Source organism: Neovison vison, chromosome 1 (genome assembly GCF_020171115.1).
Source record: "Neovison vison isolate M4711 chromosome 1, ASM_NN_V1, whole genome shotgun sequence".
NCBI lineage: Eukaryota > Metazoa > Chordata > Mammalia > Carnivora > Mustelidae > Neogale > Neogale vison.
The window spans coordinates 191,978,794-192,122,972 of NC_058091.1; the positions used below are offsets into that span (position 1 = coordinate 191,978,794).

Below are 144,179 nucleotides of genomic sequence, written 5' to 3' on the forward strand. Positions count from 1 at the left end.
AGCATAGCCCAGATAAACAGATTTTTATCCATTCGGAGCTGGCTTGCTTTGCGTATCACGGAAAACAGTGCCCAGCACCTGCCAGCCATGGATAAAATAAACCCTGTAGCTATAAAACTTCCTGAGCTGCTGCTGCCCTTTGGAGCTTTGTGACCCAGATCCCCTGCTTTTAGCTGTTAAGTGGTATTGCCTACTTGTCATCACAGTTGTTGGTAGAACTCAGTTTTTTCAAGGCATGTTGGACCAATGGCCTCAGGGACTCACTAGCTTTTGCCCAGAGGCAACTCTCCGTTCCTTGTCATCTGGGCCTGTCCATGTGGGCTCACATCATAGACCTTGTGTCATCAGAGCAGCAAGCTAGAAGAGCCAGAGAGTAATCACAAGCAAAATCACCTTCTGTAGACTAGTCTCAGAAGTGACATAGTATCAAAATTTTTTTTTATAGCCTTGAGATCTTTTATTTTCCTACACTTAGTATTCCATGAACTCATAGGAAATGGGTTCCAGCAGCTCAGGCTCCTTTCCATTGGTTCTTGCCAAGTGTGCTCATTTGGGTGCAGTAGGTTGGTCCTTCTGTTGAATCCAAATACCTTTCTCTTTGGCTTCCTACTTTTTGGGATCACTTTCCTCCACATGCTCGTGGGTTTTGTGGAATGCCCCTAAATTTGGGGTTGCTTGATATTTTTTCACAATTACCCTGAAGATTTGCCTTATGGGAAAGATAACACAGAAGTGATTTGCCCTTCCCATTGCATCTGTTCATGGACACCTGATGTCATGTATTGCCAGTATCGTTAACCTTGATCATTTGGTCAAGTTTGTATACACCAGATTTCACTCCAGCAAAGGTCCTTTTTAATCATCTTATCCCCACCACTTTTGGCCTATCTTGTTTGTTGGTGATAAGTCATTAGTTCTAACCAGTACATACAAGAGAAGGGAATGACAGAATGTCATAAATAACAGAAGATAGGGTTCATGGAGAGTCATGGCAGAAACTGCACATCATACTATGAAAGGAAATGTAGGGATTCAGTGGTAGGTATGGTAAAGGTGTGTATGCAGATAAGGTAAGAACATAATAATGCATATAAATGACTTACTATGTTGCTGTCAAGATGAAAGGCAGCTACTATGATGATTATTATAATGATAACTATTTTGTGGCATTCTTTCAAATTGATTCATTAAACAAATATTTGTAGACCCCTTGTTATTGCCAGAACTGGAAATATGAAACTCCTCTGGTTTAGGAAGATAATAATAAAAAAGTTTAAAGGAAGTACTTGTAAATTGCGATATGTAATATAAGGAAAATAATCAGGACAAGGTGAGACAGAATGTGTATTCATGTGCATGTATGATGATTATTTAAATCAAACAGAAAAGCCTTCCTGAGATGACATTTATGCTGAATGATGTGAAAATATCAGCTTTATAGATAGAATAGCAAGTTCAAGGGCCACAAGGCAGAGAAGAATTTGTTATGTGAAGGAAGTAGGAGAACCTTAGGACTAAAGCATATTTAGCAAGGGGTAAAGTGTTATGAACTAATGTTGGAGATAGATAGGGGCTAAAATATATACGGCCTTGTAGGTCGTGGAAAGAACAGTATTTTATTCTAAGTATAATGGAAAGCATTGGAGAGTTTTATGAAAGGTAATATCAAGATCTTACTTTTACAAATTTTGGTCTTATTGCAAAATTATAAAGAAAACTGACAAGAAGAGTGCAAGGAAGTGCTATACATCCTTCATGTGAATTGAAAATTATATCACAATGCCAGCTTTGTATTATTCTGATCAAATCTATTCTATTTAAAACATCTAAATGGTATACTGGCCTTTACTTTTCTAGGATTCAAAGAAAGACGTATCTGTACATACTATCTAAGAACCAGAAATCATAATAATTAGGTTCCTTTCCCTTCAAATAACTTGGATAATAACTGCAACAATGTTGGGAGGACTATTAAGATTATCTGTAGTGTTTATGTTTAGGAGATCCACAGATTAGTACCTATTGGTTAATGGGAAACTATTTTCCAGATCACCCTCTATTGCCTTGTGTCATTCCAGGTATCCCATGGCAATTTTATTTTACTGGTTGAATTTTACCTTAGGATGTTTGCCTTTCCCCTTGACTTTTTTTTTTTTTTTTTGACAAGGAAATATTAGGTATAAGTTTCTCAACCATGGACATTAATTAAAGAATGTATAAATGATTCCACAGTTTTGACCATCTGTGATGTTTGAATATTATGACACCTACGTTATAGTAACCAGTTACTGTTTATGCTTACAGTATCATCATGATTATAGCATACCATACTTACTGACTTACCAAACTTCAGTAAGTCTCATGTGGCATTTGTTCAATATACTTCTTATATTCAAGTACATTATTTGAGAAATTATTTGTTAGTGTACAATTGTGTATGGCTTACTGTTTTATGACTCATTCTAATTCATGAATAGCCTCAAGAGCAGATAGTATCCTCATCTGGCTTCATTCTTGTCTTCTTACTTTCCACCCATATCCCAGGACTGAATCTTTCTTTGCTAATATGTACTTTGAATGCCTTAGACACATAAAGAAAACAAGAGTCTAGGTAAACAGTGTATCAGAAGGCTGAGAAATCTTTTGTCTATTCAGTGACAGAGCACTAGGAAAGGAAGGTAGTTAAACCAACAAACATCTTAGGCAATGAACTCATGAAAGCTTCCAGTTAAAATACATCACAGTCCATTTATTCGTTTGGCCAAAGTTTGGAGATTAACGTAAACTAAACTATGGGAATAGGATAAGGCAAAGGAATAAAAGTGGTCTAGTAAGAAGATAAAGGAGTTTTAAGTATGGTTCTGACAGTAAATAGATGTTTGATGAAACAAATTTAACTTAATTTATGTTCATGTCAATATTGTATTAAATTAACAGGTGATTACAGATTTTTAGCATCATTGTATTTCAGATTTAGAATGAGCTTCAAAGGCTTCAATCTATTTTATCCCATTTTGAAAAGCTCTAATTCTACAGGCCTTAAATTATTTTGTCTCAGGACCCATTTATACTTTTAGCACTTACTAAAACTGCAAAGAGGTTTTGTTTTTGTGGGATATACCTACTGATGTTTATCATATTGGAAATTAAAATGAACAATTTTAATGATTCATTTTAAATAGCTATATATTTATATATTAACATAAATATTTTAAAGTTTCAATGGTTACAAGCCAGACACAGAAAGACAACTATCTCATGACCTCACTTGTATGTAGAGTCCCAAAACAAAACAAACATTTGCATTCATGTAACAGAAAGCAGACTGGATGTTACCAGGACCTGGGAGGTGTGGGGGAAAGAGATATGTTAGTCAAAGACTATACACTTTCAGTTGTAAGATGAGCAAGTTAGGGAGATCTAATATACAGCACAGTGACTATAGTTAATGTAGACTAGAAATTTGCTAAGAGAGTAGATCTCAAGTATTTTACACACACACGTGCACACACAGATACCTATGTGAAAATTGATAGATACGTTAATTGACTGTGGTAATTATTTCACAATATATACATATATCAAAATATGCAAATATGTATATATTGTGAAATAATTACCACAGTCAATTGTATACCATAATTATATACCATAAATGTGCCATAAACGTACACAATTTTTGTTTGTCAATCATACCTCAATAAAGTGGAAAAATATATTTTCAAAAATTATGGTGAGAAGAATGGAATGGTTTTGCCTTTTTTCAAATCTATTTTATGTCTGGCTTAAGAGGTTCTTATGTCTTCTTTTTGTGATATGACATGTCTAGTGGTCTCTGGAAAACATCACTGTAGGCTCATGAGAAAATGAGAATCTAAAAGGCAAATAACACCCCAGTATCATTTTGAATATAATTGCGAATTGGAAGAGCCCTTGAAAATATTTCAGAATTCCCCTGGGTATCCTGGATGACATTTTGAGAATCACTGCTCTAATTATAAAAATTTTTTTTATTTGGAGCCCATATTTTTCTTCTACTTTCAAGGTTCTTGTACTAATCTCAAGAACCATAAAGAGTAAGTCTGATCTGTTTTAAATGGTATCCCCACTCAAATATTTTATGACAACTTTGTTGTTAACCTTCTATCTTTCCTTCAGGATCAATGTTCATAGTTCTTTCAACTAGTGTTCATGTGACAAATCTCAATTTTTCTTTCAATCTTAGTTATATTATCCTTGGGCCTACACTCATTAGTCATTTGTTCTTTTGGTGTAACAATTAGGGTTGAGTACAATATTTCAAGATAGTCTGAATGTTGGGAAGTTGAGAAAAAAAAAATCTTAACCTGGATTCTACATCTCTTAAGTTCTATACAATCTGATCTAGATTTTAACTTGCTAATATTAAGTCTTTCCTATTTTATAGTTTTTAATTGATATATAGTATTTTTTTTTAAAAATCTCTGTCATCTTATTAGAAGATGGATCATCATTTTAGCTTGTGGATCTTGATGGTATATGAAATATATCATAATATTTATGGCAGATAGTATTCACCAAATTGTTTCATCTTCCTCCTGGACATGCAGCATGACCATATACTGAGCCCTCCTTGTATCCAGGTAGAGCCTAGGACTGAGTTCTTGTCAGCAGGGTGTACAGTTCAGTGCCGGCCAGAAACATGCAGTATAAATATTTGTAGTCTCCCCACAATTGACTTGCTGCAAGTGAAGAACTCTGAGAGAACTAGACAGTGGAAGGAACTTGGATCTGAGTTCATTATTTTGAAGGACAACTTTCCACAGAGGCTTCTGGAAGGAAGGTGGATTTCATCTTGATTCTTCTATGAGCTAGAAAGTGTTAGATGTTGCTTGAAGCTCTTGGGATTTTTGATAGCCTACGCCACGAAATGTTCTCAGCTTTATTAAAACACTCTATGTTGACATTAATCTGTTATTCAGTGACTATTTTTCTACAGTCATTCAATCAAAAAAGACCATACTACTTCAGCCGTACTAGTTGTACTAACCCTGCCGTTGTTTATCCCATACTTATCTTACCCACAAGAATACAAGATAACTTTTGATAGATGCTACGGTGAAATTTGGATAAATGATGAGTAATGCTGTCATCAGAATGAGCTGGGGATGTGTTCTCTTTATTTATTTTTTTAAATATTTTATTTATTTATTTAACAGACACAGAGCGAGAGAGAGAGATAGAGAGCACAAGCAGGGAAGCAGCAGGCTGAGGGGAGGGAGAAGCAGGCTCCCTATGGAGCAAGGAGCCCGATGCAGAGCTGGATCCCAGGACTCTGGGATCATAACCTGAGCTGAAGGCAGGTGCTTAAACAGCTGAGACATCCAGACTTCCCTGTGTTCCCTTATCTTTAATTTTGTGAAAGAATTTGTGTAGAATTGGTATTAGTTCTCCCTTATATGTTCAGTAGAATTCACTTCTGAAGTCCTTGCTCGTGAGGTTGTGGGAACCTTTTTTTTTTTTAAAGATTTTATTTACTTGACAGAGAGAGAGAAAGAGAGAGAAATCAATCAGAAGCAGGCAGGCAGAGAGAGGGGGGGGAAGCAGGCTTCCTGCTGGATTCCAGGACCCTGAGATCATGACCTGAGCCTAAGGCAGAGGCTTAACCCTCTGAGCCACCCAGCGCCCCATGTGAGAACATTCTTAACTACAAATTCAATTTCTTTAATAGACATAGGTTGTTTAGGTTACCTATTACGTCTAGAAAGATCTTTTGTAATTTGTTTTAGAGGGATTTTTGTCATTTTTATCCATATGGCCAAACTTATCAGTGTAGAGTTAGGTATAACTTTATCCTTTAAATATCTGTAGAATTTGTAGTGTTATAACCTTTCACATTTCAGATATTGGAAATATGTGTTTTATCTCTTTTTCTTCTGGTTTCACTAGAGGTTTACCAACTTTATCTCCTCAAAGAACTCCATTTTGGTTTCATTAATTTTCTCTATTGTTTTCCTGTACTCTTTGTTTGTTTGTTTGTTTATTGTTTTCCTGTTTTCTATTTCATTAATTTCCTTCCTGGTCTTTATTATCTCCTTTGTCCTATTTACTTTGGATTTAATGTGTTCTTCACTTTTTAATTTCTTATGGCAGAAATTGAAGTCACTGATTTGAAACTTTTCTTCTTTTTAATATGGGCTGATTATAAGTTTTCCCCAAGTGGTGCTTTTTAGTAGCACCCTACAAATTCTGATGTTTTGTTTTTATTTTCATTCAGTTTACAATACTTTCTAATTTTCCTTTTGATTTTATCTTTGACCCATGGGTTATTTGAGATGCGTTTTTTTTTTTCTTTACATATTTGGAGATTTCCCAGTTATCTTTGTTAATGATTTTTAATTTCATTCCCTTGTGATCAGAGAATGTACTTTGTATGACTTGAATCCCTTTAAAATTGAGACTTTTTCCATGGCTCAGGATCTGATCTATCTTGATAAGTGTTCCATGTGTACCCTGAAAGATGTGTTGTCTTCTGTTGGTGGTGGAAATTTCTGTCAATGTCAGTTAGGTCAAATTTGTTGATAGTGTTGTTTGAGTATACCATACCACTTTGATTTTCTATCTATTCTTTGAGTTATGGAGAGACAGATATTAAAATTATTTAATTAGGGGCGCCTGGGTGGTGCGGTGGGTTAAGCCTCTGCCTTCAGCTCTGGTCATGATCCCAGGGTGCTGGGATCGAGCCCCACATCGGGCTCTCTGCTCAGCGGGGAGCCCGCTTCCTCCTCTCTCTCTGGCTGTCTCTCTGCCTACTTGTGATCTCTCTCTCTGTCCAATAAATAAATAAAATCTTTAAAAAAAATTATTTAATTAATTTAAATTAATTTTAAAATCAATTTAATTATTTAAAAATTAAAATGAGTATAATTGTTATTATGCTTAGTTTTCCTTGCAGTTATATCAGTTTTTTTTTCATGCATTTTACATTGTTTTTAAATGCCTAATTTTTAAGACTCTTAAATCCTCTTCGTGAATTCACCAATTCACCTCTTTTTAGTTAGGAAACAACCTTCTTTATCTCAGGTAATATTCTTTGCTCTGAAGTCCACTTAGACTGTTATTAATGTAGTCTTTCCAGCTTTCTGAAGATTAATGTATATATATCATTTCAACTTTTTACTTTCAGTCTATTAGCATTTGTATTTGAATTGTTTTTCTTATTGGCAGTATTTAATTGGTTCTTGCTTTTTTAATATCCCATCTGATCATCTTTTCCTTTTAATTAGAACATTTACTCTATTTCCATTTAATGTAACTATTAATATAGTCTGGTCTCAATCATTACCTTGTTTCTTTCTGTCTTCTCCATTTTTCTTCCCTTTTTTGCCTTCTTTTGGATTAATGGAATTTTTTTTAGGATTCCATTTTATCTTGTTTATTGGCTCTTCTATTGTAGCTATTTTAGAGCTTGCTCTAGGGCTTACAAGTCATTATAATCTACCTTTTTTTAAAAGATTTTATTTATTTATTTGACAGAGAGAAAGAGATATCACAAGTAGGCTGAGCAGCTGGCAGAGAGAAAGGGAGAAGCAGTCTCCTTGCTGAGCAGAGAGCCTGATGTGGGGCTCGATCTCAGGACCCTGGGATCACAACCTGTGCCGAAGGCAGAGGCTTAACCCAGTGAGCCACTCAGGTACCCCATAATATTCTACCTTTCACATATCACTTCACTTATAAGGCAAGTATATTATTTCAGATATAAAATACTTACAATAATATACTTCCATTTACTTACTTATTTCCATTTCTCTTTACCTGGCCTTTGCACTATTGCCATACATTTTACCTTTACATATGAATATCACAATACTTTTAAATTTTTGTTTAAGTAGTTTATCTTTTGGAGAGACAGAAATTTTAAAAAATCACATATCTTTATCAGTCTTAAACTACATCTCCTCATTTTTGTTGCTCTTTATTCCTTTGTATAAATAAAGCATTATTTCCACATCTGTCATTTTCCATCTGCCCAAAGGACTTCTTTTAACATGTATGTAGGGTTCTGGGTATTAAATTATTTCTGTTTTCTTTTCCTTTTTTTTTTTTTTAAATGCCTGAAAATTTTGTTATCTTAAGCTTTTTTCTGAATATTGGCTGCTGTCTCTCTAATCCCTTCATATGACTCCATCTGTTGTCAAGGGTAGTTTCTTCATGTGAACATGCCATCTGTACTCTGCTGAATACTTGAGGGATCCCTCTGACATCAACTCTTGCAACTGTCTCTTCTCTAGTATTCTGCTCTATATATTCCAGCCATCTTGGTGTCCTTGGACCTTCAGTTTTGTTTCCATGAACTCAGAGTCTCCTGGGTTTTCTGTGCCTTTCACATCTTGCCTCACCCTTCCTACACCATCACTTGAAAACTCTCTCAAGGCAGTAGATTGCTCACCTAGTTTACTTCCCATCTCTTAAAGACTTTTTTTTTAAAAAAGATTTTATTTATTTATTTGTCAGAGAGAGATTGAGAGCACAAGCAGGGGGAATGGCAGGCAGAAGGAGAAGCAGGGTCCCTACTGATCAAGAAGCCCACCGCGGGCCTCATCTCAGGACCCCGGGATCATGACCTGAACCCAAGGCAGACGCCCAATTGACTGAGCCACCCAGGCGTCCCAGGACTATTTTTTTTTTTTTTATCACATGAAATCCAGTGCCTTGAAACTTTTTTTTCCTTATGTATTTTTTTCTTCTTCTTTGTTTCTTTTGAGTGTTCCAAGAAGTTAAATCTGGTCTTTGCTATTATCCCATCTTGTCTTGAAGCAGAATTCCCTCCATTTGGCTCTACTTTTAATGCCCATTTTTAAAATTTATTTTTAAAAAGTTTGCCTTTGTTCCATCACTGCCTCAAAAGTTTTACTTCTTATCATTCTTTGGTATTCTTTTCTCCTCTAGTCTAGCAAATTTTCCTCTCCCCTGATAAGCAGAAGTATGGTAATCTTTGTATCTTCTCTTCAATCAAAGAAGACACTTTATTTCTGTGGATTTTCTCTCATACTCACGTAAGAAATTCTCTGTTTTCTTATCTCCTTTGTAGAGTATAAAATCTTCATCCCTGTCCTTTAGGAACATGCTCTGAGAACTTTCACAAATTATAAAGTGGAAATATAAGGGTTTTTAAAAATTTTTTTTTGTTTTATTTATGTCTACTGACTTGAGCACTGTTCATGAAAGCTCTTATTTGTATTTACAAGTAAATTATTTTACTAAGTAATAGTAGCCTGCTAGCTCCCTCAACCTCACACTAGACTTCTACCAACTCCCAATAAATTGTAAAATGATTACCGTGAAATATATGATAATTCCTCACTCACCACTAACACTCCTCCTGTTACTGGCCTGTTTCCTGCTTCTGAATGCATTGAGCTTTTGGGTGCATTTGACATTAATCTGCCTAGAAACAGGCTGCTGGAACAAATGACATCTTGATGTCTCTTGTAGTCCTGTAAGTCTAAATTTTAATAACTGTCATCATCCACTTTGTTAAGAAATGGTAGTGGTTAAATTGTGGGAATGATGGAACTATCAAGAATGGAAGCATGGCTGTTTCTCTAGTCAATAAAGCTGGCATTTTGTCATGAGGATGACATTGTGATTATATATTCTATAAAATGATAACATTGAAGACCGTTTCCTGGCGTCAAAATCAGATTTTGAGTAGAAAAGAGCATGTTTTAGAAATACACTATTTATTTGCTGTAGAATTTCTTCTAGCTTAAAGCATTTCTTGATATATATATATATATATATATATAAGCATTTCTTGATATATATATATATATGTACATATATATAAATCCAGCTGTGCTATCTTCACTATACCTAATGTTATATTTGTATAATAAATATCTTTCTATAGAGTTCACAGTATTTTGAGTAAATTATAATAGTATTTACTTATCAGTGAAAAGCTTAACTTGATACTACAGCAAATTTTATGCTAGAATACATTTTTTCACTGCCTACTGGGTTAGCTCTCTTATGGGAACTATAGTATTAAATGTTTACATGTTTTGTTTTTTAAAAATTATATTCACCCATGTTCATAGATACATGGCTTTCTTAATGATTTATGGTTACTTAATGATTAATGATTACTAAAGAAAATATAACTGTTATTTCTTCTAAACATAAATGTATCTGTGCAACTGCAACCAAAAAGTACCAAAAATAATCTAGTTCAGCATTACATTTTTTCTTAAATATAATTTATTTTTAATTATACATTTTGTAGAGCATTTAAAATAGAAAAGATAAATGAAGAATACTAAGATCACTTAGATTGTGCCATTGCTTTTATTTAATAAACATAAGATCCAAGAGTATTAATAAGTCCTTAATAGTGGGATTTTTAATTACCACAACAATATCAGCACTTGACCATCTTTGTATTCAGGCTCTCTCAAGATCCTGTAATTTTAATATTCTGTGAGCATCAAAGTTTTATATTACTAAAGGATCCACTGTACAATTGAAAGGGAACTAATACACTATTAAAAGCACACAGAAAGAAAAATGATAAAGTACCAAGATAGGCATATAAGTATATTTCCATCCAGTAGGTATGCCTACATGGAAGGCCAACATATAATGATGAGATTTCTTTAAAGCATGGAATCAAAGCAAGGGGAGTCAGTGTGATCATCTTGATAGCTCCTGTCATTAAGCCACTTTATCTTGGTTTATCCAGTTCCTGAAGGTAAAGATCTACTGTACATTCCAGAGAATGATCCATAGGCAGGGACATCTGCTCCTGTGTATGCTGTTGGAGCTTTACTACAAAATTTGAATACTATTCTTTATCCCATTTTCTACCCTTTAAAAATACATCAAATGAAATCTATTACAAGAATAGCAATTTATTACCTTCTCAAATTTAACATGGTATATTTTGACTATGCTCACTAGATATGCCCTACATTGACCAAAGAATTTAAAAAATGACCACTTTCCACAGAATTAGAAAAAAATTCTATCAAAATTTTTTGGTTTTGCTTTTTTGTTGTTGTTGTTGCAAACCTGAACCCCCTTCCTTCCAACATTGCATCACAAAGGATGTAAGGGAACAGGAAAGTGGTGTTGATAACACTTTCAGCAAGAGCAAGATGTATTTAAGATGAAGCAATAGCACTTTGACTAATCTAAAGAGTTCTCTTCTGGAGCAGTGCAGGAGTGAAGATTTCTCCTTACACAGTATGGACTTAAGTGCACGATGAGTATGCTACTTTGATTTTGATAGTATAATTTGAATTTGCTAATTCAAAGCTTGTGCAAAAGAGTCTTAAGCCATGACTGTGTTTATCATATTTCATCAAAGCAAAATTTGCTGGTTGTTTAAATTAGTTCATATTTCATAGACAAAGTGTATATTTACACCTTTAGACATCATTCTAAGTTCATTTCTGTGGAAACTTTTTACAATAGAAGGCCTGGGGGAATTCCATACCAAGCCTAATTTGGATATCTGCAAAATCTGAATATCTGCACTTCAGAGCAGAATTAATCTCCAAACTTATCAACATCAGATCACATGACTGTGGATCTCTTAGAATTGCTAGCAAAAATTCTAACCGACAGTGATAGGCTGTAGCAATTCAAAGAGAGAAAATGCAAGGTCTAGGGACGATATCTGACAGAACTTGGAGTTCAAATCCTAAGTAAGTGCCAGGCCACTTATTAGCTATATGGCTTTAGGAGAGTTACTAATCCTTTCTAGAATACAGATTCTTTAATATGTAAAAGGTAGATAATAATAGCTACTGTTCTAGTAAGGGTTAATAATGGAATATTTAGGAGAGATTAAAAAAAAAGATAGTTCCTACTTCTACTCTTTCCCTATGTTCTTGATCAGTCTAGACTGCCAGGGAAGAAGGAACAAGATGTATGTTTGTTTTAAGTAAAATATATGTATTTTTTATCTCAATCCCCAGCTCAGTAAATAAAGCAGATATAATTGAAACAAAATTTTCGCAAAATAATAGCTATTATGTGTCATGCACTGTGCATTTTCTTCTGAATTCGAGTTTATCTCATTAAGAAGTAAAAGTGTTTGAAAACATTCCTCTAGACATTTTAAGTGAGTTTAGCTACTATAGTTAGAAGAAATAAACACATCTTGTTTTGGGATGGGAGTAAATTTTCCATCACTATATTCTCTTCTCTAGGATTAAGGCTATGCTTGGATATGATCATTATATACTACCAAATCATTGCTATTGAGGAGGTATTAGCGCTCAATCTAGAAGGAGCTTCTTGGACAGGCAATCAGCCAGATGTTTAATGAAGACAGCAAAATGTGGAAACTTTCTCCAGATTATGATTAATTTTTAGTGAAGTAATCTTTTAATGAAAGGACCTTTATAAATAAATAATAGTACTAGTGCATTGACAACAATATAATATAGCGGGTATAGTATTTGGACAACTGAGACCTATATTAACTGCTAAAGGTAGTCCAGACACATTGTTTTGAAGTTTTATAATCAACAATTAGATTTGAGGAAGTAGATTCCTTAATACTTTGAAGTCTTATGAAACGTAACAGCTTTGTGTATACAGGCCCATTACACAGCAAAAAGGAAATAGATGTGATTTATATTCTGTTCCTTATCACAATACACATTTATGGAAAGATAAACATCTTGAGATGTTGATATAGCTTTAAAAATGTCTTCATTTAAAATATACTATTTTAGTATGCATTAGTCTATCTTCAGAAGGCAAAGAGGTTGGATCCTTTGAAAAACCTAATCATGTCAGGATCATGTCACTCCTGGGTTCCATACCTTCCAATTTACCCACAATGGAAGCCAAAGTCCTTATTATGGCCTCTAAGGTTTAGCCCCAATCACTTCTCCCCCCACCCCTTCCACCCCGCCACCCCCCATCTGCACCCCTTCACCTGCTTTCAACTCCTACTCTTCTCCAACCATTTCATTCACCCCAGCCATTCTATTCTGCACATGAGACTTGTTGAGTCCCTTATCTCCTTCAGGTCTTTGTTCAGACTCAGTGAGGCCTTTCCTGTCCACCATTTTCTGATGAATGAACGAAAGAATGAAGGGATTTTTAACTGTGGCGTAATGTTGTTCGGTTCTTCAGAGTGTGTGTTTTTAAATTTATTCCACAGGTAGAAATTATTACATGAATAGTAGTATTGCTGATCTTAGCTATGCAATATACAGCAGAACGAATATCATATATAGGCTTTTAAAGATTTCTCATTTCTCATCTTCAGTTTTGGGGTAGTCGAACCAAGCAGGTGGTTATGTTGCCACGTTAATGGCCCTGGTCATGGGGAGTAGGCCCGTGGGGATATCCGTTTCCAGGGAGGATGACAGGTAAAAGTCTCACCATGATGCTCAAAATCCCAAGTATTGTCTTTGAGGCTGCCCGATGCTCGGCATTTCAGACCTAGTCCGGGTTGGTAGCCAGCAGAGGAAGAAAACCAGCAGGATATTTTCTGGAATGATCTCCGGATGCAACTGCGTTTGCAGCTTTCCTGTCAGGACCCAGAGGGAGCTTTATGGCCACCAGACTCACAACGCCTGGTTCGTTCCCAGTCCCTGGGCTCTGGGAAGCAGCGCGGAGGCCCGAGGGGCTTTCGCGGGGTCACCTGGCCGCGTCCGGGCCGCACGGCCGCGCCCGGCATTCCGGGCCGGACGGCCGCGCCCGGCATTCCAGTTGGCCCCTGAGGCAACAGGTGAGGCGGACGGAGCGCCAATCGCACAGCCAGCCCGCCCGGCGTCCGCGCTCGGCGCTCGGCGCTCTGCGCTCCAGGCGGCGGCGAGCTCGAGGAGGAGGATCCCGGCAGCTGCGCGGCGGCGGTGGCGGCGGCTTAGCCCTGCAGGAGCGACGGCACGGAGGCGGGAAGGGCTCCCGCACGGGGGCGCTGCCACCTGCGCGGGGGAGGAGCCAGAGAGGAACCGGGTTTTTCTGCCGCTCGAACGCACTGGAGTTGGGAGAACCCATCCTGACCATGAAGGGCAGCAAAGGCATCGAGAACCCGGCTTTCGTCGCCTCCAGCCCAGACACCCCGCACCGTCTGTTTGCATCGCCCTCTCACGTCGAGGTCTCTGACTTGTCCATCAACACCCAGCGAGAGAACTCGCAGCCGCGGGAGCCTCCGGAGCCCCAGAAGTCACCGGAGCCACCCCGGCCCCCTGCGGATCCCGCTGTCTCCCAAGAGCTGTCCGTTCCAGAGTCGCTATCCGAGTTTGAGGAGGGACCCTGCGGGTGTGGGAACTTAAAACCGCAGAGTCTCCAGCGCTGCAACACGCCCCAGGGCTTTCTGCTGTACTACTGCCTCTTGGCCCTCACGCAAGGTAATGGCCAGCGCCCGCTCGAGAGGGCAGGGGCCCAGCGAGGGCGAGGCGGGGCGCGCGGAGCTGGTGGGGCGGAGAGGGCAGGTGTGCGGCGGAGCCCGCATGGTCCACGCGCTGGGCGAGGCAGCCCCGGACCTGGGGACTTGCGAGCGCTCCCGCAGACGTCCGCAGGCTCAGGCATCCGCATTCGAGTTTTTCCTTTGTACCAACTTTTAAAACTTGCCCTATGAGCTTTTTCTCCCCCCCTTTTGTGTTCTATCTCAGTTTAGCCTTTTCCCGATTCCTTAAAGGAGGTGGAAATCACTGGAGCCTTCCTTTGGGAGCTACAAAAGCATGTATCTTGCGAAAGTCCTTATTAAAGGGATTTTATTTTATTATTTTATTTTATTTTTTTTACATTGTTTCTGGAAGGCAAGGGTTAATTTACAGGTGAGGGTAAGGTAGTTCTCCAAGGAGAAATTTGTGGATAGGTTAGGTAGCAGCATTCATGTAGTGTGAGTGCATTTAGTTGGAGTTGTGTGTGAGCACAGGTGGAACCCAGTCAATGTTAGCAAAGGCCCGAGGCGTTGTTGAAGGGTGAGGCTTTTGAAACGCAAAGGAGTTGTGCAGAGTGTTTTGCTCCAGGATCTCTTTTAGGGTCTCTTGGGAGTTACTGATAAAGTCCACGTTTATACCCTTAGGAGTTTGCAGTCTAGACCTGGTTTGGAAGAGTGAGTGGTAGAATAGAGGAAGAATGGCTCCCAGGAAAGAAAGCATGGAGAAGGTAAAAGCTGTTGCTGGGTTGCCCAATGCAGGGGGCGAAAGAAAAGGGAAGGGAAGTTACACGAAGGTGACGGACACATTGAGGAGAGGTGGGCATTGAGATGGAGCATCCTGAAGGAAATGCTGAAGGTTAGTTAGAATTTGATGGTATGTAGATATTTTTTAAGTCACTTGAACCTTATTTTGAAAGTATTTTGTAAAAAGGCTATCCAGGGCCGATTGGAAGAAGTGTAATCCAAGAAATATTTTTGAGGAGGGGGAGGAGTTGGAAATTGCTTTTTTTTTAAGATTAACAGAAGAGTAAATCTAAATATATTCTTTTCTTTTCTTTAATTAACATATAATGTGTTATTTGCCCCGGGGTACAGGTCAGTGAATCATCAGTCTTACACAATTCACAGTACTCACTGTAGCACTCCCCCAAATGTCCATTACCCAGCCACTCTCTTCTTCCCTCCCACCTCCCAGCAATCCTCAGATTAAGAGTCTCTTATGGTCTGTCTCCCTCCCTTTCCCGTCTTGTTTCATTTTTCCCCTCCCTCCCCACTCCATTCTTTCTATTCTTTTTCGTGCTCGCCTATCTGAAGGGAACTCAGAACCCTTTGCTTTTGCACATAATAGGTGTTCAGTAAGCAAGCATTGATTGCAGGTCAACTGCAGCTTTTCTGCCAAAGGTTGTTTTGTGCCAAAAAGTTATTTCCATTTCCACCTTTCTTGCCCCCACCCAAGTTCACCTTCTCTCAAGGTCTTGGTCTTTATTTATTTATTTTTTTTAAAAGATTTTATTTATTTATTTGACAGAGAGAGATCACAAGCAGGCAGAGAGGCAGGCAGAGAGAGAGAGAAGGAAGCAGGCTCCCGTCTGAGCAGAGAGCCTGATGTGGGGCTTGATCCCAGGACCCTGGGATCATGACCTGAGCCGAAGGCAGCGGCTTAACCCACTGAGCCACCCAGGTGCCCTCAACGTCTTGGTCTTAATTGTCCAAAATCTGTGACCAAATATTTCAGTGCCATAGGAATGCAAGGTTCAAAGAAGTTAGACACAATTAAAATTTCTTGTTTTATCTTGAAACCTATTCAGAAATTTCTGTATTCAGGAACACATTCTTGAATTTCCAAAGGAAGTCTCCAGTAAAATATTGTTTAAAATTATTAACAAATATTATTGACAGCCCTAGAAGGATGGGTCAGGTTTAGCCTAGAGTTATAGCTATCTAGAGGCCCCCAATTTAACAAGCATAAGCCTAGATGAAAGTGACCCAATAAATTCTTGTTTCAGTTTAAATCTGAATTATTACCATTTAAGTTTGAATTATTACTTAATCATGTTTCTCAGACATGATCCCCGGGAGGTCCATTTCCGTGGTATATTAAGTAGTGTTTGGGAAAAACAAAAACCCTCTCTTGTCAGGTTAGTTTACTTAACCCAGAATTTCTCAAAGATAAACAGGGTTTCTCTTAGCACTTAACCTTCTAATGTGCCTCCTATTTTCATGTATGTAAAACAGAGACATGTAGTATGCAATATTTCCAGAAATTTCCTTTATTAAAGCAGAGTTCTTAGAACTTCTGTAGCATTGAATTCAGAGTGGTATTCCTAGGCTTTAAGTGCCAAATCTCCATAAGAATTTATAAATTTACTTTCTCAGAGAAGTTATACCCTAAAGACAGTTGAGTTTTCATGACTAACTTTTAATCAGTATGACAAGTGTGTTGGGAAGTTGGTTTTTTGGGTGGAGGGAGGGAGTTGATCTTTGGATGGGGAAAGTTTCATATTCTCAGATAAGTTTATCTCATAAGCATGTCATTCCTAGGTACATTAGACACTATACCTTTAAATTTTAAGAACTGTAAGTTGGCTTTTGACTTATTCAATTGGCATAAAAATAAAATCATGTTAAGACTTTTAAAACTTGTCATATTGGTTTTCTTCAAATATATTTACAGTTGCAGTCTTTATAAAGCAAAATCTAAAGAAGTTGTAGAAATCATGACTTGTGTATATTCTGTTAGCTAACGAGTGAAGATGAGTCATGGTATCCTCCTAAGTAAAGGGAGTAACTAGTTAAAAACTGTATAATTTGATCAGATGCTTTTTATTTTCAATTTATACTGATGTTTAAACTCCTGTAAATTTAATCCATATCTGGACATGACCTTTTTGTGAAGTCAGTCACAATTAGATTTACAGCTTTTCGTTGTTTACATTATAGTCTTCCATCGCAGTTGTAATTAACAGATGAAGTGTATAGTTTTTCGTTTACTTTGCATGTGATTTAGAATGCCAGTAGTTGAAATGACTCAGTGTGTGTTTATTTTTGTTCTAGGACCTCTTAAGTTATAACTTTCATGTCTATACAAGTTTTAGAGGAAGAGATGTTTGAAGCTAAATTTCACCTTTCATAAGACTAAGTCAAGGATCTCTAGTAATATGTAAATATGTTTAATAATTGAACAACCTGGGAAGCAGTTGAGCATTACTTTAATGACCTCTGAGTCACCTGTACTTTTTTGTGTTCTTCTGAGTGAGGTCTAAGAGAGTATGTTACTCTTGGAGTCTCTCTCACAGACTGGCTTCATAAGAATTCGCCAGTCTGATTTTTTGTTTCTTATATAGAGAAAAATGAAGTTATCTACAATTTTGTTTTGATTGGCATCGATTTTATTTAACACCTGAAAATTCACAAGTGTACCATTTAAAAGCAAACTAATTTTTAAGGAAGTTTTTTTGAGTTGCTAACTTCGAAGCTTTGGGACTTTTAAATTTGGCACATTAAAAAATTCAATATAAATGAACACTCAAACTTTAGTCATAACCAAACTTTAGTACATTGTTTTAAAACTCATAATCCATATGGGGAAGTTAATAAAAATCATGTCATACATTTTCTTTTCTCTCTTTCAGGTATTATCGTAAATGGCCTTGTAAATATTAGCATTTCCACTATTGAGAAGCGCTATGAAATGAAGAGTTCTCTGACGGGCCTGATATCATCAAGCTATGATATCTCATTCTGTTTGTTGTCTTTATTTGTGTCATTCTTTGGTGAAAGAGGACACAAACCAAGATGGCTTGCATTTGCATCCTTTATGATAGGACTGGGAGCACTTGTGTTTTCAATGCCAAAATTTTTTAGTGGAAGATATCAATTGGGGTCCTTTTTTGAAGGTAAGTTTCTGTTATGTTTTTGTTTGTTTTAATTTAAGAAGTACTTTAAAACAAGGCCCTTAATTTTATATTGCAACTTACTTGTACAGGTGAGAAGGGTAAGGACTTAGTCTCCTTCACTGTTTACTCCTTTGTTTTGATGTGAATTGTGTGAAGTAGATTAGTGCATTATTCATTGCTTCAGTGGTTGTTCACGTTATTAATCCTCTGAATCTCATTCCCCAAATTACTCATTGCTCAAAAAACCATGAGAGACTATGGACTCTGAAAAACAATCTGAGGGGTTTGAATTGACGGGTGGGTGGGAGGTTGGGGTACCAGGTGGTGGGTATTAGAGAGGGCACAGATTGCATGGAGCACTGGGTGTGGTGAAAAAATAATGAATACAGTTATACCGAAAATAAATTAAAAAAAAAAAAAGAAAGCAATGATTAGTTTTCCTTTGCATTTGTAACATCGTTGGGGTTCTAAGAGCTATAGTTTTCCCTTGTGTGTGTGTGTGTGTGTGTGTATGTTTTAAGTTACTATTTACTTGAAAGAAAGAGAATGAGAGACAGCATGAGAGAAGGGAGGGTCAGAGGGAGAAGCAGACTCCCCACTAAGCAGGGAGCCGGATGTTCGATTCCCTGGACTCTGAGATCTTGACCTGAGCCGAAGGCAGGCACTTAAACAATTGAGCCACCCAGGCATCCCCCAACCCCTGTTTTCTGGTTTTATTTGCTGTGCTTACAGCTCCGCACTCTGGACATGTCGATTGCTGATTCCTGAGAAAAGAGAGATGAAATTTATAGAACTGAAGCCTTTCCTAAGAATGGAAGCTAGCTGTACTTATGACTATATTAGAGACATAGAACTTTATGAGTTATCTAATGTGTTGCTCTGGTTAGTTGAAAAAGTACATTATTCAAAGGCTCAAAAGGAAATTTGACTGTATTTCTATGGTTTTTTTTTTTTTTTCCTTCTCCCAAAGAATCCTTTTCAGTGAAGAAAACAATTATGGTAGAGCCAGAGGGATGTTCTAATGAAGACCTTAACATTTTTATTGTCTTTCCTGTCATTTTTAATAGCAAATATTGAGAAAAAGAGGGTTATAAAATTAACTTCCAGGAGTTAGATAAGTGAGGAAAAGGCTTAGAGTAAGAGAAAGGAGAATTGGGGCCTGTTGCAATATAGGCATTATTTTTAAAAAGTTAAGGTTCTTACATTTGTGGAGTTTCAATATTTAAAATTAATGTTTAAGTGTTAACATTCCTAAGACCAGCTTCCAAATTATAGAATGACAACCAATAGGAAGATATTTTTAACAGTTTAACAATAATATTTTTAACAATTATGCAGCATGGTTTTAGGAGTATACTTAGGTAAGCAGTCTTCATTTTGGAAATAAAAATAGAATATGCAAGCATATAGGACCAATAGAGGGTGTTTTTAAAGAGTTTTGGTAGAGTTTGGAATAAATGAGATAAGGAAAGTATGTTATCAGTGAAAAGATCACTTTTATTGATTCTAGATTGGACAAGATTCTGTAAGGCCAATGTCACATAATTTCCCTGGAGGTAGTTTTAGGAACAAGGCACACTAGGCTTTAGTATGACACTTTTGAAATCGTAACACTAAAGTCTAACCTTGAGTCTTTCACATAGGAAACATGATACTGATTCTGTGATAGCAAAAATACTGTACATAGCATTTACATGGTAATCTTTGTACTAAATCAAATTCCCCAGTCTTCCAGTTGATCAGATGCCCTACTTGTTTTTATGAGCTCTGATACTATCTCTGACTCTCTAAACTAAAACCACAACACCTGTTCCAGTACCAAAGCCTCATCTCTCTTCAACAATCTTCTTAGCTTCATCTCTTGCCAGACACACTTTGAACTGTAGCTGATCTGAACAATTTATAATTCTCAAGGGGAAATGGCCGCAAATTAAGGTGTGTGTCATTGGGGACAGAGATGTAGCCAAAAGATTGTTAAAACCAGGTCACATTATACTATACTATATAAGTTTTCACCAAGTTCTTTTTGATATGTCTTACTGATATTTTTATTATTTTAGTTGAAGTAGATTTGAGGAATTGGCTGATTGTGAGGTTTTTAGTCTAAATTAGACTCATAATTTAAATCATAGCTTATCACTGGCAAATGGAAACAAAATCTCAGGTCGCCCTTATGTTCTGTCATTTATACAATGAATATTGCTTTGGACTCTCCGTGGTGCTGCGATAAACAGCGAAACAGTTTCATGCCATCAGGATTTTCTGTGGGAGTGGGAAGAAATACGGAGTTCATAAACAAATGAAATATTTGAAGATTAAAGTGATTTTATGAAAGAACAAATAGTATGAAGTAATAGTGCATAAAAGAGAAAATATGTGGTCAAGGGAAGGTCGTTTTGACAATAACTGGATAATGAGGAACCAGCTTTGAAAGATGCTTTCCAGGCTGGAGAAAAACATGATAAATGGCCTTGGAGGGAGAAAGGGTTTGGCAGGTTTTAGGAATTGTCACTTTGGCCAGCATGATCAAGGCAAGGGAGAACATGGCATGGCATGAACTTGGAGAGACCGGTAGATGCCAACATGAGGCATTTAGATCTTCCTTTAAGTGCTGTGGGAAGTCATGAGGAAGTTCCCCCGCCCCCCATCTTTAAAAAGATTTTATTTGAGAGAGAGCAGGAAGCACAGGAGCGAGTAGGGGTGGAGATGGGCAGAGGGAGATGGAGAAGCAGATTCCCAACTGAACAGGGAACCTGACTATGCAGTGCTTGATCCCAGGACCCCAAGATCATCACCCAAACAGAAGACAGATGCTTAACTGACTGAGCCACCCAGGTGCCCCGAGAAAGTTTTCCAAAGGGACATGCGTGACCTTACATTCTGATACGATCATTTTGGCTTCTGTTCTGAAGGATGAGAGTAAATAGGAAAGAATCACCTAGGGTTTTTTTATTAGAGTCCAGGTGAGAGATAAAGGTGGTTGGATTGGGTTGGTATTAGTAGAGATTTAAAGGAGTGACTGATTCTCCATGTATTTTCAAGGAAAAAGAGTACTCTTTGGTAGATTGATTACGAAAGAGGAGTGAAAAATGACTCCTTGATACCTGGCTTGGCCAACTGGAGCGATTCACTAGAATGCAGAATAGCGTTGGGAGTGGAAATCAAGAAATCAGGTTTGGAATTAGTGGGAGCTCAATATTATGTATCTCAATAGTGTTGTAATATATATCTTTGAACATACATGTTTGTATGAATGTGCAAGTTACTCTTTAGTCTTCATTCCTAGAAGGGCTCATATTGGGTTTGAAGGGCTTCCTCATTCTAATTTTTGATAGGTAATGACACACTGACTTTTAGGAAGGGATGTACCAGTTACTCTCTCAAGCCAATACATGAAAATGCCTAGTTGCTATCTTGAATTTCTGCATTTTTTTCCCTGAAAGTTTTCTTTAATAGGAATGTGTCTTTGAGGTATGTTTCTGTGTATGTGTAGGTATTCAAATATAACAGATACAGAACTAAGGACTGAAACTGTATTACATATCTAAAGGAAAGGAATCCAGGCATTTGGAAACAGAAGGAATGTTAGAAATCATAAATTCCTTCTTTTACACCTCTAGGACAAGAGGTGAAGTGGCTTCATAGTGATTTCATAGAGTGGTCAATAATAGCTAAAACTAATACTAGTTTTTGTGCTTTGTTTAATGTTTTTAATTTTTTTAAATTTCTCATAGGTTTATTAACTATATTGAATAGTTTTAATATTTTTATGAATTTATTTATTTCTTAAGTGTTTGCATATTACATAATTACTTTTGTGAATTTAAACCATTTTTCCCCAATTTTGAATAGCCGGTTGTAATGACCTATTCTTTCTTAAAAACATAATAACCGGTCTGTTCTAGTAAGTTACTTCACTTTTGCAGATTTTGGACTCTATAACCAAAACTCTTCATGATTTGTCTAAGTCTAAAGAGAATATACAGGAAAACGATATGAGTGGGAAAAGAAACAAGAGTTGAAAACTCTCTGTAAATAGATTAGAAACAAGGGCATGTACAATCTTCTTAGGTAATTTAATATAAATAACCTAAAGAGCCTCACACTAAGAAATCATTTTATTAATTGAAATTATAGTGTAATTTAATTTGAAAATGACATTGAGAGAATTAGCATTTTCCTTTGGATGCCTTTTTGTTGTTGTTTTTTGAACTTGAGAAAAGTCAGGGCTCAGGATGAAATTATCCTGTAAGAGGAGAGATTAATGTAATATAATATAGTTCATAATTAGAGGAAAACAAAATGTGAAATATGATAAGCCTGTATAATTTCCACAGGTGATAGAAAAACACAAATGAGGTAAAGAGTTAGCAAATAGGTAGAAAAGGGTGTTTGAAACAGCTTGAATCTTCTATTCTGTAAGAATAAAATTTGGGAAAATATTTTTTAAAGGGAAACTTTTATGAAGACCTAAGGGTTAGAGGTGATTATCTAACTTCGGAGATATTTATCAAAGGGAAGTTTTGGTTGTTATTGGATACAAAAAAAAGGGAAGAATTAAAATTGACAGAAATGCTTCTCAGAACTAATTTTTATATATGTTAGCCTAAAAATAGAATACGTCATAAAATACTTTCAAGTAAATAATATTTAACATTCCCTTTTGATATACTTTAACTTGTTATTACATATTTTAATATAATTTTCAAATATTATAAAAATATAATAAGTAAATCTTTACCACATAACATTTTGTTTTCCTCCAAGCACTTTTTAATTCCTTGTGGATGAGTGTTAATTTAATGGTGTTAAGGAAAATAATCTCTTTGTCTCTGAGATTTTTGGGAGGGGGATCCTTATTAAATACTTAGAAATTATAGGTAAGTAATTACTAAATCCAGTGAAGCTCTTTTTCTTTATTGACCAATAGTTGGATAACTTTTCTTAAGTCATATTATTTTCATGTTTCTCTTTTCCATTCCTTTCTCAGAAAAAGATAGCTCTCAACACTTTACTTCAGCATTAAATTTCTAATGTTTTAGATTGGTATTTCAGGAAGAATTCTGTATCGAAAGATGTTGGTTATGCAAAGTGACTATTTAAAATGTTGAACTGGGAAAATGATTAGTGTGAGACTCAAATATGTGATTTAATTTTAGTTACTGTTTTGCCTTTTATCTTGTATTAATAAGGATTTTTTTTTTTTTTAAACATGGAATACTTCTCTAGATTGGAGAAGACATAGGGCCAAGGATCTTACAGTTTTACAGTTGCTAATTTAATACAGTATAATTTCTCTGGGCCTCTGAATGTTCTTCTTCCTTGATATTTCTTCTTCCTTATAAAGAATCAGTTTTATTTTTCTTATATTTCAATTTAATTGCAACAAATGAATAAAAAAGGAAAGATAATATCTTAGAATATGTAATGATGTAATAAAACAAATGATTCAAAAGATTTTTAAAATCCATACGTATGGTAAAAGAGCTAGAACTAACTTTTAGGGGTAGTCAGTGCTCCAGATGAAACTAGCACAGTTTTTAATATCCAAGGCACTTCAGTCTTCCACAAACTTCCCAGATTATATGAGTTACCCTAGATGCTTGCTACTGTCACTTACTGCGCCTTGGGGACCCTGACTCAGTAAGTCTGTGGTAAGACTGAGGAATTTATATTTTTTAAAACTAACCAGGTTATCTTATCAGTCCATTTGGGGAAACATATGTCCAGCTTGGTGCTTAATTATTTTGTACAGTTTCATCTATGGGCACAGAGGTTTCTTTTTCATTTCAGGATTATTGCTTTATAAATTCCTTTAAAATAGAAGTTTCACAACTGTCATGAAATACTAGATACTTTAATGTAGCCAGTTTTGTTAAAATTCAAATGACCAGGCTTCTGAAAAAAAGGAAGCTAACAGAGAAAATTAAATAGGAGGCATGTGTCAGTGAGTTGTTAGCACAAACTTATTTCTGCTCACAGCTATAATTTGTAAATAGAGATTTAAAAACGCATGCCCTTGAGCAAAAGAATATGTCCCGCATTTCTCAAAGTATGATCTGCAGAGCCCAGCTTCTGAAGATATTAAGAGTATCTTAAAAATATGTTTCATGGTTCAATGAGGTTGGGAAAATCAAAGTTAAGGGCTGTCTCTGTTACATCCCTGTAAGTTAATGCAGTTTTCAATCTGTAGTTAAGAGGATGTGATATGTATCAAAGGACTCCACTGGTTGGCCCCTTTGCTCTACTTCTGCTGCTCACTTCATGTTTTCTCCCCCAGATAAGTGTTTTGGTGAACAGGCTTTGGTGACATCTGTTCTGCGCTGTCTTACATCATTTTGAAAGCCCTTGTTGAATTTAGAATCTTGATTATGGCCAGAATTAGAACAGCCTGTGATGGATAGTAGGTGTTCAAGAAACGTTTGTTGAGTTGTCAGATATTTTAATGAATGAATGGATCCTTTCAGTGGAGGCATATTAAGAGTCTAATGACTTCCCCTCCATAGAAGGGCAGTAAGAGCAGTTAATGTCAGATAGAGGCAGTTTGGGATGCTCTGTTCACATTTTCCATAAACTTGGCCTAAAGAGTAATGGGGCATTTTTTTGGGGGGGGGCCACCGAGGGGAGTTTTGGGAGGAACTGTGTTATCAGAGGCAGAGCATAGATGATCTTTATGGGTAAGATTTGGGATCTGAAAAATTTACAGTGCGAAAAAGGAAGCTAAAATGAGAAGCATATTCAGTAATAATAACACAACGTTTTGATATTCTACTTTTGGTTTTTGTCTTAATTACTTGCTAAACTGTTGATTTCCCTGTGTAGCTACCATGCTTCTAAGGTGATGCTGAAATGGCAGGATTTTTTCTTGATAGACTATTAGTAGTGATTATTCTTATTTGTTTTCATGTATAAAATAAAAGGAAATGCTCTGCTAAGGCATTCAACTTGACCAGAGTTGTGTCTTACTGGTATAGTGTATGGGAGGTGATAATTAAGCAATGCTTTTGTTGCTTCCTCAGAAAGGTTGGTAAAAATGTGGTTTGTGGCAAGAAAGAAATGAGGAAATTCTATTTTCTAAGTCACTGTTCTTAAAAAAATGCCCAAAGAGGTACTGTGTGTTTTAATGTGTTTTTTCCCGTTAATTACTATTAGCACATTACATTGAGAGAAATTATGCAGCAATATAGCAGGGATATTAGGGCCAGACAAAACTGAATTTAAATTTTTGCTCTAATGCTGTGTGATAGAGCTGTGTGGGCCTGGACAAGCTTTACTATAAATTACGATGATGATAATAACCCCTTCCTCACTGGAGACTGTATGATACTGTATACTGTACTATACCATAGTGATAAGGCAGTGCCTGGTGCATGGTAAGAGCTCATTAAATAGTAGCAATGAATAATAGCTTTGTTCATGATAATTAAGTAACAGCTATACTAATGTTAAAAAACTACCTTTCTTAGGACGCCTGGGTGGTTCACTTGGTTAAGCTTCTGCTTTCAGTTCAGGTGATGATCCCAGATCCCTGGGATGGAGTGTGGGGCTCTCTGCTCAGCTGGGAGCCTACTTCTCCCTCTCCCTCCTTGTTCTCTCTTTCTCTCTCTCTCAAAAGAAGGAACAAACAAACAACCCCCCCCACCCTCCCCCCAAAAACTACCTTTCTTAGTTTATCTCAAAAGTCTGGCTAAACACTTCCAAAGTAATATTTTAGGATTTTAATTAGCTATGTTTCCAGGATTATATTCTTAGGAGATAAGAAGATAACTTTGGTGTAGTTCAGCTTAAATGGATCCACTCAAAATAGTACACAAAAATATTACCTTTTAAATAGGCAAAATGCCAGTTTAAATATCTTTAATTTTTTATCTAATTCTAAACATGATACATCCTTTGCAAGCCATTCAGAAGATTTAAAAAAAAAAAACAAACCAATCTTTAGATAATAAGCTCTCTAGCTGATCTCCTGCTAGCTGAGGTAGTCTCAGCCTGCTACTTCTCCGCCCAAAAAAAAAAAAAAAAAACCAAAAAGAAATGGAATAAAAGGAAAAAAAGGGAATAAATGAAACAAAAAAGGAAGGAAATAAGTTTTTATACCATAACTTAGATTATCCACTGCTAATATTGTTCAGTTTTCTTACTGTATATATATGTTTGTATGTGTATTCACAAATAGTCACACATAATACACACATTTACAGTACAGTCATTAACACACAGTCATGCTCACTCACATCCACACATTCTTACTAACATTCATACATATTCATACATCTTGTATCACATTTACACATATGCATTCAAATGTACATTTAAGAGAAACAACATTTTGAATTTATAGCTATTCACTCTTTCTTTAAGAATATATATTGGTCATTGTTCTATGTTAAAACAGTTGCAAATTATTTATGTCTTTATATTCATTTTATAGATAACCTATTTAATCATTCCTCTTTTGTTGTGTTTTTTTTTATTAGTACATTATTCTGGTTAGAGAAGTCCTGTGGGTCATTGCAGACAATTTGGACAATACTAAGGAATAGGAAGAGAAAAAAAAAACAATTCCTTGTTCTTTCTCAAGGAAAAGAACTTTGGGACTGTGTTAATGTTTTTAATGTGCCTATTTCTTTTCTTTTCTTTTCTTTTTTAAGATTTACTTATTTATTTATTTATTTGACAGAGAGATAGAGATTGCAAGTAGGCAGAGAGGCAGGCAGAGGGAGAGGAAAGCAGGTTCCCTGCCGAGCAGAGAGCTCGGTGCCGGGCTCTATCCCAGGACCCTGAGATCATGACCTGAGCTGAAGGCAGAGGCTTAACCACTGAGCCACCCAGGTGCCCCATAATGTGCCTATTTCTTATAGAGTTAATATAATATTTTGTATAGTTTGCAAACTTAGAACATTCTTTTCTTATATAACATTCCTTTTTAAATTTTAACTATTCTCATGAAGCTGAATATTTATATTTGAAAGTTTTCTATTGTAAATTACCTCATGCTAACATTGATTATGTTTAAAGATTTTACTTTATTTTGGTAATTATACAGTATTTAGCATTTCAGACTTGTCTTTTTTCACTCAGAATAATTCTCTAAAAACTCACCAGAGTGGTGGTTATCCAATATTCATTCCTTTTTATTGCTAATTACCAAGTAGTTCATGTAATGAATAATATATCAGAGATGGTTTGTTTAACCATTCACCTACTAAAGGACATCTGAGTTGATCTGTTTTTTGGTTGTTACAAATAAAGTTATGAACATTTGTATGGATTTTTGTGTAAACATAGTTCTCATTTCTGTAGGGTAGATGCCCAGGAGTGAAACAACTGGGTCATGTGATAGTTTTATGTTTATTTTTTTGAGAACTGCTGAACTATTTTCCAGAGGGAGTGTACCATTTTATAGCCCATCAGCAGAGTATGAGTGACCCTATCATTTGGTGCTGTCTTTTTTTTTTTTTTAGATTAGCCATTCTGATAGGTTTCAGTGAAATCTCACTGTGGCCGCAATTTGCATTTTCCTAAGGGCCAATGATGTTGAGTGTCTTGCTCGTGTTGATTTGCCATCTGTTTAACCTTGGTGTAATGTCTGTCCATGATTTTTGCCCATTTTCTAACTGGATTGTTTAATTTGTACTGTTGAATTTTGAAAGTTGCTTATGTATCCTAAGTCCTAGATCTTTGTCACATAGGTGATTTGCACATATTTTCATCCAGTATAGCATATCTTTTCATACTTTTAACAGGGTTTTTCATAAGTGCAAAGATTTAATTTTGATGAAGTTCAGCTTACTAGTTTTTCCTTTTATGGATTATATTTTTGTTGTCAAGTCTAAGACTTCTTTACCTAGTCCTAGATCCTAGAGAGTTTCTATTTTTTTTTTAAAGTTCTAGTTTTCCATTTTTGTCTGTGATACATTTTGAATCTTGACTCTCTTTGTATTCCCATTAGCACTAGCATTCTCTGTTTTTTCCTTTAATATACCAAACATGTAAGAAACATATTTGTCACGATAATCATCTGGTTGGAAAGAGGAAAATACATAGCAGTCACTAGTTCAGAGAAATCCTGAAATCCCACTGGGAAGATGGTATGCTTGTTCCTGGAGTAAAGCTGCCTCTTGGGAGGCGTTTATTGTTCTCTGTTGGTTTTTTAATCGTCTTTGGCTATATTTAAAGAGGGCAAATGGAGGGTATACTCCTTGGATAGTTAGAATCTCTATCAGCCTGTTTCTTACCTGTAGAAATTTGGGAACTAAGGGTTATTTTCATACTCATTCAGTTATAATCTGTCTGAGAAGAGGCTGGTGGTTCATTTGGTGATGCAACAGTTTCAGAAACCAATTTGTTATCTCATTGATTTGGGTATATGTGCCAATAGCCGTACTCATGGTTTTGTTGTAGGTCTTATCTTTCTTAACCTCATGCCTCTCTCTGGACTTAATTAAGCATATCAGACTAATGGGAGGGTAATACCCTTAGGTACTTTTCTCTAAGCTGTATTTTCCAATTAAAAGTACTTGCTTGGCACCATCTTAATCCATTTAATGGTATTAACAGTGAGTGTGGCCTTGTTTTTATCCTTGACATGGTCTCTTTTAATTGACCTTTGTTACTCACAAAGGACTTCTGAATTTTATCTTTTATAGGATTTGGATGAGAAGCAGTTGTCTCTTCCAACTCTGAAGTCTAATCCTACTCCCTTTCATTCCATCCAGAATGCTTGGCACAGATCCACTGATCACCCACAATGTCATTACTGTCAGTTATTTGGGTTATTGGAAGAGGTCAGAAAGGCAATGACCCATAAATCTCTGTAGGATGTTAAAATATGTTACTTAAAAAAGAGTTTCAGCACAAGCTTGCACTGTTTTTTAGCATATTATCAGGCAAAGGGTAGATAGTTAGTAGGTGTTTGTTGAATGAGGACCCCCTGTGATGCACAGAAAAGCCTGCCACATTGAAAAAGAGCAGAAGAGAGGAAGGAACTCTTTCAGAAAGTTAGTGAATAAATAAATTACAGGATTTCTTTATTGAAATGATTCTGAGGATCTTGAGCAATACTAAATTGTTCATGTGGTTTCTGGGATAATGTGAAAAACACTTCTTTCTTGAAAAATTATCTGTAACCATGCCATTTTCTTTTCATAGAGTGTACTTCCTATTATCTCCATTTTGTTATCAACGTGGTCATGTTTCTAATTTCAGGTTTATAAGAACAAATAATTGCTATAATATAAAATATTTTACCTTATGTCTGAGTTTTTAAGATAGACTCAGTGTTATTAAGAAGTGATCATAATAACTAAGTATAAAATATAAAATATTGGTCCTTTTGGCTTTGCTAAATATGACATTTTTTAGGATATAGTTTCTGTGACCGAATTCTGGTTACTTCAAACTGAAATATATTCTCTAGTCTTAATGTAACATATAAATTTCATTTATTACTATTATTAATCTATGATTTCTGTCTGTTCTTTTTCATATTAATCTGTTATATTCTGACATTTCCAATTCATTTTTTGGTATTTATTCTTATTTTCCTTTTGTTTACTTTATTACTATAATACTTAGAGACTATAAATTTTGTATTTGTCAGGTTTTAATTTTTTTTTGTCAGGTTTTAATTTTTATAGTATCCATTACTGTTATTGCTACATCAGATAGAATTTTTGGGGAATGTAGAAGTTATAATTTGTTCATCATTTTTGGTATTTAATTGTTAATATATTTTTAAAATGTCAATTTTTAATACATTGAATTAACACCCAGGGCTTTTTGCTATGAAATTTAATTGATCTTATATTCTTTTTAAAAAAGATTATTTATTTATTTATTTGAGAGAGACGGAACAGGTAAGTGGGGGAGGGACAAGGGGAGAGGGAGAGAATCTCCAGCAGAGTCCGAGCTGAGCACAGAGCTGAATGCGGGGCTTGATCTTTTAATTCCAAGATGGTGACCTCCGCAGAAAACAAGAGTCAGATGCTTAACTGACTGAGTCATCCAGGCACCCCAAATCTTATGTTCTTGTGGTAACTCTTGTTTTTTGAAAATTCAAAAAGACCTGTAGGATATAAGTTGTATTGGATATTCTTCATTTGTCCATCCAGATCCTGGGGCTATGCTAGCCTTCAGAGGCAAGGTCAGCTCCATTACTGATTGAGTTTTAGACCAAACTGACATTTAAGTGGGAAAATTCTAAGTTTTATGGGCAGAAACTCAATCTGAATCAATATTATAGGCTTTCACAACCCTTTTACTAATTCCCAGACCTAAGCTAGTTCATAGAGTTCATTATTGATAAGAAGGCCAGATATCTTTGAAGAGCTTTACAACAAAGCCAGGAGTATATGATGCTTCTCTTTCCTTAAAGAGGAAAGAAAGAGCTTCCTCCTACCTTAAAACGTTTTACCCAGTGTTGAGGGGGAAGGGTAGTATTCATATTCATTGGAGATGATTAGATAATAGCTCTGAACTCATCTGATCTTTGGAGTTCTAGAGTAGTGCCATGGTCCACTGATAAAGCGACTTAGAGAGGTCCAATAATAGACTTGGCCCCAAGCTGCTCTAGATCACAGTGAGAACCCATCCTGTAATTTTTCTTAGTCTTAGGATATAGAAAGGGGATAGATATACTAGCTTGAAGAATCTCCACACTGGTTACCTGACCTGTGGATTGAGATATATTATTGTAGGAAGAAATAATTAAAAACCCCTGAATGAAATAGTAAACTGGAAATAATATGGTATTCTTAAGAGGATTGTGGAGTTTAGTGATGCCATCAAGATTTGAAAGATACCAGGGTGGTAAGTCCTACTACATTCTCACTTTTTTTTATGAATTTGGTGTAAATGCATGATAAAATCATGGAAAATGGCTTTAGATCATTGTAAACATAATCAAAATTATAACTTTATTTTTTTATTACTTTATAATCATAGAGTATACATAATACTAATTATAGCCATGTTTCCAGATTTGGTACCTTTTCTAGAGCAAATCGACATAGACCCTGATATCTAATATATAGTTATTGATCTGGCACATGTTTTATTTCATTTTTCAACTACAAAATAATCAAGATGACTTGCTTTTCTTTTTTTTTTTAATTTTTTTTTTAAATTTATTTATTTGACAGAGATCACAAGCAGGCAGAGAGGCAGGCAGGCAGAGAGAGAGAGGAGGAAGCAGGCTCCCTGCTGAGCAGAGAGCCTGATGTGGGGCTCGATCCCAGGACTCTGGGATCATGACCTGAGCCGAAGGCAGAGGCTTTAACCCACTGAGCCACCCAGGTGCTCCATGACTTGCTTTTCTATAGAAGAACAGGAGTACATCACTATTCTCTTATATCAGTACTGCACACTCTTCTTGCTCTTTGATATAATATGGTCTAGAGCAGTGGTTCTCAACTGAAGCCAGTTTTTCTTTCTGGAGAACTTTTTGATTGTTATGACTGTATTGGAGGATGCTACTGGCACCTAGTGGGTAGAGGTCAGGGACACTGGTAGACATACTACAAGGCCTACAGGAGAGGCCCTTCCCCAACAAGGAATTACCTAGCCCCAAATTGACATTTGCGATAATCTAGTCTAGAGGTACCATGATCATCTTACTATCCAACAGAATGTCTTGCTGGACCTTATATTGATGGTATTAAGCTAACTGGACGTGGTCGGTTCAGTATTTATTTATTTACTTATTGTATTTTAGAAGCATCAGTAAAATACATGCATGCTAGAGAAAAACCACAAAAACATCAAGAGCCTACCATAACAGTATGGCCAAGGCCATGTTATAGTACCCTCTTTGCACATTCCATATTCTGCACTTGCATAGCCCTTGGTGTATCTTTTGGGATTTGGGAAGCCTCACCTACCTCATTTGGATACATTAATCTAACATATTTATTAGGTAATGCCTAAGATTGCCAGAATTGAGTAGGAACTGAAATAAGGTAAATTTCTTACAGCAGAATAGACAGTATTTTTGGCAGAGAAGGAGGATGTCAGAAGCCTCTGACAAGTCTTCACAGGGAAGTCACTGTGAGGACCCCAGGTTTTTGTAGTAAGATCATGTTTCTTCTGCTTACAGTATTCTCCATTTGAAAAGCGGCTCTTGGTTTGCCACTAGATGTTGGTATGTTAGACGTAAACATGATCATGGTCTGAACTCCCCATGATGAAGCATTGTTATTTACTATAACAAATAATAAAATTGGACTTGTGAAACAGTATTTCTTATTAAATGAAATGGTAGATACAAGTAGGTTTGGAAAGCACAAGTAACTATATAGGCAAGCATCTCACATTTGTAAGCTGCTTGTTTTTATTGCCTTGTAGATGGATGTAAAAATATTTTTGCCACTTGTTAATGCTCATTTGGGCATATCCTTTGTGGAAGAGGTTCTCAATGAGGAATAAAATATGGTCTGTGCAGGGAATGTCATTCAGTGTCTTGTGGAATAGTACCATGTAAAGAGTGGCCATAATGACATAAGCATGGATCCACAAACATGCCTTTCCCTCATCAAGACTGGTCTGTTTACCCCCACTGCAGATGGACTGCTTAATTTATTAACTCTAGGGGTGTGTCCTGAGAGCTTCTGATATGCCAGCTTTCCCCAGGGCAACCAATATACCCAAAGGCAGTTAAAATATATCTCTACTAGTTGCAAATTATCCTCCTAACTTAACTGTATATTCTAGATAGGAATTTCTTCTCGCTGCTCTCTCTGCCTCTACCAACACTCAACATTGTTTGACTTACAGAATACCTTATTCATTATAATTGTATTCTATACAACACCACTTCTGACCAAGAAACTTACTTGCAGCAAAAGAGATATAGTAACAAAGTCCTGCGCATGAAATTCACCTGCATGTTTTACTCTGTACCCTAAACCCAGAAACAACTGACTTGCGGGGATGGTGTTCATTGTGTTGTAATTTGTAGAACAGAATTTTCTTAGAACGTGATACATGTGTTAAATAAGGCAGAAACCACTCTGTTTTGCTGGATCCTTTATAGACAGAATGCATAGGGTAAGGAGCTAGGGAGTACCAAAGGACTAGTGCCTCTTCCTACTGTATCTAAAATTCCATTTATGGAATTTTTGCTTTCTGCCTTGGTCTTGTTGAGTCCTATCCCCAGGAGATAAAAAGCTTTCATCAGATAACCCAGTCATTATTCCCTTAAAGTCAAAGCCTAGACTGTACCCTAATTATATGTGTGTGTGTGTGTGTGTGTGTGTGTATAAATCTATTTATATTAAATACTCAACAGGAAGAGAAGATGGTCACCGAACTGGCAAAAGTGATAGGTCCTAGTTACTCAGGGGAAATTGTGTTGTTTCTATACAGTATCTCCAAAAAATATATTTTGGACTGAGGGAATTTACTTGGGTGCCTCTTAACACTCCCACACTCAATAGTACTTGTTAAAGGATAACTATGGCAACCAAACAGAGATAAAACAGCTGAAGACTTATAAATGCTCTGTAAGATCCTAGACCAGCTGAGGTACAGGCAGGAGATAAAGGGAACAAAACCTGGATGATAGGAAAGGAAGCAATGTTTGTCAACTCGGTCTTTCTGACCAACTCTAGAAGGAAGAACTGTGGAGCTTGTTAATTGTCCTGCTGTTATGTTCCTCTGCCTGTTACATGAAGACCACTGATGAGGACCAACATTTCAGTGTTGGTTTCAGGTAGGATAATAACTGGATTGACGTTACCCCATGATGATGTTTTGGTGATAGATTCTTGTGGATTTCTTGTGTTGAAGATAGTGTTTCTCATATGGACAAAGATAATGGATGCTAAGATTCCAAAAATACCCCACAAAAAATGGATAGTCCTGGATGGATATCCTCTGTTTGTCTTTCCGATCTGTCATTCATTTTATCACCCAGTTTAATAGAATAAGGCCCATGGACTATGTTGCCTTAGTACTTTGCTACCAGGATTCTTGTTGGGTTTAGCCAATGGGAGTTTGCATATTGGAAAGAAAGAGGTCGTAGTACTTACTTAACTTTCCTGGTATGTTCCCCACCAGAGTTGGTGCATAAGTTACTGTGTGCCTTTATATAACTAAGCTACAGTTTTTGTAGTGTTTTGGCAGCTGCCTAGTGGTACTGGCACTTACTATTTGTTCCCTTTAACTCTGTCTTTGTAAAAAATCCATACCCATAAAAAATGTTAAATTTCCCTCAGTTATCCTTTTTGTCTGTATTCTACTTCAATCTTCTGTGATACATTAAAAAAATGTATACATATTTCCTAGCCTTATTGTCTTTCAAAAAACATTTTGATTTAACATTCCTCTTTACAAGTGACTCTTTTTTTTTTTTTTTAAGATTTCATTATTTATTTGAGAGAGAGAGAGAATAAGAGAGTAGGGGGAGGGGCAGAGGGAGAGAATCCCAGGTTAGACCCTTGAGCCAAGCACAAACCCATCGTGGGGCTCAATCCTATGACCCTGAGAACAACACCCAAACCCAAACCAAGAGTCAGAAGCCCTAGTGACTAAGCCACACAGGCACCCCCCCAAAGACTGCTGTTTTGAAATGGAGTAGTGCTAATACTTTATAACAAATTGGGAAACTTTGTATTTTCTTCTCTATATAGGAATAGTTTAAATAATATACAAGGGTTGATTGTTTTTGGTTGAACTTTGACATAAATTCCCCAGAAAAAATATTTAGAGGTAGACTTCTGATTCCCATTTCAATTTATTCCAGAATCATAGATATATACAAATTTTATATAATTTAAAGTCAATATTTTTAAGACATTTTCAAATTTCTTGGTATAAGATTATACGTAGAATTTCCTAATGTTTTAAAAAAGGGTTTTATGCCTTTGTGGTCATTCCTATGGGATTCATGGTGTGTCGGATTCTACTTTTCTTTCCTTTTTTTTTTTTTTTTTTTTTTTAAAGATTTTATTTATTTATTTGACAGAGAGATTGAGAGAGAGTACAAGTAGGAAGAGTGGCAGAGAGAGGGAGAGGGAGAAGCAGGCTCTCTGCTGAGCAGGGAAACTGATTCAGGGCTCGATCCCAGAACCCTGGGATCATGACCTGAGCCAAAGGCAGCCACTTAACTGACTGAGCCACCCAGGTACCCTGGATTCTACTTTTCTTATCTTGTAGTGAGTTATGGCCACTTACTTCAGGAAAGTAGATTGGCTTTTAGAAATTATATTAAGTTTTTCTCCTTAATTTATGTGATAGAAACCCTTATAGAAATGTCTTGAATTTATATCCCAAGCTATTTAAATAACCAACTAATTTTACTTTATGTCACCATTAACCACTCGATGAATCTGTTAAATACTTAGGCTCTTTAGTCGTAGAGATTTTGGAAGTAGATAATCTAATCTTGATTTTGCCTATCTGTAAAATGTGGAAAGTAATGGTACCTCCTTCATAAGTTGTTTCTGGGAATTAGATAATACACGATAGGTAAGGATCTTGCATAAGATGATCACTATTATGGCTGTTAACATAAGTGAGGATCGAATGTAAGTAAGGCATGATAAGCAAGAACCTGGTGAGTCATATAGGCAGTTAAATCAGGGTTCATTGTCACTGAATGGAGAAAGAGAATAGTAAATAAAGATAGCGTTTCCTTTGGGCAATTTGGGAGACGTGGAAATTGAGCTGGACTTGAACAATGGATATAATTACAGTGGGAAAAGCATATGGTGTGGTCATTTTAGGCAAGGAATATAATGTTGAGTGATTCTCATTTTTTAAGCTTGATAACTAAAAAACATAAACATATAGGGAAATGAGGCAGACAAGATTTTTTTTGAGAATGATGAGTTCTGTTTAAGACATTTAAGTTAGAAATTTGGCATTAGAAATATGGTTCTAGGGATGCCTGGGTGGCTCAGTCAGTTAAGCAGCTGCCTTCGGCTTGGGTCATGATCTCAGGATCCTGGGATCGTGTCCGCATTGGGCTCCCTGCTCAGCAGGGAGCCTGCTTCTCCCTCTGCCTGCCACTCCCCCTGTGACTGGGGGAGTGAAATCCCATCTCAGCCTGCAGCATTCTGCCCTACCCTTGGCAGCAGGATGGGCCCAGAGGAAAACGTGATTTCTTAACGTCCAGGTTTTGAAGGTAAATGCCTGGGGAGAAGCAGGCTGTGAGCCTCTGAGTGGGGATGAGGATTGGACTAAGTTTGATATTTAACTTATAAATGTCCAGGTATATAGATTTTCATTTTCTCCTTTACCTTTAGTATCTGCACAGGTTAGTGGGTAGGACTGAATACTGGTTTGTCCCTTAAGCAAGTTCTAAGCCTTAGTTTTATTGGCAACATTCCCTCTGCTCGTGAAGAGCACAGGCGCTCCCTCTTGTGGTGTACTGTCAAAACAATGTTTTAAAATTAGTGTTGAAGGTGTTTTGCCAGGAATTGTTTTATTTCTCATTAGATGTTGAAATTATGGGTTCAGGCACTTTCTTCAACTAATAATACTGAAGAGTTCACATAACTAGGTAAACCTAGCTATTTTAAAAATATTTTTTATAACAGGTGCAATATAATAAGTTATTTAATATTACTTAGGATGAATAATCTTCATGTCTCCATGGCATCTCAGAATGAAGTATTTCTTGGTAGGCTGAACTGAACCCTCTAGTAGTTGTTTTGTTTTTGTTTTTGTTTTTGTTTTTTCAGGAAGGGGTAATTCCTTGAGATTTATTATGTGTTTAAATATTTGTCTTTTGCCTTTATACTTGAATGATAGTTTAAGATTTATGAGTCACCTTTTCTTTCACTGATTACTTTTTAAAAATAATTTCCTTTGCTTTATGAGATATGTTGCTCTAGAGAAGTCTGATGCCAATTAAGTGTTTTTTATTTCCCTCTACATAAGTGACTATCTTTTTTCTTGATGGCACAAGTGTTTCTTCATCTTTAAAGTCTGATAACTTTATAAGGGAATAGTCTTGAAAGCCCTGCATAAAATTTTCCTGGGATGCCTTATGCCCTTTTAAATTATAGATCGGTCTTCATTTATTTCAGAAAAGTTTCCTAAGTTTTACCTCAAAGTATATACTTTTTCCTATTCTGGTTGATTATGCACATGTTTGATTTTCTTTGTCTGGATCTCATTTCTATAATTTTCTCTCAAATCTTTTAAGTCTTATTTTGGGTTTATTTAATTTTGTTCATATTTCTCAAGTCACGGATATGTATTCTCCTCGTAATTCTCAGAGTCCTGTTTTCTTTTGCCCATTTTGATGTGACTTTCATTTCTATGGCAGTTGTCATTTTATTTCATGTCTTGCCTTGAATTTTTTCCATTTATTTTTTTCTTCTCTTATTCATCACATTTATGAGCTTATTTAATCCTCATTTTCAGTTTTTGATTTTAAGAAGCAATTGTTGTCATCACTTTTACAGCATGGAACTACGGTAATTTAAAAATCTACATCATAGTGATCTTTTTGTGGAGACTATTCTGCCATGTGTTTTGCCTTTCCTTTTTGGTTATTATTCACCCTTCAAGGAGGCAAATTCTTCCTTGGTTAACTTTTTGTAAGATGTTTGTATTAGTTTTTTATTGCTGCATAACATATTATGCAAACTGAATTTGAAACAGCACAGTAATTCTATCTTACTGTCTCTGTGGGTCAAGAGTCTGGCACAGCTCAGCTGGATTCTCTGCTCAGAGTCTGAAACTCAGGGCATCAGCTGACTATATTCTCATTTGCAGCTTTTCAGAAGCTCCTTTTCCAGGCTCATTAAACTGTTGAAAGTAATGGTTTTGGGGGATTGTTTAACTGAGATCTCCATTTCCTTGACAGTCATCACTGGGTGTTGCTGTCAGCTTCTAGAAACTCTCTGCATTCCTTGGTATATGGTCATCTCCATCTTTAAAGCCAAAAATAGCTCAGAGAACCCCTCCTTGACTTCAAACTTTTCATCCCTTTTCTTCCAGACTGCCCCATTTGTTGGCATATAATTTTTCCTGGTATTCTTGATGATTCAATGAAATCTTGTCATTGTTTGTATTTCTCTGGTGTTGGTTGTGGTCTCTCCTCTATCACTGATGATTTCTTTTTTCTTTTTGATATGGCTGGCTAGGGGTTTATCAATTTTATTAATTCCTTTAAAGAACCAGCTCCTAGTTTCATTGATATTTTCTATCATCTTTTTTCCTGTATCATTTATTTCTGCAATAATCTTTATTCTCTCCTTTCTTCTGCTAGCTTTAGGGTTCATTTACTGTTCCTTTTGCAGCTCCTTTGGGTGTAAGGTTAAGTTGTATATTCGAGATTTTTCTTGCTTCTTGAGGTAGCCCTGTATTGGTATATCCTCCCCTCTTATGACAGCTTTTGCTGCATCTTAGAGGTTTTAGGCCATCATGTTTTCATTTTCATTTGTTTCCATATATTTCTTTTATTTCTTCTTTAATTTCCTGGTTGACCCATTCATTCTTTAGTAGGAAGTTCTTTAACTTCCATGTATTTGTGATCTTCCCAATTTTTTTCTCATGGTTGACTTCCATGTTTCATAAAGCTGCGGTTGGAAAATGTGCATGGTCTGATCTCAGTCTTTTTCTACTGGTTGAAGCCTATTTGTGACCCAGTATGTGGTCTGTTCTGGAGGATGCCTCATGGGCACTTGAAAAGAATGTATATTCTGCTGCTTTAGGATGAGATGTTTTGAATACATCTGTTAAGTCACTTGGTCCAGTGTGTCATTCACAGCCATTGTTTCTTGGTTGATTTTCTGCTGAGGTGATCTGTTCATTGTTGTAAGTGAGGTGTTAAAGTTTCTTACTATTATTGTGTTATTATCAATGAGTTTCTTTACGTTTGTTATTGTTTCATATATTTGGATGCTTCCTAGATGGGGGCATAAATATTTACAGTTGTTAGATCTTGTTGGATAGATCCCTTTATTATGATATTGTGCCCTTCTTCATGTCTTGTTACAATCTTTGATTTAAAATCTAGTTTGTTTGACACAAGTATGCCTACTCCAGCTTTCTTTCTTTCTTTTTTTTAAAGATTTATTTATTTGACAGAGATAATGACAGTGAGAGAGGGAACATAAGCAGGGGGAGTGTGAGAGAGAGAAACAGGGTCTCTGGTGAGCAGGGAGCAGACGTGGGGCTCGATCCCAGGACCCTGGGATCATGACCTGAGCCAAAGGCAGATGATTAACAACTGAGTCACCCAGGTACCCCTCCAGATTTCTTTTGATGTTCATTCTCCATTTCTTCACTTTCAATCTGCAGGTGTCTTTAGGTCTAAAAGAGTCTCTTATATGGGAAGCATATTAGATGGGTCTTGTTTTGTTTTGTTTTTTAATTCTGTTACCCACTGTTTTTTTGGAGCATTTAGTCCATTTACATTAAGAGTGATTATTGATAGATTTGAATTTAGTGCCATTGTGTTATCTATCAGGTCATTGCTTCTGGAGATTTTCTCTGTTCCTTTCTAGTGCTTGTTGCTTTTGGTCTTTCTTTCCAACTCAATGAGTCCTCTTTAATATTTCTTGTAGGGTGGTTTAGTGGTCATGAACTCCTTCAGTTATTGTTTCTCTGGAAAATTCTTTATCTCTCCTTCACATTCTGAATGACAATCTTGCTTGATAAAGTATTCTTGACTGCGTATTTTTTCCCATTCTGTATGTTGAGTATATCATGCCATTCTCTTCTGGCCTGTCAGGTTTCTGTTGATAGGTCTGCTACAAACCTTACATGCCTTCCCTTGGAAGTTAGGGATTTCCTTTGCCTTGCTGCTTTTAGGATTTTTTCCTTTTTTCTGTGTTTGGCAAATTTTACTATTATGTATCTTGGTATTGGCCAGCTTTTGGTGATTTGGGTGGGAGTTCTCTGTGCCTCCTAGACTTGGATGTTTGTTTCCTTCCCAGATTAAGGAAGTTTTCAGATACCATTTCCTCAAATAAACCGCCTGCCCCTTTTCCCCCATCTTCTTCTGGGACTCCTATGATATGAATGTTACTATGTTTTATGTAGTCACTGAGTTTCCTGTATCACTGATTTGTTTCTCTGCTTCTTCCATCCTGTGCTCATTACATACATTTGGCTTTGCATCTTGGTTATAGCATTTTTATTTCAGCCTGACAAGTTTGGGGTCTTTTATCTTTGTGGTAAGGGACTCCCTGGTGTCTTCTTTGCTTTTCTGAAGCCCAGCTAGTATCCTTATGATTGTTGTTTTAAATTCTGGGTCAGTCATATTACTTAAATCTGTTCTGATTGGATCTCTGGCCATGACCTTTTATTGTTATTTCTTTCGGGATGAATTCCTCTTCCTTGGCATTTTATCTAGGTGTCTGTCTTCTTTTCTGTGTTAAGAAAGCCTGCTATGTTTCCTGCTCTCAAGAGTAATAGCTTTATGAAGAAGAGGGCCTGTAATCTCCAGGACCTGGGACATTAGGCAGTGTTTCTGGTGTATGTTGTGTGCACTCTGTTGATGTGTTTTGGCTGCTCTTTCCCTCAGGTCATTCTTCTGCAGAGTTTGTCCTTGCCAGCAGTGGGAGTGTTTGGTCCTTGTCCAAAGTGTGGAGAGTTTTAACCAGGTGTGTTATGGGCTGCTTGTTAAAAGGGACCGGATCCTGTTTCCACTAGGGCTGAAGCTTTGCAGCATTCTGTGGTCAGTGGACTTCGTGTCTGTGGGAGGTTCATCCCAGTCTCCTGGGGGAGGGGTGCTGGGTTTCTGCTGCTCTGGTTCTCAGGCACACTTGCCCTTGTAAAGAATCACCTGCACAGCGCAGGTTGGTGGGGCTTTGTGTAAGCGGCTGAGGCCTTCACTGTTGGTGCTGTTCTGCTTGCTTAAGTCAGGCCATGGTGATGTGGGACAGAGAACAATAGTGCTGGCCCCCTCCCTGGTCTTCACAGTTTGTGCCTAATGCTGTTTGGAAAGCCCTCACAGAAGAGGGGTCACTCTCTCCTTATGTGTCCCAGGCATTCCTCAGGTCCCTGCCTTCACCCTATCTGTGTCCAGACTGTCTGCCTTCCCAGCAGTGCACTGCACTGTGTTTTATCTTAGGCATGCCAGCTGACTTTCAAAACTCTAAACTTTAGGGACCCAGCTCAACACAAACTATGTTTGGTCTTCTGAAGGAGGGTCTCCCTACGCTGTGGCTGGTGCCAGTTTGTCCCAGACCAATTCACAGGAGCTTGGAGTTCAGAGAAAAGCAGAGCAAAAAGCTGGTGTCCAGGGTAGCTGCTTTCAGTGGGTGTGTCTGTGCCCCTCTGCTAACGGACTGGGCAGCACAGTCACATTTGTCCCCTGAGATGTAATGCTACCTCTCCCACATGCACTCCAAGGAATAACTGTCTCCCCCAGTTTGTCCCAGGGGATCCTCATATTGCGATATCTGCTTCCAGGCCTCTGCTCTCCCTCATCCTCCTCCTCCCCCTCGACCACCCCACCCCCCAACCCAGAAGCACTATTCTGCTGGCTGGGCTCCACACTGACAGTGGCATGGATTTCTAAAACTCCAGTTTTTGAGTTACACTGGTTGTGAAAACTCAAAATAATCAGTGCCTCTCATTTTCCCTGGTATTGGTTTGGGGGAAGTATTTTTCATGTGAGATCCCCTGCATGCTGTGTGAGCTTGCTCCCTTTCTCTCAGTCTTTCCTTCTCTCTCTGTCTCCACTCTCTATCATCAGGGCTCCTTCCCCCTCCCCAAAGTCCCATCTCATCTCCATGCTAACCGCCTTCCTTGTTGTGGCCTTTTCTCCCTTTAGTTGTGCATTTCGATCTCTCAGTTCTCTGATTTCTTGGGTGTGTAGAATGATTTGATTTTTATCTAGCTGTGTTGGAGGGAGGAGGCAAGCATAGGATCTTTCTACTACTATGTGATCTTAACCCCACCTCCCCAGGTTGGCTTCTTTCACTTAGCAGTATGTATTTAAGATTCATCCAAGCCTTTCTGTGGCTTGATATGTCATTTCTTTTTATCAATTCTAAGAAAAGCAGTAGAAATTATTCAGAAATAATATAGAGAGTAATATATTGGATATAGTAGTTTTCGTAAGTAGATCTTAGGCCTTGTTTACTTAGGAAAAATGATACAAGATGATGTTAATTGTTACCAGGCTTTTCATGTAGTTCTGTGAAATAGGTCATAACTGGGATAACATGTTGGTATCTCAAAGCCTAGACAACTGAAGTAATTACAAGGGATTTGGTCCAGAGAAAGACTGCAAAGATCAGTCACAAAAAAACAGTGTCCAAAAGTAAACCCATACCCGAGAAATTTAATTTGGTTAAATTTGGTTAGTCAGACAGAATACTACATTCCAATTTTTTCCCACTAAACTGTATTACATATGAATTAAAAATACAGTTGAGAAACACAAAAACCTGAGTTTCAATTGTGTTAGGTCCACTTGTACACAGGGTTGTTGTTTTTTTGTTGATAAATATAGTACTTACTGTAAATGTATTTTCCTTATGATTTTCTTAACATTTTCTTTCCTCTAGCTTACTTTATTGTAAGACTTTAGTACCTAATACATGAAACATACAAAATATGTGCTAATCAGCTATTTATCAGTAAGGATTCTTTTCAGCAGCAGGCCATTAGTAGTTCAGTTCTGGGGGGAATCAAAAGTTATACATGGATTTCTGACTGTGCAAGGACTAGTGCCCCAACTCCTGCATTGTTCTGGGGTCAACTCTAAAGTAAGAAAAATTCTATGGTAAAATCATGTTAACTTATATGTACTCTTGGAGAAGGCAAGACTTTCATTAAGTCAGATAGCAAACTCGGAACCTAGGAAGTAAATTTGAAAAATTCATAGAAAATATATGCAAGTGGCCAATACACATATAAGAAATGCTTCATTGTATTGATGATCCTAAAAAATTGAATTAAAAAATATGTACACACACACATGTGCATGTATTTGTTTAACCAGAGAGATTGGAAGTAGTTTAATTTTATTATGCAAAGTGTTGCTGCATTGCTGGTGTGATTGCATATCTGTTTAACTTTTTGATAAGGCATTTGGCAATATCAAAATACAAATATTTACACAATTTGACCTAGCATTTCCACTTTTTAGAAACTGTACTACAGTTAGGCTTGCATAAATATTCCAAGGAAATTTTTTAAAATGCTTGTCACAATATGTTTGTAATGACCTAAATATATGTACAATATAATAATAATAAATGTTATGTTACTAATTATTATGTGTAAGTTGTGGATTAAGATATACTACATTTATGCTGTGGGATGTTATGGCATCCCACAAAGAAATTTAAATACAGTTAAATTCCAACATCAAGGATGTCAGCATAAGAGTGAGATCTGGAAGTTGTTGAGCATGAGAATAGTATGTTTAGTATGACAATACTTGTATAAAAAAAAAGTAAATGGATAGAAGATGTGTGAATGTGTGAGAAAATACCTGAAAAAAAAATAATAGAAACTGTTGGCAGTGGCCATTACCTCCATCTGAGTTACATGGGAGAGCATCAAGTAGAGGCAGGCAGGGGGAAGGGAGAGTTGTGTATTTCTCTTGGTCTTTTTCTGTGCTATTCAAAACTTACTTAAACAAACATATTGAAACCTCATGGACTACTTCCTCTGAGGAAAAAACAAACACCAAAACCCCACAGCATACTCACATGGTCAAAATATCAAGTAGATTACTACAAAGAGATATTTTTCTACTATAAAAAGAAATGGGAAAAAAAAAACAAACCAAGAAATACGTGTAAGTATATTTAATTGGGCAGGGTATCAAATAATAAGAGATCATTCTTAGTCGAATCTGCTACCTCCAGAAAAGTGAATATTGAAACCAGAAGTCACAGGTCAAATGTCTGACATGGCCAGGGAGGTAAGACAAATAATGCAGACTTGGACTGATTATGAATACAAATTATCCGCTGAAATATTCATCAACCTCATATAATAGTCAGATTATAAGAGGGTATATTATAGGTTATATTTTAAGTTGTAGGGTATATTTTAAATTATAGGGTATATTTTACATTTTAAGTTAAAAAAGTAAGTTTTTTACATGTAAAATTTACATCTGAAAATCTGATGACCATGGACCAGTTAGAGTCTTCAAGATTGGTGCTTTGGAGGTCTTACTCATCTCACTCTTCAGGAAGTAATACATCTTGATCTGATATTAAGGAAATGAAAATAGAATCATCTAAGGCTGTTGTTAAAATGCAGTTTCCTGGACACTATCAGCTTCAAAGGGAAAGAAGGTGCTGGGAATATATTTTATCAAACACTTTTATTCATTAATATTATCAGGTGAGTTTAGGAAATATGGGTTTACTATAATATCCAGACTTTGTGATTTTTAAGATTTTAATGAAATCTTAAAAGTAACAATTTTTCCTTTGATGATTTCAGAAGAATATTCTATAGGGCCAAAGTTTGCTTCAAAAAATAAATTTAGTAAACTAGTTTGAGCTATAAGAAAGAACTAGACATAACTTCAAGTATTATGGCTTTGTAGTGAATATTAAGAAATTACTATTTTGACCAAAATGTCACATAATCTAAGTACGCTTTTCACATGTGTTCAGGGTATTGATTGATAATTCAGTATGCTGTTCATACTATATTTATGACTTAGAAAGAAAAATAAAAGCTAGTTTTTTTGTGTTTTGTTTTGTTTTTCCCATTATTTGAAAATTCCTTCCCAGGCACAGCTTGCTTCAGTTGTGTTTATTTCAATTTACCCCCAAATTTGTTAATTTTGATTGTTAAAGTAACGTTTCTCAGTTTTATTTTACATTGCTAAATTTTAACATATTTCTTAAATTTTCTTAAGTAATGTATATATTTTAAGAACAGTTTAATCAAAATAAAGTGATTAAAGGAAATAAAGATGGTTCTGTTAGGCAAGTATAATTGATAAAAATAGATATTTCAATTTTTAGCTAAATTTCCATAAATTCACAATTTAATTTTTTCCCCTTCAAAGGTACTTGCATAACAACAAGGAATAGAACCAATTGTAACTCTTCAAATTCTTCACTTTCTAACTACTTGTATGTCTTCATCTTGGGACAACTGTTGCTGGGAACAGGAGGAACTCCTCTCTATACCCTAGGAACAGCCTTTATTGATGAGTCTGTGCCCACACACAAATCTTCTCTCTACATTGGTAAGTTTTCTCTGTAATATTGTTTCAGTATCACTTCATTTTATTGCTTGTTTAATTTATAAGTAAAAACACAATAGAAGCTTATTTAAAAAGTTAGTTGTAATTTCATGGATATTTCCATTAGATTCCCAATAGATGGCAGATATAGTAATATTACTGTTTTTGTTTCATTATTTACTGACGTATATCCTTTGGTTGAATGCAGTCATGAGTTTTGTTGACTTCCTGCTATTTCCTCTTCTGGGCATGCCAGCCTTCCTAGAAGTGCCATCCAAGAAGTAGGCTGTCTAGATTACTTGAGTTCTGGCTAATTTACACAGGGTGGGGGATGGAGCTCTCCCATTCTACCTGATTTACTACATCCTACATGGACCTGACTAGAGTCCACAAAAGAAACGACAAGATAGTACTCAGAAATTCTGTGGAATTTTTCATTTCCGATCAATCCTTTATATATATGGCTCAATTCATGGGGGGCAGGGAATCTAATTTTTGGTAGCGTAAATTTTTCTTAAATTCCCTCTGTGATACTCTTGCAAGGTAGAGCTTACTAGGCTATTCGTGGCCTTGCCTTAAATGACTGTGTTTCATATATCATTTTATCAGTTTATTATTCTAATAAAGGGGGCTGTCTTAATTCTTTCAGTCTGCCAAAACAGAATATCCTAGTCTAGTTGACTTATAAACAATAGAAATTTTATTTTTCACAGCCCTGGATGCTGAAAAGTCTAAGGTCAGGGTACCCAGAGATTCAGTGTCTGGTGAGGCTCCTTTCTACCTTATAGACATTTTATCTTTTTCCTGTGTCCTCACATGACACATGGGAGAACAGGGCTTTCTGGGGTATCTTCTTATAAGGGCACTAATCTCATTTATGAAGTCTCCAGTCTCATGATGTAATCTGTTCCAAAGGTCCCACCTTCTCACACCATATTAGGGATTAGGTTTCAACAGGAGTCTTTTGTGGCGGGGGTAGGGGGTGGGGGTGGGGGGGTGGGGGGAGGGACACAGACATTCAGTCTATAGCAAGAGCCTATTGCCATCGTCCCTGGAAGTCAAATATATTCAACGTAGACCTGACAGAGACCATTAAATCTACTTAGGCTCTTCCATAATGTGAAAACGACTGCACTTCTGTTTATTTTCTGTACTTGTTTGCCTTGGTCTCTCAGCAAGCTCTGATCCTCTCTCTCTCTCTCTCTCTGATCTCCTAGCTGATCTGTACAGCTCTTCTTGCATTTGCTAAGTTAACAATGATGTATTTCAATTAGCTAGTGGTGATGCATTCCAGTCTCCCAGTTCAATAAATTTCCTTTCTGAAGTGCTCTTCTGATCAATACATCTGATAAGGCAATTTTAATTTTATGTTTTGATAACACACAGAATAGGAAGTTTTTCAAAAATTATTTAAACATGGTCGGTGGGATGAGGCCCACAGGACCGTCCCAGACTCCATAAATCTGTAGGAAGACTGACTCAGCATAAAATCATACTCGTAGCTATGGTTTATTACAGCATAAGGAAACCAAGCAAAATCAGCAAGGGGAGAAGATGCAGGAGGCAAAAGTACAGACAAAAACTGGGTGCAGCCTGCCAAGATTTAGCTCCCCCTAGTGGAGCCATACAGCTTGCAATTAATCCTGCCGGCAGTGAATTTGAGATATATATATATATATATATATATATATATATATTTTTTTTTTTTTTGTTAGATGATAAATTTAATGTTGTCTGTGTTACTACAATTTAAAAAAATTTTTTTTAAGATTTTATTTATTTATTTTTCTGTTTTATCATAGGTATTTTTTTTTCTCCAATTTATTTATTTTCAGAAAAACAGTATTCATTATTTTTTCACCACACCCAGTGCTCCATGCAAGCCGTGCCCTCTATAATACCCACCACCTGGTACCCCAACCTCCCACCCCACCGCCACTTCAAACCCCTCAGATTGTTTTTCAGAGTCCATAGTCTCTCATGGTTCAACTCCCCTTCCAATTTACCCAAAAGCACATACCCTCCCCAATGTCCATAGCCCTACCCCCCTTCTCCTAACCCCCCTCCCCCCAGCAACCCACAGTTTGTTTCGTGAGATTAAGAGTCACTTATGGTTTGTCTCCCCCCCATCCCATCTTGTTTCATGGATTCTTCTCCTACCCACTTAAGCCCCCATGTTGCATCACCACTTCCTCATATCAGGGAGATCATATGATAGTTGTCTTTCTCCGCTTGAGATATATGTATTTTTAACCACAAGTTCACTAGAGATTAAGTGCCCAGGGATTTTATTAGGGGTTGATCCTATCGCGACACTCTGCCTTGCATCTATCAAAGTTCTAGACTCAAAAGGAATACAGGTGATCAGCAAAACCACATGTTTATGCAAAGTCCACACAGTGAGCCACCCTTATTAGTTGTGGAATGGTGGCATCCCTCTGGACAGTTAAATAAATCCCAAATGCTAGTCAAGGGCCAACCTTGCCAACATGGCTTTCTAAAGTTAACAGTTGCAGGCCTCTATGTTAAGTCTTTCCTATACTATAGGAACTCAACAAATGGCAGTTTTTTTGAGTAAAGGAAAAAAACAAAAGCAATAAAACTGCAAAACTCATTTTAGTTTTTTATCTCTTATTTTTCTGTTATGGAAGATATAAACACTTATCTTAATCACAGTATCTTAAACGGTTCTTTTCACTTTCAGATAACCATATTTTTCACTAGATACTTAGGTTTTTTTGCATGAAATCCTTCCTTTTTTATAACTTTTAATTTCCCCACTTTCAAAATCGTCCACCGTTCTTTCTTTTAAAACAACATCTATTACTGATAGTATACATTCTTCTATGAAACACATTTTGTGCATAACAAGGCAAAACGGGCAAAATGAAAATGGTCACAATCTGCTCCTTTTTAGAATGAATTTGTGACATACCTATCTTCACGGACTTTTCCAGGTCATTCACTCTTTATTCCTTTATTTCTTTGATGCTTTCCCTGGGTTTCCCTTTGTTCTTTCATTGAACATTTTAATTCATTTAATGTTATTTTGTGTTTAAATCTTTCATTTTAACCTGTGCTTCCGAATTGCTCCATGTTCTTATTTCTTGCTCTTTTTTTCTTTCTTTTGGATAATCTAATATTATTTGATTTCTTCCCTCTCAAATTCCTACCTATATGTTATTTTATTATTCATCTACTAATGACCTTACATGTAAACTTGATTTTATGAAATTCTAATGTTAATTGATACTTTTACCACATACCTGCTCATCATAGATATCCTAGAATCCTTTAACTAAAAATAGTCTTTTTAAAACGCTTTTCTCTGATGAATATTTTCACTAGGAATAGATGACTAGTTGGCCATTGATTTTTTTTTCAGTACTTTAAAAAATACTGTTCCTTTGTCTTTTCACTTCCACTGTTTCATATAGTTTTACTCTTTGAAGATTTTTCACTTTGCATTTGATTTTCATTGGTTTTATTTATATAATGTGTATAGGTGTAAAATTCCTTTTATTTAACTCATTGTGTGGATTCTTATGACTTCATAAATATGTTGTTTGGTATTTGTTATTGGCTTTAGGATATTTCCTATGATTATTCATTTAAATATGACTTCTATCCTATTATCTCCTCTCTTAGGACTCCACTTACATGTATGCTAAAACTTTTAAAAAATGTATTCTTCATATCTTGTTCTTTTCTGTATTTTTTACCTTCTGTTTTTATTTTTTGTGTTTCTTGATAAGTTTTTACTGACCTAATTGATTTGTCCAGTTTGGTAATCCTCAGTTCAGTTTTGAGTAATCTGCTGTGTATCTCTTTCATTTTAACTCTGACAAAGGTGTTTTATACTACAGTTTTTTTTTCCAAACCCCACTCTGTGTGTTTTTTTAATAAATTACCAATCTCTGATATATTTGGGAACATGATTTGGGGTCCTCTGTATGTAACTTCACAGAATTAGTTTATTTGAAGCAAAGCTGTACTTACTTAGTGGGCAAGTCTACTTCTAACTCACCCTTACTTTTAGAGTATAGCTTCCTAGGTGCCAATATAAAATGTAGGATGGGGACAGTTTATAAGGTATAACTCCCAAATTAGTAGCACTGAACTGCAACTTTGGTGTCCCTACATCCTAGAGACTAGCAAGGATTGCTAACCTTTCCTGTGCCTTTTGTGGAATCAGCAAATATGCCCAGGAAATAATCAGTCCCAGTTTTTTGGACCTTTCCAGAATCTTGGCTCAGTGATCCTTCAAAAGATCATCTTGCATGACCTCTACTTTGGAAACTTGGTCAAGTACATAGTCATTTTTATCACTGACATATGCTTAGCTTTGGGTATGATAGATTCTGGTCTTTTGTGTATGTGAATGAGAATCTTAACAGTTAATAAAAAATTCAGAAGGTGGTAATCTATAAAGATACTAATGTAGGCATAATTTTTTGCAGAAATTTAAATGTTACATATGGCAAAATTTTAAATATCTGAGAGAAATAAGGCCAATTTAATTCTGCTACAAGTAGAAATGGAAGATTTCCTAAGTGCAGTAGTTTAAATTAGTGGCTTACTTTTATGAAACAGGCTAATCACCAGGTCCAGGTTTTAAAATCAGCTGTTGGAGTGCAAAATACATATTGCTTTTAGAGTGTGTACACAGTAGAGAAGGCTTCTCATTTCACAGTATTTTCTTCCATAAGAATTGTAAACAGTAATTATCATCATCCATAAAGTAGATGTACTACCTCTTGCTGCCATTTAACAGAATGTAATTTTCCTTGAATTTATAGTTGTTGGGTTTATTGCAATTATTATAGTCTAACAACTTTTACACTGAATTACATATATTTATTTATATTTAAAATGTATTTTATAGTTGTATTTATTTTAAAAATATTTTTAAGCTCCCTGACTTAACAAGTGGTACCATTCAGACTATTCTTTTTTACCGAAAATATGTGTAATTTTGTTGTAATTCTAATCATTTCAATTTTTCTATTGTAAAATATATCTTTCTGTACTACTGTAAGACATTCATAGCATGTACAGTTGACTATTTTTCCATGTCTTTGTTCTTCTAGGAATTGGCTATTCTATGTCAATATTAGGCCCTGCTGTTGGCTATGTGTTGGGAGGACAGCTGCTATCCTTGTACATTGATGTGGGTATGGGACAAAGGCAAGGCATTATCTATTTTTTTAAATTTAAATTTATTTCATTTTAATAATGTTAACATCATAGAACATTTCCAAAGAATTTCCTCAGCCAGAGGGAGGGATTTTTTCAGGAAAAAAACCTGAATACACACAATTTTTCTATAATGTTTTAGCTGCATTACTTCCTGAATTAATGCTGTACCACCTCCTAGTATAATGCATTTATTCATAAATAAGGATGCTTAAAAGTTACCTTTGAAATTTTCAAAATTCACATCTAGGACCCCATACATTATTCAGAAAGAAGAATTTAATCAAAATTGGTTGTGCTATTAGTAGGTTTAGCTGGATATAGATAACTTGAAAAGCCTCAAGAGTTTATGATCCTCAGACTAAGTTCTGTAGTAGTTCTGATATGGTCGTGGGAGTCACAATTGTGTGAATTTAAATGTGGCCATAGAGGATAATAATAGGTAATGTTTATTTATCCCATACTATTTTCTATATGTCATAGGTTTTGTGTGTTACTTTATTTTACATACCACTTAATTTAATCCTTTTAATAATCCAATTAAGTAATTGATACATGGCTGAGGCATGAATTCAAGTTGATCTTTTTGACCCCCAAATTCTTCTTTTAACCACCAAGTGACCTTCTCTTTTTCTTGAATATAGAGAAGTTGGTAAATTTTGGCAAGGCCATATTTTCTCATTTTACCACTAGGAATCAAAACTGCATAGTCCTCTGTGTGACTCTGAGTAACGAATAAGAAAATGTGGTGATAGATACCTGATTTGTTCTTTGAGCTGTTAGTCCCAGGTTATATTTTAGAGAGTATGTAAAAGACGTGCAGAGAAAGTTCTTGAAGCAGAGAGCTGAGTTTTTGAGAAAGGTTTTTGAGAATTACATGAGTTGTAGGAATGGTGTGTTTGGGGGAAAAACTATTGATATAAAACTATGAGAATCATTATAAAATACTGTTAATAAATTACTTTAAGAAGAACTTTATAGTCAGATAGAGAAAAACAAATACTTTATGATTTCATGTGTATGTAGAATCTAAAGAAAACATACAAACAAAAAAGCTTACAGATACAGAGAACAAATTTGTGGTTACCATAGATGGGGAATGGGAGAAATACATAAAAGGAGTCAAAAGGTACAAACTTCTGCTTGTAAAAATAAGTCATGGGATGTAATATACAACATGGCAACTATAGTTCGTAATATTGGATTGTATATTTGAAAGTTGCTAAGAGAGTAAATCTTTAAGTTCTCAAAAAAAGAAAAAAAAATTCCGTACTATATGGTGACCAATGTTAAATAGATTTAATATGGTGATCATTTTGTAATATATAGAAATATTACATCATTATATTGTATACATGAAACTAATATAATACTGTATGTCAATTATACCTCAGTAAATGAGTAAATAAATAAAATAAATGAATTTTACATTTAAAAGTATGCCTTAATTGAAGCACAGTATATGGGCATTTAACACAGATCAATGATTTGCTGTAAGAGGTATTCAGTTAGTAGAGAAGAAAAACTTAGCCAAAGTTAGATAAACAATGTTCAGAAATTCTACGTATGCTTTCAGATATTCAGCATACCTGTATTTACTATTAAATAGTTTGCACTTCTGTGTCATATTGCCATTTGAAATACTTTGTGAACCATTATTCTTATAGATCTCATTTATGCCTGCTCTCTGTTGTCTGATTCATCACAATGACTCAGCTTAAAATGTTGGGTATTATAATACTATTCCCTTATATATGCATTTGAATTACAAAGTAACTGTAACTGCATTTTAATGAACAAGGTAGAGTTGACTTTTATATTTTGTTTTTCTGTCCTATAGCATAGCTATCACTGAAGATGATCCACGATGGTTGGGGGCCTGGTGGATTGGATTTCTTCTGTGTTGGCTCTTTGCTTGGTCTTTGATAATACCTTTCTTATGCTTTCCAAAACACTTACCAGGTAAACATATTTTTATTTAAAATCAAGGAGCTTTATTCTAATTCTAGGCCAAAGGTTGCTTATAATTTCTAAGAACCCTAGAAAATCCATTGTTTTATAGAATTTCACTTGTCTGTCTATGCAAACTTTTGAATATTTGTCTTTTTGAAAAGACAATTTTGGGTAGCTTTCTTATACTACTCATGTTTTTCTTTTATTTCCAATTAACAAAAGCAGTAAAACTGTATGTATTCACTTTTTTACTATATAAATATATACTTAATAATATATTATTAATAACTATGTTAATCATTATATGTACTATAGAATATTATAATAATATATAACATGTTAATAACATATTATTGTGTATATACTTAATAATAAATTTGTTTCCTGTGTGTTGTCTGGAATCTTGCTTTATGTATATGCAAGGTATAGGATCTTTCAAACTATTAGTTTGCATTCAGTTCCTCACTAACCAACAATCAATCTGCCTTAAATCATTGATGTTATTTGTTGATGAGAGTTACAAATAATTTTTTCAGTTTCACCAAAGTAATACTGTAGTGTACTCATTTTTACCGTATTTCAATATTAGGTTGCCTGAAAAGATTAATAGAAAAGAATATCCATTCCTTTCTCTGTAAAATTTTGCTTGTATATAATCATGTAGTTCAAATACATTATCTGTCAAAGCATTTTTCTATAGGCAGAAATTAGGTAAATAGTTTTTTCTACTGTCACGTGTAACAGGATAGATGAATAACTTTTCAGAGTGAGCAGAAGAAGTTGAAAGAGTAGAAATAGATGGACTCATTGATTTCTTTCTACCCTGGACCATCAAACTTATAATTCCATATATTGACTGTCTTTTCAGATTTATTCACAGCGCCATTATTAAACATCAAAGGGACATGGTAATACTTCATCTGCAGAGCATGTTAGGATTAAAGAGACTAAAGGAAAAGATACTTCATTTACTATATAATGGATGAAAAAGAGATTCACTTTAAAGGAAGAAAAGAATTTAAGAGATACTTGTAAATAAAGGGAATAAATATGTCATTGGAACAAAATCATCTTAGTTTAATTTCTAGACTGATTGGAACTGCCTTAGCTAATAGGAATAATACCAGGCAATCTCTGGGCAAATTACATGCATAATAATTTGTACAAATAGAGGAACTGGCTTCTTATGTTACAGAATTTATATATTTGTAGAACTGTGTGTCAGTTATAAAGTAAGCATTTAAAAAAATGAAGAATGAAGTGATGAAGCAAGTACATTTACTATTTTTTTAGGTACAGCAAAAATTCATAGTGAAAGAACTTGCCAGACTCATCAGGAAAAGCATAGTTCCTTAAAACACACAGAGGAGAATTTTGGAACAAGTTGGAAAGATTTTCCAGCTGCTCTAAAGGTAAAGTAACACTGTACACACACACACATACCTTCCTCCACATATAAAGAGCTACATATGTATATATTACATATACACATGAATAAATATATGCATATATATATACACAGATATTTTCATGATGCAGTTTTGTTTGCCTATTTACTATAGTTATAGCTCTTATAAATAAATAATTTCAGATTTTTTCTTTTTATGCTTTGAGTAAATGAGAATTACTCCAGAGTAGAATGGTTGAAAGAACATGAGTTCTCTTATTGGCAATATTAATATTCAGTGGTCCCTCATTAGCACTATAGTCAATCATTATTCCTTCCCATTTTCCTCATGTAATAAATGGATCAATCAGTTATCACTGAATTGTAGATATATATTTGAGAATGTCATTCTAATTTTAGTATATGTGCTGCCAAACAAGCGCTATATTTGAGAATGTCAAACCAGTATTTTTGCCTTGTGAAAGAAGTGGCAGTTAGTGGTTACTTGATTTGATTTGAGGTTAAAGAAACAAGTGTTATGGTCTGCTGCATTCTTTCCATTTATCATCATTAAAGTTTTATACATAGAGGAGTATAATTTTACCTTTTCAAGATTTGAAATTATATACTTTTCAATTATTTTCATTTCCTCCCTCAAATGAAAGCCTAAAATGTTCTTACTCCATTTATCCCACCTTTCAACTCTCTGTTCTCTCCCATGCAGGCAAATTCTTGTGTTTTCCTGAGACTGTTCATGATTTTTAATTCCAACTACTGTTGTATTTTATACTAGCTTTATTTATTTTATAAATACTTATGCCATCAAGGGTTATTACTCCCTGCTGCTTTCTTTTTTAATCCTTACGGTTTCATGCTTCGAGGTCTCAATTCTGATTCAGATCTCTCTGGGTATTATATTTGATTTCTAGTTTTCCTCAGGCAGAATACCATCTAAGTATCCTTGACTATTAAATGATATTTCTGACAGGATGGACACTTCATGATCACATTCTTTTAGTCCTAGAAGTTTGTGGGTGTCATCTTGCACTTTTCTACTTAAATGTGTTGTATATGAGAAGTTCCATGTTAGTGTGATTCTTTTGTATCCCCATTTACAAATTTATACATTTTTCATGTATCTTTAAAAGAAATATTTTAAAAATTTATTTTTATTTATTTATTTTTAAGGATTTTATTTATTTGAGAGATAGAGATCACAAATAGAGAGGCAGGCAGAGAGAGAGGAGTAAGCAGGCTTACTGCTGAGCAGAGAGCCTGATGTAGGGCTCGATCCCAGGAGCCTGGGATCATGACCTGAGCCGAAGGCAGAGGCTTTAACCCCTGAGCCACCCAGGCGCCCCCAATTTTTTTTTTTTTTTTAAAATTTTCAGCATAACAGTATTCCTTGTTTTTGCACCACACCCAGTGCTCCATGCAATCCGGGCCCTCTCTAATACCCATCACCTGGTTCCCCCAACCTCCAACCCCCGCCTCTTCAAATCCCTCAGATTGTTTTTCAGAGTCCATAGTCTCTCATGGTTCACCTACCCTTCCAATTTCCCCCAACTCCCTTCTCCTCTCTAACTCCCCTTGTCCTCCATGCTATTTGTTATGCTCCAAAAATAAGTGAAACCACTTATTTCTGCTTGACTTATTTCACTCAGCATAATCTCTTCCAGTCCCGTCCATGTTGATAGAAAAGTTAGGTATTTATTCTTTCTGATGGAGGTATAATACTCTATAGTGTATATGGACCACATCTTTCTTATCCATTCGTCCGTTGAAGGGCATCTTGGTTCTTTCCACAGTTTGGCGACCGTGACCATTGCTGCTATAAACATTGGGGTACAGATGGCCCTTCTTTTCACTACATCTGTATCTTTGGGGTAAATACCCAATAGTGCAATTGCAGGGTCATAGGGAAGCTCTATTTTTAATTTCTTGAGGAATCTCCACACTGTTCTCCCAAGTGGCTGCACCAACTTGCATTCCCACCAACAGTGTAAGAGGGCTCCCCTTTCTCCACATCCTCTCCAACACATGTTGTTTCCTGTCTTGCTAATTTTGGCCATTCTAACTGGTCTAAGGTGATATCTCAATGTGGTCTTAATTTGAATCTCCCTGACGGCTCGTGATGATGAACATTTTTTCATGTGTCTGATAGCCGTTTGTATGTCTTCATTGGAGAAGTGTCTGTTCATATCTTCTGCCCATTTTTTGATATGATTATCTGTTTTGTGTGTGTTGAGTTTGAAGAGTTCTTTATAGATCCTGGATATCAACATTCTGTCTGTACTGTCATTTGCAAATGACAGTGGGTTGCCTCTTTGTTTTCTTTACTGTTTCCTTTGCTTTGCAGAAGCTTTTGATTTTGATGAAGTCCCAAAAGTTTATTTTCCCTTTTGTTTCCTTTGCTTTTGGAGACATATCTTGAAAGAAGTTGCTGTGGCTGACACCGAAGAGGTTACTGCCTATATTCTCCTCTAGGATTCTGATGGATTCCTGTCTCATGTTGAGGTCTTTTATCCATTTCGAGTTTATCTTCATGTATGGTGTAAGAGAATGGTCAAGTTTCCTTCTTCTACATATAGCTGTCCAGTTTTCCCAGCACCATTTATTGAAGAGACTGTCTTTTTTCCACTGTGTATTTTTTCCTGTTTTGTTGAAGATTATTTGACCATAGAGTTGAGGGTCCATATCTGGGCTCTCTACCCTGTTCCACTGGTCTTATGTGTCTGTTTTTATGCCAGTACCATGCTGTCTTGGTGATCACAGCTTTGTTTTAAAGCTTGAAATCAGGTAACGTGATGCCCCCAGTTTTATTTTTGTTTTTCAACATTTCCTTAGTGATTCGGGGTCTCTTCTGGTTTTATACAAATTTCTGGATTATTTGCTCCAGCTCTTTGAAAAATACCGGTGGAATTTTGATCAGAATGGCATTAAAAGTATAGATTGCTCTAGGCAGTATAGACATCTTAACAGTGTTTTTCTTCCGATCCAAGAGCATGGAATGGTCTTCCATCTTTTTGTGTCTTCTTCAATTTCTTTCATGAGTGATCTGTAGTTCCTCGAGTACAGATCCTTTACCTCTTTGGTTAGGTTTATTCCCAGGTATCTTATGGTTCTTGGTGCTATAGTAAATGAAATCGATTCTCTAATTTCCCTTTCTGTATTTTCATTGTTAGTGTATAAGAAAGCCACTGATTTCTGTATATTGACTTTGTATCCTGCCATGTTACTGAATTGCTGTATGAGTTCTAGTAGTTTGGGTGTGGAGTCTTTTGGGTTTTCCATATAAAGAATCATGTCATCTGCAAAGAGAGAGAGTTTGACTTCTTCATTGCCAATTTGGATACCTTTTATTTCTCTTTGTTGTCTGATTACTGTTGCTAGGACTTCTAATACTATGTTGAACAAGAGTGGGGAGAGTGGGCATCCTTGTCGTGTTCCTGATCTCAATGGGAAGGCTGTAAGCTTTTTCCCATTGAGGATGGTATTTGCTATGGGTCTTTCATAGTTAGATTTGATGAAGTTCAGTAATGTTCCCTCTATCCCTATACTTTGAAGCATTTTAATCAGGAACAGATGCTGGATTTTGTCAAATGCTATTTCTGCATCAATTGAGAGGACCATGTGGTTCTTCTCTCTTCTCTTATTAATTTGCTCTATCACATTGATTGATTTGCAAATGTTGAACCACCCTTGTAGCCCAGGGATGAATCCCACCTGATCATGGTGGATAATCTTTTTAATGTACTGTTGGATCCTGTTTGCTAGGATCTTGTTGAGAATCTTAGGATCCATATTCATCAGTGATATTCGTCCGAAATTCTCCTTTTTGGTGGGGTCTTTGCCTGGTTTGGGGATCAGGGTAATGCTGGCTTCATAGAAAGAGTCTGGAAGTTTTCCTTCTGCTTCAATTTTTTGAAACAGCTTCAGGAGAATAGGTGTTATTTCTTCTTTGAAAGTTTGGTAGAATTCCCCAGGGAATCCATCAGGTCCTGGGCTCTTGTTTTTTGGGAGGTTTTTGATCACTGCTTCAATCTCGTTACTAGATATCGGTCTATTCAGGTTGTCAATTTCTTCCTGGTTCAATTTTGGGAGTTTATAGTTTTCCAGGAATGCATCCATTTCATCTAGGTTGCTTAGCTTATTGGCATATAACTGTTGATAATAACTTCTGATGATTGTTTCTACTTCCTTGGTGTTAGTTGTGATCTCTCCCTTTTCATTCATTATTTTATAAATTTGGGCTTTCTTTCTTTTCTTTTGGATTAGTGTGGCCAATGGTTTATCGATCTTATTGATTCTTTCAAAAAACCAGCTTCTAGTTTCATTGATACGTTCTACTGTATCTCTGGTTTCTACCTCATTGATCTCAGCACTAATCTTGATTATTTCCCTTCTTATGTGTGGAGTTGGTTTGATTTGTTGTTGATTCTCCAGTTCTTTAAGGTGTAGAGACAGCTGGTGTATTCTGGATTTTTCAATTTTTTGGGGGGAGGCTTGGATGGCTATGTATTTCCCTCATAGGACTGCCTTTGCTGTATCCCATAGGTTTTGGACCGAAGTGTCTTCATTCTCATTGGTTTCCATGAATTGTTTCAGTTCTTCTTTGATCTCCTGGTTGATCCAAGCATTCTTAAGCAAGGTGGTCTTTAGCTTCCAGGTGTTTGAGTTCCTTCTGAACTTTTCCTTGTGATTGAGCTCCATTTTCAAAGCATTGTGATCTGAGAATATGCAGGGAATAATCTCAGTCTTTTGATATTGGTTGAGTCCTGATTTGTGACCCAGTATGTGGTCTATTCTTGAGAAGGTTCCATGTGCACTTGAGAAGAATGAATATTCTGTTGTTTTAGGGTGGAATGTTCTGTATATATCTATGAGGTCCATCTGGTCCAATGTATCATTCAATGCTCTTGTTTCTTTACTGATTTTCTGCTTCGATTATCTGTCTATTTCTGAGAGAGGTGTTTAAGATCTACTACTATTAATGTATTCATATCAATATGACTCTTTAACTTGATTAACAGTTTTTTTATTTAATTGGCTGCTCCCATATTGGGGGCATAGATATTTACAATTGTTAGATCATCTTAGTGGATAGTCCCTTTAAGAATGATGTAGTGTCCTTCTGTATCTCTGACTACAGTCTTTAGTTTAAAATCGAATTTATCTGATAAGAGAATCACTACCCCGGCCTTCTTTTGAGGCCCATTGGCATGAAAGATGCTTCTTCAACCCTTCACTTTCAGTTTGGGTGTATCTTTAGGTTCCAAATGGGTCTGTTGTAGACAACATATGGATGGGTCCTGTCGTTTTATCCAATCTGCAACCCTGTGCCGTTTCATGGGCGTATTTAGGCCATTCACATTGAGAGTGATTATTGATAGATACGTTTTTATTGTCATCGTGTTACCTTTGAAGTCTTTCTTTCTGTAGATTGTCTCTATATTTCTGTTCAATGCTATTAGGATTTTTCCTCTTTTATAGAACCCCCTTTAATATTTCCTGCAGTGTTGGCTTGGTGGTTGCATAGTCTTTTAAACTTGCCGGTCTTGGAAACTCTTTATCTCTCCATCCATTTTGAATGTAAGTCTTGCTGGATAAAGTATTCTTGGCTGCATGTTCTTCTCATTTAGTTCCCTGAATATATCTTGCCAGCCCTTTCTGGCTTGCCAGGTCTCTGTGGACAGGTCTGACGTTACTCTGATGGGCTTTCCTCTGTATGTAAGGAGCCTCTTTGTCCTGGCTGCTTTCAAGAGATATATCTATAATTATGATTCCTCAATTTGACTATTAGGTGCCTTGATGTTTTTTTGGAATCTATAATCTTGGTTGGAGACCGTTCGGCCTCTAGTACATGAACGCTGGGTTCACTCGTGAGATTGGGAAAACTTTCATGAAGAATTTGTTCTACTATATCTTCTAGACTTCCTTTTTTCTCCTCCCCTTCAGGGATTCCAATAATTCTGCCGTTGGAACATTTCATGGCATCATTTATTTCCCTGATTCTGTTTTCGTGGCTTCTAAGCTGTTTGTTCCAGGCTTCCTCCTGATCCTTTCTCTCTATCTGTTTGTTTTCCAGATCACTAATTCTATCTTCTGTCTCAGTTACCCTAGTTTTGAGAGAATTTAGATTAGACTGGAACTCACTGAGAGTATTGTGAACCTCAGCCCTGGTAGTTTTTAGCTCTGCCCTAACATTGTGAACATCCTGTCTGGTCGCTTTCAGTTCGGCCCTCATCAATTCTGTTTGGTCATCCATGGCTTTCTCCAACCTAGCTATTGCCTAGATAATTGTTAGCCTGAATTCTCTTTCCGACATATTGTCTATGTTGATAGCCATTAGCTCTGTTGCAGAAGGTCCATCCTCTGTATTTTTCTTCTTTTGGGCATTCCTCCTCCTAGTCATTTTGGTGAGAGATGACTGAACAGATGTAGCTGGATGTATTGACCGTGGTGCAGTCAGGGTGCACCCTGGACCACTTCTGAGCAATCAGGAGTCCCCACCCAAACAAGAGAAAAAAGAAAAGAAAAATAAAAAAGAGAGAGATAGATACAGGAAAGAAAGGGAAGATAAAAGAGAAGGTTCAGCCCAAATGGACCTCAGGGTAAGATTTATGAAGTATACAAACAAAAACAGACAAACAAAATGACTGATAAAAGTACATGAGAAGAGAAAAAAAAATATATATATAAGCAAATAAAGGAAGAACCTTGTGAAAAAGAACCCTAAGTGTAAGATTTATATACCCCCAATTTAAAAAAAATTTTTTTAATTACTTTTCAATGTACTAGAGTTCATTATTTATGCACCACACCCAGTGCTCCATGCAATACGTGCCCTCCACAATTTCAGGCAGTTTGTTAGGTTATGCCTCAATTATATGTGTTTTTTCATTAATCCTTGCCAGGAATCCATTATCTTTTTTAATCTGAGGATTTGAATATTCTCTGCTATTACTCTTTTACAAAATAGTGAATGTTTTCATTCAGGTACTTTTTCTCCTTTTGTCATTATTGTTATTCTTATGTTAGATCATCTGGATCCGACTTTTAACTCTCTTATCTTGCCCCTTTGTCACTCCTGTGTGTGGGTGTGTACATGTGTGTATTTTGTTTGATTGAAATATTTTTGCATTTAATATTCTAGAACTGTAATTTGATTTCACCTTATGATTAGATAAATTCGCTTTATTAATCTCTATACTCTCCCCTGATAGATGGAAAAGATTCTGAGAAGTCTAGCAATCCACATTTAAAATTACTCTATAACTTCCCAAGGTTCTTAGGTATTGAGTCCTTTACTCATGGAACAGTACAAATTTGGTGAGACCACTCTCATCTGTGCCTGTAGCCGAGTTCATTTATTAGACATGGAAGTTCAAAACACAGTAAAATAAATCAGACAAGGGGTAGATTTAATATATGGAGATTTATAGTAGACGGGGGAAGGGAACCTTTCCATGCCTTTTACCTGCTTTACTCAGTCTCTGTATATGATAAGGCACAGTCACCCTCTTAATGAATCACCTGTCAGTTCTCTAGGACCTGCACCTATCAGTGTTCTCGATGTAATATATGTAAAGCTATTAATATTCCATATTTATGCTTTTATACTGGAGAAAATGTTGAAGTTTTATAAATATGCTGTATTTATTAAAATTTTGTCATTTTATCATGCTGCTATTCTAATGCTTCATTTTGCAGTATAATCATAGTTACTCACTTGATGAACTATATTTTTTCCTTAGAATTTGATGGGGAATGCTGTCTTTATGTGTTTAGTTATTTCCACTTCTTCAGAAGCCTTAATTACTACTGGGTTTGCTACATTTTTACCTAAATTTATAGAAAATCAGTTTGGATTGTCTTCCAGCTTTGCAGCCACCCTTGCAGGTAAACCATTTTCCTCTTTATTCGAGTTTAATCGAATAATTTTACTTTACCACATTAAGTGCTTGTTAGAATAGTGTATACTCTGGATAACCCCACTTTTTAAAATTTAAACCCCACTGATTTTGATACAAGTTTCTGATTTTCTGATATTAGTCTGTTGTATGAATGAGAAATACAGAGGCAGTGTAGCAAAAGAGAATATTTTCTGATCTTAATATTCAGCATATTAATTTATTAATCTCTTGACATAACCATTATTTTATTCATAGGTTTCTAAATCATGTGGTAGTAAGTCATATGTTAAAACAATACTTGTTTTTGATGTTGGCTTGTTTTCCAGTTGTCATCTGAGTAACTGAGTACACTTGTATGTGTTCTTACTTTCTGTGTTTTGTTTTTTTTCTCATCAGGGGCTGTTTTAATTCCTGGAGCTGCTCTTGGTCAGATTTTAGGTGGTATCCTTGTTTCAAAGCTCAAAATGACATGTAAAAACTCGATGAAGTTTGCTTTGCTTACATCTTTAGTTGCATTTGCACTGAGTTTTGTATTTGTTTATGCCAACTGTGAAAATGAGCCATTTGCTGGTGTGTCTGAATTATATAATGGGTAAATATATTTCAGTGTTTTTGGTATTAATATCAGGGTAATAAACAATGTGCATATTTCTTATTACATCTGTTCTTTATTGAAATATAACTGGAGCTTGCCCAGTTCTTTTTTTTTTTTTTTTTTTAAGATTTTATTTATTTATTTGAGAGAGAGAGAGAGAGAGAGAACATGTGAGGAAAGAAGGTCAGAGGGAAAAGCAGACTCCCCATTGAGCTGGGAGCCCTGATGCAGGACTCGATCCTGGGACTCTGGGATCATGACCTGAGCCAAGGGCAGTCGCCCAACCAACTGAGCCACCCTGGTGCTCTTGCCCAGTTCTTTCATCAGCATGTCCTTTTTACTTCCTCTTCCCATTTAGTATGATGGAATCACTCCTACCTACACAATGTGCATATTTCTAAGTCTTTGCTTTCTTGAGTCAAATAATGAAAGATCATCTTTTTTTTTTTTTTTTTAAATTGGAAGACTTTATCCTATATAAAAAAAAGTAGGTTTGTTTTGTTTCATTTAATAACTGACATCTTACTAAATGTTGGGTATTTATTCGGAGAGCAATTTTAAGGAGCATCTATTCCATCCTGGGTACTATGTTCAGGGATACAGAGAAGAATATAACAGAATCTTGAATCCCCTGAAGGGATTCACGTCCTAGGGAGAATTTCACATTTTATGTTGCTATTGATTTAAGTCTTTAAAAATAGAAGTGACTCCTATGATGAAATTCATGTATTAGGTAGGTTGAAAATAGTCTAGGAGAGAAATTAAAATGGAGGTAGTCCGAGGTTATAGTAATGATTACTGTTTCTTATGTATGTATGAATGTTTCTCCTATAAGTTCACGTTTATTGTAGAGAAATAAATGGCTTCTTCTTGTTCTGACCTGTAAATATGTTTTTACTTATAAGTGGTGTGATCATTTTATCTTTGTTTGCCTTGTTTGTTTGGTTTTGAAATCCTAAACTGTGAGTTAGGGGATCAGGCAGGAGGGCATTGCACAGTGGTGTATTTATAGCCTGCTGCTTTGTTTCATTGTGTGTGTTTGAGGCTGATGAGGGAACTGTCACTCCATCCAGGTCAAGGACTCCACAGATTTGTAGAATATGGCATTCTGATAACTTAAACAGAATGTAGTTTGGATGAGTTTGCCAGTAGCGATTAAGATTTGTAGCTGCTGTTCATTTCTGTCTACATTGAGATGCTGAGCAGTGTTAAGTTCAGTTCCATTACATTTATTCAACATTTGTTGACTCCATCCTCTAGCTGACCTTTTTGACAGAATCTGTATTCTAAAGGAGTTTACAATGTAGCGGGAGAGATTGGGAAACAAAATGGTAAATGAACAATGCATTAGGTAATGGGAGACATACAAAGGGCTATGAAATTCAAAAGAAAGAGAGATTTTCAGTTTCATTTAATAAGATTCAGGAAGGCTATGGGCTTAAATATCCTTGAAGGATAAAAAGAGCTTTGAGAAAAGAGAGAGAGGCAAAGGGAATATGTTAGCGATGAATGCTAGAAAGTAAAGGCTAGGTTCAGTTACCAGTTTGAATGGGACTTAAGTCATGTGCCTATAAATAAAAAAGTACCTGGGTGGCTCAGTGGGTTAAGCCGCTGCCTTCGGCTCGGGTCATGATCTCAGGGTCCTGGGATCGAGTCCCGCGTCGGGCTCTCTGCTCAGCGGGGAGCCTGCTTCCTCCTCTCTCCCTGCCTGCCTCTCTGCCTACTTGTGATCTCTCTCTCTGTCAAATAAATAAATAAATAAATCTTTAAAAAAAAAAAAAAAAAGAAAAAGAAAAAGTACCTGGCAATGTCAAAAGGTGGATAGAGGTGAGCTCTGCAGACCTTTCCCACCTACAAACTTTGCCCAAGCATATCCCAAGAAACCACTGTTTTTTTTGTATGTTCCTTTTAGAAGAAAAGAAAGTTCTAGAAAGTTTAGCACTAGTTAATCACCTTGAAAAATAAATGATGTAGATATGAATCTGTTTGATATTTTTCAGCCTTAAACACAAGTTACTACCAGTCAAGTTGTCCTTAGCCTATGGACGGGAAGGAAGACAAGTGAGAAGGTGTCAGCAGGAGGGGTGTGTGTGTGTTTAGATGTAAATATAGATAGAGACAGAGTTTAATGTCACAAACGAGGAGAGACATTGTCAGATTGTTTTGTCTCTGTGGTCCCAAATTCTCAGTTTTAGCTCTGTGTGCTATATATTAAAATGTACACGGCATGGGCAGCTAGTCAGTATAGTCTCATCCAAGAAACACATGTATATGAAAAAGTATATTTGGAAGAGGAATAGACTAAAGCTTAGTGGAAGAAAGAAGTTATGAAAATGTAGAGTTTCTAGTAGAGTGAGGCAATGCGAAATTTTGCCCTTGCCGTGTAATCACAGCTGGTTAAAAACTGCTTTTTTGACTGAATTAATGAGTTAGGCTTATCGATAAGTTCATTGAAAACCCCGTCAAACAGCCATATATGTATGTATGTATGTATATATATATATATATATATATATATATATATATATATATATAACTTAAAATCAACAGTACTGATTATTTCAGGGAATACTATTAGTATTTATAATATTCTACATAAATTCATTCTTAAATGTTTAATATGGGCACAGCAATTGAAGGAGACTGTCGTTTCTAGAATCTGTTAATTATTAAAACTTCCCATAATTCTCTTACTGCCTTGACAATCTACAGGCAGTTTGGGTCTGTTTTGGCAATAAGTGTTGGTGGTGGTGATTTTGTTTTACTTTATACTTGGAACCTCATAAAATATGAAATACTGTAGTAAGTACACATAGTATTTTTTTTTTTAAGTTTTATTTTTTATTTTTAAATTTTTTTTCAAGATGGATATTCTTTTTTTTTTTCCCCAATTTATTTATTTTCAGAAAAACAGTATTCACCTTACACCAGTTAGAATGGCCAAAATTAACAAAACATAGTATGTTTTATATATGTGGTCTTTGCTTATATGAAATAGCACCTTAAAGAAGCATACCTATTAGAATGTTATAATAGGATTAGGGGAATCTTTGCTTATGGGAGAGGCCTAATTATAGAATAGTTTGGATTTGAATAAGAAATTAACATTTAAATTCTATTTGTGACAAACATGTTACTCATATATATGGATGTGTGCATTTATACACATGCTATGTTTTAAATACTCAAAATTTTATATTTAAAATATTTTATATTTTTAAAAAATACTATGTGTCTATTAAGACACTTTAATAAACTTTGCAAGCATTGGTTTTTTTCCTAATAATAGTTTCCCCTTTACTCAGGCAGTACATCTTTATAAAATATGTAGGCTTCAGTGGCTTATATAGCCTTGAAAGTAAGGAATATATGCTGCAATTCTCTGTTTCTACTGAAGTTCTCATCATACAGTTTTATATTTTCAGGTTCTCAGTAGTCATTGGTAATGTGAGAATTATATATTGGAAAATTTAAATTTAAAAATGTATAGCGGCTCAGGACACCTGGGTGGCTCAGTCGGTTAAGCCTCTGCCTTCAGCTCAGGTCATGATCCCAGGGTGCTGGGCTCGAGCCCCACATCGGGCTCCTTGCTCAGCAGGGAGCCTGCTTCTCTCTCCGCCTCTGCCTGCCACTCTGCCTGTTTGTGTGCGTGCTTGCTCTCTCTCTCTCAGACAAATAAATAAATAAATAAATAAATAAATAATTTTTTAAGAAATTGAAAAGAAAATGTATAGAGGCTGTTTCTAGGATTGAAGGGATAGTATTTTTCTCGTCGCTGTACCTGTGTACCTATACAGTAAGCTAGTTGTAGGAATACCAGAATGCTTTTTCTTGTGAGTAAAAGAGTGCTTGACAAAGAAATCTAGCAGCAGCCCGTGGAATCAATCGGGAGAAGAGACTCCAGGCAGAGTGACAAATTATTTCGGAGTTTACTCTTTGATCGCCTTTCCTTCAAACTTGCCCTGATTTGCTTCCAATGTGTTTTGTGTCCTTCAGTCTGTTCCTTTCATGAGCTCCTCCTTCTCCACCTACCCCTTACATACCCTCGCTTTTTAATAGAGCAGTTATTACCTTCTGATCTTTAGATGAAGCCCTCTTTACTGATTCTGACCTCCAGTGCAAGGAAGTTAGCTTCAGGGTTTCTATGAAGAGGGGTTTTTATTACCCCTTTCCTTCTGTCCACCCCTACCTGCCTTTTCCCTTTCTTCCTCCTTCCCTTTCTCTATCTCTATTTTTGTCTCTCTTTATTTCTTTTAGGTTTATTTCCATCACTGAAAGTAGAGTCTAGCACATCATTGGAGCTCACTGTGTATTCATGAAGCAAGCGGACTCCTGAGACCTCTGTACTCCTTTCACTCTGTGCCCCTCCTATGGCTGATCTTACCATTATCACGGCGTCAGCCACATCTCTATGCAAACGATATTAAAATATCCAGCTGCAGGCCAGATTTCTTCACCAAATTTTAAGACTCTTAACCTCAATGTGTATAAAACTGCAGAACACCAAGTTAGACAGTAGAAGTCGCTCTCAACTGTTTCATCCTGTTCCCATCTTAAAATACCAAATCGTGCATCTCATCTTTTGGATGATTCTACATCCACGATGTTTCTCAAATCTGCCTCCTTTAATCAAATGTTCTATTTTGGTTCTCCTACATATTGTCTATTGTCATAACTTATTGTCTGGGATATTGTAATTTGTCTCCTTCCTTTAAACTCATTACCCCGTTTCACTATTGGCGTTCTTTCTTTAACATGTGCTTTTGACGGTATCACTTCCCAGTGTAAAACTACTTTGATTACTTTTCAAAAATAGATTAAAGCCCCCAATAATCTGGTTCCTGACCCCTCTAGCTACATTTCCGATCATTCACTGCCTCAGGCATCATTCATATTCGTCCGTAGAGGATGCTATTTCTCACCTTTACACCTTCATACCAGCTTCCCTAAGTACTCTACACATTCCCCATTTATCCAGCCGTTACTCATCATTTAAGACTTGCTCAGAGAGAAGCTCCTAAAGACACTCACCCAGACTTTGCCTTGACCTTCTTCAGTGCTTCTAAAGTACACTTTGTAAATACCTGTAACTACTCAACCATGTTAGTGTGTCTAATTATCTGTGTCCATCTCTGCTCCTAGACTGTGAGATCTTTGAGGACCTTACTCAGCTTTGTATTCCTGATACCTAACATAGGGCCCAGCATTTGCTCAGTGTTTATTGGTTGAGAGAATGAATAAGTAAGAACTGGAGAAATGTCTTTGCTTAAGGTAACCCTTTACCTTACCAAAGATACTGCATCCTATTAAGAAGCAGCGCGGAGCACAACTGAGCCTGGGAACCAGGATTTTGGCAAAGACAGAAAAATAACATAGTCTCTTAGGGCCCTAGTTTTCCCACTGATAAAATGACTATGTTGAATGCTATTATTTTATTCATCCTTCTAGTTTTTTGTTTTGTGTGTGTGTGTGCATGTGCGTGTGTGTGTGTATTTTACAAACCTTTATTCAGTATTTTTAGTTTTTTATTTTAAAATTTTAATTCCAACATAATAAACATACATTGTTATATTAGTTTCAGAGGTACAATTAGTAATTCAAGAATTCTGTATATTACTCAGTGCTCATCTCAGTACATACACTCTTTATTTTTAACTTTTAATAGTCATTTTATTTTTTTTAATTTCTTTTCAGCATAACAGTATTCATTGTTTTTGCACCACACCCAGTGCTCCATGCAATACGTGCCCTCCCTAATACCCACCACCTTGTTCCCCCAACCTCCCACCCCCCACCCCTTCAAGACCCTCAGGTTGTTTTTCAGAATCCATAGTCTCTTATGATTCACCTCCCCTTCCAATTTCCCTCAACTCCCTTCTCCTCTCCATCTCCCCATGTCCTCCATGTTATTTATTAGGCTCCATAAATAAGTGAAACCATATGATAATTGACTCTCTCTGCTTGACTTATTTCACTCAGCATAATCTCTTCCAGTCCCGTCCATGTTGCTACAAAAGTTGGGTATTCATCCTTTCTGATGGAGGCATAATACTCCATAGTGTATATGGACCACATCTTCCTTATCCATTCATTTGTTGAAGGGCATCTTGGTTCTTTCCATAGTTTGGCGACCGTGGCCATTGCTGCTATAAACATTGGGGTACAGATGGCCCTTCTTTTCACTACATCTGTATCTTTGGGGTAAATACCCAATAGTGCAATTGCAGGGTCATAGGGAAGCTCTATTTTTAATTTCTTGAGGAATCTCCACACTGTTCTCCCAAGTGGCTGCACCAACTTGCATTCCCACCAACAGTGTAAGAGGGCTCCCTTCTCTACATCCTCTCCAGCACATGTTTTCTGTCTTGCTAATTTTGGCCATTCTAACTGGTGTAAGGTGATATCTCAATGTGGTTTTAATTTGAATCTCCCTGATGGCTAGTGATGATGGACATTTTTTCATGTGTCTGATAGCCATTTGTATGTCTTCATTGGAGAAGTGTCTGTTCATGTCTTCTGCCCATTTTTTGACATGATTATCTGTTTTGTGTCTGTTGAGTTTGAGGAGTTCTTTATAGATCCTGGATATCAACCTTTTGTCTGTACTGTCATTTGCAAATATCATCCTTCTAGTTTTAAAATTTTGCCAACACCCCAGAGGAATTTGGTAGTGTCTGCAGACCTTTTGGTTGTCGTAACTGAGGGATACTACTGGCATCTAGTGTGTAAGGACCAGAGATGCTGCTAAACATCCTACTATCCACAAAATCATCCCTCCCTTCCCCACCATCTCTTGAAAAAAATAATCTAGTGCCAAAGGAGAAACGTTGTTTTATTTGCTTACCCTGCCTATTTTTCTCATCACTGACATACATTATATAAGTATTGTTTATACTGCCTCTCTCTCTCCCATAAGAAATTAAATTCTATGTGAAAAGGCAGATATTTTGTTTGTTTTCTTCATTAAGTAATTAAATATGTGTGGAGCAAGTAAATAATTGGTGGAACAGCAAGATATAGCAATGCTTCTGAACTGCTCATTAAAAGTTATAACATAGGTAATTTGCCCTTATTTCATTTCTTGTTGACAGGACAGGAAAACTGGGAAACTTGACTGCTCCTTGTAATAGTAATTGTAACTGCCTGCGATCTTATTATTATCCCGTCTGTGGAGGAGATGGAATCCAGTATTTTTCTCCCTGCTTTGCAGGTTGTAAAAATTATATTTCAAAAAGACATCTAAAGGTAACTTGCGTCTTCTACTTTGCTTTAATGAGGCTGTGTGTTTGTATATGTGTGGATAGCCATCTTTATCCCTCTAGTGGAATTATGTAGGGCTTGATCTTCCCTTGCTCATGCTACTCCTTAATTCAGAAGCCAGACATAAAGTTTCAGTCTAGTTAGATGAATAACTCTAGAGATCTGCTGTACAACATTGCACCTATTATCAATAATAAGGTATGCTTTAAATTTGTTAAGAGGGTAGAGTTTATGCAAAGCATTCTTACTTTAACTATATATATATATGTGTATATGTATATATATATATTTTTTTTAAGATTTTATTTGTTTATTTGACAGAGATCACAACTAGGCAGAGAGGCAGATTGGGGTGGGGGGGGAAGCAGGCTCCCTGCTGAGCATAGAGCCGGATGTGGGGCTCCATCCCAGGACCCTGGGATCATGACCCAAGTCGAAGGCAGAGGCTTTAACCCACTGAGCCACTCAAGTGCCCTTCTGTGTATATATTTTAAGTCCCTGAGCACTCAGCTGAAAAAGACTCTTCTTCCTTTGTATCTCAGACACTCCTAATGTGAAAAAAATCAATTTTTCAATTATTCACATTCATCTTTGTAACATTACTTCTGATAGTAGTGAAATATTTACATTTTTATAGTTTTATTTTTTTCTCAGCCATACTTTATGCTCCTAGAAGTCAGAGAATGTCTATTCTTACTAAATACCATGTATATAATAATAGAAGCATAGTAAATATTTGTAGCTTTTATTTGATGTACCATGGATTCATTTTAAAATACTCATATCATTAATTTTCAAATACAAATTTATTTTTAATTCTAGATTAAAATTCATATTAGTTTACCTAGATAGGATTTTTTTAAAAGTTAAATGGTTTAAGAGAATCCAATAGAATTTTATTTTTTATGGTTGGTGAGATGTTTTATTTTTTTTTTTTGTAATTTTATTTTATTTTTTTTCAGTGTTCCAAGATTCATTGTTTATGCATCACACCCAGTGCTCCATGCAATAGTGTCCTCCTTAATACCCACCACCAGGCTCACCCAACCCCCCATTCTCCTCCCCTACAAAACTCTCAGTTTGTTTCTCAGAGTCCACAGTCTTTCATGGTTCATCTCCCCTTCCAATTTCTCCAATTTTATTGGATTTCATCTTAGCTAAATTTAAGCGTTAGGGGCAAAAATAACATTCAGATTATTTATAGTACATATGTTATGCATTAATGGATAATGTGATAACTTTAAGACATAAGGGAAATATATACTATTATATAAGACATCACAATGAATAAGATATGTAAGAATTATATGATAAAACAGCACAGTCTTGAATATTTGAAATGGAGAATAATGAAATGGCGTTCGTTTTCCTATATAAAGAGAAGTTTAAGATTGCAAGAAAAGATTTCTATATAAATAAGTAGAAATAGATAATTGAAATGACCCATAAAATTACTTTAGATTTCTTCTAAGTCCAACATGGATGTGTGTGTGTGTGTGTGTGTGTGTGTGTGTGTGTGGTTGAACACATTTGTATGTTCATAAATACATACACAAATCTATGTACTTGTACATATACATACATAGCTTTAATGGTCTTATGTGTAATAAATACAGTAGAAGTTTGTCTGAACATACTAGGATTTGATCTTCCTGAAGGAAGTTAAGAATATGAGAAACAATGTATATATTTTTTCCTATTACCTAGCTTATAGATTTTTTAAAGGATCATCTCAGAACATAGAAAAATACGGTGGAAGAAACATCTGTGGTGACTCATGGTAGACCTAATAGACGTGGATGCCATATGTGCAGTTTTAATCCTTGGGTTAAACTAATTAGATCATTACCATTAGGTGTCTCTGAAAAATAAAAGGGATCAGGAAGATTTTTGAGGTCTCAAGTCTGTTGACTTCAACAGTAGATATCTTCAAACCAGTAGACATCTGGGATTGCTTTAGTTTCAAAACAGATTGAGAAAATTACGTGTTTGTGTCAGTTACAAGGAATCGAATTCTGCCAGTGAGCATGATGCATATTACAGAGTCAGAAATAAGTGTAAGGTAGCTAAATATTCCTTTGAGAGGCAGATATATAGGTATTGTTTTCTTGTGTCTAAAATATGATTAAGAAGTGTTATTGACTAACTCAGAAAAAGATTACAAGGAGGTATTTGTAGGGTTTTACTCACATAACTGAAAATGTCTGACACAAATACTACCCTGCATACAGAAACCAGCCCCCCAAAAAGAAAAAGAATCTAATAGCCTGTGCACATTTTAATTGGTATGGGTTATTTTGATAAGATTAATTTGATATTTATATTTTTCTTCGAATACTATAATTACCATCTTAACTAGCAAATTAATCTTCTAGGGATTATTTAGGAAAAACAGATTATTTTGACTTCCATATTTTCTATTCATTCTGGCTTTCTCATGTCCATTTAGTCCATGTAACAACTCATTTTTTTCACAGGACTTTTTTTTCTTAATGTCATGTTTCAAATAGGCAAAATACATTGTTAATAATATAGTAAATACCTATGTACATTTGTTCACAAAAATATTAGTCTTATATTTTGCACTAGTGACTCAAACAACAAAACAGATATTGACTGACAGCTAGGTATAGTTATAGTGCAAACAAAATTGTATATATTTTTATGTAAGAGAGGTGTAAATTTACTTTGAGATAGAAAATACTTTTCTCTTAAAATGTTTTTGTTTTTTTTAAAATATTTTATTTATTTATTTGACAGAGAGAGATCACAAGTAGGCAGAGAGGCAGGCAGAGAGAGAGAGGAAGCAGGCTCCCTGCTGAGCAGAGAGCCCGATGCGGGACTCGATCCCAGGACCCTGAGATCACAACCCGAGCCGAAGGCAGCGGATTAACCTACTGAGCCACCCAGGCGCCCGTTTTCTCTTAAAATGTTAAAAGGCTGTATTTCTTTATTATTTTATATATCCAGTTGAATATGTAAAATTCTATTTTGGGAGTGTCATCTGCATATTTGGACATCCTGAATCAGTGCCAGTAGCTTTAGATTACCTTTAGCACTGAGAAAAGGTTTCTGGCCTTCAGAATAGTAAAGGAACCATTTCCCTTTGATTTCTTTAGCTTTACTCTGACTTTATTGGGGCCCTAAACTTGTAAAAAGATTTATAGTAAGGATAGAATTGAGGTGTAAAAAACTTTTAAAAAATAATTATGCCTTACAAACTTTTTAAACTCTCAGTTCTTTTCCTATAAAAGTGATACTTGTGACCTTTTAACATGTTACCTTTTAATACTTTATATTATTAATTTATATGTATATATTAAACAGTTAATATTTTATATTTACATGTAAAATAGGCTTCAGGATAATGAAGTAATAACTTCTAGTTTTTTATTATCATACATATGTCATCTTAGAAGGCATATAGTTTCCTTTCAGTAAAGCAATTACAAAAAGTTTAGAAAAGTTGTAGTAGTTTAGTTGAAAGTAGCATTTCCCCCCCCTAGAGACTTGTAATATGTTACTTGATTTTACTGTGGGGCTTGTTGAAATTACAGTGTTTTTCCTTTCCAACTAATGCAGAGAGTGAGATTGTCACCCTACATGCTTCTTTGCCTTCTATATTAGAAAACTATTTGAACAATTATGATCCATTAAAAGTAGTCTAGAATATGAGATCTGGTAATTGTTATATTCTTGTCAATTTATTTTATAAGTCATAGTCAATAGTAGGTTATGATTTGAATCAATGAACACAAAACTCAAATACAGACCATAAATATGACCAAGAGTTAATTACTCTTTCTCGGCATCATTTGTTGTGTACAGGTTAAGACTATGTAAAATGTTTGCCATCTCTAGAGAGCACCTAACTTAAAATGATAAAATATGTTTTTGAGAGGGGCACCTCGATGGCCTCATCGATTAAGTGGCTGACTCTGGATTTTGGCCCAGGTCGTGATTCCAGGGTTCTAGGATGGAACCCTATGTTGGTATCTGTGGTCGGCTGGGAGACTGAGGATTTTCTCTCTCTCCCTCTTCTTTTGTCCCTTCCCCCATTGTTCTCTCTCTCTCTCTCTCTCAAATAAATAGATCTTTAAAATATGTTTTCTGTTTTCAAGATACGTACTTTCAATATTTTCTTGTCTAATATTTCTAGGTATATTACAACTGCTCCTGTATTGCAAAGAATACAGAAATGACACCTACTATGGCAAATTTTGATTCAGAAGCTAAAGCTGGAAAATGTGAAAATCGATGTGCAAAGTTGCCCATTTTTCTTGGCATTTTGTTTGCTACAATTATCTTTACATTTATGGCTGGTACTCCTATAACTGTGTCCATCCTAAGGTACGTATTATATTGTGAAATTTGCCATCCCTAAGATGTGGTCATTGAAAAGAATATGGACTCAAGGGTTCATTTGGGCTTCTCTTGACCACTGGCTCCAGTATTAATTTGGTTCTCATAAAATCGTTAGTTCCATGGCCTGGAAAAGCTACTTCATCAAACCCCAGAGGAATAAGGTTTAAATATGATCATGTATGTGAAAATGTCTTAATATTACCTATCTGGAATATACTTGACTTTGTTTCTCTGCCTCTTTTGTGAGGCTTCAATTGAATCTGTTGGACTGTGTTTAAGCGTGATGGAAATACAGTGCATTACGCCTATGTCAGAATCAGAATGACAGAATCCTACCTTACGTAGTAGGTGTGGTGATATTCAGCCGTCCTGTAAACAGTGCTCTGCTGGATGAGAAGCTAACCGCCCCCCGGCTCTTAATAGTCTCTGAGCTTCATTCAAGTTGCTCTTTCTCCTTCTACATCACTTGATAAAAATATTTTCTGTCTGCCCTTTCTTAAGTTCATTAGCCTTTCTGAGTCTTTCCTAACAAACTCTAGCTTTTTTACTCTTCAGTTTTTGTTCCCCCATACTACCTTTTCACAAAATTATTTGTCAATTGGAAATTTTAGAGATTCAGTCTAAAACTATTAAGTTGTCTGTTAAGATGATCTCATGTGGACTTTGGAGTTATTTAGAGAATTGAGAAAATGTTTTTTTTTAAAACTTCACTTTTTTTTTTTTTAAAGATTTTATTTATTTGACAGAGAGAGAAATCACAAGTGGGCAGAGAGGCAGGCAGAGAGAGAGGGGGGAGGAAGCAGGCTCCCTGCGGAGCAGAGAGCCTGACACGGGGCTTGATCCCAAGACCCTGAGATCATGACCCGAGCTGAAGGCAGAGGCTTAACCCTCTGAGCCACCCAGGCGCCCCAAAACTTCACTTTTGAAAAATTATCTGCATTACCTTTCAACTGCATGTTGATCTCTTTTCTCCTAACTCTTATGTGCCAGCATCACGTTTCATTCATCGTTGATAATCGTTACTTAAAATAAGATTGAGCTTCAGCAACTGTTTTACATTGACCCACATTTGTACATTATCCTGTAGATATGACTTCTATCTCAAAGTTAGTAAGTTAGAGTAGGAATTATTTGCTTGTGACTTAAGGGGATGGTTAAAACTAAGTCTTACTAATAAATATCCTTTCTTTTTTACATTTGATACAATTCATACATATTCAATACATTTGTTAGACTTTATTTGACCCTTTTGGTGTTACTTGTATTTGTAGTATTTTAGTTCACATGTCATTTTTCTTCTTTTATAATTCTATAACTTCTTTGGAACTCCAAAAAGTTGAACTGTGTAGGAGTTGTTACAAATAGTTTATTTCATGCATATAAAATTTACTTTAATCTAGAAATGCTAAGCTGGTATAAAAATAAATTTGCTCAAAGAGTAAATATACTATACAGCCACTTTTGGTTTAACATGTATTTGATATCTCCAGGTGTGTTGATCACAGGCAGCGGTCCCTAGCTTTGGGAATACAGTTTATGCTGCTTCGATTATTAGGTATGCCGTTTTTTCTTAATTCATTGGTGACTGTTGGTTATTTTTGTTCATTAGTGCTATTGGTGTCCTCACAGTATGTACATAGAAAATAATTAATATAAATGTCATGGAAAACTATATAATTGTCATTGAAAAAAGCTGTTTTCTAATATTTAATATGTAGTATTGTTTATATATCACGTAAGAAAACAATGGCTTTCTTTTCACTTACCTGATTGGTTAACTGTTGTTTCCAATTCTATTCTATATTCTACTACAAATATAACTTTAGGGGTGCCTGGGTGGCTCAGTGGCTTAGGCTCTGCCTTTGGCTCAGGTCATGATCTCAGAGTTCCTGGGATTGAGCCCCACATTGGGTTCTCTGCTACGGGGAGCTTGCTTCCCCCTCTCTCTCTACCTGCCTCTCTACCTACTTGAGATCTCTCTCTCTGTGTCAAATAAATAAATAAAATCTTTAAAAAAACACACACAAAAAAACCCCAAATATAACTTTTAGGGAGTATGTCATATTTATTTAAAATACAGAGGATCATGAACATATGTTTAATAGAGTATAGTAAAATACATAAATCTTTTTTCTATCCATGTAAAGCTTATTACCAACATAAATTATGATGAAATCATACTTTTAACTCTGGTAATTCCTTTTCTCCCAGCATTTATCTCCATTTGGGACATAATTATGTTGCATCAACAATGAAAAATAATGAGTTAAAACATTTAAATGAAAATATGACATAATATTGTGGGTAATTGAGAATTGATGGAAGATTTTATGGAAAATATTGTAGAAAGAATATGTAGAAATATGTAGCAAGATGTAGAAGGACAGAAATACTGTGTTATACATATAATTATTTGATTATGCCCACAATATTATATACATAATACTGAGATCATTTATAAAAACAAAAACTAAAGCAGGAACAATAGAGATCACATAGACCAACTTTCCCCCTTTCAGATGAGTAAATTAAAGCTTTGAGACATTTAAGGATTTGTCCATAGTTATACAATTCGTGGTGAAAATGAGACTAGAAGAATGGTATCCTTATCCTCAGTCCAGTGCTCCTTTGACTGCTATGTTGCAGGTCATGAAGGAACAAGCTGGATGTAGCTGAAATCTTTGTCTAAGAAATGTATTTGATTTGTATCAGTCGTAAACTCCTTAAATATATGGAAGTTTAGTACCTCATGACTTCATGCAAGGGAGGGGGTGTGTTTGAAATAGTATTCCCGGGCATGTTGATGTGTGTGTGTGTGTGTGTGTGTGTAGATATACACAGTTGTGCTGTCATGTATGCACATACACATACAAATAACACATACAAATAATTTTGATTTTTAAAAAGTAGAATAGTTGGGGTCCCTGGGTAGTGCAGTTGGTTAAGCATCTGGCTCTTTTTTTTTTTTTTAAGATTTTATTTATTTATTTGAGAGACAGAGATCACAAGTAGGCAGAGAGGCAGACAGGGAAAGGAGGAAGCAGGCTCCCTGTGGAGCAGAGAACCCAATGCGGGGGACTTGATCCCAGGATCCTGGGATCATGACCTGAGCCGAAGGCAGAGGCTTTAACCCACTGAGCCACCCAGGTGCCCCTAAGCATCTGACTCTTGATTTTGGCTTGGGTCATAATTTCAGCATCATGAGATCAAGCCCTTTGTTGGGCTCTGAGCATAGCGAGGAGTCTGCTAAAGTTTCTCTTCCTCCCTGCTTCCCTGTGCTCACCCTCTCAATTTCTCTAAAATAAATACGTAAATCTTAAAAAGAAGTAGAATAACTAATTTCAAAGGCACATTCATTAAATTAGGAAGGCTATGGATTAAAATACCTAGCTAAGTGTTAACCCAATAAATACCAGATTTTTTTAATGTAAATAATTACTTTCTGAATTGATTGGAAGTATATAATAATTATATAATTATTTCAGAATGTTTTATCTGTATTTCTTTCTATCCCTTTTACCTGTACATGACCTGATTGATTTGTATATGGGCAGATTAGTTTTTATTATTGTTTATATAAAATATATTTATGACCACTTATAATAAAAACCCATTAATTAGAGACTGTAATATTTACTGATTGTATATTTCACATAAAATTCTTCTAGGCACAATACCTGGACCAATTATATTTGGTTTCACAATTGACAGCACATGTATTCTGTGGGATATTAATGAATGTGGAGCTAGAGGAGCTTGCTGGATTTATAATAACATCAAGATGGCCCATATGCTAGTAGCCATAAGTAAGTGGTAATTTCTTGATAACTTTAGATTAAATTGATGATGTCAAGAGAAAAAGGTCTTACTGTTACTTACTTAAGTTTTGTAATGCTCAGTCCATGCTGTTGGGCTACCCTGAAATTCTGAAGCAGACATCAGTTATCATGGCAAGTTATCATGGCAAGTTGTGAAAGGCTTTAATGAGTTGTAAGACTCAGTCTAAAATAGAAGAGAATAACATTTTAGCTTTTATAAAAATCACATACACTTCTTTTAAACAGCTTCTTTCAAAAATTTTTTTGAACATCTAACAAAAAGCTAAGACAATTCTGAGAAACTCTCTGGAATGATTGTTGTCTAGGTACCTGGGCTTTGGAAAGCACTTAGAACTGAAGTAAGAAAATATCCTTTGGCTCTAAAGCATGTTGTAAGAAATGATTTTATAGTTTAAAAGGTTAGCTGTGATGTTTAACCCTTTTTGCTTTTGGTAGTCTACCTTGGATAGTTTTGTTAAGCAATATATGACAATGAAGACTGAGAAAGTAGACCAGTGTACCTGTTTTGTAGGAGTTAATATTTAAAAATTTAAAATCAACCTAAAAAATTACATATTTAAATTAAAAATAGAGTTAGAGGTTTCAAGTTGGTCACAGGAGGACCCTGAACTCATCTCCTCCCATGGATACAATAAATTTATAGCTACATATAGAATAATTTCTAAAGAAAAGGATCTTAGCACTGGACACAGCACCACATAACAAAGGACAAAAGAGACACATTGAGTAGGGTAGGAAAGGCAGAGACATGCCTTACCCCAGACACGTTAATTCCACAATTGAGAGAGATCCCAAAAATGAAGAGTACATCCTTAATGAGTGAAGGGATTGAGTCACAGAACAGGTGTGCTGACCCAGAGGACTGGCACTGGGAAGACAAGATCTCTAAGCATCTGGTTTTGAAAACCAATAGGGATCAAGACCAAGAGAAACACGGAACTGTAGGGAACAGAGATCCCACTCTTATAGGCCTTGTGTGCAAACCCATGTGTCCTGAGATCCAGCACAAAAGCAACAGAATGAAGAGTACCCAGAATATAAGCACAGAAGACCCACTTAATAAGTTTAAAATGGCTTCTGGAGAGGTAGGAACGTGCAGGGACTTTATCCAGAAACACAAGCTCTGGTGGGCACCATTTTTGTACTCTTATCCTAACTTGCTGGTGACAGAATCAGTGAGTGCCATTTTCCATGCTCTTTCTCTAGCCTGCTAGCACCAAAGGGCATGCTCTGTCCACCTTGCACTGTAACCAGGCTGGACAAGTACTCTGCACCCCACCCACCCTGTGCAGAGATCTGACCACAACTAGGGTAGGCAAGCTTTCTGAGCCCCATCCTTCCCATTCAGCAGCCAAGATGCAAACAGGAGGGCAGGTTCCCTGAGCTCCACCCTCCCAATGTAGCAGACAAGCCACAACTGAATCAGGTAAACATCCCAACCCCTGCCTTATCCAGTCAGCCCACCAACCTAAAACTGGGCTGGCTGAGTACCCCGAGCCTCATCTATCCCATACAGCAGTGTGTCCCTATTATAGACAGTGAAGACATGCAGTCCCCATGAGGGATGTCCATAGAGGGTTTGGGTCAGTAGCCAGGGAAGACTGTTTTGGGGCCACATGAAACACTCTTACACAAGCCCACTACCTCAAGACTGAAAGCGTTAACCATTATACCTAATGAATAGAGATAAACACAGAGAGACAGGCAAAATGAGAAGAAAGATTCTAAACCAAAAAACCATAGTAAATCACAGAAAAAAGACCTTAGGAAAATGGAGAGAAGCAGTCTACCTGATAAAGAGTTCAAGGCAATGGTTGTAAAGTTGCTCACCAATTGTGGGGGAAAAAATGGGTGAACACAGCAAGAACTTCAACAAAAAGGTAGGAAATATAAGAAAGTACCAAAGCTAAGTTATAACTGAACTAAAAAATAGGGGGTTCAACAGCAGAATGCATGAATTAGAGGCAAGAAGCAGCAAGCTGGAAGATAGCAATGGAAAACACTCAAGCAGCAAAATGAAAATGAACTTAAAAGACAAGATACCTTGAGGGACCTCTGGGAGAGCATCAAATGGAATAACATTTGAATTCTAGGAGCCTCAGAAGGAGAAGAGGGAGAAAAGGGTTAGAAAAATTTGTTGAAGAAATAATGGCTAAAAACTTCCCTAATCTAGAGAAGGAAACAGACATGCAGGTTCAGAAATCCCAGAGAGTTCCACATAAGATGAACCTGAAAATAAATACACCAAAACCAATTATAATTAAAATGATAAAGGTAAAGACAAATAGAGAATTTTAAAAGCAGCAAGAGAAAAAAATATATATATATATAAATATATATATATATATAAGGGAAACCCAGTAAGGCTATTAGCAGATTTTTCAGCAGAAATTACACAGACCAGAAGGATGTGGAATAATATTCAAAACACTGAAAGGAAAAAAACTGCCGACCAAGAATACTTTTCCCAACAAGTTATCATCCAGAGTTGAAGGAAAGATGAAGAGTTTTCGAAGTAAGCAAAATCTAAGAAAGCTCATCTCCACTAAACTGGCACTACAAGAAAGGCTAAAGGGACTTCTCTAAGCTAAAAAAGAAAGACACGAATTAATACAACATGAAAACAAAAATCTCAGCAGTAAAGGTAAATAAATAATAAAGGTAGTAGATAAGCCTCTTAAAAAGCAAGTGTTAAGGGTAAAAGACAACACTGTAATTTAAAATACAATAATTAGGGGAATACAAAAAAGTTATGAAATGTGTCATCAAAAATCTAAAACATAGAGGGTGTGAATAAAAGTATCAAGTTTTGAAAAGCGTTCAAAATTAAGTTACCATCAACTTAAGAGAGACTGTTATATACATGTTATATGTGAACTTCACGGTAATCACACACATTAAAAAATTATGGTAAATACAGAAAGGAAAAGAAAAAGGAATCTAAACAAAACACTAAAGAAAATAAACCACAGGAGTAGAGAGAAAGAGAATAAAAAAGGATCAGAGAGGAATTACAAAAACAGCCAGAAAACAGTTAACAAAATAGTAAGAAGTACATACCTATCAATAATTTCTGTAAATGTAAATGAATTGAATTCTATAATCAAAAGGTATATGATCAAAAGGTCTGGATAAAAAAATAAGACCCTTACATCTGCTACCTGTATGAGGTAACTTACAGTTTAAAGATGCTCACAGACTGAAAATGAAGGGATAGAAATAGACATTATATGAAAATGAAAACAAAGTAGAAATAGTGATACTTATCTCAGACAAAATAAACTTTAAAACAAAGACTGTAATGAAAGACAGAAAAGGGCATTCCATAGCAGTAAAGGAATCAACACAACAGCATTCGTAAACCAAACATAGCACCTAAATTTATAAAGCAAATATTAATAGTAAATAGTAAATAGTAATAGTAATAGTAAAGGGAGAAATAGTAGTAAAGGGAGAAATAAACAGTAATACAATATTCGTGGGGGACTTTAATACCTCGCTTAGATCAATGGATAGATGATCCAGATAGAAAATCAATAAGGTAACTATGACCTTAAATAGATTAGATGGACCTAATAGATATATAAAGAAGATTCCATCCCAAAACAGCACAGTACACATTCAAGTGCACATGGGGCATTCTCCAGAATAGATCACATGCAAGGTCACAAAACAAGTCTTAATAAGTTTTAGAAGATTGAAATTAAATCAGGTATCTTTTCTGACAAAAAATATGAAACTAGAAATCAGTTATAAGAAGAAAAGTGGAAAGTTCAAAAATATATGAAGATGTAATAACATCCTACTGAACAACCAGGGATCAAAGAAGAAACCCAAAAGAGAAATTTAAAAAGTACCATGAGATAAATAAAAGTGGAAACACAATGTTCCAAAATTTTTTGAATGCTGCAAAAACAGTTGTAAAAGGGAAATTCATAGTTATACAGATATAGGTCTACCTTAAGAAACAATAAAAATCTCAAACAATCTAACTTTATATTTAAGGGAACTAGAAAAAGAAGAAAAAACAAAGCCCAAAGTTCTTAGAAGGAAGATGGCAATAAGATCCAAACAAAAATAAGTGGAATAGAGTCTAAAAAAGCAACAGAAATGATCAGCGAAACTGAGAGCTGATTCCTTGAAAAATTAACAAAATCAACAGGCTTTTAACTAGACTCATCAAGAAAAAAAGGGAGCCCAAAAATAAGATCAGAAATGATTAGAAATTGCAATGGACACCATAGAAATGCAAAGGATCATAAAAGAATATTATGAACAATTATATACCATCAAATTAGACAATCTAGAAGTGATGGGTATATTCCTAGAAACATATAATCTTCAAGACTGAATCTTAAATATGGACATGGGGGTGTGTGTGCTATGGTGAGTGCTGTGAAGTATGTAAACCTGGTGATTCCGTACTCTTGGGGATAAAAATGCATTATATGTTTATAAAAAAAATTAAAAAAAAAACTGAGCTGGAAAGGACTTATACTACGTGACTTAAAGACTTTTATAATAAAGCTATAGAAAAAAAAAGCTGAATCTTAAAGAAATTGAAAATCTGTATAGAAAATAGACCAGTTTTTCAGAGTCCATAGTCTGAAAAACAATCTGAGGGGTTTGAAGTGGCGGGGGGGTGGGAGGTTGGGGTACCAGGTGGTGGGTATTATAGAGGGCACGGATTGCATGGAGCACTGGGTGTGGTGAAAAAATAATGAATGCTGTTTTTCTGAAAATAAATAAATTGAAAAAAAAATAAAAAAAAAATAAAAAGCAAGGCATGGGGAAAAAAAAAAGAAAATAGACTAGTTGGTAGTAATGAGATTAAACCAGTAATAAAAACAAAACAAAAAAACCACTCCCCTCAAAGGTCCAGGTCCAGGTCCAGATGGCTTTGTAGGTGGATTTTACCAAATATTTTAAGAGTTAGTACTCATCCTTCTCAAATTATTCCAAAAAAATAGAAGAGGAAGGAACTCATTTTATGAGCCCAGCAGACAAAGACACTACAAAAAAGAAAATTACAAACCAATATTCCTAATGAACATAGATGCAAAAGTCCTCAACAAAACATCAAACTTAATTCAGCAATATATTAAAAGGATCACACAGGCTGACTAAGTGAGGTTCATTCCAGGGATGCAATGTTTGTTCAACACCCACAAAAAAATCAGCGTGACACATGACTTTAACAAATGAAGGATAAAAAAAATATGATTGTCTCAAAAATAGGAAAAACATTCAACATCCATTTATGATAAAAACTAACCAAAGTAGGTATAAAGGGAATATACCTCAACATAATAAAGGCCAAATATGATAAACCCACAGCTAAATAATATTCAACAGTAAAAATCTAAAAGCTTTTCTTCTAAGATCAGGAACATGACACCGATATTCACTCACCACTTTTATTTTACATAGTATTGGAAGTCCCTCCCACAAAAAAAAAGAAAAAAGAACTATTGGAACTAATAAATTCAGAAATTTCAGGATACAAAATTAATATACAGAAATCTTTTGCATTTCTCTGTACTAACAGCAAACTATGAGAAAGGAAAATTAAGACAATCCTTTTACAGTTGCACCAGAGAACCCAGAAGTAAACCCACATTTATATGCTCAATTAATCTACAATTAAGGGGGCAAGAGCATTCAATGGAGAAAAGACAGTCTCTTCAACAAATCACACTGGACAGCTATATCAAAAAGAATGAAATTGGACCACTTTCTTACACCATACACAGCCATGAACTCAAAATGTGTTAAAGACTTAAATGCAAGACCAGAAACCATAAAACTCCTAGAAGAAAAAAAAATAGTAAGCTCAGCAGCCTTAATAATATTTTTTTTGGATCTATCTCTTCAAGCCAGGGAAACAAAAGCAAAAATAGACAAAGGGACTACAACAAACTGAAAAGCTTTTTGTACAGTGAAGGAAACCATTAACAAAGGAAAAGGCAAACTACTGAATGGAAGAAGATACATGGACTTGAGATGGCCAATAAAGGGTCAATATCCAAACTATAAAAAGAACTTATACAACTCAATAACAACAACAACAACAACAACAACAACAAAAGTAAACAGCCTGAATTAAAAGCTAGGCAGAAGATCACATAGACATTTCTCCAAAGAAGACATCCAGATGGCCAGCAGGCACATGAAAAGATACCATCACCCATCATCAGGGAGATGCAAATCAAAAGCACAATGAGATACCACCTCACATCTGTCAGAATGGCTATTATCGAAAAGAAGAAATAACAAGTATTGGTGAGGTTGTGGAGAAAAGGGAACTCTCATGCACTGTTGGTCGGAATACACACTGGTACAGCCACTATGGGAAACAGTATGGGGTTTCCTCAAAAAATTAAAAATAAAACTACCATGTGATCTAGTAATTCTACCTCCGGGTATTTTTGGGTATTTATATGAAGAAAACAAAAACTAATCCAAAAAGATATATGTATCCCTATGTTTATTGCAGCACTATTTATATTAAGTTATGAAAGTAACCCAAGTGTCAATTGATAGGTGAATGGATAAAGAAAATATGGTTTATATGTACAGTGAAATATTATCCAGCAAGAAAAAGAATGAAATCTTACTGTGTGACAGCATAAATGGACCTAGATGGCATTATGCCAAATGACATAGGTCAGATAGAGAAGGACAAATATAGTCTTTTATATAAACTATATTTATATAAACTTTTTATAAACATATAAATTTTTATAAACTACTTTTATATAAACTATAGTTTGGACAAATAATATGTCTTCACTTATAAATGGAATCAAAGAAAGCCAAAAAAATAAAAAATAAAGAGAGAAACAAAATAAAACAATTCATTTGTTAATACTTAAAGGCCTAAATGCATGATTAATTTTTGTTTTTATATTTAGGTGTTACTTGTAAAACTATCACCATTTTCTTCAACGGGTTTGCAGTCTTCTTGTATAAGCCGCCACCACTAGACACAGATGCATCATTTGAAAATCAGAATCCAGTTGTGAGTACGGTTTCAGTAGAATGTGACCTCAGCAATATAGGACATGAGGGGTGAAGTAGAAAATGGAGACCAGTTTACAGCTGGAAAATTGGCCATCATTTGTAAGAGTGCACATTGCCATTGCAGCATTATCTACCCAATATGGACAATCACATTTTAAAAGTTGGTATTTATAATTAAATGTGTTTTCTGTACATTTATGAACTTGTTTATTTTTGTTTTAATGTAAGAAACAGACCTGTGCCTTCAGAGCCCACCAAATGCCTCAAAATACACACACACACACACACACACCCCATTTTCCAGGTGTGAAATAACAAGCTAATAAACTAAATTAGAAAAAAAAAAACCAATTATTAACAAAAAGTTTATATTTTAGAAACAAAATGACATTTCTTCTTGCAGTTTGTTTAATTATCATTGTCAGTAGTTTGGGCTTATTTAGAAAATTTGTGGTATAAAAATGTAAACTAATCAAATATATGTGATGATTTTTAAGAACTATTACTGAAAACTCAGGAATTTAAAGCCAGCTATTTTGTTTTTAAGTTTTATACACTGGTCTGTCCTTCACCCAGAAGATTACTAAACTACTAAAATATAGGTTGATTGTCTTCTTTGTGTCCCAGTATATAATGAGTTCAGAAATAGCATTATATATACATATTGTCACTCTAACTCAAGAATTCCAGGCAGTAATTTGCTAATCTTGCTTATTTTTAGCATTTTCCTTTAATGATTCCAAGGCAGTATTATTCAGTTATATGTCCTCCAGGAGAAAGTACCAGATTCAATAAAGAAAAGTGCCAATTATATATGAAAAGATTTCTTAATGAACTGTTGATCAGTGTTTATATAACTCAGTAATTTAATTTTTCTCATTTTAAAAAACTTGTTACCTAGTATATTATTTATAGCACCTTAAATAGTACTTTGCTCATAGAAGGCATGTATTAGGGTTGCTTGACTCTTTAACGGATCCATTTATTCGAAAGATAAACTATTTCACATATCTGATAACATGATAACATTCCATTTCTTCAGCTCAGATTTAAGCCACCTTTGTCTATTCAGAATGTAGAGGAAATAGATCAGTGAACAACAACAAATAATTCTACCTGGTTAAGAATTTTACTGATCAAGAAAAGCGTTGAAGTTCATACTTAAATTAGAAAGAAGAAAAAAAAAGTCACCCTATCTATACAAACAGTTTGGACAAGTTGCTTATAATGGACATTCATAATGGTTTTTAGTTCTCAAGGGCTTTGCTTTATTCAGTGTACTCAATTTTGTAAGATGATACATTTTTACAAATTTTTAATGAAAATGAGTAAAGTGAAAGTAATTTTGATCCTTGAAAGAAGTCAGACTCTTAGACATATTTACAAAGAATACCTCCTTCCATGACAGGGCAGTGTAGACACTACATATTATTTATACTTTTGAATCAACTAGGTTATATGTGTTGGTATGCTACCTTAAGAACAAAATTTTTCATAGTATATTTTTTCACAATTTATATGATTAATTTTATATTAAGCTTGAATCTATGAATCGACCTGTGGTGATTTTTGTACATAATTAGATACATATCTTAAAACTTATTTTTAATATTTAGATTTCCTGAATTGTAGGACATAAAAATCTAAAACTCTTACACATGAAAGAACTATATATGATTGATTTAGCTATGGAAATTGGAGAAAATATAAGTAAGATTTTAGCTGTTTTCTTTTAGTATTGTCTTTAATTTAAGCAATTATGTAAAATGCATATATGTATCTTTTTAAAAATGAGAATATTTGTACCAGATTGTTAATGTTTAACCTTATTAAATGGCACAGATTTTGAAATGGGGTTTGTATTTGTTTATGAATACACACACATTTGATGGTTGGGAAAGGGAAAATGAGTGTACTTTTGAACTTGGTGAAAGCATTTTAATTCAGTGATTTCTGGAATCTCAGCAGATGTATTTAATTCAATATAAACCACATTCATTATGAAACATATACTAAAATTGTTCCATACAGTAGTTTTCATGTATGACAGAGGGGTATGTAGAATTTATATGAGTAGGATACAGTTGCAGATGGTCTGATATTGCAAAAGTAATGTGTTTTGGAAAGGTTATATTTAAATTGTCTTGGGTTAGAAAAACACTCTACAATATTTTTAAAGAAATCAGGTTGGACTTTAATTTTAGAGATAATGTGCTTTTCCCCACTACAACACATTCCAGGCTTCTGCAGCATTTTTTGTACCTAATGCACTAAACATTAAGATACACATTATATATGAGTGATCAAAAATAAATAAAAGACAGTCTATTTTTAAAAACTGTAAGGTAAATTGGATCAAAACATTTTACTGTTTTTTACAAAATTAACAGCTTATAAAAATCATCCTCAATTGGCATTTTAATTTTTTCTTTTTAGATTTAGTTTGACTTTCCTTTTTAACCTCTACTTTGTAACAATTTTAGACTTTTAAAAAATTGTGAAAATAGTACACACAATTCTCCTGTAAGCTTTACCCAGCTTCCCAAATATTGACATATCAAATATCTATAGAAAAATTATCTAAACCAGCAAATTAGCATTAAAGAAATAGTTAATACCACATTTGCAAGAGGACATGGCAGAACTACTTTCCGTGATGTCCGTATATCTTTTTGTAATTGTTGAATTATATGAATTAGAATGGTGCATTTTACTATATATAATTTAGGCCCCAATATAGTTGATTTGCAGAAAGAACTGATATTAGAAACAGTGTTATTTTTGTTTATTTATTATTAACATCTAATGTATTATTTGTTTCAGGGATGCAAGTCTGTGATTTATCAGTCTTACACAACACACTGTGTCCACCACAACACATACCCTTCCCAATGTCCGTCACCCAGTCACCCTATCCCCGCCCTACCCACCCCTTATTCAGCAACCCTCAGTTTGTTTCCCAAGATTAAGAGTCTCTTATGGTTTGTCTTCCTCTCTGGTTTCATCTTGTTTTATCTTTCCTCCCTTCCCCTGTGATCCTCTACCTTGTTTCTTAATTTCTGCTCATCAATGGGATCATATGATAATTATTGTTCTCTGACTTGTTTTGCTTAGCATAATAGCCTCTAGTTCCCTCCATGCAGTTGTAAATGGAAAGATTTCAATTTTTGATGGCCGTGTAATATTCTATTATATATATACACCACATCTTCTTTATCCATTCATCTGTTAATGGACATCTTGGCTCTTTCCATAGCTTGGCTATTGTGGACATTGCTGCTAAAAACATTGGGATGTGTGTGCCCCTTTGGATCATTACATTTATATCCTTTGGGTAAATATCTGTAGTGTAATTGCTAGGTCATAGGATGGCTCTGTATTCAACTTTTTAAGAAGCCTCCATACTGTTTCCCAGAGTGGCTGCATGAGCTTACATTCCCACCAGCAGTGTAAGGGGGTTCCCTTTCTCCACATCCTCACCAACAAGTGAGTTAACAAGTGACATTAACAAGTCGTTTCCTGACTTATTAATTTTAGTCATTCTGACTGATGTGAGGTGGTATCTCATTGTGGTTTTGATTTGTATTTCCCTGATGCTGAGTGATTTTGAACGATTTTCTGGTGTCTGTTGGCCATTTGTATGTCTTCTTTGGAGAAATGTCTGTTCATGTCTTCTGCCCGTTTCTTGATTGGATTACTTGTTTTTTGTGTATTGAGTTTGATAAGTTCTTCTAGTTCTTCTTCTTCTTCTTCTTTTTTTTTGAGTTTGATAAGTTCTTTATAGATTTTGGATATTAGCCCTTTATCTGATAAGTTATTTGCAAATATCTTCTCTCATTCTGTCTGTTGTCTTTTGGTTTTGTCTGTTTACTTTGCTGTGCAAAAGCTTTTTATCTTGATGAACTCCCAATAGTTCATTTTTGCTTTTGTTTCCTTTGCCTTTGGAGGCATGTCTGGTGAGAAGTTGCTGCAGCTGAGGTCACAGAGGTTGCTGCCTATGTTCTTCTCTAGGATTTTGATGGATTCCTGTCTCACATTGAGGTCTTTCTTCCCTTTTGAGTCTATTTTTATAAGGAAATGGTCCAGTTTCATTCTTCTGCATGTGGCTGTCCAATTTTCCCAGTGCCATTTGTTGAAGATACTTTTTTTTTCATTGGACATTCTTTCCTGCTTTATCAAAGATCAGTTGACCAAAGAGTTGAGGGTCCATTCCTGCATTCTCTATTCTGTTCCATTGATCTATGTGTCTGTTTTTGTGCCAGTACCATACTGTCTTCATGATAACAGCTTCATAATACACTTTGAAGTCTGGCATCGTGATGCCACCAGCTTTGGTTTTCTTTTTTTTTTTTTTTTCCTTTGGCATTTCGGGTCTATTCTGGTACCATAAAAATTTAGGATTATTTGTTCCAGCTCTATGAAAAAAAGTTGATGGTATCTTAATCGAGATTGCATTGAGTGTGTAGATTGCTCTAGGAGCATAGACATATTAACAATATTTGTTCTTCCAATCCATTATTAGAAGAAACAGTGTTTAAGAACAACTATTGCTGGTTCTTTCCAAGTTTAATGAGAATGCCCTAAGAGGATCTTGCTGGTGTTGAGGCTATTTCTAAGAAAGTATGCTGGTGTCTCCTTCCTAATTGGATGTTTTCTTAGTTCATTCCCATCAGATTGGAGCAGGTGCCCCAATATGGTAAGGGAAGAAAGGAACACAGAATTAGATTCCTGGCCTAAGCCTAGGGACCAAATTCCCAGAAAGGAAGCCTGGGAAGAATAACTTCATTCATAACATCTGAAGATAAGAATTTCTCATTCGATGAAAAGTGACATTTTAGAGAAGTGTTGAAGGGATTCTGTCCATAACAGCTGTCTGCTCTGAGGTCCTAGTAGACAGTGTCAGCAACTAAGGTGTGTGGGGAGCATCAGTCTCTCTGGGAATTGATCCATTCAGAAGTCAGTGTGAACCTACAATTGCACCCCATAATTAAGCTGGCTTTTGGAGTCCTGCCATAATGGATGGCATGGAAGTCAGTCAGTATCACTCAAGAAAAAAAAATTGTAGGTTCTGGTAGTACAGGGGTTTTGCCTCGTTTCCTCTTCTCCTTCACTCCTCGTGCCTATGCTGATGCAAAAGAATACAGAAAATGGAATGGGCTTAGAGATTTTTCCTCTCTCCCCTTAGTAGGACCCTTTTCCACAAGTCAGTTCTTAGATGGGGACATGAGAGAAATTAGACCTTTGTAATACCTAAAAATGGCCATCGAGCTATGGAATTGATCCAAGAATGTTGTCAAAGGGGTAGAGTTAGTAGTTCCTACAGAATATATTTGAAGGTAGCAACGGGATAAGAATAAGACATTTAACAAGTCATTTTTTTTTTTACAAGTCCCACCTCTTTTGAGTTACTTTACTATTTTGTATGCTTTTACTTATTCAGAGGAAATAAACATGATTTTATTGTATTTCTTCCTCTCTAACCCTTGAAAATATTCATTAATATTTTGAAATCCATCATCTAGAGTTTGGGTTGAGTGGTCGCCAATGACTAAAATAGAAGTTGCCTGTGGAGCTTTCGAATTGAACAGTGTTAAAGCTCCATCCGGGACCAGTAAATTTGCTTTGTGAAAAACTGACACTGAAAAAGTGGGGTAAAGAGCACGAATCACATTATGTTGCCAGTGATTATGTTTCCTGATTTCCAACTTTGATTTCTAAGGGAGGGAAATTTTGGCTTGAAATTAAAGGTGAGACAAGGAGTAATGGGGTCCTTTTGAGGGTTGAGATACTACTGGGGCTTCTTCTAGAAGCATGTCTCTGGGATGGGACAGAGTGAATTGGGAGAGAAAAGGGTGCAGAGAGCGATGGGGAGAAATTTACTTGTTTTTAAATTTTTCTCAAGGCTCTGGATTTCAGAAATAAAGCATCAGAGAATACCATTAGTTCCTTCTTTTCATGCATTAGTGAGTTGCTTTGGTAATGATGTGGACATAATACCCACTATTATTTCATGGAGAGATAGAAGAGTAGTTGGGTTGAATGCATGCCATACTGTAATGTGAGAAGTTCTGATAAGGGAAATAGAACGGCATTGACATAGCTTCATGGAGATTCTAAGGCTGTAGACATCAAACAAAGACAGGATGTACATGCTTCTCTGCTATGTTCTTGAGATCTTCCAAAGAATGTGGAAACAGCTGAGCACCTGGCTTCCCAGGGACAGAATACCTTAGCCTGTCTCTCTCATTGTCAGCAAAACAGAAGCTTACCGAAGGAAAGAAAAAAGTAAATCACTGTATCAAATGTGTACTCTCTTTTTTCCCCTTCTCTTCCTTTTCTTTGTCTTATATACATGCTGCTTTGCATTGGTTACATTAAATCATTCTATTTCTGGCTTCCTTTTTATATGAGTAAATGGTGTAATGATATTATCATATGTCTTTGACAGGTAATTTCAAAGTCTGAAAATTCTAAGCAGCAAAACCAGTTGGGTAATACTGCTTGAAAAACACTGCAAAAAAAAAAAAAAATAGAAAAGACCAGGTAATTCTAGTGGAAAATATTGCTTATTGCTAATCTGTTGGGTATGGGGAAATGTGCTAGGTATATTATATGTTTATACTCATTACAGTCTTATCAATTGTTTCTTATGTGAGACAAATAAAGCCCAGGGAGATAAATTTTCAAAGCCAAAAGTCTAGTAAGTATCAAAGGAGAACTTGAGTCTGGGTGTCTGTGACTCCAAAATTCCATGCTTATCCTTTTTTTCACCAGAATTTACTGAAGTTAACTACATAGATCATTTTTTTTAAAACCCAAAGCACAACTTTTATTTATGAGGATTACCCGATATTTCTTTAAATTCTAAAAATTATATTATCTGAAGTTATGAATAATAAGTTAGCAAATTTGAGGTGCTAGACAAAAATTGCTCTCTGTTAAAAAAAAAGTGCTTCAATTAAATCCTTTCCTGGTCTTTCCAGGGTAACAATTTACATTTTTACCAGCAGGTGGCGGTATTGTTTTTAGTAAAAGTGTTGCTTTAGGAGCCTAATTTTTTTGTTGGAGGAGGATTTCTGGCTCTTCAGTAAAAATTTCATTTGCATTTTTTTCATTATCATTGTTCATATCCTTTTTTTAATTTTTCCAGAATTTTCTCATTGCAGATCACTGGAAAGCTTTCTTGTTAGAAAGAAAACTGATAACTAATGAGAATCATTTGGCGGATTCATCTTTTGCTACTTCGACTTTTCTCATTTAGAAATAGGATGATAAATACTTCTGATTTCATGGGTTTTCTCTCTAGATACTGACCAAGAATGAATTTTGATATTAATCTGTATTTTATTTTTAAATAGCAAACAGCCATTTAAATTACCTTCCATAAAAAGAATTGATCCTTTTAAACCTTAGAAAAGAAATGACCAAAAAAAAAAAAAAAAAAATCTTAAAATTTTGACCAGGTTTGTTTTTCTATTATTAAGCATGAATTTTTTACATATTAACATTGTTCACTATTATACTGGGTTTTCCTCCCATCGGTCTCTATAAGACCTCCTCAAAACAGAATTTTAAAAAATGAATCTGAAAACATAGGTAATAGTTCTTATATTTATTATTTACTATTAAAAGGGACGTCAGTTGTACTTATAATTCTCAAAACCTTTTGGTTAGCCAGGAAATATGTAGTTTTCTTACAAAACTGCCTCTCTTAGTATTTTCTTTTTAAGCCGGTTAGGGTTTTAATATGCAATGTTGTGACTAGAGTTATTCTCCTCAAAAACTTTTGGAGCACTGGTTGTGGTGCATAAACAAGGAATTTTGGAACACCGAAAAGAAATAAAATAAAATAAAATGAAAAAAAATAGCATCTAATTTTTTTTTAAAGATGTTATTTATTTACTTATTTTACAGAGATCACAAGCAGGCAGAGAAGCAGGCAAAGAGAGAGAGAGAGGAGGAAGCAGGCTTCCTGCCTAGCAGAGAGCCTGAGGCGGGGCTCAATCCCAATCCCCGGGATCATGACCTGAGCCAAAGGCAGAGGCCTTAACCAGCTGAGCCACCCAGGCACCCCAGCATCTAATTGGCAAAGTAAAGCATAAGTATATGAAATGTTAGCAAATAAAGCAATTCAAGATTTAAACAAAAAGTTAAAATATTTGACATCCAGAAACATTTACTGGTCTTTTACTTAATGCCAGTCTGTTTTAAACTCTAAAAATTGGGGAACAAAGAGGGGAGAAAGAGATAGAGACAGAGAGGTACTCTGTCTATATCTGCAGAGGGTCATGGGCTTTTGTAAATAAAAATGTATTTAATTAGTTATATAAAAATACAGTTCAGTTTTATCCCCAGGTCTGTTTTTTCTTTTTCTTCTTTGTAGAGGAGTTAGTGTCAAGCATAGCACTGATAATTAGTATAGAAATGTAGTCACTCCCTTTCTGTCCCCTTCTCAAGTCAGTGCTTACAGTCAGTAAATCTACAAAGAAATATAATGTGGAGAGTTCAAATTGTTTCCAGAACACACAATGGAAGTGACTCAACAACTCTATTTGGGATTTTAATGCAGGAAGGTGACAGCTATGTTAGTGGCTTAGAAAGTGATGAATTGATGTGATGTTACAAAGCAATGCCTGATCACAAATGACTTGCACAGCTCTGTGCTCAGGCCGGTTTAGTCAGAGCCATCTCTATAATGGAGCAGACATTTAGAAGCCCTGATTATGCGTCTAACCTCAGGTAATACTGCTTTTTTCTTTACAGAGAGGAGAGAGACTATTAAATAGGACTATTCTTGGGTTCTATTCACCTCTCTTTACATCCTGCTTACAAATTAACATGTATCTGTCTTTCGTCTCAACTTAGTGGAAAAGACATTTCCATTTCTCAAGGTAAACTACAAACCTGGTTTCTTCATCCATTCTGAATTCCCCTGATCTTCTTTCTGAGGACCTCCTGCAATCAATTTCCCTCTGTTCTGCAGGATATATTAGTCTCTGCTCTCTTTCATTCCTTGCACATCTAAAGAGTTTAAGGTTCTCCCTTCTGTAGAAAATTTTCTCTCCCCTCATACCTTCAAAATGCCCAACACCAGCGCTGATCTGTCTTTCCATATTCAGATTTATAGAGGACATCTTTCTGGGACTAAATCACAGGGTGTCAAAATTCAGTGTGTCAGTAACTGAACTCACCGTGTACCCTGCTGCCCCACCCCCCTCCACCTCCTTTCTTCCCCTCTAGTTTTCTCCATTTTGATGAATGGCTGTACCCCCCTGACTCCTAGCCTCCCCTGCCTTTGTGTTCTAACCCTATCGGCTGTCCTACCCCAAACCCATAAGCAATCCCCATGTTGACAATTGACTATAAACAAGCAACAAATATTACAGACAATGGTTATAATTTCAAGGAAAAGATACCATATAAACAGTTTTAAATTTCTTCAGTAAAAATGTATTGGGTTGTATTAGGTGAGAGCAGAATAAACATAATGCCATGTCTAGATATAGATGACATTTTAATTTCTCCATTACCTTTGTGTCTGTTGTCAAGAAACAACTGAACTAAGGAAAAATCAAGAATGACAAAATATTAAATTTTATTTCCTGGCTTAATTTTTATTTTCAAACATTATTTCTTTCTTGAATCTATGATAACTTAATAATCTGACACGATGAACTTGCTGATATAAACTGGAAATGGAAATAAATGCTCATTTTGTTGAATTCTTCTTTTCCAGTTTTATAACATGAGCTCACTGACCAGAGCGAGCCCTGGGGAAAAGCTATGAGATAAATTTGATGGTTTTGAATATTTAAAAAAAATAATTTTATCCAGTCTTAGTGTGGCAAAGCAAAATTGGCACTGGGCAAATTTAAACAGGAAAGGAAGACTTTATTTAGGTTGAGAGACCAGAACTCAGTCTGAATGAGCTCTGCAGAAACAAAAGGTGGTACAGTTTTCAAAAGATGGGGTGAGAGAAAGAGCATAGGCCGTCTGTGGTTTGCCAACTGGTTTTCACCAAAGGAAAAGTAAACTTTTTCCTTTTTAAAATTGAATTATAGTTGACCAACACTGTTAACTACTTTTTTATTTTAACATGCTGATTGGACAATTTTATCTATGAAGTTATGCTCACTGGGATAAGTGTAGTCATCATCTGTCACCATGTGTGTTATGACAGTGTTACTCTGTTCTCCATGCTGTACTTTTCATCTCTATAATTTATTTCATGACTGGAAGTTTGTTCTTCTTAATCCCCTTCACTGATTTTGCCATGCCCCTCCCCCCAACCTCTGGCAACCCCTCGTTTATTCTCTGTATTTATGCTTCTGTTTCTGGGTTTTTGTTGTTTGTTCCTTTGTTTTCTTTTGTGGATTTCACACGTAAATGAAATCATATCTTCATTCCAAGGAGGAAGTTTTACAACTCAGATTAAGGAACGCGCTGAAGTTAGACTTCTATCTTTCTGCAAAAATGGCAGTGAGAGGAGATGGGGATAGGGGTTCTATCTTTCTTGATAATTACATTTCAAAGGCTTGGCTCCCCAGTCTCGAGAAAGACATTCCTAGGTTGTAAAACAGGCACGCTTTTAAAAATATTTACATTTCAAAAGAGCCAAGAGAAAATTTAGTGACCAGTATTCCAATGTTCTCAGGAAAGTAAGAGCAGGGGCCTAAAGTCAGGAAGATTTTCTAAGGTTTAGTTAAGCTGCGAAAAAAATGTTAACGCTGTCGTGGACAAGGGGATGCAAATTCTTTGATTTCATTTCAATTTTCCCTGGCATCTCTCTGAGCAGATTTTTATATAACATATCCCTGTGGTTGCTTGGTATTTGATTTTGGATTTAGAGACTCTGTAATAAAGTAGCCTTTCTTAAATTTGGTCTGACTTAGCCTATTATTTTTTTTTTAATTAGCACGTCTGTCAATGATTTGTGTTCCTACTCAAAAGAATATAACAGAGCAATTAGTTGTTAGAAATTGTGAAAAAGTAAGCCACAGTGTCCTCAACAGACATTGATCCTGCTCTGACTCTTAAATTCCAATATAAGAAGAATACTCATAAAAGGCTGCTGTGAACAGAGCAGGCAGAGATAACAGAGGCTCAGACACACTAAAGCTAATTACCTACAGTAAATGGTTTGAATGTGGGCCAGTAAGAGATTGGGGAGTAAGCATATTAAAGCCACTATAATAGAAGACATGAAATGAGACAAAAGAAATGAGGGATGGAAATGTAATGCATGGAAGGAAAGTCATACAGGAGATTAAGAAAATTACATTGCTATTGTGTTTCATTCCAGTTAAAGTGAATGACCTTCATTGGCAATGGTTCACGAATCCAGTATTTATAAGAGAACACAGACGCATGCAGTGGCATACAGGTTAACTTCTTTTTGCCTTTTTCTTCTTTTCTCTGTAATGCCTAGATAATGAGCTACACTGCAAATACACAACCTACACATGTGAAACCTTGTAGAATAGAGATGCGATAGGCTATGCTTATCTAGTAGAAGACAATGTCATATCTTCTCCAGCAATACACACCTGCTGGACTTACATATTAATAATTTTTAACTGATGAAGGATGTTTTGTCACTATTTTCCCAGTTTTCAGGGACTTGCTAGGCCCAGAAAGTCTGGCCCTCTGTTGAATGGATGCTTCCATTTTGGTGGAAAGCAATTTTTTCATTAATTCATTCTCATGCTCACATAACTGCGAATAATACATTTATTCCCATTATAATAATAATTCCTATAATTCCTATGACAAGACGTCACTGGATTCTGGGGATGGGGAGAGGAAACAAAATCTAAATCTGGTGCCATCTCAGAACTGTCCTAGATAAAAAGTCTGTCTCAGAATCATTCTCATTTTAATGAGTATGCCCTTAACCTTCAGTGGGTGGGAGGGAGCAAATATCTTTCTATCATTAAAGTTATGAAAATACGGGATACAGCCTGAGGTGAGTTTACCACATTCCTATACTGCACAGTAGTTTTTCGGAAATTAAGTATTGGTCCAGGGGTTCCCATACTTTCTTGGTTTACAACAAACTTAAGCGTCTCAGTAATTTTTTTCCTGGCACATCTAGATCCAAAGAAGAGGCTAGTAATGAGGGTTAACTACATAGGTCCAAGAGTTTAAAAAATATTTATTTCTTAAAAGTTTAATAGTTACTTGAAAGAAACAACACATCAATGGAAAGAAAACATATTTTTGTTTCATTGTTAATCACAATTATTAATGTGTACAACTTTTGAACACGGCAAAACTTCTCAAATCTTTGAATCAGATTGGACAGGGTCATCCCTTTTTTCTATCCTACCTTGATTTTCATAGGTACTTGCTTTTTATCATAGTGGTTGCTGAAAACATACTTCTGCAAATATATGACATCATCTTAAGGAATATAGTGCAGTCAAATGTTAAGATTTTGATAACCTCACATTAGCAGTTTGTATAGATTACAGTGGATATTGAGTATTGTTGTGTTTGGCTCTTGACCTTGGGGTCACAAGTTCATGCCCTACTTTGTAGAGATTACTAAAAAAATAAACTTAAAGCCTGTTAAATATTCCACAGGACCTTTGTGAATTTGTTATGGCCTAGTGGGATTAGGAAGGTAGATACAAATTGAAGATAAGATGTTTAATTCTCCCTGTGGAAAATAAGGGAAAAGATTTCTTCTCTCTCCGTTTTCTTAGAGAAGTTACTTTAGAGAACTTGTAAGTGTAGTTTCTTTCTGTCCCCTCAGGAGATTCTGTTTTTAATTATATTTCCTGAGGCTTTGGCCTTTGTTTCAGAATGATGCTAGACAAAGTTTCCTCCAAGTTTTGACCTATTCAAACATTACAAATTATCATTATAGATGTACACATCTAGACATTTTCATTTTTTATATATTGAAGAAATGATTTGTATTCCATAACATTACCACAGCTTTCTAAAAGTTAGAAGGCAAGTGTCACACTCATTTTTAAAAATTGATTTTAGAGAAGAAGAGCAATCTAACAGGGATTATGTGGCATCCCAGAAAAATGACAAGGTGAGTACCTAGGGTAAGTATGATACTTTTTTTTCCCATTACTTTAACAAATTTAGAGTATGTGGCTTGCCAGAGAGTCAAATTAAGCACCTAAATTGCAATATATCCTTCTACTTTCCATAGCCTATACAAAAAGATTTTTTTTAGAGATTGCTAAAGAAGAAATATGGTTAAATCAGGAGAAAAACCCCCTCATAATTTAAGTGTTAAAAGTTGTAGAACATAAGAAATTATGTTCAAGTAAGGTTCTGGAACTTCCTTCCAGAAAATTTTACTTTATTGTTATTTTTTCATATTAGTTAAAATTATAACATTGTTATATTACTATTGATACAAATCAAATAATCCCACCATCCCTTTAGTCCTTTCTCAATTTTTGTTTATTTAATTTTATAAAACTAGAAAACACTTGTGTTACACAGAACTTAATATTACCTTTCTCCCCTTTCATTTATTATGTCATAGGCATAGCCAATGTCTCCCTAGGTATATCTAACCTGGTGTTTAGGCAACCTCATAGATTTCCAAAGTATGAATATGATGATTAGTTTACTCTTCATTTTCATATTTCAAAAGAATAATATGGCAGGCCAATACCTTTAATTAGGTTTGAATGCAGTTCTGATCAGATAGGAGATGAATTTGATGAGTCTATCAGTTACCTGATGACTAATCAGTCTTACCTGGTTGTGTATAATATAGTCTTTCCGATAGATTTGATAATTGAGGACATAAAGTGGTTTTAGAAGGAAGTTGAAAGAATAGATAAACAGTTCTCTTTGTCAGTGTTTTTGAAACCATGTCACTCAACTTCATTGATCTGAGATTGGTACCTTAGAAAAATTTCAAAGGAGTAACACATTTTGAGCAGAGCATGAAGAGGACACGATTATGTTTATATTGTCAGAAAAGAAACCAGACCAGATCAGTAAGACTAGGAGTAGATTCTTTGCAAGAATTAATAATATTGAAAACCGCTAACTAGAGTTATTAAAAAGAAAAGAGAAAGTAACCAAGTGAGTAAAGTCATGAATCAGAGAGGAGAGATCACCACAAGCACTACAGAAATACGAACAGTGATAAGAAAGAATATTATGAAAAAGTGTAGGCCAACAAATTGAGCCTAGAAACATACAAACTACCAAAACAGAAACAGGAAGAAATAGAAAATTTGAACAACCCATAAGCAGTAAAGACATGGAATCAGTAATTAAAAATCTCCCAACAAACAAAAGTCCAGGGCCAGAAATCTTCCCAGGGCAATTCTACCAAATATTTAAAGAGTTAATACCTAGTCTTCTCAAACTGTTCCAAACAATAGAAATGGAAGGACAACTTCCAAACCCATTATATGAGGCTAGCATTATCTTGACCAAAACCAAAGGCCCTGCTGATTCTCAGGCACCCAATATTTTTTTTTTTATTTTTTATTTCTTTTCAGCATAACAGTATTCATTGTTTTTGCAACACTCCCAGTGCTCCATGAAATCTGTGCCCTCTATAATACCCACCACCTGGTACCCCAACCTCCCACCCCCCAGCCCCTTCAAAACCCTCAGTTTGTTTTTCAGAGTCCATAGTCTCTCATGATTCACCTCCCCTTCCAATTTCCCTCAACTCCCTTCTCCTCTCCATCTACCCTTGTCCTCCATGTTATTTGTTATGCTCCACAAATAAGTGAAACCATATGATAATTGACTCTCTCTGCTTGACTTATTTCACTCAGCATAATCTCTTCCAGTCCCGCCCATGTTGCTACAAAAGTTGGGTATTCATCAATGTTTAATAAACACCTGCAGAGCACAGTGGGGTGGGGCTTGAGGTAAGAAGCCGAGGCTTCCCCTGCTGGTGCTGTTCTGCTCACTCACGTCAGTCTGTGCTGACAGAAGGGAGGGTTCAGAGAAAAATGGTGCCAGCCCTTTCCCTCATCCCTGGAGAGGGGAGTTTGCACCTGCTACTGTCTGGAAATCCCTCACAGAAGAGCCAACGATCTCCCTTCCTTTGTCCTGGGTGTCTATTAGATTCCTGCCTTCCCCCTGTCTGTATCAACAAAATACACCACATTAATAAAAGAAAGGATAAGATCCATATGATCCTCTCAATAGGTACAGAAAAAGTATTTGGCAAAGTACAGCATCTCTTCTTGATAAAAACCTTCAAAAACTAGAGATAGAGGACCATACCTCAAAATCATAAAGACCATATATGAAAGACAACTAATATCATCCTCAATGGGGACAAACTGAGAGCTGTTTCTCAAAGGTCAGGAACAAGCCAGGGATGTCCACTCAGTGCTGGAAGTACTAACATCAGCAATCAGACAATACAAAGAAATAAAAGGCATCCCGATCGACAGGAAGAAGTAAAACTTTCACTTTGCAGACGACATGATACTCTATGTAGAAAACCCAAACACTGTACCAAAAGTTTGCTAGAACTGATAAATGAACTCAGCAAAGTTGCAGGTTACAAAATCAATGTACAGAAATCTTTTGCATGTCTATACACCAATAATGAAGCAGAAGAAAGAGAAATCAAGGAATTGGTTCCATTTACAATTGCACAAGAAACCTTAAAATACCTAGTAATAAATCTAACAAAAGAGGTAAAATATCTGTTCCCACCAACCACGTAAGAGGGTTCCCCTTTCTCCATATCCTTGCCATCATCAGTCGTTTCCTGACATTAATTCTAGCCATTCTGACTGGTGTGAGGTGGTATCTCATTGTGACTTTGATTTGTATTTCCCTGATGCCGAGTGATTTTGAATACTTTCTCATGTGTCTGTTGGCCATTTGTATGTCTTTGAAGAAATGTCTGTTCATGTCTTCTGCCTATTTCTTGATTGGATTTGTTCTTTGCATATTGAGTTTGGTAAGTTCATTACAGATTTTGGACACCAGCCCTTTACTTGATATGCCATTTGCAAATATCTTCTCCCATTTTGTCAGTTGTTTTTTGGTTTTGTTGTCTGTTTCCTTTGCTGTGCAAAAGCGTTTTACCTTGATGAAGTCCCAGTAATTTGTTTTTGCCTTTGTTTTCCTTGCCTTTGGAGATGTGTCTAGTGAGAAGTTACTGCAGCCAAGGTCACAGAGGTTGTTGCCTGTGTTCTACTCTAGGATCTTGTTGGATTCCTGTCTCACAATGAGGTCTTTCATCCCTTTTGAGTCTGTTTTTGTGTCTGGTGTAAGAAAATGGTCCAGTTTCATTCCTCTGCATGTGGCTGTCCAATTTTCCCAACACCATTTGTTGAAGAGACTGTCTTATTTCCATTGCACATTCTTTCCTGCTTTGTCAAAGATTAGTTGACCACAGAGTTGAGGGTCCATTTCTGGCTATTCTGTTCCATTGATTTATGTGTCTATTTTTAGGCCAGTACCATACTGTCTTCATGATAACAGCTTCATAGTATAGCTTGAAGTCTGGTAGTACATTTTAGAACAAAATAGAAAGATACTATTATTGTTGTTATGATTTTATACAACTGAGCATGTCCAAAAAATTCCTCCCATTCTCTCTCCACAGAATATCAAGCAGGTTTTTGAGAAATTGATTCATCTAAATTGATAAATTGAATTGTTTACATTTCTTGACTTGTTTCAAAATTCTCTTACAATAGGTTCTAATAGTCTCAACTAGATATTTCAAAAATGATCAGAATAAGGGAGTATATTCTCCAGAGAAATTTAACCAGAAAAGATCCTAACTGGTCAAAAAGGAGCACGGAGATGAGGAACTGAGCTGAAAGTAAGGAAACAGACATAACAAAATTCAGCATAGTTACTTGTGAGACTGGGACTGAAAACACAAGCCCAGAAAATATAATCTAATAATGTGTTTTAGACCCTGATGGACACGGTGATGGATAAAACAGCCTAAGATTAAAAAATAAGCAATATACAGGGGCGCCTGGGTGGCTCAGTGGGTTAAAGCCTCTGCCTTCGGCTCAGGTCATGATCTCAGGGTCCTGGGATCGAGCCCCGCATCAGGCTCTCTGCTCAGCGGGGAGCCTGCTTCCCCCCCCCTCTCTCTGCCTACCTCTCTGCCTACTTGTGATCTCTCTTTGTGTCAAATAAATAAATAAAATCTTTTAAAAAATAAGCAATATACAAATAAAAAGGAAGGGAAAGGAAAGTAAAGGAGAAGGAAAGAACTGCCAGGAAAGCATCACCACCACCAATATTGACAGAATAGAAACATAATTATAATATTTGATTTGGAAGCATGTGCTAATACAAACAATGAATGACTGAATAGAGGCTGAAAAATTATTATAGTGGGTAATAAGTGGAAGGCAAGATACATTTTAAGAAATATAATATTTTGGGGTAGGGGATGGGCAAAATGGGTGAAGGGAGTGGGAGGGACAGGCTCCCAGTTATGGAATAATTAAGTCATGAGGACAAAAGGCACAGCATAGAGAATATAACCAATGGTGTTGGAAAAGTGTTGTATGGTGACAGATGGTAGCCACACTTGTGGGGAGCATGGTGTAACAAACAGACTTCTTGAATCACTATGTTGTATACCTGAAACTAATGTTACATTGTGGTCCAATGTTACCTCAATTAAAAATAATATTTTTACCTGTCTAAATAAGAAATTAATGGATACCATCAAAAATTGACACAAAATTAACAATGAATAATATTATTTAGTAACAAGTAAATAAATAAGAAGGTATAGAAAACAGACTTGAGAATAGTTACCTCTGGTCAATGGTTACAATGGTCCGAGGAGGAGAGGAAAGATGTCTGTGTTAGCAGAAACTCATGTTTTTATTAAGCTCTTGGAACTATTTCACATTTCAAACTTTATGTATATATTGCTTATATATAGATTAGATTAAAGTTAAAAAGCCTCTTTACTTATGAAGGGAAACTTTTTTTTCAGGGGCAAAAACATTGACTTACAAAGGGTTTTGTGGGTGTTTTAGTGTTTTAGTGGAATGCTTAAAATTTTCCTTTTTAATTTAACTTTTAATTTAATTTAACTTTTAATTTAGCTAAATTTTAGTTTATAGCATACTCTGTTTCACTCTACTCCACCCATGTACTTATGAAAAAGAGCCTGGGAATTTATATATCTCAGGGGGAAGCACATTGTTTGAAGACATTGTTCAAAGTCCTGATTTCTGAGATTTGGGATTTGCCCATAAATATGGAGTATATACTGACTCTATGTCTGCTCATGATGCCTGAATAATTAGCTAAAAAGTGAAGAATGCAGTCATTCAAGGCAATGAAAAGTCTTTTGATTCATTGCCAAGTTTCTCAGTCTTGTATAGATACAAACTCAGTGTTTTCTAGCATTTATAAGGAAGTGTTTAAGATACATTTGCTATGGAATGGTTAGATATAACTCCTAGTTTTTGTGTGGGTACACACACATGCATATTCTTTTTTTTCTCATAAAAGAAATCAGATCTTGAGTTTTAAGTTTTTTGACCAAGTAATGAAGTATTCTGCCAGTTTATGGCATGAAAATGATCAGGAGTTGGTCAGAAAGGCAGACTCTGTGATTGGCTCCCATAGAATAAATTTTACATCAATGTGTGCCTTAAAAGTTACATGCTCCACACAGCTCTTTGAATTAAAAAATGTGTGTAAGTAATGGTAAAGCTCTGAAAATCAAAGTAATATTTCTTTCTCCATTACTGATAAGTAGTCTCTCAATGCAAATGAGCATATGTCTTTAAAATTTTTTAAAGAAGAAGAAAAAGAGTTTTATTCATGCCCACATTAGGAGAGCTACCCAGGACACACAGTCTTCACAAAGAAGAGTGCTATGGGGAACCACCATTTAGTACAGGGTTACATGTGGTTTTTACATGAAGTTACAATTCATGACCGAAGACCTTGCAGAAAGTTACAGACCTTATCTTAAGCTTGTAGTATGTGTAGGGCTGCTTGATTCCAATCTTAGAGGAACTAAGGAGGTTTGGCTCTTATCTTTGTGTTTGGAATGTTTCTTCGTAGGTTATTTGTTAATGAAGCAAATGTACAATGTATACTCTGGGCTGAAACTGAGCCATGCTTTGAGGTTTTGCTGACTCTGGTAAATGTAGCAGTATGTTTTCTCTGAGACCCCATACACAGGGCCCACAAACATTAAAAGCTGAAACTCTCCTTCACTTTATTAAGTCTCAAGCTTTAAGATTGAGAAAATGAGAAACCACCTACTGAATTCATTTAACATCTAGATTTCAGAAGCGTTCACATCAAACTAATTAATAGAAGAAAAACAGTTCACTATGAGAGATAACAAGCCTGAAGAATCTCCCCAAAAGGACCTTCCAGTCTTTCCTCCTGCTAGGACATTTCTGACCTGCTTCTACTGCGTCATATTTTCTCTAGTCACAAATATGAGACTCCCGGACCTTACGCATGACACTATTTAGAAGAGCAACACTTGCAATGCCATCAACGGCTAACCTTTCTGTGGCAGTATGATTTCAGGATATTTCTGAATTGATATTCTGAATATTGAAATAGCATTTCTATTGAACAAAGGCATGGAAAGTCATTTGGACCCAGTGACTCGAGTGGGGTATAGGATGGTGGATACAAATAACTAAGATTATAAACTCCTTTTCAATGAAATCTCTTGCTTTCCATCACTAGGAATTAACCAAAATAAAACCTAGCTTTAATGTAAGTTTTTTGATATTCGTTCTCAGGTTCACTAGGAATTAACCAAAATAAAACCTAGCTTTAATGTAAGTTTTTTGATATTCATTCTCAGGTTTTTCTGAGGGTGTTGTTCCTGTAAGTTCAAAGAATTTATTCAGCAATATTTGAAAACTAAGGTCTTGGGAAAGTATATCTATTTTTGCAAATATTAACATGTACATTTCTTCATTTGGCCATCCCTAAATCAGTCATGGATGAAACTTACTACTGGAAAACCAAATATTCCATGAGCTTTTGGTCCATCTCCAAATTAATGTGAAAAGCAAATTGCCTTGGATAAAAAATTCTAATATTGGGGACGCCCGGGTGGCTCAGTCGGGTAAGCAGCTGCCTTCAGCTCAGGTCATGATCCCAGCGTCCTGGGATCGAGTCCCACATGGGGCTCCTTGCTTGGCAGGGAGCCTGCTTCTCCCTCTGCCTCTGCTGCCACTCTGCCTGCCTGTGCTCGCTCTCTCTCTCTCTCTGGCAAATAAATAAATAAAATCTTTAAAAAAAATTCTAATATTGTAAAACTTACATCATGCTAACATCAAGTTTTTTAATATTTTTATTTATTTGAGAAGGAGAGCACAAGCAGTGGTCAGAGGCAGAATTAGAGGGAGAAGCAGACTCTTTACTGAGCAGGGAGCCAGATGGAGGACATGGTCCCAGGACCTCAGGATCATGAGCTGAGCCGAAGGCAGGCACTTAACCGACTGAGCCACCCAGGCATCCCAATGCTGTTGTTCAATGCCAATAAATACAACATACAACATTTCATTAAACATCTGGTTCTTCTTCAAACTTTAAGCTTATTCTTTCTTTCTTTCTTTTTCTTTTTTTTTTTTTTTTGGCTTTTCTTTTTGCCTCATGGATGTTGCTTTTTCTCCTGTTCCCAACTTGTCCTCTTGCTTATGTTGTAGATGAGTTGGCTGAATCAGTTCTCAAGTCCCAGGCATGCATTTCTGATTTTCCTGTTAAAATCACATACTCAGTGCTGGCAAAACTTGACTTAGAGTCTACACATTGCTCTTCTTGCTGACTAAACTTACTCTGTTCTTTGACTCTAAATCACACCAATTCAAATCCTCTTAAATCTTTTGGATGTGAGCACTTCTTACTATACCAAGCTACTTCAATGCCCAGCCACATTCCCTCAGCACATTCTAAGGAGCTGATTCGCAGATCTTTGCCTTACTTCCTGGCATCCTCAGGGATGGGGTCATGGGAGCAGGTTTGACCCATGTAGGGAATAGGCTAAAAGTACCAGGAAGTTGACTGCTTATAATGTAAACTGATATTCTTTATTTTATTTTATTTTTTAAAGATTTTTATTTATTTATTTGACAGACAGATCACAAGTAGGCAGAGAGGCAGGCAGAGAGAGAGAGGAGGAAGCAGGCTCCCCACTGAGCAGAGAGCCCGATGTGGGGCTTGATCCCAGGACCCTGGGATCATGACCTGAGCCGAAGGCAGAGGCTTTACCCACTGAGCCAGCCAGGTGCCCCATAAACCGATATTCTAAACTAACATTTGTAATACATAAAACAAAGACTTTGAAAATATTGAAGTTAGTCACCTAAAGGTCTTCTGTGATTTTACAGAGACTGCATAATTTTATATACTCAACTACTGATTTATGGAAATGTTACAGAGAACCTTGCAAAAACAGCTGTCAGAAAGTGGAAAGAAATGTCAAAGTGTCCTCATAGTGCTAGCATAAAACATACATTTCTTTTTATCATTTTGCCTATTCTTTTAAGGAAGATGTGGAAATCTCTGCCTTAAACAAATCATAAAAATTACATTCCTTGTCACACAAATCTAGTGAATGTGTCCCCTATCCACCCAGTTCCCACAGCAGGGCATTATCTGCCAGTCATTTTTTTCCGATGGTGTATTTATTATGAGTTTGCTATTTTCTAAGTGGCCTATCTATGACATGTTGCTAATTTCTCCCTAAGCAATAAAGCAAGGTCACAACTAAATGAGGATGAGGTACCATAACTGGGGAGAGGAGAGCAGGGGGAAACTGATCCACTGTTGTCTACACAGACTTCTAACCCAGTGAATCTTGAGTTCTTCCTATAATGTCACCAGTGCTGGTGTTGCTGACCAAACAGTGCTGAAATAACTCTATGCTCCTGGTAGAAAGGCTCCTGATGGCCCAGACAGGAAGAACACAAGGGACCTCTCCTAAATCATTGTCAGGGACAGAATGCTAATATGCAAAAACTTTATTGGCTGTGCTTTATCGGTCTGCTACTGACCTAATCATGAATGTGGCTCAGAAATTTAGAGTACAGGACAGGCCATATATGTCATTACATGCATGCAAATCATTTATCTCTTACTTGGCACTTAATGAAATCAATCCACTTCAGATATAGTCAGAAACTTCTATGTTCCTAAAACCAGTCCAAATGTCATCACATATGTTAAACTCTTGAGGTCACACAACCTTTTCAGGTAGGTTTAATAGATGGATAGTTGAGAAGGTTAAATGACAGTTATTCAAATTAACCACTATAAAATGAGGAAAGGAGACACTTTAGACACAGTAAAACCTCACTCTATTCCCTGCACACAGCACACATTTAAAGTATGTTTATGAGGCAGCCTTGGATTAAGTAAATAATCGTTCTGAACAGCCTATAAGTAAACATAGTCCAGGAAATGAGTTTCAATACTTAAAAATAATAGCAAACATTGTAAGATTTCTGAAATACTAACAGAAACCTTAGGTAAGTAGAGGACCCTAGGCAATCATCTAGACTGTTTGACATTTGACTTTTTTCCCTGATAAATAAAATGAAAGAAACAGAAGTGTAAATAAATCAAGTGTAATCACTATTTATCTTTTATAACTTTTACTTCTCTTCACAAAATAAATCAGAAATGAAGTTATAGCACATTGAAGATTACTAAGCCAGTGTTGCCCCTGTCAGGAATTTAGGATGGAAATAGAAATGCTACTTTCCCCCCCTAAATGCCTCTTCATCTTCCTTTAATCTCCAATTGACCTTTTTACCATCTCTCAATCCATTCTCCTGGCTTTTATCACTGCTGGTGAATATGACGAGGTGGGAAATGTCGAAAATGGCTTAAAATACTCTTCAGGATTGCTGTCCTCTCAGAGGGAAGAAAATTGCATTAATTTGACTCTTTTTTTTTTCCCTTTTGGTTTATTTCCTGATATGAGGGGTCTTAACCTTCTGGAAGATTTGGCTCTTCCTCTCCCTTCAACTCCCATCACACTTAAAATAATCTTTTCATTAGACTAACATTTTTCTTTCTTTCTTTCTTTTTTTTTTTAAGATTTTATTTATTTATTTGACAGAGAGAGATCACAAGTAGGCAGAGAGGCAGGCAGAGAGAGAGGAGGAAGCAGGCTCCCCTCTGAGCAGAGAGCCCGATGTGGGGCTCAATCCCAGGACCTTGGGATCATGACCTGAGCCGAAGGCAGAGGTTTTAACCCACTGAGCCACCCAGGCGCCCCTAGACTAACATTTTTTAAAGGACAGAGCAAAGACTGGCTTCAAGAAGATTTTGTTTTCCTACCCTGCAACACTCTTTTATCAAGGAAATACTAAAGACATCGTTAAAGTCTTGAAATTGGAGAAGGGTAAACTATAGCCAACACAAATATTCTCACCTGTGTTTCCTTATGCCTGTGAACAAAGTTATTTGAAAGTGTGAAAATTCAAACTGAGAAAGAAAGGTTTGCTGATTTGTCTTTTTTCCCTCGTGATTAGACATATTTTGCTCAGTGGAATTAGGTAGTTCAAAGGAATAGATATTGGGAAATGGAGTTCTCAATTAAGGGTACTCTTATTTTTAATTAACTATATCCATGAATAAAAGGAACTCTTAAATGCAGTTATTATTATTTATTTAATGGTGAGAATTAAAGGATTTGTTAAGAGTATCCGTAGATCTTGGGATGTCTGGGTGGCTCAGTCAGTTAAGCGTCTGCCTTTGGCTTAGATCACTATCCCAGGGTCCTGGGATGGGATTCCACATCAGGCTCCCTACTCAGCGGAGAGCCTGCTTCTCCCTCTATTCCTTGCTTATGCTCTCTCTTGCTATACTTTCTCTCTCTCTCTCTCAAATAAAATCTTTTAAAAAAGAGCATCAGTAGATCAGAACCTGGATGCTTGTATACCACTTGTCTTTCCTTCAATTAGAATGAAATTATGAGAAAAAATGGATTTATGTAATTAAACATGGTATTTAATAATTATCATCATAATATGCTACTCTTTCTTTGTAATGATAACTCCCATAATAATATGGTATTCATTCTTTGTTTTGACTATTTGTCCCTGTCCTTTCATACACTATTAATTACCTGTAACTCTGGGGACCCAGGGATCCTTTCTTCCCATTTTTCACAATATTCTAAATCTTTCAGCTTAGAGAAATCAAGCCAGCATCTCTGCTTTCAGGAATGAGGTTTTCTTTGTGTAGCAAAACAAATAAGTAAATAAATAGCAGGGATCTTTGCAAAAGTTTCCTTATAATCACAAAATAACAGAACACGGGGTTTCTGGAAAGTTCTTGACATCATTGATTCAGCCTCTGAGGGAACTTCATAATAGGAAAGCTTTAGAATTAATGGAAAAACAGGTTTCTAGTTGTAGAGTACTGCCCTACTTCCAGATTCTTGCTCTTTGTCTCTGTCATTGATATTTTATGAGAGTCATCTGGAAAAGTGGAGCTTAATTTCCATTCTTAGTGATAATATCTTAGAGACTGGCCCACAAGTGTGAATAGTTAGAAAAAGACAGCTTCAAAATGATATGGCTCAGCCCTGGGTTTTCTGCTATAATCTTGCCACAGTGCCAAGGTGACATGGGAGAGCCTTCGGGAGCATGGACAAGTTGCGACTCATCTAAAAACTAGGGCACAGTTCCTTCTTAGTGCAACAGGCAATATGTGAGTGTCCTAAAAGCAGGGACAAGCCTACTGGGGCTGGAGAAGGTGTTCCCACGAAATCAAATGTTCTCTCTCAGCATAACATACCACCTAGCTTTAATTGAAGTCACATGCTTAAAAAGAGCCTTTTGCTCATTCCTGGTATTCCCAAATTTGCATCTTATTGTTTGAAATTTGCAAGTAGAGAAGCTAGTATCTTGTGAAAGTGAAGCAAATTCTGGCTATTTGGCTACTTTCGTCTTATTCTGCAGGACTGCATTATTTGTTCACCTTTTCTCTTCCTGTTGGAGTCAAAGCCTTGTGTCCACATTTGCTTTAAAGCTGAAAAGTTGCATTCCCCCCCCACCCCCATTGTAATATGTAGAAAGGGTGAAGAATTGTGAGGGTAGGCATTGGACTGGCATCCTTTCTTCATAAAATAAATGTTCTAGGAATAAGAAATCCACTACATGAAATCATGTATGAGGGTTGAATATTTTTTTGATATTTATGTATTCAAATGAAGGTATTTCTTTATTTCCTAGAATTTGTTTGATTTTTATTATGACACCTTGACCTTGTAGACTACAATAGTTCTCATGTCCTCCCACGCCCACCTCACTATATTAATTTATAATACAGTAAACTCATTCAAATTCAACAATTCAAACAATTTTTATTTTTATAACCTGGTAATGTATTCTTTTTTGGAATGATTCAACATCTTATTTATTTATTTTTTATTATCATCCTCAGCTGTTTGCCAAAATGCCTTTTGCCATGATTTCCCTTAAATCAGTGTTTCCTTTCTGTAATGATATTTACCCTATTTCCTTTCTTGAGGCAGTAGGTGGAGGTTGGGAGGAGAAAGAAGCATATGAAGAGAAGACTATAAATCAGGAGATAGTCAACAAATATAGTACTTATTACACATGGCCTGCTTTTATTTCCCTACTTTTATTTTCCTAAATAAAAGAGCAGTTTGTCACTTTGTGTTTTCTAGTAATGTTAAAATATTCACATGGTTATTCTTTCTCTTTTGCTCAGATAAATTAAGTGAAACATCCTGAGTCCGAATGATCTAGGTAAGTGAAAAATAAGAGACACTTTATGAATAATACTGTGATATGAGCAACCATAAGGAGTTGCTCAAACCCTGCTTCTGCCACACATGGAGTTCCTTCAGCTCCTTTCTTAACCATTCTTCACACTTTTGGAAATATATCTATTCTATCTCTATTTCTATCTCTCAACTCTAAATTGTATAGTACCACACAATTTGGGAATAGACATTCAATTACATCTCGGGTGATTTATATAGAATACTACAACAGACTTCAGTGCTGAGAGGATAGTAAATATCTTTATTCATGCCTGTTTGTGACTCAGAACATTTAGGAAAGATCTGAATGAGGTTTTCCTAGTAGCCACAATATGTACTTGCTCTTTTTCTTTTTTTTTAAGATTTTATTTATTTATTTGACAGACAGAGATCACAAGTAGGCAGAGAGGCAGGCAGAGAGAGAGGAGGAAGCAGGCTCCCTGCTGAGCAGAGAGCCCGATGTGGGACTCGATCCCAGGACCCTGAGGTCATGACCTGAGCCGAAGGCAGAGGCTTTAACCCACTGAGCCACCCAGGGGCCCCAATGTACTTACTTTTCACTATAATTTAGAATTTTATGCTGTAGTGAGGATCAAAATCAGTATCTACAGATATTAGGTCTAGAACTATTTTTTTATAGTCATTCTCTCCATTTACTCACTTCCTATTCTCTCTCCAACCCACTCTAAACAGTTTTATTTCTACCACTTCACTGAAATTACTCTTGCATAGGGGCTTTGTGATCTCTATCTCCTGGGTAGTCCACAGAATATGCTTGCTGGAGCTCTTAACGTTTAACACCATTGATTTTTTTTTTTTAAGATTTTATTTATTTATTTGACAGACAGAGATTAAAGTAGGCAGAGAGGCAGTCAGAGAGAGGAAGAAGCAGGCTCCCCGCCGAGCAGAGAGCCCGATGTGGGGCTCGATCCCAGGATCCTGGGATCATGACCTGGGCCAAAGGCAGAGGCTTTAACCCACTGAGCCACTCAGGCGTCCCAATAGTTTCTTTATTAAACTTCATTATCCAAAACTTCCTCCTCCACCCAACAAACCCGAGAGTCCCTCAGTCTCCATCAGTGATACTTTCCATTTCACAACCAAACCATGACCGAACCATGAGCAATGAAATCATCTCAGTCTTCAAATTGATACCCTGAACTGGATTAATTCTCAGTTCTCCTTCCACGACTGCCACACCGGCCCGAGCCACATAGCCTCTCACCTGCGCACTGCAGTAGCTTCAGCCAAATTCAGTTAATATGCTACAAAAACGTCAAGCAATTCTGCCTGGTAGGATTTAAGACAGAAATCCTATTCCATGAGGATTTTCAGTGTTCTGAGTGATTTAATGTATAGATTTAAGGGGGAAAATATTACTTTGTTTATATTACATTTAAGAAAGCAAGTCTCTGTACTTAAATATGACAAGTAAGATGCAAAGATGGGACATCACTTTCAAGTGTATATGAAATGTGAGCAATCAACACATATATTTAATTAATAAATGTCTACTTCTCTAGGATAACTTTCTCACTGTAAAAACTGATGCTTCACCCAATTACAGCCAGGATGCGATGTCTGCATTTCATGGAAGCTCTGATGTACCAGGCTCCCTCTGATGGCAATACTGATTCTGACCCAGTGTACTCACTTGTTTGTACTTTCACACATTCCCGTTCATCCTAAATGATCTGTTTCTCCACTGGAAACAAATTAGGATAGTAAACAATACAAAGTTCTTTTTTTCTAGATCTGTGATGAGGTTTTGTATCACTGAGGTGAATCATTCTAATGTTTGGCCCCAGGCACTGGTGAAGAAATCCAGGAAAGTCAGCTTCTCACAATGTCTCAGCTATTCTCAGTTTCTTCCAGGTATATAGTCCTATTTGAGAGCGGAGCTAAGAACTCTGACTTTCTTCCTTCCTTTAACTTTTTAATAATGTATCTCATTTAAAACTCCTTTGCTTTTCATGTATTTTTCCTTCAAATCCTTCGATTAGAATATGGGAAGCAAGCAGACAAGAAAGAATAAAACTAAGAAACAAAGTGTATGATGAGAACTGAATCCCAGGTAACAAGATAGTATCTTAAATATTATAAAAAATAAGGACAGGGGCACTTGGGTACCACCGTCAGTCAAACATCTGCCTTAACCTCAGTTTACAATCCCAGGGTCCTAGGTTGGAGCCCTGCATCAGGCTCCGCGTCCAGAAAGGAGTCTGCTTCTCCCTCTCCCTCTGCACCTCCCCACTGCTTGTGCTCTCTCTTTCTCCCTCTTAAATAAATAAATAAAATCTTAAAAAAATGAAGACATATTTTGCTTTAAAAACTAAAAAGGAGGAAATTGCATTATTGAAATAGCTTGTCCTCATGGTTATGTACCATGTGTACAAATAGTCATTATCTTAACCTCATATCTTATTCTGAATTAAGAAACTACTTATAATCATTCTCTGCATAGTAAAGTACTATACTCTTCAACTGTCCAGTGACAATTTAAAAATTGTTTCATTTTATGTTGATATGTTACTTGATATCATTTCACACATAAGAAAGTTTCACTATTTAAGTAATCATAATAATTTCTTATGGAAAATGAGGAAGTCACTAGAAAAATATAAAGAAGCCTATTTGGTGAATTCAGATTTTATTATTCTGAGTTTAATGTAGTGGTAGAGACCTTGAAAAGCTAACAATCATTAAATTAACCATAAAATGGAAGAATAGTATTAATTTTTCTTTCTTTCTTTTTTTAAATAAACATATTATGCATTTTTATCCCCAGGGGTACTATTAATTTTTCTTTAGTGATCTTTTTCTTTAGGTGTGTGTGTGTGTGTCCTCATACTTTGCATTTTTAATCCTTTAGCTCATACAGACCCTCTCATATTTCCTTTTACAACTTTCCAGTCTTGGCTTGTCCCTACCCTGAACTGTGCAAGGTCAAAGCTTATTGAGTATACTCACATTTCTATATCCCATTTCAACAGAACCAAGACTCAAGAAGGATTAAATGTTAACACGGAAAAAAAAATACTATGATAACATTATTAACTAGTCTTAAATATTTCAAAAATTGTCAGTTTCTTACTGGGGTTATTGTCTGTTTCAGAATTGACTTTAGCATTTTGTTTTCATGTCCTGTCTCTAACAACTCCTCCTAACTTTCCAGCCAGTGAAATGTTTGTCCTTCTTAAATTTCCTAAGAAGTTCTTCCCGAAGCATCCAGGATGGCATTCAGCTGCCAGAAGCAGCAATCTACTTCATGTGGCTTTAATAAAGGAATGGTTTATTTCTTTCCTCATGTATAAGAAATTAGAGGTGGGCAGCCAAGGAATAGTATGTTGGTGTCATGAACAACAGGGCCCCTAGCTACTTCTGTCTTTCTATTCTGCCACCCGTAGCATGTGGCTTTCAACCTAAGCTTGCCTTGTGGTCCATTATGGCTGTGAAGTTAGAACCGCTTTCTAAGCTGTAGGAAAGAGGAAGAGCAAAGGGCAAAGTATTTCCCAAAGCCCTCCCCAATCTCTGCCTTTACCTCATTGGTCATTTCTAACTACAAAGAATGTATATCCTATGCTATTCTTAGCATATGGCTTCCATTCATCAAAATCTACTCCTTGGAAAATATCTACTAGTTTTATTAATCTTGAAGGAAATTTTCATTTGTAATGGTACAGGTCTTAGGCTAGGCTAGGATTTTCCAAACTTTAGTCATTTTAGTCCTACATTCAAATTTTTGACACATACACCTTGTACTATTAATTAATACATTTACTTGATCTTAAATAGTTGGGGAATTATTCTTTGCAATAATCTGCTTCATATCATAGCTTGAGTATTTTAGTTATGCTTTTTCAGATCACATGAAAACAGATATCACATGTAGCTATTTCAAAAAGTTTATCAATGTCTTACCTAAAATCATCTGTACACAATTAGTTGTTCACATACTTTCACCAATGGTTAATAGTATTCATCAACCTGACTATGCTATGGTGCCCAGTTTTATGGTAATACCATAGGCCAGATGTTGTTGGGAAAGTATTTTTTAGATATGATTAGTATTTATAGTCGGTAGGTGTTAAGTAAAGCAGAACACTCTCCATCATGTAGGTGAGCCTCATCCAATCAGTTGAAACACTAAGAGCCACAAGACTGCATGGTCCTGAGCATCCCGGAAGTTTTGTCCCTTTAGTGGACACCCTGAGAGGAAAAGAAGCCCTTTTCCATCAATAGTAACAGAAAATTCACCAGGGAAGGATTCCATATAGCCTGGTCTGCACACCTTGCCCAACACTGGGCTCTGTTTGGACTGCAGAGAGAGGTGCTCTTATTGGCCCCCACTGTGTGCATATAGGCCCATATCTGTGTGCCACAAATTATCTGGATAATAAGAACTGTTGTTGCTGCCGAAGTATCGTTATCTGTTCATGAGTAGCTTCCTTTTGCCTCGGAAGGTCACACCGTATCACACTGAAATCTGGCTCCGGTTTCTTTATGTGCTATGGTTTAAAGACAGGGGAAGAAAATTATGCTTGTGGGTGTATGTGAAGGAGAGAGGGAAGCAGAGAGAAGGACAAGAAGGAAGTCAGGGAGAAAAGATAGTAAGGCAACACCAATAAAGGAAGGGAGGAAAAACAGCAAAGCAGTAAGGATCTCTGTGGGAGCAATGAAAGATGTGAGCAGGACAGAAAGAATACAAATCGTGGATAAACTGAGGATACAGAACTGCCTCAGAGTTCTGTGCCTTGGTAAAAGCTTATATGTTCATGGAAAGTTTTGCCTCCCCTTTGAAAAGCACGGCTTTGGATGGAAAGACTTGCTTATTTGAAAGAATGGGAATGAGATTTTGCTAAAATAATCTTTGAGTATTGCTGACTGACTGGATATAATTGAAAATGGTTATTATCCTATAAGTGTTTTATAATGTGTAGTGAAAATATGCTCTGAACTTGACCCCTTCAGCACAGGCCATACTTCTCTGCGTTGTGAAAAGCAAATACCAAGTGTATTTTGTACTCTTGGCTTTAAAACTACACACAAAAGAGGGAGAAATGGTCTGCAGATTCTAATTCTTTGCCTAAGGCCATGTAGAAACACAACAACATATAAACCAGTTATTTATCTCAAATTTAAAACGAGTATAAAATCAACAGAGCCATCCAAAGGGGTTGAGATCAGGCATCTCTTAATGGACTTCATTTCCACCTGTCAATGGGTTTCTCAAGAAGCTAGTCAATACACACTTATTTAGAGGTTAATACAAACTCAGTTTTCATAACTAAAAATGTGCTGCTTTATAGAAGGGAGACTGGGAATCCGTGTGACATTTGGCTTTATTGACATACTGACAATGAAATTTTTAAGATTATTTGTTTATTTATTTATTTATTTATTTATTTATTTGACAGAGAGAGAGAGAGATCATAATTAGGCAGAGAGTCAGGCAGAGAGAGAGAGAGGGAAGCAGACTCCCCGCTGGGCAGAGAGCCGGATGCTGAACTCGATCCCAGGACTCTGAGATCATGACCTGAGCCAAAGGCAGGGGCCCAACCCACTGAGCCACCCAGGCGCCCCGACAATGAAATATTTATGTACAAATGTATTTTGAAACATATTGCAGTAAGGTTTTGGGCAGGGTGTTCCTTTAAACACCAATCTCAATTTTACAACGAGGTATGCGTTGCAGCACTCTGGCAAAACCTGTTTCCCTCTAGTTGATTATACAATTGCTACATCTGACAACTTGTGCACATTATTTCTAGGACTGATGGTGTTGTCTTCTTTCTCCAAAATGATTGTGTACTCCTTGAAAGCAGGGAGAATATTTTATCTTCTACATATTTCTTTTTAAATCTTCCATATACTTAAAAAAATATTTAGCACAGATCGAAGCACATGGTGGTGCTGAATTCATATACACTAACTTGATGTAGTTCACCTTGCCTTAATATAGCTGCCAGAAGATCACGTAGATCAACCTACAAACCGATTTCTTTCTTTCTTTTTTTTTTTTTTTAAGCCCATCTGTCCTTAACATTCCTTTCAAACTATCCGGTATACTGTCCCCTGGGCCAAAGTCTTGAGGAGGGCATAAGTCACGGTCTATAAGTGTAGGTCACTCTGTCCTTTCTTCTTCCGTCTCATTTTTGTTGCTGTTTCTAAGGTCCTATTTTGTGGCTTTTCCTTCCTTCTTCCCTCCTCTCTTTCTTTTTTTCTATCTCTTTCTTTCTTTCTTTCTCTCCCTCCCTCCCTTCCTTCTTTCTTTCCTTCTTTCCTGTTTTGTTTTTATTTTTTTATTTTTTTTTCCTGTTTTGTTTTTATTGAGTCATTAAGACTTTTTATTATATTCTTGGAAATGTGTGTTTATGGCTGGCTACTTCTTCACCATTGCATGCTTATCCTGAATCTGGGCTCATGGCTCTGCATTGTATTTTTCACATCCAGTTTGGCAAAGCAAGTCACACATCTGGGCCCCCAAATCAAAATGGGTAATATTGCAGATTTAATTGTGTCCCTCAAAATTCAGATGTTGAAGCCTTTATCCCCAGTGGGACTGTATCTGAAGACAGGGCCTTTACAGAGTTAATTACGGTTAAATGAGGTCATAAGGGTGGGGCCCTAATCCAATATGACAAGTGCTCTTACAAGAAGAGAAAGAAACACCAGAGATGAACATGCACAGAGAAAAAGCCTTGTCAGGACACAGTGAGTTAAAAAGTTTCGGTCTGAGTTCTATTGTACACTCTGGAAAGAAGCCTCAGGAGAAACCAAATTTGCCAACACCTTGATCATGGACTCCCAGCCTCCAGAATTGTGAGAGATAAACTTCGGTTATTTAAACCACCCATAGTAATGATATGAGATCTACAAAATTTCAGAGCAAAAGGTATGGACACAGGGAGGCTATTAATGTCACTAACTTACAAAAGAATTTTATAAGGATTTTTTAAAATATACTTTTTAGTATAACATGAAGTATAACACACATGGAGAAAAGTCAATAAATCATGAGTGTAAAGTCTGGTGATTCTTTTTTTCCAAAGTGGACCCCATGAAATAACCACCAAGATGAATTAGAGAACGGTATGATTTGTGTGGGAAGGCATGTGTAAGTTGTGAGATAGTGAGCAATCCATTTTTTCTTCACGCATATCTAATAAAGTCAGGAAAACTTACTAGAAATGTGTCTTTTTTTTTTTTTTCAAGCAAACTTTGTCATAAATCACGTTCTATCTCTATGTAGTTCTCTTTCTGGATGCCATACTCTTTTCTATTGTCCTAATTGCACCGTACCACATGGTCTTAATTACTACAGTCCTTCAAGTGTATATTCTTCAAAGTTGTCTTACATGTCCATGCCTCTCTGCCTTTTTATAGAAATTTGAGAATCAGCCTGTTAATGTCCATAAAAAGAACGGCTTGTGTTTTGATTGGTGTGACACCAAATCTACAAATCAGTTATTCAGAAAATCAGATAATCAGTTAATCAGATAATGTATTCACAGTATCAAAAGTGTTCTATCTCTCCATTTATTTGTGATCTAATTCTACTCATCATTCTACTGATGATTTGTAACTTATTTGTAGAGGTCTTATAGATCTTTCATTGTTTCCTTCAGAGATATTTGATATTTTGATAGGACTGTAAGTTACACCCTTTTCCATTCATACAAATACTTCTAGCTTATGCTATTCAATTTAAAGTTAGCTTAATCATAGTTTGGGATAACTATTCTTACGCATATAAAGATAAGGTCAAATGTTACATTCTTTTTTTTTCAAATGTTACATACTTAATAAAGTTTTTTCCTAATCAGGTTTTCCCCTAATGAAATGGATTTGAATAAGCTGAAAACCTAAAATCTAGAAACTCTTTTTATTATTTTATTTGTTGGGCGAAACCTTTAAAACTTACTGATACCATTAGTTTTAAGCCTACAGAATTGGAAGGATATGAAATGGGCAGGGTGAAGTTATTACTGAGATCATAGACATGGTCAAGATGTATCTAATTATATTCTTTGAGCAAAAACAGTTAAGGGGGAGGCAAACTCTTTTGAGAAGAAATTAAATGTGTTTAAAAAGGGAAGAAAACAACACCAAGGGTTTGTTTTCCTGAAGGGAAGAAAAGGCTACATGGAGTTGAGGAGGCTTGGAGGGAAAGTGTGCATTAAATAAACACCAATCGGGGTGCCTGTGTGGCTCAGTGGGTTAAGCCTCTGCCTTCAGCTCAGGTCATGATCTCAGGGTCCTGCGATGGAGTCCCGCATCGGGCTCTCTGCTCAGTGGGGAGCCTGCTTCCTCCTCTCTCTCTGCCTGTCTTTCTGCCTACTTGTGATTTCTCTTTGTCAAATAAATAAATAAAATCTTAAAAAAAAATAAATAAACACCAATCATTTGTGAAGCAGTTCTAGCATCACCTGTGGATGTTTGGTTTCTCTTTGGCAGTGATCTTCTGTTTTATAGTGTCTAGAGCGGGATTCGATAGCTAGGTCATGGGTAGGAAAGTGTGTGAACACCGGTTTTAATTACAATTCACAGCAAGTGACCATGATCACGATTTAGCACCGTAGTCTGTCCTTCCCCTGAACTGGAATCATCTATTGCTGTGAAACCTGAGCTTTAGGTGAGAAAGCAGTATTCCTAGATAACTTTTCTGAGATTGCTCTAGGACCGCAGTTAGTGCGCAATCTAAGGCATGGTTTTCTTATTAGAGAAAGTCAGTATTCATTGCTAAATGGGACACTGAAGCCGTGAAGGCATTTTGCAATGGTGACAGGTGTTTTGGTTCAGGAATAGTCTGTTTACTAAAGCCGAAGTAATAGTATTCCTTCTTTGGCATTAATTAATTAATTATTATTATTATTATTTTTGCAATGGAATTGTATATTTCTTGGCTTGAAATGTATTTTTATTTTATATTTGGTTCCTTGGTTTCCTGGTAGAGGTTACTCTCTCCTCCAGTATTTCTTCAAACCTTTCCCCTTTTTGGGAGTTTCTCGTGGAGGCCTCCTTTTGAGTCCTTCATCTCCAGCTGGTGCAACTTCTTGAAAAACACGTGGCCAAGGGCTGTAGAGCTCCTGCGGCTGCTCCTCGTTGGCGGCGATGATAGAATAGTGGGCGCGAGGCTCCGGTTCAGCGGGGCCGAATTGCAAGAAGGCCAAGGAGGCCCAGTGCCACTGCGGGACAGCGACTGTGCGGAAGCCACCGGCACTGACAGTCCAGACAGGACGGGCAAGAGGCGGCTCTGATCACCTTGAGGTAGGAGAAGGAAGCGCTTGGTAGCGGGGTAGCCCCGGGAGCCCAGGCTCTCTGCAGGGACCAGGATGCGTGTGCCCCGGCAGATGGAACAACGAGGAGAGGGGAGTGCCTAGCCATCCTTCAGTGGTAGATCTTAGGACAAATTCTTTCAATTCTCCTTTGTCTGAGAGTGTCTCTACTTCTTTATTGTCGCAAGATAGATCCCCTGGAACTCAGCTGTGGTCCTGGTCTTTCTGGCGGTGTTACACTGGTCCGCGGCTGCTGTGGGACTAGCCGCGCTGCGTATGGGCAGCTTAAAATACCAAACTTGTATTTAACTTTGAGTTTGTAGATTTGCACTTTAGTCTGGACTGTGCTGAGGCTTTCTTTTGTTTAGAGCCGGGTTTCTTTCTTTATCTTAGATGGGGTATAGATTTCTTTATCTTAGATGTCCTTCTAAAGGTTAGTTGGTTCTCAGTCTGGGTGTCTCCCCCACTAACCCCGTTCACATGGCAGTGGTTGGGAGCTAGGAGAGAAAGACAAAAACTTCAAAAATTTCCTGGACATGAGGCCTGGAATTTGATACAACATATCCTCAGTTACATTCTCTTGGCTAAAAGCAAGTCCCGGATCACCTGGGGTGGGGAAGAGATACCACGTTTACCTACTCCGTCCAACTGCAAAGAAGGTGGGTGCCAATGGGAGGAGCGGAGAAGTGGGGGCTTATTTGAAATCCATCTACCACAAATACCTTAAAACTTAAAGCCTTTGCAGGTCATTTATGTTGGAAAATAGATTAAATTCATTTTGCTCATATTTTGGATTTGTTTTTATTAAGAAGGTTGGTTTGGTACCATTTAATGCTCTACCATTAGAGGTAGATGTCCTGCAATGATGTTTTTAAAACATGAATTTTGAAGGAATTGGTGTCACAAGTTCAGAAATAAAAAAATAAAGCCAAAGAATAGGTGACGAAGTAGTTGCGGAAAGTTCATTGTGTGGACATCAAAAAAAAAATAGTTCCCAGCCACGAGCTCTCAAACCAAAACATGGAATGAGGCTCAGGTGTGTATTGTTATAAAGCAGCTTCTATGGCGAGAAAACAGTAACAATTCTTCATAGCAATTTGTTATAATGTTAGAATTTTCTTAAATGGTAGGAAATTGCTTTGTGGTTACCTTGTTTCAGTCTGTTCAGGAAACAGTTTGAGTTTTGCTTATAATTTCCAGATGCATTGGCAAGAAATGACGCAGGTCAAAGGCAGTCCTAAAATTAAGCTAAATAAAGCTTTGCTTGTATGAGTAAATTGGTTTTGTCTGCTCAGAGACTTTGTAAGGCTGATCACCATCTTTTTTTTTTTTTTAATTTTAATAGTGGAAAGATTATTTGCACTTCTGGAAAAGGTAGACATCTTCACCATAAGATTATAAATGGTATCAACTGTTTTAAATAAAGTTCAAAAGACTTTTGATTTCCTTTGTGTAGGATGAATGTGAGAATTAAGATAATTTAGCAACAGCTGCCTAATCAAGATAGAAATGGAGCAGTAAAAGGAACATGGCAATCATTATTGTGAAAAAGAAATAGAATATAAGAGGGGGAATGAAGATAAAGCAATAGATCTGTGTCCAATAGCTTGACTAATAAATGAACTTACATTTCAAGAACCATGGTAAACACAAGGAAAGATGGAAGGTAAAGTTCTCTATCATGCCAATGCTGTTTTTTTTTTCTATTGGTATGAAACTATTTTCCAAAGATAAAGATCAATAGTAAGGCAAATCAGTCTTAAATTTAGCTAGCCTGACTTTAACATGTTGTTTCTTTTGATGTCTATTATAATATGAGCTAGAGCAATTTAATTCTCTATAGTAACCATTAATAAAAGTAAATTACAAGTAATTTTTCTTAGTTATAAAAATGCACAACTTAATATGTGGTTTAAAGTAATCCTAATAAAGTAATCTTTATTAGGATATTTATTTATAAAGGATATTTACTTTGTAAATAATGATAAGAACAGAAATATGTTTTAGTGCATACATTGAAGACAAAATTTTAAAGTGTCAAGAAAACATGAAGTAGAAAATATGAAATAGGAAAACTGAAATTAATTTTAAGATAACCATAGTAAAAAGAGCAGTCTAAGTATTTTGTTTAACGGTGAAAAATCTCAGATTTGATGATATAGAACCAGTGTGATTCAACAACATGGCGTTTCCCATCTAGAGATTTTGAAAAATAAAAAACAGTAGGTAGCAATGACAGAGGTAGTTAACTGAATTCACCTGAAATAAAATTAAAGGAAAGCATGGGTAACAAAATGCAATAACAATAATCATTGTTAAATGATAGAGTTTTAATTTTATTCCGGGGCTACATATCTCTTCAAAACCACAAATGACTCTGACTCTTACATTCTTCATAACAAGGAAAAATGTATTCTCAGAGAGATCAGGAAAATGTAATTGGGAAAAGAAAACGTTACATTCTTTAGATTGATGGAAAGAGAAATTGTTTCTGCTTTTTTATCGTAATCATGGAATACAGTTTTTAGTATATGTGCTGCTGAAGCAAGCACTGGAATACAGTTTATACTTCTTTTTGTCTGTGGGTTTAGATGGTCTATGAGATAATTTCCAGGCTTAAATCCCCCCCCCACTTCCTTGAATTACTTGGATGGTTCTTATTGAAATACAGTACAAGTTGAGCAAAATTTGGGAAAAAAAATGTTGGACTAGTACATGTGTATAATTTGAAAAGAATAAGGTGGCCTCCTGAGCTTTGGGGAGGGTGGAGGGAAGGAGACCATTCCGGAGTCCAGAATCAGGGTCCGATAGGTTTACGTAGCTTTCCTAGGATCACTCTTAATCATTAATCGCACAACCTTTTGCATGTTATTTTAGTGGTTAGCTGAAGTAAAGGTCCAATTTCTCTGACTGGGTTAGGTGGTCTTCCTGCCTAGTCTTGTGTTTATTCTTCTTCCGGTATTTACTGTTTTTCTTGCCAGTCCCATTCAGGCTGCTGCTAGGGAAAGGCAACATGAGAGGGCAAGACATTAGGGTTAGAGATACTGATGTAGTTTGGAATTTTCTGAGACCTCACAGAGTTGTCAGACTGACCTTATTTCAGATGTGGCTCTCTCCGGGCTTCACAAGTATCGGTCCTCAGGAACAAGGCCCCAGGGGGACACGAGCGGCCGAGTGCTGATTGTTGTCCAGGGCAACTGTGAATGGATATACTCCTGTTATTCTGCACTTTATTCAAGTTAGCGTCCGTGTTTTTCCTATTTTGGTAAATGGAAGTTAAAATGAAATATATGATCGTAATACAAATTGAAGGAAGCCCATGAAAGTAATCAGAAAAATGAATGTTATCCAACTGTTCTATATTCATTAACCAATTATAATTTTCATATCAATTGTGCTGTCAGATTAAATGCATAATTTTTTCAGAGCCTGTACTTTGAGCTCAACTGATTATCACAAAATTAAGCTGCATGCTTTCAAATTAATACACATCACCAACAATAAAAATCCTGAAGTCTGAGTAGGTTTGCAATTCTGCTGATGCATAAAGATTAGATCACAAAAGGCTGGTCTTGCTTTGTGATACTTCATCTTCTCTTGGTAAAGACTTGAGATGAGTAACCTGCACCCTATTGGCTCTACACATTTATGAGGCAGTTAGGAGGGGATAGGCAATGGATTTGGAGTAAGGTAGTGTCTGACCTGGATTTTGACCTTCAGATAACCAAAGGTTACTGCTATACGTTAGAAGTCTTGTTCTCCATGATCCTGCTCCTGCAGACCCAGCAGCAGAAGAGGAGAGCGCAGACGATGTTAAAAGCTCATTCCTCTCCAGTTGTCTTGTGGATATCTGCTGTACTCTTCCTTGGCAGCTCTGGCCCTCTCCGTGGTGGCTGTTGGTTTTGAAAAGCGTGGGAGTGTGTCTGTCACTGTAGCTGATGCCCACGTTGAGAGTGCAAGTGTCCATGCCAGAACCTAGATTCTGATACTTGCAAAATTGGGACCCAGGGTGACAGGTGATACAGTCTCCTCACAGTGTGATGAGTGTTTAGCAGAACTGGAGAGAAGGTTCGTTTTTCTGAAACCAGCTTAAATTCTCTCAGGACTCGAACCACATGGAGCATGCCCTGAATATAGCTCCATTAGGTATGCCTGCAGCTCCACCTACCATCTGGCCCAGATTCCAGTCTGAGAATAAGCTGAGAATTCATGCGTCCATGAAGATTAGTGTAGGCCACAACAGCAAAGGACTCCAGCTGGGTCCTCCGCAACACAATGACAGAAATAGCTTCTTAAAGTTTGACCTCAGCTGGTATTTGGTAGATTTTTGTAATGTAAACATTAAAATGACCCAGTACTCTTCCTTCCCAGAGTCCGTTCCTTTGACCAATTACTGCACCTGAATAAAGGTGTCCATTAAAACTGAAGCCAGTGTTTTGACTTGCCTGAAAATCTCTTCTTAAGTTATTTTCAATTTCCTTAAGTCAAAAATTCCTGAAATGATATTTGTCTTTACAAGGATTACCTAAAGTAAGTATTCTTCAGATGACTGACACATGAGCAGAGTAGAATTTTGATTCCTATGAAATCAAACTGAAGTGGAGATAGAGATACACATTTCTGTTGATTAAAAATCCACATATATCAAGTCAGTGGGAGACTGTAGAAAGAAAACATGTAACACTTGAAAGATTTGTAGACATTTAGGGATATAAAGGCAATGGAAAATGGCCCTTCAAAGCTAACAAACAGGTGTTTTCCACAGTTTGGCTGGGACACGTTGAAGGATAGCAAGAACTAGTTCATGAGTAGAATTCTTCCATGATGAATAGAATTTTGGAAATAGAGTATGTGTGGAGCAGCTAACAGGTGTGTTTGGAGAGCAACAGCTCTACCAGGTAAGTTCAAGGTCTTTGAGTCTCTTCAGTTTGTGGTTGCTCATTCCGGTCATGGTGCCAGTTTCTTGGAAACGGCCAATTATTCTCAAGTTTCCTTGGAGTGTCACAGAGATGGTCACGGGTCATGGACTGCAAAACATTCTCAGATGAAGGCAGTATAAAACCGAGTCTTCCAGATTCTGCATTTTCTTTAAATGCCCTGCGTTCTTTTGTTCCCCTTTTCCTCCTCCGAGGCTTCCTAGAGCACTATACATGCCCCTCCCCACCGGCTAACTTAGGAAGAGCTGCTTATTTGGTTACCTATATGCATCGTCTTTCTCTTGAAAATTTCCCTGTTCTGTCCTGTGTTAAAAAACAACAACTTGCACTTCACAAATTTCATACTTCTTTTCTTAGTTCTCAACACAAAAGTTGGCAAATTTTGGTGAATTAATGAAAGCACTGGCAAATGGAATTAGACATTAATATGCAGCCATTCTAGGGCATGTAATTTATGTTCAAATAAAGATTTATTTTTTTCTAGAAAAAATGAAACCGGTTGGAAATTTAAGGCAACATAGTCGACCTTGGTTTTTGTCTCAGTCCAGGCCTTAGTGGAGCTCTCAAATCAGCCAAGCAGGGACACTTTGCTTAGAGTGGTTTCTGCTTTAAATTTGATCTCTAGCAGGATGAATTGGATGTGCAATCTGTTAGGCTATTGAACATAGTCATTCTGTAATTGTTCAAGTTCAAGAAGATAGTTGAGGTTCCTGAGTATGGGGCGTCACTGCCTTTCTATGGAGTTCTGTGTGATGCTTCATACCAAGACCTTTTCAGATTTTCACTTAGTTTATACTTTACTTTTACTTTACTTAATTTAGAAGATTTTTTTTTTTCTGCTCAGTAATCACATCCCCATTTTATATAAAAGTTCTGCCCTCTATCAGGTCCTAGGGCTGTCAGTCAGAGCAACAGAGTCTTTTCATCCTCCCTTAAGTCCATGAGGCAGCTGAGATACCCTGTCCTTCTAACCCAAGTTCCAAGCAGAGGGAGAGGCTCCCAGTGACCATCAATTTCCTCTTCTGCAGCCACAAGATGGCAGTATGACAATTTCTATTCAAAAGCTATTGAACTTCATTTTATGGAGTTCAGAGGAATTTAAGGACCACAGAATCCACTTTAAGCAAATACTGAAGTTGAACTGGAAACTGTATCCCACAACAGCTTAATGTTTGTACCACGGTTCGGGAGATGGGTGACCTCCAGCCAGAATGGATGCAGGCTGGGCCACTATGATTCTACAACGACACATTTTGCCTTCTTTTCTCCTCTGAGGTACTTGAGTAAAATGGTTGAGGCAGACCCATGCATTTGGCCTTTACACCATAACGAGGAGGTTTCAAATGACATTGACTGGCACTGAAGGACAATAGCAGACACTTTGGTTTTATTTTTCTGTGAAATGAAGACTGAGTGAATTCCATCAAGGAGTTAGCTTTTGTAAGGCAGTAAATCTTGTTCTTTTAAAAGCAAAGTCATTTAACAATTCATCAGAAGTTCATTGTTTTTCTCTGTGAGAGAATACATGGTGAGCTTTACTTTATGAAAAATTTATTTTTTAGGTGCTTGAATCTGTATTGTAGAATGTAGGATTCATTACAGAGAAAAAAAGCATTGAATGTATTTAGGACTATACAGTTTGAAATATTCAGGTATATATTTGTTAAATAAGTCCAGGGAATGTTTTATTTCTTAGGATCTGGAATGTGTGTGTGTGTGTGTGTGTGTGTGTGTGTATGCATGTATATATGTGTGTGTGTGGATCTGTATGCACATACACAGTAACTACCTAATAGAAATTTCCTGAAGATTAAGGGAGTAATCCATGTAGAACACTTAGTATAGTCCTTGGTACAGAGAAGTCATGCAAAAATTGTTATTGTAACACTATTATTATTTGTTGTAGTAGTCATGGTTGTTGCTACATTGGTAATTATCCACAGGAACCAGTTAGCTTGGTCTTGTCACAAAGCTACAGCTAAAATTTTTTTATCCAATTATCTGTTTTGGAAATGCAGACAATAGTATTAATAACTAATTCATGATGATTAAAACTTTAAAATGTGTTTTATATGCATAACGTCTCCTCCTTCCCTCATTCTCCCTTAAAATGCTCAAATTACCTTTGCACAAATCAGAAAGACTCTCAACCCTTTCTCTTCCTGTCAGTAGTTACTGAGTAAAATCTGTTTTCTCTACTTGAACCAATGCTCAGCTATGTTTATCTTTGCAGAACCAAAGAGAAGCAGGAGTGATCTTGGTTTCTGTTACTCCTGATTACTGAGTGGGCCTGGATTCCTATCCAGCAACTGGGTTCCTATCCCTGCAACTCTAGACTTTAGGGTTAGATGTCCATATCCCCATAGTGAGCAGCACTTGCCTGGACTGCTTTGGATTGTAAGCTTCATCAGCCAACTGGGTACTTAGAACTTCTTTTTTTAAAAATTTATTTATTTTCAGCATAACAGTATCATTATTTTTTCACCACGCCCAGTGCTCCATGCAATCCGTGCCCTCTATAATTCCCACCACCTGGTACCCCGACCTCCCGCCCCCGCCGCCACTTCAAAAACAGTCTGAGGGGTTTGAAGTGGCACTTAGAACTTCTTACGTCCAGAAGCTAGTAGGTGAGAAGTGGAGATACCATCTTGGCAGGAGTAATTGAACTTGATCATAAGGAAATTGTAGGACTTTGGATACACAGTTGGGGCAGGGCAAGGTAAGGTCTTTAGATACACCATGGGTCCTCCTTCTAATGGACTGAATTGTATTCCTTCCCCCCAAGTTTGTATGCTGAAGCCCTGAGACCTAATATGATGGCGCTTGGAGATAGAGTACTCAGAGATAATTAAGGTTAAGTGAGGTCCTAAGAGGAGCCATAATCCAACAAGACTGGTATCCTTAGAAGAAGAAGAGCTATGTTGCAGGGTGTGTACTCTCCCTGCACTTGTAAGGAGAAAAGGACATGTGAGCGCCTGGTGAGGAGGTCACCTTCTGCAAGCCAGGAAGAAAGACCTCACCATAAATCAACCCTACTGGACCTTGATCGTAGGCTTCCAGCCTCCAGAACTGTAAGAATATAAATTCTATTGTTCAAACCTTGTCTGTGACACTCTGTTAGGGAGGGCTGACTAGACTAATATATTCCTACGGCCAATTTTTTTTTCCTTTTTTCTGTCACTGTATGGTTAGAGTAATTCTGGTTTGCAAACAATATACCAACATGGGTCCTAGTCCCCTCTGGAGTGAGGGTTTTAGTCCTGTTGCCAGATAAGCCCCTGGGACCAGCAGAGGGGTAGCTTCGAGGGAAATCTAGCACCAGTAGTGGAGTGGGTATCAGTATTGGTGGTGGCCTGGCCAGCTGTTCCTAGCTATTTACCTTCTTGTTTTACATTTCTCTACGAAAGTGATGCTTACTGGATTCCTGAGGATTCTGTTTCCTGAACAGACACACAGAGACAGCTCAGTGGGGCAGAACTCTGTATACACAGGCATATGTGCTTTTTAGAATCTCTTGAAGGAAGGACTTATTACTTGAGCTCTTGTGTACTGAACTCTGTCTCAGAGTCTGCTTTCTGGAGAACTTAACATACAGCATTGACTAACAATTGGGTCAATTGTAATAAAATGAGGAATGTTTAAAGTTTTAAAGCTTCTGGTTTTTATTTGGGGTCCTAGTCATCAATCTGATGGCAAAAGGCAAAGTCACACTCAACATTCTTGCAGTGAACACTTGTCTTTTGACTTAAGATTGTGTGAACTGGTTTATAACCGAGAATGTCCTAAGTGTACCCAATAGATGGGAAGTTTATACGTGAAAATATATGACTATTTTATTGTAGTTTCCACTGATAGGACTTTATAACTTTGACCCCCCCCTTCCTTAGATAGCTATAAATGTTGAAGATGGACAGAAAAAGGCTATATAATAGAGATGAGAAACATGGCATTTTCCTTCTGTGGGTGATGGATAACCAGGTATAATCTTATAATCTTTGTTCTAAAATTGTGTCAAACTGACAGTCATTGTAATTGATATTAAAAGGGACCAAAACAAATGGGACAAGCTGTGTGTGATCTATTTGAGATGAGACATCCATCCTTAGTTGACCGTCTATAATTCTGTTATTGTGTTCTCCAAGATATGTGAAATGGCAACAACAAAAAGCATGCTGTTTAGCTTGCACATCACGATAAAAACAACACAATAAGTACGTCCTACTCTGTTGATTAATTGTTCTTCTGAACAGTTTCTATAATGTGACTTTTTTTTTGGGGGGGTGTATCAGATTTATTCCATGGGGCTTTCCCTTGGGTTAGCTGTTCCTCCACTGAAACAGGTCTTTATGGGGAAGAGGGGAGAAAGAAAGTAAGTTTAAAATATTTAAATAGAAGAATAATCCTCTAAAAGGTTGAACCATATTTTATATTACAAACAAATTATTAAATGATAAACATTCAAGGGTTTTTTTTTAATTTTCAGTTCTGGTATAGTAATTTAGGTCTGTATTTATGGGATTTTGTGATCCAAAAGACATTGTGAAATCATCCTTTTGGTCCTTCATCAACCTTAGCTTATTTCTATGGCCAACATGTCCCTAACCTTTCTTACTTACTAATTTGTGTACTGTTTGTTTTTATTTCCTAAATTTAAAAAAGTGACTAAATGTAGTGTTAGTGGACATTTGCTGTTTCACATAGTAGCTTTGTACCCTGGAACATAGTTTTGAGGATTGACATTCATTTGATAAGTCTAAGGAGGATGGTGGGAACTAGAAATAGCAAATTTTACGTGGGACATTCAAAAGTTTGGACTTGACCTACAAACCTGTGAGTAGCTTGGAAGCTGCAGGGGTGAAGTATGCATTTTTAGAGAGATCTTAACTGCTGTACAGAGAATGAATTCGAGGAGATCTAAAAAGCAGAGAGAAAAAAAAAGAAAAAAAAGAGAAAGCAGTCAAAGTTCTTTTAAAGTCCAGGTGAGATTGGAGGAAAGATTTAAAACAGACTCACTACAGTTAGTCTGGATACTCCTCCCAGGTAATAAGCAAAAGAGGGAACTTTTGGTAAGCCTCTCCATTGTTAATTTTAAATGTAAACCCTGTAGTCAGGTTTATTCCTTCTTTTCTCCTTTCCTAGCTTGCTTGCTTGCTTGCTTGCTTCCTTGCTTCCTTCCTTCTTTCCTTCCTTCCTTGAATTCAACAATTTCTGTGTGCCCTTGTCATGTTTTATCCTGACAACTCTGTGTCTGATGGGGAATGAAGCAGGTGTATTGGCTACCCTCCTGTCTGTCAGCCAGAGTTCCAGCAGGAAACCATAACCCATTCCAAACTGGATGATTCCAGAGTGGCTCAATCAGAAGAATATTTTTAAAAGTGGTAGAAGGTTGTATCCTGGAGTGACTAGCAGCTGCTATCACTCTTGACTTGGAGAAACAAGGAAAGGGAGTGTTTTCTACAACCTGGAAGAAGACCTCCTTGTGGAGAGGAGCCATCTTGAGTGAAGCTGTGACCTTCAGCGGGGGTGGGAGGAGATTGGCAATCCATGGCGATTTCTCGGAGAGAGAGCTGGAGGACAAGCACCTTGAATACCCTTCTACCACTCTCCTTACCCTTCCCTCCAGGATCTTGCTGGGCTTTCCATTGGCTCAACCAAACAAAAGGCAAAAGTCTTCAAGGGGCTGTTTATGATGTTTTTTATTCAGGTGCTCAGCCTGGACCAAAAAGACAAACACAGAAGTTGGGGGAGGTAACTGGCAGGAGCATACGAGAGGTAGAGAGGATGCCAGGAAACTCCCAGGCATTTCTGTTTCTGTGTGTGTGTGTGTGTGTGTGTGTGTGTGTGTGTGTTGATCCTTTCTGTACTGTATTGAATGTTGGTTTCACCTTGGTTTGACCCATAGGAACAGTGTGGGCAGGGAGAAGCATTACTACACTGTCATTTTTCTTGTGTTACTTTTGCCTTAGAAGCTGCCTAGGACCACATCCCCTTTCTCAACACCATCTTCTCTTTAGAGTAGGCAGGTATTTTACAAACAAATAGAATACACACAGCTAAATGCACTTCTGTATTTACCTGGTGTTGTGAAGTCTGGCACTTTGGGCAAACTCCAGCATGTGTAAAGAAGCATGTAAGTAGAAAACAGGTGTATGCATAGATTTTGCTTTCTCTCATTGTGGCCTATGTTTGCCATATGTGAATTATTTGGCATTTCTGCTTTGCACAATATTGCGGGTCTCCAATGATAAAAAGCTTCAGTGTCGGGTCTCTGAAATTCACAGCCTTCTGGTATTTTTTCCTATATTAAGAGAAGTCGACAGTGGGAATTTCTGTCACTGCCAATCTCAAATTCATTATTTTGAATACGATTGACATTCAAGTTCTTGGCTGATCAGTTACAAAGTAAAAGATGTGAAAATGACAAAGAGTAAATTTAGGTAAGGGGAATTTGTATGGTGTATTTACATTTAGTATTGTCAAAGAAGAATCTTCTTGACATTGGTGGCCTTTTCTGTATCCTGGAAGGATAGACCCAGATTGTAAAGAGCTGAAAATCTCCATCTTCTTTCTAGATGTCTTTTAGATGGACATTAATAAAATACTTTCAAAGAAAAGAAAGGAGGCTGGCTGTTCATCTATGCATTTCTTTACTACAGTGGTATATTTGAGACTAACCAATTTTTACTTCTTTAGAATTTGCCAATATTTTGGGGGAAATATCAGTCCTTTATCTTTAGTGTACTTTACTTACATGAGAGAATCTTAATAAGCTTCACTCAAGAACTATCATGGGGTTTAAAAGCAAGAAAACCACTGGAATCGTGTGGCATAATGGAAAAGGACTGCCTTGTCCTTTAATCTTTCTGGCAAAGATGGTAATTTAAAAGCAATAAGGTAATATGCTAGGACATAGAGAGTCCAAAAGTAGGCTATATTGCATGCTTCGGCAAGAGTGAATTGAACAGGAATGGATCCCAGAACTTCAGGTCAAGTGTAATAGCCAAATCTACAAAAAGTGAACGGCTGGGTGCCTGGGTGGCTCAGTGGGTCAAGCCTCTGCCTTCAGCTCAGGTCACGATCCCAGGGTGCTGGGATCGAGCCCCACATCGGGCCCTCTGCTCAGCAAGGAGCCTGCTTCCTCCTCTCTCTCTGCCTGCCTTTCTGCCTACTTGTGATCTCTCTCTCTGTCCAATAAATAAATAAAAATCTTTTTTAAAAAAAGTGAACAGCTGAAGTTCTCCCAGAGTCCTCAAGGAACTTTACCTGTCCTGCACAAAAAAGACCACATTTTTTCCCTGCCATTTAAGACCTCGGAGGTGATCCAGTCTGAGTCAGAAAGCGAGAAGTGCAGATATAAAAACTTGCCTGGTTTCTTGAGTTCTCATTGGCTTTAGAAAAGCCAGATAATGGCAGGGAAAGGAGTCAAGTGAAAGTGAAAGATGAGAGGGTCCATCTCCCACCACAGATCTGAACAACAGTCCAGGCTTGTGCTGAAGGAGGAGTTTGGGGTTGAACAGGAGGTTAAGGTTTTAACTTAGAGAAGATGAAGGTTTTTAGTACCTGAATGTGAATCTTGGTTGCTAAACATGGATTTTGATCCCCTAAAAGAACTCAGAAGTCATGGAATACATATGAAATACAACCCGGGAAATAGGAACGGAGATTAAATGGAATGTATTTGAAAGCAAGGTTTGTAGAAAAATAAAGCTACTTCCTAGTATCTGTAAAGCTGTTATAATAGTGGTATGGCATATTCTCCAGGTTCAATCTAATGCCACAACACCCTAATTGGTCAATACTATGTTTCCTGAGTAATTCTATTTCATTAACAATGTGATAAGAAGGTTGAAGGCATTTGGTGTGAGCAAAATATATGGAGTATCCATCGTTCATCAAAGTAAAATAAATCCTTGAGTTTAGGTCTCTTCAGCTGCTACTTTTCCATTCTGGTCTTTAACCCTTTAACTGCCAGGGAAATTTTTCATTCCTATTCACTCAGCACTGATACAGCCCATGTTTCATTCCATTGTTAAACATCAGCATCTTTGGATAGATAGAAGAGGCAGACAACTGAGAATCTAGGGAGTTGGGGAGGAACAACAGAAGTTTGATTCTGAGAAAGGGACAGCTGAAGGAGACAGCGCAGTGCAAAGGGGAGAAAATGCATATCTGACAAGGAAGTATTAGTTCTGTGAAGGCAAAGGATCCTGATAGACTCTAAAGAGAGTTGGAAAGTTTGGGAAGTTTTAAAGACTTGGACAAAAGGAGAGGTTCCTTTATTTTTTCTGAAAGCAACAGGATCGATAAGAACTAACAAAGGGTAAATTCCATGAATTCTGTATATGTAACTTAAGAGGGTAGAAAACTAAAATTCTATCCCGCTCTGTGAGTCTGGTGAGTGGATCTTTGTCATCTTGGATTAATTGTTGCACAATCCTAATCAAAATACTTCCCATACTGGGGCACCTGGGGGGCTCAGTCAGTTAAATGTCTGCCTTCAGCTCAGGTCCTGATCCCAGGGTTCTGGGATGGAGCCCCGCCTGCTTTGAAGTGGGGCTTCCTGTTCAGCAGGTGGTCTGCTTCTCCCTCTGCCAGTGTTCTCTCTCCCTCTCTTGTGCACTCTCTCCCTCAAATAAATAAATAAAAATCTTTTAAAAAATACTTACAAAAAATATCTGTACTTGAGTTTAAGGTTCTTTGTGACTAGGTAGGATGCTAATTTTTCTCTCAGCATTCAAACTGAGCATTTTCTACAAAATGTGAGGGAATCCAGAGTGAAGAGTTGTAAGCTCCCAAAAAGAGCTGATGAAAAACTTATTTTAGCCAATGGAATGTGTTACATACACCAAGTGGTCACTGAAGTATGGCTTGAATCTCACTAATCTTTGTGATGAATGATTAAAGACACCGGAGCATGCCTTTCTATGCCTTTCTATGTTGTATTCTTCACTTATTAGCAATAATCGCGCCTCGGATAAACCTCATTGGCTACGATACTGCCACTGCGCAAAGCTTGTTGTATTCTTCACATAGGAAGTTTGAGTGCTTGCGCTTCTGTCCATTTCACCCTTCCCTCCATGATGGCTGTGAAGTCTTTCTCGTGCGTTCTCTGATTAACATACCAGTAGTGGGCAGTCCTTTTGCCGCTCTGGGATCTATAATCAGTGCTGTGTTGATGTTATCACTGGCTGCATTTTCAAGGAGATGGATCCATAATTTCGATGGTTCCTTTAGATTTCTTTAGGGGTTTTTGGCTTTTTTTTTTTTTTTAAATTAGTTTCTGGAGGGAGACCTTATTTATTTCAGTAGTTGGCTTAGATAAAGCTATAAAATTTATGCTAAGAGGCAAAAGACTGAAGGCACTGAACTATTTGAAGAGCAAACTTCATAAAGTATTGCTATTTGTTCATGTAGTATGTAGAGAGAGGAGAGAGGGGGATCCCCAGACTATAATTTTCTCAGGTTATACTTGAAAACGTTAATCTTTAATAACCCAGGGTAAAGGACAGGTAATCAGCAATTCCTTGAACAGTAACTTACATTTGATATATATTCCTGTCCTCTTCACAAGCTTTATGTAGTCCTGTAATTTTATATCTCATTATGCTCACTGGCATCCAATATAAAATGCCAATGTATAAATCAACTATGAAATTAGCCTAAATTGTGTAATAAATTGCGTTACACTTCAGAGTTTTTGAAAATCTTCATTAAACTTTTTATAACTTACTTTAAGAATAAAATGAAATCTTCTCATTTTTACGTATACATATGTCTACATATGAAAACACATACATAGCACACTTCGTTAATCATTTGAGGACTTTATTGCTGGGTTTTTAATGAAAAGACAACTTAAAAGATTATCCAGGGTTTTGTTTCTGCCTGGGGTATAGAAAGTTGGAAATAGTGGGCCACTCTCAAAGAAGTATATGAGCAAGTTAAGTAAACTAAAAAAATAAAAAATAAAAAATGAAAAATCATAACTTTTTTTTCATAGGACAAATTACCTGGTGTCTAATGACAAACGTGTCCCTCTAGAGATACAGGACCCAAGAACAGTCTTAACTGTGCATAGTATGGGAGGGTGAGATGCTGGGCACCTTATAGGTTTATAAGAATTCACTTAAACTTTGAAACCAATTGCTGGAGACTGAATGTGGACAAGAGTGAGGAGATAACTCCGTTCTCATGTGGAGGACAGAAGAGGTATTCACACCCACTCTCAGGACCTTCTCCAGGGACCTCCAAGAGGTACTCACAAGAATGGTTGGAGGTAGGATGGGAGACTAAGGAAAGCCCTCCTCCTTGGAGTCCTGAAGAAGAGCAGCCAGCTCCGTGTGAAAGGCTTTAGGGGCTCCCACTTCCTCATGAAGTAAAAGTCCTTGGCTGTTCTTCCCTCAGAGACTATCCTCGAGCCCCCAGATGCAAGTGAAGATCCATTTTCAATACCCAATTAAAATGTGTTATCCCTGAGAGAGAAAAAAGAGTAATTGGACTTTATCAAAATTAAAAAAAAATTTGCTATGAAAGATACAACTCTTAAAAGCATGAAGTGACAAGAGTATGAACAGTACTTGTCAATCACCTATTAAAGGATTCATAACCACAATATGTAAAACACTCTCAAAACTCAAGAACGTAATTTTTAGAAAATGGGCAAAAGATTTGAATGCAATTCAGAGAAGATACATGCATGGCAAGTACGGGTATGAAAAGATGTTCAACAGTATCATTAGAAAAATTGAAATTAAAACAGCAGTGGGATGTTATTATGCACTTACTTGTAGGGCATAAATTTAAAAAATCTGACAATACTGGCTGCTGGCCATGAGGCAGAAATACAAGAACAAGTAATTGTCTTTGTTCTTAATTGGTGTAAAAGGTAAATGAGTAAAGCAAAAAAACCCAGAGTAACAATACACTTTGGTTTTACAGGAAATGTGAAAGTAATGACAACAAAAACACAATATGGGATATGGACCCAAGTATATGTATGTTTGCATGTGCATATATACATATGCATGTGTATGTCTTCACCTATACGTGTTCCCCTGCTCTTGCCCCTGATGATGAATGGCGACAGCTTCACCCCAGTGACAGTAACATATTGCCCTGGATTTCTAAACATTGCTCCACTGTTAAGGAACCAAAGTACCATGAAGAAGTGTCAGGGCTGTGTAGGAAATGTACTAGAGGAGATGGGAACTTTTTTTAAACCATAAAATAAGGAAGTAAGTGAGAATAACAGGAATATATTAAAAGTACATTGGAGCTAGCTCTGATGGGTTTCCAAAGGTCCAAACTGGAAAAACTTGAGATTCAAATAGTAATGATAAAAATCATGACCCATTGAATAAAATGGGTAGCCTTGTGTTCATACTGATAGAAGCAAACCAGTGGAGAAGGTTAGGAAACACTATTTAAACAAATGATCAAAGTGAACATTATGAATGACGGGACAGATTTAAATCCTGAGACTCTGGATAGGTTGCAAAGTAAAGGACACAACACCAGTTATACATAATTAATTTCCTTTTTTTCACTTTTCATATTCGATTATGTAAAAACCGATCTTCATGGGTGAGGAACACACTGAAATTCTCGGGGAAGAGTAGCATCATGTCGACTGAAATAGTATGAATATTTTTGGGGTGTTAAAAATTTCTGTTTGAGATAGTTTTAGAATAGGAAAGAAATACTTTTGGGAGTCTTAATTGCAATTTACATTCTTTGTCTTGTTATTCTTGCTGTAATAAAAATATGGGTGCATCCTGTGAAGCCAGTTAAATTAGTAATTTTGGTTAAAGATTTTCCAGGGATCATTTAATGAGGAAAGATAGATTGTATATACTAGTAATCAAAGTAGTAAGATCCCAGAAATTGTGACACACTACATTTAGATTATGTTCTAGAACAATGAAAATATTTTATGACAGCAGTGGAACTATGGAGTGTATGAAACTTGAATGTATCTTTTCCATAATAAGATTTATATAAATGATCAATTTAGTTTTAGAGGAAGAAACATCTGTATTTTTAGGCTTCGCTAAATACCAATGGCCTATCCATTTCCAACTGTTACACACATTTAATCACTGAGGATTTGTTGTGAAGGCAAACAAGCCAGAAAGTTGGTCTCATTCATTTATGATCCTAATAGTACTCTTCCTGAGTTATTACAAAATAGTCACTTAGAGACTGAAATTATTTGGTTTCCCTAGATGACCTCTCCTACTTCCCTCTGCTCTTTTCAACGGTTTTAGAAACTTAAGTGTTACATAGTTGAGTCAGCCTCCCGGACGTCATATTGGTATAGCTTAACCATTAAGATCAAGGTTTATTGTACTACTCACAGACTCTATGGAAGAAATGCTATACTTTGGTAGTTTATTGACTTTTTGAATCTGAAGATACAATTTAAAATGTGGGTGTATCATTTATTAAATGGTGTCAAGTGTTCAGCCTCTAGGAAATGAGTGTTTTGTGCCCCAGTTGCCCACATATCCTATTTATTTTTCATGGTTGTTAAGATGTTCTTTCTTCTGGGAATAAGTATGCATGTGTGTGTGCAGGAGAAAGAGAGACAAGGAGAAGGAAAGAGAAATAGGAAGTAGAGGGATCATTATTTCCATTTGTGATATGCATTTGGTGTTGGTAGGGTTCTTTTCAAACAAACTAAGAGTCCTGGATTCATAACATAAGCGTGCAATTTTAGAGTAAATTCTCAGTATCCCAGACAAATTTGTGACAAAGGGACACTTTCAGATGATGTTCCAGTGAAAATATTCAGGTTGGGAGACAGGATTTGTCCTGTGTCTTCCTAGGTAGTCAACAAGCATATTCCACATGTGGTAGCTGAGTCACTGCGCTCATTGTGAACAACTTTACTTTAGAATGTGCCTCTCATTGGTGACATTGAGAACTACGGAGCATATTACCCAGAGAGCAGTGAAAATAGCCAGAAGTTTCTGCATTTTGTGAAAAAACAAAACTAAGTAACCCTACAAGGGCTTGAAGATGTATTTGTTTTTTTGAATAGATCTGATAGACACTCTAATACCTTATCCTAAGTGTACATGGAGGTCAGTTGATATTTCAGTATCATATTTATCAAAATAATTTACAGCTTCCTTCTCAGGAAGAGAAGCATCTATTTTTCTTATGGTGAGAGAGGAAGATCTCCTAACCTAAAGTCCATGATCTCTGTTGATAACATGATTTGGAACGCTACTGAAATACAGAGTAGTAGAGGTTTCTTCCCTGAATACTGGATCTCCAAAAAATGCTGAAAGTTTGAGTCCAGAGAAATATCTAATGGTAGAACAGAGTTTGAATTCTTGGAATGTCTGCAGTAACATCCTGACCAATGATTTATAAACTTAGGACACGTCCAGTATTTCCGAAGACTTCTTTTGCCAAGACAAGTCAGAAGTTAATTTTGGAGTGAAGGCGACTGATGCTAGAATGTCTCATTATAGAGGCCAGGCACTGTCTTAGACTTCATATAACTATGCTTGGTGTAGAACACTGAAAGTCAGGGGATCTGGGATGCTTTGAATGGCACAACATCCTAGGGGTGACCTAGACTTCTTGACTTGAGTATAAAAACCATATCTGCATATCCCCTATACTCGTGTTTGCTCTATACTTATTTTAAAATATAAAATATTTCCTTTAAAAAATTTATTTTAAGGGCACCTGGATGGCTCAGTCATTCAGCATATGCTTTCTGCTCAGGTCATGATTCCGGAGTCCTGGGATCGAGCCCCACTTAGGGCTCCCTGCTCAGCGGGAAGCCTGTTTCTCTCTCTCCCACTCTCCTTGCCTGTATTCCCTCTCTCGCTGTTTCTCTCTCTGTCAACTAAATAGAATCTTTCAAAAAGATACTTATATAAAGGGGGACTTTATACCACTCTGGGACAATGTCCCTTGCCAAACAAACAAACAAAAAAACACAACAAACAAAGCAAAAAAAAAATACAAACAGAAAATGACCATAACTTAAGTTGGGAAGAGGTGATCTTATGTTTCACAGCACAAAGCACATTATGTTTGCCATCATGTAGATGGGGGTTATATCTTCACATGTTCAATGTATGATTGAAATACTTGACTGGTGATCCTGGGTCGTGTTTTACCTCATCATACTTCAGTTTCCTAATTTGTAAAATGGATATAATTCCACCTTTTTGTATTCTAAAGAAAAAAAAAGTATAGTGAAATTGATGGACAAAAGAATACTAATACAGGAACAAAGTAGGCAATCAGTAAACTGAAACTCCTCATAATAATCTATTTCTTAAAAGCTGTTTTTTGCAACTTTTTTCTCTCTGTCTGCTAATAGCCAACTCAGCCTTCAAGATCTAAATTTTAAAAATATCCCACCAAGATTTCTTCTGTTTTACCTGCTGTAAATAAAAATGTATTCTGACATTTTGAAAGGAAAGGAAAAGTGTAAACATATGAGGGGAAAATGAAAAATGTAAAGTATTTTTTGTCTTTTATTGTATGTGATTCCCTTCAGTTTTAAAGAGAGAATAATTAGTATAAATACTGGATAAGGTTCTTGTTGTTTTTTCCAGAGAAGAGCTGTTTTTATGGAATTGGTTTGTTTTTTAATTAACAAAGGGAGATTATACATTGTCATTATTTATTTTCAAGATGCTACAACAATAACACACAAATTACTGCAGAGAATTTTTTTAAAAAAAGAGAGACAACAGAGCCTAAGGAGGTTTCAACTACAGACCTTAATAATGATCATAAAAAAGGCTTCATAAAGAACAAAATTGTGTTTATGCATATTTAGTTTTTGCTTGAAATGGAGTGCAGAGCACACTAAAATTTGCTAAAGTAAGTGCTTCTCCCTTTAATGACCTGATGCATACTCTGTGTCTGTACAATTTGATCCATTCCTATCAGGACAGCATAAGGCTGTTCAACATGAAGAGATCAGAGTATAGCACAAACTAGGATAATGGTAAATGGCTAATAAATGTCTTCATGCATATCAAAATTCTTCTGGGTATCATTACTGTATTTTAAATAACTTTATATAATTAGTAAGCAGCTATTGAAGTTGGTTTAAAAATGAATCTCGATGTTTCTTATTTTAAAAAATTAAAGAATAATGCTTCCAGTTTATTTTTAATACATCCAAAACTTGACAAATTTATAAGATAGTTGCTGAGCCCTTTTCTTCCAAGCAAGTTAAACGAAAAAAATACTTTATACGAAATTGGTTGATTCTTCTCCATACCTAAGTTAAAAAGCAATAATTTCACAGGTATAAATACATGCACATAATGCCCTTTCTTAGCTGGTAAGATTTTCTTCTTTGCCTCAGTTTATTTTAAAGGTAAACAAAAAATGTGAGTAATTTTCTACCTATGATTATGCTGGCAGTGCTGTGAACTTGGAAGTTGTACCCTTCCTTTTAACTTTTGCATTATTTCTCTATTGCCGCTCTAACAAATTAGCAAGAATTTAGTGTCTTAGCATGGCACACATTTATTTTCTTACAGTCCTATAGGTTGGAAATCTAACATTGTCTCACTGGGCTAAAATCAAAGCATTGGTAGGCTTCTGGAGACTCCAGTGGAGAATTCATTTTCTGTGTTTTCCACCTTTTAGAGGCCACGGGCATTCCTTTGTCTGTGGTCCCCTTCTGCCATCTTCAAAGCCAGCAATGTTTGCTCTCTCTGTTTCATCCAGGAAAGGTTCTTTGAATTTCAGAACTCATATAGAGCCTACCTGGATAACCTAGCATAATCCCTCTAATTTTGTACCCCTAATCACATAGGCAAGTGAGAATATGTAAGGTAAAATACTCACAAATTTCAAGAATTAGTATATGGACATCTGTGGGGCCTGCGATATGCTTTGAAGTAAGAAGGACAACGTACTACAAGGGTCCCCTCTTGTTATTGCTTGCCACAGATCTGGGCAAGGCAGTGAAAAACCAACTTTTCTACCATCTACCTTTATTATAAATGAAACATTTATAAAAAATGTTTATAAACATTTGAAATGTTGAAATGTTGAAACATTTATAAAAAACTGTCTACCTTTATTATAAACTGAAACATTTAGAATGAATTATGTATTTTAAAAATAAGGCATTACAAAGTATAAATACTGAATTCCAAAAAGCCCAATTTGGGGGGCCATTATTTCTATGAAGACAGAAAGGTACATGCTAAGATTTGAACCCAGGCTGCTTGCCTATAAAGTTTCAACTTTTTTTTGAGATTTTATTTATTTGACAGAGATAGCCAGAGAGGGAACACAAGCAGGGGAAGGGGCAGTGGTGGTGGTGGGGGGGAGGAGCAGATTCCCCACTGAGCAGGGATCCCAATATGGGGCTCAATCCCAGGACTCTGGGGTCATGACCTGAACTCAAGGCAAACACTTAACGACTGAGTCACCCAGGCGCCCTTAGTCTCAAGTTTTAACCACAATGATATATAGCTTTTTTATCCAGTGGAGTAAACAATCTATACATCAACAAGTTGATAAGAAATTAAATAACTTATACAAAAGACCCCAAGACATTGCTTAAACCGAGATTACTATTTAAGACTATTAGTTTCCCTATTCTACACATGGCCATTTAATCCATGGTCAAGTAAAATGACAGCAAGATGATAAAAAAAGAAGGCAAGAAAACAAGAGAGACAAAGGTAGAAGATGGTGGTTTCTTTGCTCATTTGGCAAAAAGCTGTACAGAGTAATAGTTAAAAGCAGAGACTTCTGGAATGAGGTTGCCGAATTCAAATCTCAGCTGTGTGTGAATCTATATGTAAATATCAGTCTGAATCCTGCATCCAGCAAGTCTCAAAATATCTGGGTGTAGGTCTTCTTGAGTGTTCAGTTTCTTCAGTAAGTGACCATAGATCTCTTTGGGGAAGGGTTGGAGAAATTACTGTAATTAATATCGACCATGGTTTTGCTAGCTGCTTCTTTCCCAAGGAAATGGCCTCTCCTTCAAGGAGTAGGCCCACATCTGAAAACAGAGTCTGGCGTGAAAACTGAAGATTTTTTATTGGGTGACTACCTTCAGCCTCCACACCACCCATTTTCGTTTTGATGATGCATGTGGATTTATACCGTTCTTGGTTTCCCATATATTGGACACACCAGATTCCATGAATCATTCTTAGGTAGTCCCTCTGTTCCTTCAGCCCTTGCTCCTTCTTGTAAAACTATTTGGCTTCTGAGGACCATCAGGCACCATTTGGTCTCTTTTGCTTCATGGTCCCGTCATCCTCATTGCATGGGTCTGTGTCAGGCTCTCCAAATCTGAATCTTAGCCTGCAGAAGAAAGTCCCCAAACTGCATGAGTGGCACATGTGAACTCTGGCTACTCTGAGTATTTGTTGCCAATCTTAACTTATTAGAAATAAAAGAAAAATGAAGAACTAATCACTATTTCAAAATTGATAGTTTTATTTATATTGATCAAAATACCTTTAATGTACAGGCATTCTTTAATATACACATCTTAGAATTACCTTGCATACAATGCAATCTAGTAGAGTTATAACCTGCAATATAATTATAAAATATTAATTATAGTCACTACAGTCATTGTCATCAAATATTGAGACACAAGTTTAAAATTGTATAATGAATGTCTTCCTTAAATCTTGTCAATGGTTGTATCATTATGGATTTGCCAAACTATCTAAGTATCTTGGTAAATTGGGTTATATGAAATGCCAAAATCACTTTACCTCTTCAATTACAACTGAATAATAAGGGCTTCCAGGCCACTTTCTTGAGCTGCCATGCAAGAAGGCAGTGACACTACCAGTCGTGACCAAAATGAAAACTTTCCATTGGTAATGCCACATTAATATAGAACCAGAAGCAGCAGCTTAGCAACGAGGCCAAGAAAGGGAAAGAGCATTAAATGCTTCTGACAGTATTGTCTGGATATTTGAAATTGTGAAGAACAGAGAAAACAAATTGCCAATCAAGTAACTCATATAAGGACAACAATTACCGTTAGTAATTTTTCCGAGTTTATTTCTGTATCAGCTGTAGGGTACTCATACAGAAGGAAAAAAAGCTGATAATGGGTAAGATAGAAAGCAAAGTCAGACTACAGTTTATCTGGAGAAGAAAGTTTTTGTTGGCATGCTCATCCTTGTAGGAAAACTGTGGCTAACGGCGGTTACGTGCTATCAAGAAGTATGAGAGACTTAGGAGAAAATGGGAGACATTCTGTGGTCCTCAAGTCACTCAGCAGAGCCTAATAATGTAATACAAACTGGCAGAAGTGGTGAGAAATTTCTCCAAAATACATATACTCTTCTTTGGTGTTGGGTTCTTACTCAGAATTTTTCTTGTCTAAATAATGGAGTGCCTGTATTTCATGGGCAGCTCCTTTTTTCCTGCTTTGATGATGACTGGCCTCTAACACCCTTAGATCTGTCTGTAAGCATACCTCACATTCTTTAACCACAAGGACTGATTAAGCAATGGGCTCATGACCTAAGCCAGGAGCATCGAGTCATTTTTAGAAACTGTGATTTAACTAATTTCTTGTAATAAGTAAAATAAGTTGGACGTGTCACCAAAGGAGAAGGACACACCTCAAAATAAAGGAAATATAGAAAAGAAAAAGATCTGAGAGATGGCGGAAGAAACATTCATAATCAAGTTGTTTGAATGCCTGGATCTTGTCATGTGTGAAGTCAGTTCATCTGTGTGGAAGTCCCAGTTAGTAAACCAGGTTATCCCCTTTTGAAATTTACCTGTGCATTCCCAGTCCTTACTGTCCTCAAGTCATGAACCTAATCTCTGTAAGTAACATTGTAACATTCACTTCTTGTATGGTTGCTAAGTCTAAAGCTTTAGGCTTTTGGTCACTTCCCTTCCCCAGCATCTTGGATACTGATGCATCACCCTTAACAGACATTAGGCAAATCTCTTACAACTGGCTAATGAAAAAAAAAATAGAAAAAAAATAGAAAAAGAAAAAAAGAAAAAAAGACTGGCTAATGGAAGAAGATCAAGCGTAAGCTTTGGTTATCTATGGTTAGACTGAGTGAGTATAAACTGAAAAGGGAAGATAGTTGCTTTAAAACACCACCTAGTGGTACTCTTTGTAGAATATAGAAAGAAAGATGCAAAATGCTCAAAATAAGCAGAGCTTTGGGGCTGTGCTTGGCCATCCATTTTGTATAAAAAGAGTATCTCAAAGTAGGAAAACATGGACTAGGGGCGTCCAGGTGCTCTAGGGGCTCAGTGGGTTAAAGCCT

The 144,179-nt window shown here is 36.4% G+C and overlaps 1 protein-coding gene and 1 non-coding gene across 2 annotated transcripts; one reads left to right on the forward strand and one right to left on the reverse strand.

Moving 5' to 3' along the window:
* The first annotated feature begins 13,875 nt into the window (after window positions 1-13,875).
* On the forward strand, window positions 13,876-86,806 carry SLCO4C1 (solute carrier organic anion transporter family member 4C1). Its single transcript, XM_044264920.1, has 13 exons — window positions 13,876-14,357; window positions 18,025-18,288; window positions 45,242-45,424; window positions 50,512-50,608; window positions 52,458-52,579; window positions 53,864-53,982; window positions 61,715-61,859; window positions 62,270-62,465; window positions 69,560-69,713; window positions 73,888-74,078; window positions 75,584-75,648; window positions 77,762-77,899; window positions 84,847-86,806. Exons 1-13 carry the CDS (start codon window positions 14,012-14,014, stop codon window positions 85,005-85,007), a joined length of 2,181 nt encoding a protein of 726 aa, XP_044120855.1. The 5' UTR covers window positions 13,876-14,011; the 3' UTR covers window positions 85,008-86,806.
* A 46,979-nt stretch (window positions 86,807-133,785) lies between these two features.
* Window positions 133,786-133,922, reverse strand: LOC122897419. Its single transcript, XR_006382528.1, has one exon. It is a non-coding gene; the product is annotated as a U4 spliceosomal RNA (small nuclear RNA).
* Between the last annotated feature and the right edge of the window lie 10,257 nt (window positions 133,923-144,179).

Bases quoted from the DNA above. Each gene is read 5' to 3' on its own strand.
- SLCO4C1 (XM_044264920.1), top strand. From the start codon at position 14,012: ATGAAGGGCAGCAAAGGCATCGAGAACCCGGCTTTCGTCGCCTCCAGC. The intron at 52,580-53,863 runs GTAAACATATTT...CTATTTTTTTAG, and splicing joins CTTTCCAAAACACTTACCAG to GTACAGCAAAAATTCATAGT. The intron at 77,900-84,846 runs GTAAGTGGTAAT...TTTTATATTTAG, and splicing joins CCATATGCTAGTAGCCATAA to GTGTTACTTGTAAAACTATC.